The 134,517-nt window shown below is 43.8% G+C and overlaps 2 protein-coding genes across 6 annotated transcripts; one reads left to right on the top strand and one right to left on the bottom strand.

Annotated features, from left to right (window-relative positions):
- Positions 1 to 26,976: 26,976 nt before the first annotated feature.
- LOC115179879 (rho GTPase-activating protein 6) lies at positions 26,977 to 106,318 on the bottom strand. 4 transcript variants are annotated; one of them, XM_029741768.1, is made up of 13 exons: positions 105,472 to 106,318; positions 52,090 to 52,249; positions 43,765 to 43,836; positions 38,192 to 38,469; positions 37,835 to 38,030; positions 36,780 to 36,835; positions 34,758 to 34,908; positions 32,750 to 32,898; positions 31,510 to 31,689; positions 29,752 to 29,843; positions 29,334 to 29,566; positions 28,726 to 28,797; positions 26,977 to 28,638 (listed from the first exon to the last, which is right to left on the bottom strand). In XM_029741768.1, exons 1-13 carry the CDS (start codon positions 105,988 to 105,990, stop codon positions 28,046 to 28,048), a joined length of 2,751 nt encoding a protein of 916 aa, XP_029597628.1. In that variant the 5' UTR covers positions 105,991 to 106,318; the 3' UTR covers positions 26,977 to 28,045. The 4 variants fall into 4 exon arrangements, with proteins under 4 accessions (XP_029597628.1, XP_029597630.1, XP_029597631.1 ...); XM_029741770.1 differs by lacking the exon at positions 105,472 to 106,318 and adding an exon at positions 70,966 to 71,455; XM_029741771.1 differs by lacking the exon at positions 105,472 to 106,318 and adding an exon at positions 70,601 to 70,937.
- A 2,951-nt stretch (positions 106,319 to 109,269) lies between these two features.
- LOC115179122 (male-specific lethal 3 homolog) lies at positions 109,270 to 120,005 on the top strand. Of its 2 annotated transcripts, none has more exons than XM_029740403.1 (12): positions 109,270 to 109,512; positions 110,226 to 110,308; positions 110,830 to 110,925; positions 111,028 to 111,125; positions 111,252 to 111,352; positions 111,499 to 111,618; positions 111,903 to 112,063; positions 112,341 to 112,499; positions 112,756 to 113,063; positions 113,380 to 113,589; positions 113,717 to 113,801; positions 119,025 to 120,005. In XM_029740403.1, the coding sequence occupies exons 1-12, from the start codon at positions 109,414 to 109,416 to the stop codon at positions 119,122 to 119,124; spliced, it is 1,620 nt and encodes a 539-aa protein (XP_029596263.1). In that variant the 5' UTR covers positions 109,270 to 109,413; the 3' UTR covers positions 119,125 to 120,005. The 2 variants fall into 2 exon arrangements, with proteins under 2 accessions (XP_029596263.1, XP_029596262.1); XM_029740402.1 differs by having other exon boundaries at positions 111,496 to 111,618.
- The last annotated feature ends 14,512 nt before the right edge of the window (positions 120,006 to 134,517 follow it).

The following is a 134,517-nucleotide window of genomic DNA, read 5'->3' as shown; positions in this document are numbered from 1 at the left end:
CAGAGTCAGTAAGGTACAGAACGGCAGGCAGGCTCGGGGTCAGGGCAGGCAGAGGTCAGTAATCCAGGGCAGTGTCAAACAGGTACAGAACGGCAGGCAGGCTCAGGTCAGGTAGAGTGGTCAAACCCGGAAAAGCTAGAAAAACAAGGGCTAGTGCGAAACAGGAGTACGGGAAAAATACGCTGGTAGGCTTGACAAGACGTACTGGCAACAGACAAACAAAAAACACAGATATAAATGCACATAAGATAATGGGGAAAATGGGTGACACCTGGAAGGAGGTGGAGACAAGCACAAGACAGGTGAAACAGGTCAGGGTGTGACATATAGAGAGAAATAAACGAGAGACAGAGGGAAGAGAGAGGGGGGAGAGAGAGAGAGAGAGAGAGAGAGAGAGAGACAATGAGAACTTTTCCCTGATTATATGAGGATTTCAGTTTCCAATAACAGTGACTGTTGAGCAGGTAACAGGACATCTTTTAAAATAAATCTCTTTGCCGTGTTTGAGAATGTCTGTCATCCTCTCATACTCCGCCACGTTTGACAAATATGTGTCTTGTATTTATCTCATTGATTTCATCACATACTGCACAATACATGTGTTCACATACAGTATAGTACATGCCAAGACATTGTTCATCTCTCTGGAGAAGCACACAAATCATTCATTCTATGTTTCATTGTTTCATCGGTATAGGGAAGTTCTTTTATAAAGTGTTTTCACAGGCCTCTATATGTTTTAGGAACACAACAGACCCCAGGTATGGAAACGAGAGTATCAGGTATACTGTATGTCAGCACATACCCGTGGTTGTTTTATATGGAACGTTTCTTATGATTGGACAGCACATTGAGTTGAGCTGGATCATCAAAGATGGAAGGACTACATTTTGGGAAATTGAGAATAAACAATGGTGTGAAACATTTGAAGAGGGACTGTCATTCTAATTGCAAGATCTGAGCAAAGAGACCTACACAATTTGATGATTTCACTTCATTTGGTGTTCTTGAAATATCTTTGAAACTCTTGTCCTTCAAAGGTAACCACCCTAATTCAATCACTGCTCATGGATATTCCACACCTGATGAACTACACTGCTCAAAAAAATAAAGGGAACACAAACAACACAATGTAACTCCAAGTCAATCACACTTCTGTGAAATCAAACTGTCCACTTAGGAAGCAACACTGATTGACAATAAATTTCACATGCTGTTGTGCAAATGGAATAGACAACAGGTGGCAATTATAGGCAATTAGCAAGACACCCCCAATAAAGGAGTGGTTCGGCAGGTGGTGACCACAGACCACTTCTCAGTTCTTATGCTTCCTGGCTGATGTTTTGGTCACTTTTGAATGCTGGCGGTGCTTTCACTCTAGTGGTAGCATGAGACGGAGTCTACAACCCACACAAGTGGCTCAGGTAGTGCAGCTCATCCAGGATGGCACATCAATGCGAGCTGTGGCAAGAAGGTTTGCTGTGTCTGTCAGCGTAGTGTCCAGAGCATGGAGGCGCTACCAGGAGACAGGCCAGTACATCAGGAGACGTGGAGGAGGCCGTAGGAGGGCAACAACCCAGCAGCAGGACCGCTACCTCCGCCTTTGTGCAAGGAGGAGCAGGAGGAGCACTGCCAGAGCCCTGCAAAATGACCTCCAGCAGGCCACAAATGTGCATGTGTCTGCTCAAACGGTCAGAAACAGACTCCGTGAGGGTGGTATGAGGGCCCGACGTCCACAGGTGGGGGTTGTGCTTACAGCCCAACACCGTGCAGGACGTTTGGCATTTGCCAGAGAACACCAAGATTGGCAAATTCGCCACTGGCGCCCTGTGCTCTTCACAGATGAAGCAGGTTCACACTGAGCACATGTGACAGACGTGACAGAGTCTGGAGACGCCGTGGAGAATGTTCTGCTGCCTGCAACATCCTCCAGCATGACCGGTTTGGCGGTGGGTCAGTCATGGTGTGGGGTGGCATTTCTTTGGGGGGCCGCACAGCCCTCCATGTGCTCGCCAGAGGTAGCCTGACTGCCATTAGGTACCGAGATGAGATCCTCAGACCCCTTGTGAGACCATATGCTGGTGCGGTTGGCCCTGGGTTCCTCCTAATGCAAGACAATGCTAGACCTCATGTGGCTGGAGTGTGTCAGCAGTTCCTGCAAGAGGAAGGCATTGATGCTATGGACTGGCCCGCCCGTTCCCCAGACCTGAATCCAATTGAGCACATCTGGGACATCATGTCTCGCTCCATCCACCAACGCCACGTTGCACCACAGACTGTCCAGGAGTTGGCGGATGCTTTAGTCCAGGTCTGGGAGGAGATCCCTCAGGAGACCATCCGCCACCTCATCAGGAGCATGCCCAGGCGTTGTAGGGAGGTCATACAGGCACGTGGAGGCCACACACACTACTGAGCCTCATTTTGACTTGTTTTAAGGACATTACATCAAAGTTGGATCAGCCTGTAGTGTGGTTTTACACTTTAATTTTGAGTGTGACTCCAAATCCAGACCTCCATGGGTTGATAAATTGGATTTCCATTGATTATTTTTGTGTGATTTTATTGTCAGCACATTCAACTATGTAAAGAAAAAAGTATTTAATAAGATTATTTCATTCATTTAGATCTAGGATGTGTTATTTTAGTGTTCCCTTTATTTTTTTGAGCAGTATATTTTCATCTGGGTATTTCTGAAGAGAACATAGACAGATTGTGTTCTCTGTACCCCACAAAGAGCAAGAAGAGCCTTTCTGTATTGTCTCTATCAGATGCATGTATTTCTCCCCAAAGAGATCATGTCGCCTCTTCAAATAAAAGGGGAAACCGCAGCATCCACTTTTGTTGATGTATATTTTATACCCTCTCATTTTGTATATAAATATATATTCTTATTTGGCCAAGTGGGTCCCTGAACAATGCAGTCTTAGCTCTTAGGAGGCATTAAGAAGAAGCCTTGTGCTCTCAGACGAATAGTAACAATCACGCTTTGAAGGAATGAAGGGAATTGAAGGCTTTTAGTGCCACATGAAAACTTAAACACATCTCTGGCACATTTTTTGTTTAGTGACTAAAGCCAGCTCTCAGAACAAGGTTTACAGAGAGTTTCAACACCTTAGATTTGTATTTGTTTTTGAATGTAATCGATTTATTTATTTTTCCACTGTGTGTTACATGTGACGTGTGTCATCAACTGCAAAAGTGTATACGTTAACACAAATGTCCCAGTGGGCACACACTGGTTGAATCAACATTGTTTCAACTTAATTTGTCCTCGTATTGTGACGTCGAATCAACGTGGAAAATACATTGGATTTGAAAAAATTAATCACCCAGTATTGTTTTCACCTCATTTCAACCAGGGTTGCAAACATTGAAATTAGGGTAAAACTTCAACTTAAATACATTGACTTAAAGAGATACTTTGGGATTTTGGAAGTGATGCCCTTTATGTACTTCCCCAGAGTCAGATGAACTTGTGGATACCATTTTAATGTCTCTGTGCCCAGTATAAACAAAGTTAGAGGTAGTTTCGCAAGCCAATGCTAACTAGCATTAGCACAATGACTGAAAGTCTGTGGTTATCTACTAGCATGCTAGCAAAAACAAAATGGTATCTACGAGTTCATCTAACTCTGGGGAAGAAGATAAAGGGTCTCAGTGACAAAATCCAGAAGTATCCCATTGAAGGTAGACTCAGTGATATGACGTAGATGCAGAAAGCAACAGCATAGTGTGTCACTTTCTGCACCAACTAAGAGCGTTGAAACCCGAGGCTCATCTTCTCTGCTGTTTTGGTCCCGTGGCTACCACACATTATGACAACTGACTATTTCATTGAATATTGGACAAATCATTATTTTCGTTCATTCATTTATTCCTTCCTTCACTTGTCTGTTGTGGTTGCCATAGCTGTTAATCATCGAAACACAATTTACCCTATTTTTGTTTTCACAATTCCCTGGCAAGATGGCTACGCTGCATATCAAGTGTTAGTCTGGGCAAGAAATATGTTTTCGTGAGTTCAGTTACAGAAATTGCTTATGGCAGGCTGAGACTACTATACCAGAACAACGTTCCATAAATACACCATCAGATGTATAGAGATTCAGCCAGCTGAGATTTATGGCAATCCTGCACACACACACAGAGAGAGAGAGACAGAGAGAGAGACAGAGAGAGAGACAGAGAGAGAGACAGAGAGAGAGACAGAGAGAGAGACAGAGAGAGAGACAGAGAGAGAGACAGACAGACAGACAGACAGACAGACAGACAGACAGACAGACAGACAGACAGACAGACAAGTCAATGATGTTTACAAAACATGTTGTGAGAGTGCATAAGTGGATTAACATAAGCTGATTTTAGTTCAAAAGGCCAAGTTGAAAGTGTCAATCAATGTTTGCCTAGTATTTTCCACTAGATAGTGATTGGATGGTCATTGGTCCGGCTCGCTCTGAACAAATTGGGATGGCACAGTGGTAGTTACAAACAGTCTGCAATCAACTTTATCAACCAGCATCTACAGGGCTGTAACTGTATATTGTTACTTCTACTGTGCACTTGAATGAATCAAATTCTACTTTTAAAAAGCTCCCAGTAAAGAATTTGATTTTAACCTCTACGGGCCACGGGGGCAGTATTGAGAATTTTGAAAAAAATATGTGGCAATTTTTAACTGCCTCCTACACCAACTCAGAAGCTAGGATATGCATATTATTAACACATTCGGATAGAAAACACTCTGAATTTTCTAAAACAGTTTGAATGGTGTCTGTAAGTATAACAAAACTCATATTGCAGGCAAAAACCTGTGAAAAATAGATTAAAAAAAATGAGAATTTTGTGACTGTACTATTTAGTGTCATTGTTTTAAAGATACCACAGTGAGAAAGGATTCAGTTCGCAACTCCTACTGCTTCCACTAGATGTCAACGATCTTTAGAAAGTTGTTGGAAGCATCTGTGATGAATACAGACCGAATAAGAAAGCTTACAAGTTGACACGTCATCACTTCATTTTTTGCGCCTGCGCATGAATCTGAGAAGAGTGCCTTTGTCATTATCGTTTATTCTAGACACTTGATAGGTTGTGTGAAAATATTACTGATGTTTACTGATGTTTCACGTTAAAAATGGACCAAAAGATTAATGATGAACAACGTTTGACATGTTTAAACAAACGTAAATAGATTATTTACTAGGTTTTCTTTAGCTTTTTGACGTGACTTTACACTGCCCACCTCATTTTGTGGGAGCCTACTGAACGCTAACTATTTGGACATAAATTATGAACTTTGTCAAAAGAAACCACATTTGTTCTGGACCTGGGATCTCTGGCAGCGCCTTCTGATGGAGATAATCAAAGGTAAGGGGATATTTAGAATGTTATTATCGATATTAGATGATGCTAATGCTAACGGTATAGCTTAGCTTAGCTTAGCATATAGCTTATTGTTGTTAGCATAGTACCCAGTTTATGCAAAATGTGATTTCCCAGTAAAGTTATTTTGAGATCTGGCCATTCGGTAGCAATTACGAGATGATAATATATTATTCTTTGAATGACAATATTATAATTTACCAATGTTTTCGAATAGTAATTCCGTGATTTGTAATGCTGGATTCACTGGGTGCATTCGAGCCGAAAAAAATTCTGAATTTCACCGCGACTGTAAATGCTGTTTTTGGATATAAATATGAACTTGATGGAACTAAAAATGCATGTATTGTATAACATAATGTCCTATGAGTGTCATCTGATGCAGATTGTCAAAGGTAAGTGCATAATTCTAGCTAGTTTTCTGTCTGTTGATGCCCTTCTTTGAATTGGCTAAACATTACACGCAGCTATTGTCAATGTACTCTCCTCACATAACCTAACTTTATGCATTCTCCGTAATGCCTCTGAAAATCGGACAGCGTGGTTAGATTTAGGAGATATATCTTTCAAATGGAGGAAAATAGTTGATTATTTGATTTTTTGAAATGATTACTCTTGTAGTTTTGAATTCCCCGCCATGGTCACATGACAATGAATCCCAATACCGGGATAAGATCGGGATAAGATCCTCAACAGGTTAACAGGCTGAAGATGTGTGTATTTTGCCTTCACATGGAGATGTAATTCTCAGATGTTCATTGGAACATGTTGCACTCTCGATAGAGGCACGAAGACCCAGGCCTGGTATAACATGGTGCACTCCACTCTAATCTAACAAATGACATCAGAGTTAGCATCGAGGGCAGCTGGGACTCGTCATACTGTACTGTAGGCTGGAGCACTGGAGCAAGGCAAATTAACTAATCCAGAGATGATGCTCAAATCTGTTTGTTGAGAACGAAGCAGCTGTTAACCAAACTAATTATCACAGATAAAGACTCTCAGTTTTCAGAACAAACTCTGTAATTTGTAACACATACATGAACCCACACGCAAACAGTGGACTGGCTGGAGTCACAGTTTCCACTGTATGTCCAGGCATTATGACATGGTTCCTCAGCAAAGTTCCACCGTCTCAAATGGAAGGAGATCCATGGAACTTCACCCTGGACTCCACCCTGCTGTTGGACCTGGGCACAGCTTAGCGCTGTGTCTGGGATTGCCCACGGAGAGGGCAGGGCAGGAGAGGAGAGGACCAGATGTTGATGAAGTTATTTCTGGCTTTGGCCACAGTAATCTTGTAATTTGTAGATGAATGCAAAATGGGACATACTTCAGTTGACAGCACTCAAAGTGTCGGCAATGTTTCCCTTTGTAGTTCATCTTTGTTTTGACTTTGGATCATTTAGAAAACAACACAACCAACAATATTGCTGACTATGAAGTCACACCACACCCAGTGCTTGACTTGGGATGAAATAAGTGCATGAGTTGTCTTTTTCCAACTCAGTCCATTAGACTATGTTCACCGAAATTCACAGATGACATTATACTATAGAGACCTCTGATTATTCACTGTTAAGGGTTCATACACCTTTTCCATGACTTTTATTAAAGCCTACATGAAAAAGTAAGCATTATTGACATTGGACACTGCTGTCTCTGATCCCATGTAGGCCTACCATCTCCTGCCATTTTGGCCTTGATTAAGGCACTTATCCCCCCACAAAGTAGAACTGCACTGTTAGTCACATGTTGTCAACATGTGATCAACCCTCCATCTGGAGAGCTCCTAGGTGTGCAGGCTTGGCTTTTGATCCAGGCCTGAAACACCGCTCCTCAAGGTCCAGTTGAGCAGCTGATGTTTAAGCTACAATGTGGTTAGATCAGGGCTTGAACAAAAGCCTGCACATCCAGTAGCTATCCTGGAGGATGGTTGCCACCCTTGATTGAAATATTGCAACATTATGCCTACAAGCAAATACTTTTGTCTTTATAAAATGATTCCCTCATTCAATGAATCAGGGATCAGATGGATAAGGTAAGTCTACTTCAAAGCAAGGTATCTAGACATGCTGTATATAAGGCTCAAGTATACATGTTTCAGCAAGTTATTTGTCAATTAGGTTGTCTTAGAATATTTGTAATATTGTCGCAATTACATGGGAATCCCAGCTTCCCAATGGTGCAGATTTATTTAGGTTATCTACAGTGCCGGTGACAGTCAACAAGGAAATGAATGCTTAGTTAGCTATAGTTAACTAGTGAGATATCTGCTACATGTTTTCTTTTGAATTGGTGACCTAGTTAGTCTGTTTGTCATTATTTTATACCTGTCGTGCTGTCTCTCCTCGGGCAACGGCCCACTCACACTGGCACACACCACAGGAGATTGGTGGCACCTTAATTGGGGAGGACAGGCTCGTGTTAATGACTGGAGAGGAATCAGTGGAATGGTATCAAGTACATCAAACACATGGTTTGATACCATTCCATACACTCCGTTCCAGACATTATTATGAGCCCTCCCCTCAGCAGCCTCCACAGTCATGCACTGAAGGGTCATTCCGATGATGGCTGATATGTAGATTTTTGTGTTACTTTTTTTGTGTTTATTATATTTGAAAGTGTGCCTTTATGAATTACATTAACAAAAGTGATTAGACTAATTTCCATGATTTTTCATGACCTTACAAACCTTAATTTGACAACTTGGAACAGCGCATCATGCGCATTCCGGCTGGTGTATTATCAATCTGTGCAATCTCGAACAGCCTACTGTCACGCCCAGATTCACAGACTAGCGGAAAATAAACTTGAGCAAAGCGGAATCAAGAAATAAAATGCCCACTCTCCGTTGCTATTTAATGCAGATCCAGCCTTCATTCCGCTTTGATCAACCTTTTTTGCCTCAGTGTGTGAATCTGAGCTGGTGATTATAGAGGAGCCGGTACGCAATTCCCCAAAAATGTGAGGTGCTGGTAAGGCGCTCAAGACAGCTCTGGCCCAAATCAAGCACCGACTACACCTTAATCAAAGTTGACAGTAAAATGCCAAGACAAATTCCTGTAATCCATTATCCCTTGTCAAACTGTGCCACCAAGACCATTATCTTTGTATCTGTTGTGCTAGATGAGGGCTTATTCCCAGCCCATACATTTGGGAGTGAAATATGCCATATTTTCAAAGGTAGGTGTACAATAACTGTTTAAAAATGTAAATAGGTGTCAGTGTTTAATTGGTATGTTTTACAATGTATTCGGGAAGTATTCAGACCCTTTGACTTTTTCCACATTTTGTTACGTTAAAGCCTTCTTCTAAAATTGATTAAATCGTTTTTTTCCCTTATCAACCTACACACAATACCCCATAATGGCAAAGCAAAAACAGGTTTTATACATTTCTACAAATGTATTACATATAAAAAAAATAATATCACATTTACTTAAGTATTCAAACCCTTTACTCAGTACTTTGTTGAAGCACCTTTTGCAGCGATTACAGCATTGAGTCTTCTTGGGTATGACGCTTGGCACACCTGTATTTGGGGAGTTTCTCCTATTCTTCTCTGCAGGTCCTCTCAAGCTCTGTCAGGTTGGATGGAGAGCGTCGCTGCACAGCTATTTTCAGGTCTCTCAAGAGATGTTTGATCGGATTCAAGTCCGGGCTCTGGCTGGGCCACTCAAGGACATTCAGACTTGTCCCGAAGTCACTCCTGCGTTGTCTTGGCTTTGTGCTTAGGGTGTTGTCCTGTAGGAAGGTGAACCTTTGCCCCAGTCTGAGATCGTGAGCGCTCTGCAGCGGGTTTTCATCAAGGATCTCTCTGTACTTTGCTCCATTCATCTTTCCCTCAATCCTGACTAGTCTCACAGTCCCTGCTGCTGAAAAACATCCCCACAACATGATGCTGCCACCACCGTGCTTCACCGTAGGGATGGTGCCAGGTTTCCTCCAGACGTGACACTTGGCAATCAGGCTAAAGAGCTTAATCTTGGTTTCATCAGACCAGAGAATATTGTTTCTCATGGTCTGAGAGTCGGGCTGTCGTGTGCCTTTTACTGAGGAGTGGCTTCCGTCTGGCCACTCTACCATAAAGACCTGATTGGTGGAGTGCTGCAGAGTGTCTTTCTACAAGGTTCTCCCATCTCCACAGAGGAACTCTGCAGCTCTGTCAGAGTGACCATCGGGTTCTTGGTCACCTCCGAGATACTTATTTCACTGTACAGCCTTACCTATGGATTGTGGATCAATGACATGGGGTATCAGTGTACTCAGTGACACCCAGAGAACATTAGCGTCGTAGCTCGTATTGTAGGACTCTGAAACAACTGTGAATTGAGACACATTTATTGTCAACCTATGTATATTGAACCCTACTCCCGAGGAAAAACAACACTGTGTGGATGTTTTGGAGTCTGGTAGAGGAGGACGTTGGGAAAAAATATATTGGGTCTTGAGTAGACTGTTACCCCATTTTATTTATCCCCAATCTTTAGGTAAAGCTGCCCAGTGCAATATGAATGTCTATACACACCGTAGGCTGACTGGGGAGGTGATTACACACAGTCACAGTCCCGCGATAAGAGCTACAATGCTAATATTTGCATAAACTCTTCACAGTTGTGTTCTGTGGGTGTCACCAAGTAGACTGATACCCCATTTCATTGCTTCACATTCCAACCTTATTTAACATTATCTAGTCTAAATATGGCATGATTCCACCAATTGTTACCTTTTGCATCACTTTCAAAGAGGTACTTTTATTTTGAAGGCAAACCGCAAATTCCACTATTGTGCCAAATCCTTGCTGTGGCTAGCTTCACAACATATAACCCGGTCTGGTCGAGCCTCACTAGCCAGATGAAGCTAGCTAGCTGCTTATAATGTTAGCTTTGGGCAACAGGGTTAAGCAGCTGGCTAGCTATTTATTTTCATGAACTGAAGTTCAATTTCAATAGGCGAACAACAAGTGGCTACCGAACTAATACTTACTTACAAGGATTCCTAAATCATTGCTAAGAGTAGTGAAAATGACTGCAGTTTCTACCGGTCATTGTTTTCAGGCTGGATGTATTGGTGCTAGTTAGGTACCAAGCTAAAGCTAGCTAGCTACCCCAGAAGTTGCAGTCGAACAAATATTACCAACGCGGTATTGTAAACACATTGTTCGTTGCCGGTGTTTGCTTGTTTGCAGACTTTTTTGTACGGCTTTGACACTGCTACTGATAGTAGTGGTGGCGCTTGGCTTTCACGTGCAAATTCAGAACACACAACATTCTGTAAAAGAACTATGTTATTTGACGTGTCAAATTAAAAGCTTATTTAACGCGTCAAATAGTGTTATTGTCAAATAGTGTTATTTGACGTGTATCTTTTTTGACAGTCAAACACCCAAACGGCGCTCCATAGTATGTCGTGAAGCTAATAGCAGTGACGCTATTACTGTTTAACTCCGGTAGGGCAACATCTGAACAATAACGTATTTTAAACGTTAGTGTGTACTGGTGCTCGACCAGTCACGAAAGCCAACATCACCCACAACAGAGAACAGTTGATTGTCAAGGGCAATGTATTCCATTGTCTTGGCATTAACCTCTACGGGCTAGGGGGCAGCATTGAGAATTTTGGAAAAAATATGTGCCCATTTTTAACTGCCTCCTACACCAACTCAGAAGCTAGAATATGCATATTATTGTTCAGGTTTGGATAGAAAACACCCTCAAGTTTCTAAAACTGTTTGAATGGTGTCTGTGAGTATAACAGAACTCCTATGGCAGGCAAAAACCTGAGAAGGTTTCATGCAGGAAGTACCCTGTCTGACAAGGTGTTGTTGTTCTTGCTTCTGTTTATTGAAGAGTCAGGATCTTAGCTGTAACGTGACAATTCCTAGGGCTCCAATAGGCTCTCAGAACCCGGGAAAAACCTGAACGATGACGAGGCAGCCTCAGGCTGAAACACATTATACCCTTTTCCAAGTGTCACATCAGAGGACAATAGAATTAGGCATGTGCGCGATTCGCCCCCGTGGAGTATTTTCCTTAGGCTGTTTAGGATAATTGCAGATTCCCGGTCGGAATATTATCGCTTTTCTACGAGATAAATTGCATAAAAATTGATTTTAAACAGCGGTTGACATGCTTCGAAGTACGGTAATGGAATATTTAGAATTTTTTTGTCACGTTCTGCGCCATGCGCACGACCGTGATTTACCATTGGGATAGTGTCTAGAACGCACAAACAAAACGCCGCTGTTTGGATATAACGATGGATTATTTGGGACCAAACCTACATTTGTTATTGAAGTAGAAGTCCTGGGAGTGCATTCTGACGAAGAACAGGAAAGGTAAGACCATTTTTCTTATAGGAAATGTGATTTTGGTGAAGGCTGAACTGGGTGGGTGTCTAAATAGCTAGCCCGTGATGGCTGGGCTATGTACTTAGAATATTGCAAAATGTGCTTCATCCGAAAAGCTATTTTAAAATCGGACACATCGAGTGCATAGAGGAGTAATGTATCTATAATTCTTAAAATAATTGTTATGCTTTTTGTGAACGTTTATCGTGAGTAATTTAGCAAATTGTTAGTAAATTCCCCGGAAGTTTGCGGAGGTATGCTTTTCTGAACGTCACATGCTAATGTAAAAAGCTGGTTTTTGATATAAATATGAACTTCATTGAACAGACATGCATGTATTGTATAACATAATGTCCAAGGTGTGTCATCTGATGAAGATCATAAAAGGTTAGTGCTGCATTTAGCTGTGGTTTGGGTTTATGTGACATTATATGCTAGCTTGAAAAATGGGTGTCTGATTATTTCTGGCTGGGCACTCTCCTGACATAATCTAATGTTTTGCTTTCGTTGTAAAGCCTTTTTGAAATCGGACAGTGTGGTTAGATTAACGAGATCCATAGGACATTGTGTACTTAGATTTTGCAATAATCTAAGTACATAGCCCGGCATCACAGGGCTAGCTATTTAGATACCCACCCAGGTCAGCCTCCACCAAAATCACATTTCCTATAAGAAAAATGTTCTTACCTTGCTTGTTCTTCGTCAGAATACACTGCCAGGACTTCTACTTCAATAACAAATGTTGGTTTGGTCCCAAATAATCCATCGTTATATCCAAACAGCGACGTTTTGTTCGTGAGTTCTAGACACTATCAGAATGCTTCATCACGGTGTCGCGCATGGCGCATTGGCGTGACAAAAATGTCTAAATATTCCATTACCGTACTTCGAAGCATGTCAACCGCTGTTTAAAACCAATTTTTATGCCATTTATCTCGTAGATAAGTGATAATATTCCGACCGGGAATATGCATTGAGCCTAAACAGCCGAATAAAATTTCTCCTCAGGAGCGAATCGTGCACGCGCCTCATTCAAAGGTCCTCTGAGCAGCCACTTACAAAAGGTGATAATGTGTTTCAGCCTGAGGCTCCCTCGTAAACCTTCAGGTTTTTCGCGGGTTCTGAGAGCCTATTGGAGCCCTGGGAATTGTTACGTTACAGCTAAGATCCTTACTTTTCAATAAAAAGATGCAAGACGCACGACTCCTTGTCAGACAGGGTACTTCCTGCTTGAAACCTTGTCAGGTTTTTGCCTGCCATAGGAGTTCTGTTATACTCACAGACACCATTCAAACAGTTTTAGAAAATTCAGAGTGTTTTCTATCCAAACTTGAACAATAATATGCATATTCTAGCTTCTGAGTTGGTGTAGGAGGCAGTTAAAAATGGGCACATATTTTTTCCAAAATTCTCAATACTGCCCCCTATCCCAAACAGGTTAAATAGCTGTAAAATAGTCATATGTTTGAGAAATTGAAGTAATAGTATTTCAAACGTTTTAAAAATCGCGCCACAGGATTCAACTGGCTGTTACGTAGGTGGGACGAATTCATCCCGCCGGTCCCATAGAGGTTAATGGATTTTGCCTTTGAGTTGTCTCGCTGAAATGTTCTTACTCTTTCAAATAACTTGACTTGTTGACTGCTCAATCCACACAGCAGACATTGTGGGCTAGGTTAGGAATGCTGTGTTACATGTACAGCGCAAAATTTTATGTGGCATCATTACGTCATGTACCTACGTTATATAGGTATGCACGTCAGCTTTGACACCGGTTTTTCACATCGGCGTTAAACTAGACATCGGGCCGATACCGATGTTGCCATTTTTATCTAATATCGTCCGATTCTGATATGTTCACCGATATATCATCCATGCACTTGAGCTCAATTTCAAGTCTCATAGCAAAGGGTCTGAATACTTCCGTAAATAAGGTATTTCAGATTTTTATTTTTGATACATTTGCCAAAATGTCTAACAACCTTTTTCACTTTGTCATTATGGGATATTGTGTGTAGATTGATGAGGATTTGTTTTATTTAATCCATTTTAGAAAATGGCTGTAACATAACAAAATGTGGGAAAAGTAGAGGTCTGAATGCTTTCCGAATGCACTGTATATATATATATAATAATTTATATATTATAATATATTTCTGCTATTTAATTCAATATGTTTTCCACTATATCTGTCCCAAAACTGACAAAACAAACAAATAATGGGTTAGATTGTTGTATTGAGTAGTTTTGGCCACAATGCTTAAGTCCACTTTGCTCTCCTGTCATTCATTGCATTGAGATAAAACATTCAGTTTGAAATAATGAACACAAATGAAAGATAAGTAAACCTTTTGTCAACTACGATCAGTCAACCAGAGTAGACAGTACGCTTAGCTCGCCCCTGAGAAAAATCCATCAGCATCTGCTGAACCACGATTGTCTGAACCACTTTCCTCCCAATTCAATTTCAATGCAAATCATGCCCAAAAGCAATATTCAAGCCAACCAAAATACAGAAAGAAATATTCTGCATTAAATTCATACAACTGGCCCGTAGTGTATTAGCTGCTTCATGTATTTTGATAGGATACAATCATTACATAACCAATGCACTTTCATTATTATAATGATGCATTATTCAAACATAAAGTCTGGGAAAAACCAAGTCCTAATCTTACCTGGTACACCTGTAACTTTAGTAAACAGATTTGTGGGTTGCAGCATATGATCTTGAATATTAATCCATGCTGAATATTTCTTTGCCCTGGACAGGAGAGGATTATGAGTGAAAATAACCCCAACAACTGAAGTTCTATGGCGACGGACGAAACCTACTGTACATAAGCCTTAGCCCTCCTACGCTATAGCCATAAGTAATTCATAAGAAGTCTTTATTTCAGTATAGCTATGAGAGGGAAACTGAGAGATGCAGTGAGGAAAAGTATTTGGAACTTTGTCCTGGGACACAAAAGGGGAAAAAAGCACCAGCTCTGAAACATTTATGTGGACAGGACGGAGCGTGGTGATGCCTCACTCTTTTCAATGAAACCGATTTCCTAAAGGAGAAGAATTAAGTCATGCTTACACTGCACTGTGTACATAAATTATACACCAACTAGGTTGTGTGTATAATTATTGGTTACAGTATTCACACACTGTAACCATACCTGTATGATGGGTGGCATTAGAAACTTTTCTTACGTTTTGAAGAAAATGTATTTTTTTCCACTGAAATGAAGAAGTAGGATGAATCCTTGGGGAACTTCCAATGAAGCCATCCACTTAACGACTGAAAAGTTAATTGTCATGTTTAATGATGCTGGGTTTCCCTCCAGCTCTACACACAGTAGCTATGAGAACCACATAGAGAGGGAAGAGAGAGATCAATGAAGAAGAGGAGAGGGGGAGTAGGGTGGGACGGAGAAGAGGGAATGAAACGGGGAGGAAGAAAATATAAAGTCATTGCCTGACCAGTCCAAGATGGAAGACTAGAGAGGCAAGATACACACTTGTGTATGGCCGATAAGTCCTGACCTCATGTATCTTTCCAGAAAATCCCCACAATCTATCTTGCCTTTACACCATGGTTCCACTCAACAGCTGCTAGGTACGGGATCAATATTTCACAGAGACAGCTGGAGCTCAGACCTCTCCAAACAATAGAATAATAGATGCCCATTAGGCATTGACCTTGCATTAGCCATTCATTCTCTCCTCTCCAAGTAATACATATCGCACAAGGGGATGCAACTTTTACCAAACTTCAGGTAAGTGAATCTCAACATCCATCTTTCCTATCCACAAAAGCTCTGCGGTGATGTATGATGTTTCAGGCCATCTACGATCACTAGTCTTACCCTTTAGACTGAGTGCGAGGCCTTTGAAAAACATCACAACAACACAATTCTAACAATAGATATGGAGTGGCATACAACTACAGAATTGGCATCCATGCCAAAAATGCACAGTGGACCACGGGAAGAGATTTGAAGGTACCTCAAAATACATTCCGCTCGTCTCTTCAAGTGGGATTAAATGAAAGTTTCTTTTTAATATGCAATTCAAAATGTGCAACCGTTAAACTCGTCTAAGTCGAGCAGATCTGTATCTCTCCAATAGCTCAACAAGAACATTAGCATAGCATTCTCATTAATATGAGAACGAGTTATCTAAATTAGAAATGGACTAATTATATTCTAGTACGGCAGTCAATCTGAGCGAGTGTTGAGCCTCGACATCCAAATTCATCAGGCAGAGCAAGAGAGTTATTCTGTAAAGGGGAAGAAAGAGGGAAAGACAGAGAACATAACACCTGTTGGACTATATTGATTAGTATAGAGTATAGAGTCAAGTTGGTTCTATTACTTCAACCCGTTACCTGCACAAATCTGCCTGTGTTTTGAGAAAAACATACATTACTGACTATACCTATGTCTGGTCTATATAGCATACGATAGCTGATCCTTAAACAATTTGCCTGCTGCGGTCTGCTGTGCAAAGTGAGTTCTCACAGTAAATGGTGCATACCATTCCCAGCAGTCTTTTTACAGACAGGCTCACTGAGAGGAAGGTACAGTGAGAGACAGGACAGAGGAATGTGGAGGAGAGCCAAAGGTTCTGCTTTTCTATTACTGCTCATAGTAATGTGGCCAAGTTCAGTTCGGCCACCTCTCTGCCCCTGGTCTCACGTGCTCAGGAATGTTCAGTGAATGGTTTACATTAACATTGTGTGTGTGTGTGTGTGTGTGTGTGTGTGTGTGTGTGTGTGTGTGTGTGTGTGTGTGTGTGTGTGTGTGTGTGTGTGTGTGTGTGTGTGTGTGTGTGTGTGTGTGTGTGTGTGTGTGTGTGTGTGTGTGTGTGTGTGTGAAGGCCCAAGATGACCCTGCCTGTCCTCAGAGTCTTCTCTTCAGAAAATACACAGCCTACTTATCATCAGGACTTCTGCTTCAGCATAATTACTACCTGATGTGAGAGCCCATAGTTATGTGTTTGAAGGCGGTCGTGCCCAGAACAGTCTCTACACTCTTCAAAAAACAAGGTTATATCTAGAACCTAAACCTCAGCTGTCCCCATAAGAGAACCCTTTTGAAACCCTTTTTTCAAAGAGTGAATAGTGTAGTTAACTTTGCCCCATAGACACACACTGAGGCAAGATCAGGTTTTACTAACTGCAAGGTCAGGTCACATTGTCCTCCAAAGCAGTCCTGTCATTTGTAATTATCTATGTTCATTTTTAAATTACATGTTACTTGCCAGAGAGATGTGGTTTATATGTTTCTTAAGCCTCCAAAAACAACCATCTCTCAACATATTCTAAAAATGGTTGGAGAGCAAAGCCACTACGGCGAGTTCAATGAAGAAGGGGAGGGAATGTATTGATGGTCTATCTTAAATCCATGTAGACATAACTGAGATTTCTTTTACAACCATTTTGCACCTGCAATATCAATGAGCGTTGAATTCAAAATTCCATGTCGAGTGACATAATTTCCTGTCAAGATGGTGACAAGTGATCCAGAACGTCACTTTGGACCCTTCTGCTGTCCTACTGTTACTTACTTTCCACTGAACCGGTCATATAAACTAAGTTATGAAAAAACCTGCATCTTGAAACAACTGGTTTCCCTTCTCCTAAGGCATGCTGGGATTAATATATTCTCTGAAACAGTGTTGCCTCTCACCCCAGAGGTTACTAAGAGCAAGGGGAGCACAATCTGTCATAACACCTTATTCTTCCTGTACTTCCCATGTGGTACTATACCGTCATTGCAGAACTCCCCTCACCTCCCCTGAAATAACAGGAAGGTGTTGTGAAGTCATGAAGTACAATACCAGCCCTGGGATAATATGCCTGCTGCTGCTACGATACAGTTCCACTTGATTTTCCATCTCTACAATAGTTTTGCAGACGACGTGGTAAAAATGTGTGTAGAATATGTTTTGACTGCTATTACATGTAATACAAAGCTGTTCTTTAGAAATATGAGTTTAGAATGGTTTCAGATGGAGAGAAAACCCTAAACACCCTTCAACATATTACATAGATTTTATCTATATGCTTTTTAATATCCTGAGTGAAATGTAATATGGTATGTGCCTTATCACGTCTTTCCGGAAGCTAGCCTGGGTGCAAGAGGAGAGGAGAGGAGAGGAGAGGAGAGGAGAGGAGAGGAGAGGAGAGGAGAGGAGAGGAGAGGAGAGGAGAGGACGGCTTATCAAAAGTCATTTCACGAAGCTTATTGAAAGCTGGTAACGTGGGGATATTTAGTTGATATGCTTCAACAGTGAATGATGCCTTTATTGGAGCCAGGTGATGGGGCATAGAATGTTGCAGGATGTTTTAATAACCATTTAAACAGATAGCTGACTGTACCTGTCTATAGTTACCCTGACCTTCCTGTACCCATACACTTCCATTCGCTCATATGTCAACATAGGTATGCGAAACATTTCACTGATTATGTCTTCACATAAGGGTTGCATCCCAAATGGCGGCCTATTCCCTATATAGTGCACTACTTTTTACCAGGGTCCATAGGGAATTGCCCACTATATAGGGAATAGGCTACCATTTGGGATACAACCATGTAGTCACAGTTCTTATAGGAGAGAAACAATCTGTCTGCCTCAGGTCCGTTCGCACCACGAGCCAAACTGTCTCCATTTGGTTCGCTGCCAGTGCAGCTAAAATGGAAAAAAGGACAGCTTACTCATAACAGTCTGTTCGCTCTGCATGCAAACATCGGGACAAATGAGTTGCGTTAGAGTTGATAGCCCTTTCTTTCACGGATGTAGTTGATGTATTGATTGAATGGGTTTTGACTGTTGGAAGGCATGGCCTTTTCACATTGTCCGACTTGATTACCCCATGGTGAAAATGTCACGTGAGACATTCCATTACTGAAGATTAACATCATATTAAGGTCATACACGACACATGTATGAGTATGTGTCGACATATACATGCAGTACATGAATGTATGAAGACATGTTTGTTAAAACCCAGAGCACCGGCTCCACGGTCACAACCTAGAATTCCTCCATGAACTAAAAGAATAGAGACATTGGTTGTAGGAGAAATTTTGTCTTTGCAAACAACATGCAGACACTTCATGAAGGGCAGATCCCAGCTGTAACACATCACATTGGCAGTTGGCATAGTGTTTGCATTGGGGGGTGTTAGTTAGCGCCATCCTCCCTGCCAAAAGTAACAATCTCCTGCTGCTGCCCCGCTGGAGGGACCATTCAACCTGATTGTCACAATCAAAACAAAACAGGAAATTGCACTCAGCCAGTCAGAAGCAGCAAGGCTGTCGCCTAGGAAACCGGCGGTGCAGTGAAACAGAAAGATACTGCATGTGCCCCTGATGTGACGAGTTGCTTATCAAATTGGCTTATCACATCTGTTCATCCAACAGACTACATGGGACCACCCTTGAGAGTGTCAAAATGATTGAGGAATGTTTTCTATCAGCTGTTTCCTCTACAATATCATGCTGGCATGTTTCATAGACTTGACTGTGAACTGGAACGGTTTACAGGAGAGACTGACTGCATCACTACTTGTCTTTGTGAACTGTCTGTTCAATCAGCTAACACACAGCTCAGACATCTTCCACATCAAGTAACTCAAGCGAGCTGTAAAATCCAATTTAAAAAAACAAATAAAACAACACCTCACAGCACAACGCGACTGCAACGCGAAAGCGAACACATAGCTCAGACACCCGTACAAGACATGCCACCAGGGGTCTCTTCCCAGTCCCCAAGTCAGAACAGACTCTGGGAAATGTGCAGTCCTACATAGAACTCTCTTCCACATCAAGCAACTCAAGCGAGCTGTAAAATCGAATAAAAAAACGAACAAAACAACACCTCACGGCACAACGCGAACTGTGAAGAGACACACACACAAACACACACACACGAATACACACACACACACACACACAATGTAATGATATGGTATTGTGGATTTTATATTGTAATTTGTAGTAATAGAGTAATAATGTAATAATGTCTGGAAATGATTTATTGTTTTGCAGCTTTAGGCTACTTCCAAACATCTAACAGTTCTTCATTCTCTCTGTTTCAGTACACTAAATGCATTGAGAAGGCTAAAGGAGGTTTGAGGGTTTTACCTCCACTTCCTCATTTCAGCACTTACTGGATAACATCCATCATACAGCGCCGAGCTCTGGAAAACACCTCCATGGAAAACGTGATCATGATGACCAAGGCCTGAAGTCACTATTGTCCCGCTTCACGGCTGCTGACAGGGAGTGATCAACGACTGAGAAAGGGTGCCAAGGGAAATGTGCATGACATGTATGACATACTGTATATGATCTATGTCTGTCATAGTTCTATGTCATCTGTCATAGTTCTATGTCATCTCATCTGTCATAGTTCTATGTCATCTGTTATATAGCATGTTGAGCGTTTGGGTGCTTTGTTTGTTTGCCACCTAGAAGAATGGAATTTATCTTACTGTTTCTCAGAGGCAGAATCTTGTCTGACCTACTGTATGATCTAGGTACACTAGATGTTGCCTCAACCTACTCTTACCATTGAAAGGTTTAAAAGAAAATCTGACCTTAGATCAGTTCTTTAGGTAAAAGTGAATCACTTCACTTTGCTTATAAATGTGATCTGAATCAGAGTCAAAAGACCAGGTACAGCAGATGTTTCCCCAAACTACTCTTACTATAGGGAGGTAAAATGCAAAAGTGGCCTTAGATTAGTTTATAGGTGTGAGTCAAAGTCAAGTTATATTAGAACCCACTGAGCCAAAAACCAAGAACAACACAGGATACTGTCCCACAACATTGATTGCACCCAGAACATTCAATATGTGTTCAGGTGAGCGAGACAGAAAGGACATACCTGAGTTGGCCTTTATTTTGAGCGTGCTCACACAGGCCTGTTCCATACTGTAAGGCCCCGCGACTGTCTTCGATCGGACAGAGCAGGATATGGAACACATGTACTTTCACATGGGGAGGAATCACAGCTGTTTCTTGGCTATCGGTGTTGAGTTGGCCTCTTACTCATCAAGGGAGTGGGTGTGTGTGAAGGGTAAGCAGGGTGTCTGTGTGTGTTGGGGGGGTCACTGAATGGTTTGATGAGCATGAAAACAATGTAAACCATATGCCATGGCCGTCTCAGTCACCGGATCTCAAACCAATTGAATTATGGGAGATTCTGGAGCGGAGCCTGAGACAGCGTTTTCAACCACCGTCAATAAAACACCAAATGATGAGATTTCTTGCGGAAGAATGGTGTCGCATTCCTCCAATAGAGTTCCAGACACTTGTGGAATGTATGCCAAAGCGCATTGAAGCTGTTCTGGCGGCTTGTGGTGGCCGTACGGCCTATTAAAACAGAAGAAAGGAGGAAGGGAAGCGCTGCTAAGGTACACAATTGTAGGTTTTGGTAGACAGAAGGTGCTCTTTGGTAAAAGAGGTAAATTGGTGATCAAAAAGAAAGGAGGACCAAGGCACTCTTCATATAATGAACGGCATGTTCAATGGAAAGAGTTTAAAAACTCAGACGCATTTCGGCTGCTGCGTACTCCCTGACGAAAAACATGCTGCCGAAACGCGTCAGTGTTTTAAAACTCAGTTTCCATTGAACATGCCATACAAATAAAGGCATTTTAATTCATTATATGAAGAGTGCCTTGGTCCTCCTTTCTTTTTAATGACCTATTAAAATACTTAATGTTGGTGTTTCCATTATTTTGCCAGTATGTTGCTCCCTTTTCTCCCATTATCTTTTGTTGTGCATGGTAGATGAACATTGATGTAGTTGAATGGGAACATTTAAGGCTTTTCTTTTCATATATATTGATGTGACATCAAAATGCTGTCAAAAACATGGACACATTTTGTGTGTGTATGTGTGTGTATGTGTGTGTGTGTGTGTGTGTGTGTGTGTGTGTGTGTGTGTGTGTGTGTGTGTGTGTGTGTGTGTGTGTGTGTGCGTGCACATTTGTGTATGTGCGTGCACATTTGTGTATGTGCACGCTTCTGCTCGTTCGTGTGTGGGAATGTGTGTGTTTGCATGTGCTTCCATATCTACAGTACAGTATGTTAGCATCAGTGTGAACATGTGTGGTCCATGTTTGCTCCCTATCCCCTGTGGACAAATCTGACAATGTTACGGTTGGATGGAACACTTCCTCCTATTCCTCTTCCTCTCCTCCTTCCTCCTCCTCCTCTTCCTCCTCCTCCTCCCCCTCCTTCCTCTTCCTCCTGCCCTCATTCCTCCTCCTCTTCCTTCTCTTCCTCCTCCTCCCCTTCCTCCTACTTCCCCTCCTCTTCCTCCTCCTCTTCCTTCTCCCGCTCTCCTTCCTCTTCCTCATCATCCCCTCCCTCTTCCTCCTCCTCCTCCTCCTCCCCCTCCTCCTCTTCCTTCTCCTCTTTCTCTTCCTCCTCCTCCCATCCTCCCCTTCTTCCTCATCCTCCTCTTCCCCTTCCCCTTCCACTTCTCCCCTCCTTTCTCCTCCTCCTCTTCCTCCTGCTCCTCTTCCTCCTCCTCCCTCCTTCCTCCTCTTCTTCCTCCTGCTCCTCTTCCTCCTCCCCTCATCCTCCCCTTCCTCCTCCCCTCCTTCCTCCTCTTCCTCCTCCTCCCCTCCTTCCTCCTGCTCCTCCTCCACCTTCTCCTCTTCCTCCTGTTCCTCCTCCTCCTCCTCCTCCTCCACCTCCTCCTCCATCCCTTCGGCTGCTAACAGAGCTAACAGAGCTCTGAATCCCCCAACTTCCATCCTCCTTGCATCTCAGCCCCCATGATGATGTGCCCATCCACTCTGGGCACTGTGATCATCCAGTCAAATCAGAGTCCCTCCCTGTCCCAACCACCACAACCTCAAACATGACGCAGATGAGCTAGTGGTAAAACACATCTGGAGGATTATTTACTAAGTATACCAGCGTTCTTGATTCACAACTGTCTTATAGTTGAATCAAAACGCTGGCCCGAGGTGCACAGCGTTATGCAGGCTATTTAGTTAATGTGTAAAACGTCAGTGGGTCTCCGTGGGCAGAACCAGTACCAGATCACAAAGATCCAGGACATGTAGCATTTTCTCACCGCATGATAACAATGACAGAGGGAGAATTGGGTCAGAAATCTTGATTATAAACAGACAGCTAGCTGCTGGTCCTTTTTGCTAATGAGGTCCTCAGGGGCACAAACACCCTTCATTGCCCGACACATACACACTAATGCATGAACGCATACGCACAAACACACACACGTGCGCTCACACACACACACACACACACACACACACACACACACACACACACACACACACACACACACACACACACACACACACACACACACACACACACACACACACACACACACACACACACACACACACACAGTGATGGTGAGAAAAAGAAAAGTGATGGAGATAAAAACATTAAGGATAAGAGGCTCATGAATGCATTGGGCACCGTAGAATGTGCAAATATTGTGTAGAAAAATAGATCTACACATTCTACATCTAACTAAACACTCCAGTACATCAAAGGTTTGTTGACCTCCCACAGCTCACACCAACCAACTGTTTAACCCCCTGCAGCAAGAAATCAAAGGCCAGTGAAAAAGACAAGTTTCTCTTCCATTGCCAGACAGCTTACACTATTAGGAGGCATATCATTAGGCTCAGAAAGAAAGCTGCTTTGTATTTTCTATGTTTGTTTTCACGGTCCATGCAAAGGCTATTTAGAACAGAGCTCCTATCCGGAAAACAGACATGTCCTACGGGCCAAAAGAGACAAAAGACAAAAGAACCGGGCCTAATAAACACATCCCATTGGGCACACACTGGTTTAATCAACGTCGTTTCCACTTCATTTCAATGAAATTACGTTGAACCAACATGGAATAGATGTTGAATTGACGTCTGTTCCCAGTGGGACAGTCAAGCATCAGTCCCGATCGCTCTCACGTTACTAAGGCAGATTGAAAAAAGGGAGTGTTGCAAGGCTTCAATACAGTATTTCTTATATCACACATATTGTAAGTAGTCAGCAGCATAGCGACTTTTCACGGTATCCTTTGGTGGGCTGATTTGAATAACTAGAGCATTGAAATTAAACAGAAACAATGCATGGGCAAGCATTCAGTAACAGACGAAAGCTTCTAAGGAAAAAAGTAATTGTGTGCCGTTGTTTGGAGTCATTGTTTGAGGTTCAATCGTGCTGGGCTTGTCTGTTTTTGGCCACAAAAGAGTTTTGTTGTACAGCTCCTTTCTAGTTGTGATACCAAACAGTTCACATTACTTCTGGAGGCGGAGAAATACTCAGGAGAGAATACAGAGTCAGTCAAACCTTCTCCCTGAAGGCACAGGACTGTGTGTGGTCATCTCTTTGAAGAAGCGTACTTTCACTTGTTCTCTCTCTCTCTCCTCTGTCTCTCACAGTCCCCCTCTCTTTCTCTCTCTCTCTCTGTTCTCTCTACCTCTCTCTCCCAGTCCCTCACACATTTCTCCCTCCCTCCCTCCCTTTCTCCCTCCAGGAGTGTTTTCCATGAAACAGGGTTGCGTGGGCAGGGTAGCAGAGTGGAGTCGGATCTCAGAGACAGAACAGAACCCTCAGACGGGCGTGTTCCTTCTCAGAACCAGAACCACTCCTCCTCCACTGGGCTAGGGATTGAGGTCAGCCTTGAGTCCGGCTCCAGAACCATCTGGTCCGCATGGTTCCACTTTGCAAGAGTCAAACCGGAGACGGAGGGAATTACTGTGGCCTGCATGCGATCATGTGCCTCCACTCTATCTGCTTGTTCTGCAACACTGACAATCTATTGCAATACATGGCTAATGTCAGATGGACAAGGGAAAATAGCTACACTGGTCCATACCTGTAGAGTATGATCACTGCTTTCCCATAGACTAAGCATCCCCTGGAAACGAATATAAAAATATATCCCTTCAGTGGTTGATGTCAGTAAGATAGTATGTACTCAATAACTTGAGACAAAAATCCTATGGTCCTAGTGATGTAAATGGATTCATTATGTCTTGTATCCTTTCTCTCCTTGTGTCTGTGCTTACACCATGCTAAGGGGAAATTGAGCCCATATTGAGTAAGAACGGTAGGCCTACCAATGCCTGCTCGGAAATAGGAGGGAAATATTCAGTGGTCTACAGATAGACAGTGATTGGAATTCCGATTGGGTGAACCACAGACTTTAAAGGAAGTACTTTAATCACATGCTTTGACTGCTGTTTTGGATGCTGAACTGGGGGGGGGGGATTCTGAACAGGCCATGGGACACTGCACCATTGAATGTCAACTATCTTTGAGGAAGTCCGTTTTCAGATCATAATACACAGTCTGATTCCACAAATCACAATGATTTTGTTTTATGGAAGGTATTTTCCACAGAAAGCTTAACATCCCTTTTAACTATTTTAAGCTAGGGGATTTTATTCATTTTCAAATGTTCAAAATACTTCTAGCTGATGGTTTGCAAATAATTGCACAAAATGACCTACCGAATAGCTTAATCAATCATCAAATGATCAAATAGTAGACCACATGTTTTTATGATGCTCTTTAGTCAGTGGAATCTTGGTGTCTTCTGACCACATCTCTCTGGCTGTACTTACACACCCAATTAGCAGGACATTACCGATTTAAGATGTGGGTAATAATCTCCTGGAAGTTCATTTTCAGCTCCGTTCTGTGCCGTAAACAGATGCAGGACTTCTCCTGAGCTCAGACGGAATTAAAGCCGCCAGCGTGGAACGTCCTTACGGAGGTCTTGGTCTTCACTCTTACCTCCTCCCTTCCACACTCTCTCTTTTGCTCTCTCCTCCTCTCTCTTTTTAGATTGTTTCCTCTTTCAATGTGAAGAATTGTCCAAATACATCCAAATTGTTTTAAGAACGTTTAAGAATGTATCTTTAGAATGACCTGTGGACAAAACGACGAAGCAAAAAGATCTAGGGTCCCCTCTTTTGGTTCTATACTGTTATTACACCATCAAACATTCATGCATTGTCGAAATCGGTTACATCGCCACTGGTAAAAGGTATATAAGGGCACAAGCTGTGAACCAACAAACCAAGTACACAAAACACCTTCTTTCATGTTTAATTCCACAATGGCATATTTAAGACGACACACAATACAAAAGCGGACATCAGATCAAAACTTGGGCCATATACATGTGTTTGTTGATTTTTTTGGGGGGGGGGTAAAAACAGTTATTTCCATATATTACAATACTGAACGGAGATAACAGTTGTAATAATTTTCAAAGAGCATGGATCTATGGCATACTTGACTCCAAACACACAGACATTGAGAATAGTGCAGAGAAACACAAGCTGTTGAAAGCGCTTTTTATAGAAGTAAAGATGGGACGCGTATTCGACAAGTACTGTCATTTTAGGGACACTGTAAAGATATGTAGAAATGTATGAATCCTTGTAAATTATTCACACTTGTCTCTCACACTTCAATCCTTGTCTCTCACACTTCAAATTCCTCTTGACATGCGGACGGATTGAAACAAACATGACCACCCAAACTACCATTTAGAAAGTGTGCAATATTTGCCAGCAAATATCCACAAAACTGGGAAGTGATTGTAGACTACTGGTGTATTTGGGAGCAAAAAGCATCAGGTAAATTATATATTGTATCAAGAGCTGTATCACATCCGGCTGTGATTGGGAGTCCCATAGGGTTCCCTGTGGCTCAGTTGGTAGAGCATGGTGTTTGCAACGCCAGCATGGTGTGTGCCACGCAAGGGTTGTGGGTTCGATTCCCACGGGGGGCCAGTACAAAAAAAAATAAATGCATGAAATGAAATGTATGCATTCACTACTGTAAGTCGCTCTGGATAAGAGCGTCTGCTAAATGACTAAAATGTAAATCGGGTGGGTGGCGCACAATTGGCCCAGCATCGTCTGGGTTTGGCCGGGGTAGGCCGTCATTGTAAATAAGAATTTGTTCTTAACTGACTTGCCTAGTTAAATAAAGGCCAGCTCAAACCTTTCTGTTTTTTACATTTACCAAAAAATTTGAGGCAGACAGTGCATGTAATGACAAAAGCAAGAGATGTGTTTGTTTTGTTGTTGAAAAGGAGGAATCAAAAAAGATTTGGCAATACCGAGAGTCCAGTAGAGTAAGTGCAAATATCTAGTAAAATCACATATCAATCGGATAAATACGGTGAGAGTGAAAGCAATGAATCTGTCAGGCCAACAATGAACCTGTCAGGCCAGCAATGAACATGTCTTTTTAATCTGCTTCCAAAAATATTCCTATGCAGCCATAACCTTGACATCAACCACCTAATGGAATGAGAGAATCATTGGAATGAATTATGTTGATATGAGCTTGTAAGATAAGCCATGCTGTAGCAACCATGGTGAAGTCACATCCAATAGCTAAAAGAACAATGTCAACAATGGAATGAGAGAAAGCAGATGATACTTTATAGACGCCCAAAAAACATTTGATGAAAAGAGAGTAAAGGAATTAAAGAACTTTGACACAGTACTGTTCTTTTTGAACCCAACTTGGTTCAGTAAAGTTTTGACAGACGTTATCTTTTTAAACCGAGTTAAAACCACACAACACAAACATTTAGACAGCGTGTAAAAAAAAATGTTAGCTAGGTCGACATAAAATACATTATAAAGCTTATGTACAAACTGTTGCAAAACTGTACTATGGGCTCTGTTACTTGGTGACTGACATTGAATAAAACTCTGTTCATACAAACGTGTACGGTACTTACCGGGATATATTATCAGCAAGTAAATACCTTCTGAATATTAGCAGCGATCACTAATATATGTGATGACTTCAGTAAATATATAAGGGTAGGACTGGTCATGTAAATTGACTGTAGCTTAGCAAATTGTTGTCATAAACGTTAAACCTTCCTATCTTCAAAAGTCACCTCTACATATCTCATTCAGCTCAATTTAAACTGGGGCCTTAACAAAATGTGGACATGCAATAATAATAATTGTGAATCAAATGAATAAACTTGACGTTTGAGGTATGTTTTGCTGACAGTTTCATTTTGATCCTCTGAAACAGCTCAGAGAGAGTATTTAATAGCAAGCCAAGGGGTCCCCAGGATACAACATCAATCGCGGATCAATACATAGCAAACACTATTGACTCTGTACCAAGTCCGTAGTATAGGCAGCAGCTGCACATGTAAACAACGCCATGGCGCCCATGTTTGGGGGGAAGGACGGAGGGGAGGACAGAGGGGAGGGATGGAGGGAGGGATGGCTAACACTACCCCACGGTCCTATGGTTCAGCTTACACCAGTGTCTCTGGGAGTGTGTCTGCGTTTTCTGAGGACAGGAGTTGCCAGATCTGCCATCTGTCCCTCTGCCAGTCCTGCCACTCTTGGCTCATGGGTACCATGCTGTCCGTGGTGGGGGAGGCTGAGTTCTGTGGCACCATTGGCCTCCCACCCTGCAGGGGGTGCTGGTGAGGGGGTGCTGCGGGGGAAGGGGAGACAGGCTGGGCTGGTTTAGAGGCAGCGGGGGAGAGCCTGGAGGACGAGCCACTGTAAGGGGGAGGGGGAGGACCTGAGTGGGCAGAGTTAGGGCTGGGGATATCCTGGTGTCTAATGCCCTGGGGGAGGTCCTCTGCGCTGCTGGCTGCTGATTGGCTGTCGGGGTGCGGATGGGGTGGGGTCACAGGATTGAGGCTCAGCAGGAGGCGCGGCCGTCCCGCCTCGCCATGAGGGCTGCTGCAGACCCGTGTCACAGGAGGATGGGGCCTGCATTCGGCCACGCCCAGCGAGGTCTGTGTCCGTCGTACCACCTGCCTGGCATCGCCTTGGAGACAGTCAAGTCCTTCCTGGGAGCTGCGTGAGCTGCCCTCTGACATGTTGCTATGGGAACCTGGAGATACAGATGTCAATGGGAAAAGTCCGAAAATGAAGATAAGTAAAAGTCCAAAAATGTGATTGTTACATTTCAACAGCTTACCTGCATAAGGCTGGTCCTTCAGCCCTGGTTTCAGAGTGGAATGCCAAGCTCCCCAGATATTAGCATGCTCCTCTGACGTATAGGACATAATGAACATGACCGTGTTTAGGGACCAACATACTCATCATCATCATCATCATCATTATCAAGATTATAATCATCATCATCACCTCCATCACAATCCTCACCATCATCATCGTCATCATTATCAAGATTATAATCATCATCATCACCTCCACCACAATCATCATCATTATTAAGATTATAATCATCCTCATCACCTCCACCACAATCATCATCATCATCATCATTAAGATAATCATCATCATTACCTCCACCACAATCATCATCATCATTAAGATTATCATCATCATCATCACCTTCACCACAATCATCATCATCATTAAGATTATCATCATCACCTCCACCACAATCATCATCATCATTAAGATCATCATTATCATCATCATCATCATCGAGATTATCATTATCATCACCTCCACCACAATCATCATCGTCATCATCATCATCATCATCATAATTATCACCACCATCACCACGATCATATCAACCACAGCTAAGTAAAGACTGGACAGTAGTCCCCTCACCTTTTGAGACCCAGGGATTGGACCCATGGGTGTCCCGTGTCCGTCCTGCCACCTCCCTCACCAGGGTGTACTGTTCTGACCTTGGGCTGGTCCCTTCCCTCAGGTGCTCAGACAGAATGGGGGAGTTGTTGTCATAGGGGGACAGCTCTCCACTGGATACCTTGTTGGAGTCACTGGAGGAGCGCCTCTCGCTCAGGGAGAAAGGATCCTCCGATCGCAACACGTCTGGACTCCTGTGGAGTGGAAGGAGGGATGGATGAGGGAGAGAAAAGGATGGGTAGAGAGAATAAAAAGATATTGCCATAGATGATGGGTTCTTCACTTTCTCTCAACAGACATGAACACCAGGCTAAGCAACTACTTTCCATGAGTACTCAAAATGTGTGACTGTGATGTGCTGTGGAAACAATGTACTCACTGTGATGCCTTTCTCCTGAGCAGATAGTCTACCACATCAGGATCAGTCTCCAGTAAACTCATCAGGACCTCATTCTGCAGGTCCGGGGGCACCTACACACAGACAACAACAGACATGACCAAACAAGTACAAAAAAAAACGGTTTATGTATGTAATGGCACATGATGGAGCACTAGGGGGTGCTATTGACCAAGACAACCTCATAGTGAAAGTGAGTCTAACTTTTTCCATCTTCATGTTTGGTGATCACAAGCCAGTCAATACATGAACACATAGTATAACATTGAATACTATTAAATACCAATCATGGTTGAATTACCATTACCATTGATGATCAGTTATCATATTAAAAACTGCAAACATTTGCCTCCATCCTATGCAAAATATGTAGAATTCCAGGAAATGAGCTGTAAAACTGCAAAAAAAAATCTCCGCCCCATGGCAAACTTATTAGAATTACATGAAATTAATTATAAAAATAAAATTTACGCCGACCCACGAGCCACTGCGGCCCCTCATATGTTGCCCCCATCAGTTGCCCATCCCTGATGTATAGTGTCTGGGCAATGGGCAATAAAATACATGGGTAATAAAATAAGTGATTTGGCAATGAAGCACGACAGTCCAAACACATCCAACTAAAGAGCTACAAACATCTTTATTGGTTTACGTCAGGACCTTCAGCAAACAACCCAGCCCAGTCGAAAAACACGAGGGATAGCATTTCAGGACCTAACAAGACCTCTTTCCAGCGTCCCGCCACTACCTTGAATTACACAATCTGAGCGGAGGGAAAAACAACCTCTGCAAAGTTCAACGAATACGACTTCTGTTCGGGGAAATGGTGGTGGTGGTGTCGGAACAATCAGTGCAAGGGATTGGCCCATAAGTCTCTCTGGCACCGTCTCAAAAGCCTGTGATTTGTAGTGGTCCGGAACTGGGCCCTAAGGCCTTTAATCAGGTCCAGGATCAGCTCTAACAAAGGCCCACAGAGCTTTGTTTTCATTCTATAAGACAGAACCATTGTCTGGTAAAGCCTGGAGATTCTTTAACTTAAACACAGGCTGCATCCCAAATGGCACTGTATTCCCTATGAGCCCTGGTCAAAAGTAGTGCACTATATAGTGTACAGGGTGCCATTTGGGATGCAGGATATGTTACTGAGTGGCACTGCTAACCCGGGACGAGGGAGGGAGGGAGGGAGGGAGGGAGGGAGGGAGGGAGGGAGGGAGGGAGGGAGGGAGGGAGGGGAATGTGTGATGGCAAGAAAGAGGACAGGCAGAGGTAATGGAAATGGTATGGCTGTATACGGACCTAGGACATAGAGTTCATCAAATGTGTCAGTGCTAAACCCATGTATTTGACATGGTAACTACATAAACAGATTGAGTTTACACAATGTAGGTTATGTAGTTGTTACAACTTCTCTACAACTGCGTCACCTCACCTGTGTACAGTGTATACAATGAACTCACAAGGGAGTCTTACTTACTGGCCAATCTAAAGTGCTAATTAATTGTAGCTTGTTTGCTGGCTATTATGAATACATTACTGTAACTACACAGTACCTGCCTGTCCAATTACCATATATGTGCAAAGTTATTATAAAGAGGGACTAAACAGGAGAGTGGGTAGGATATCAACACACACACACACACACACACATAGTATCTCCATATCTCTGTTCAAAGTATGACATCTATAAAACATACACATACGTGCACAGGCACGCACACACAAAGAACCCCCCCCACACACCATGAAGAGGGAGTGGAAGGTTACGATCATCCTCTGGAGAACAGCGATAACAGCGGTGCTCTCCTCCGCGCGGGCCGAACTCTGCACACTGAACTCCTTGTCTGAACTCTTCTGCTTGTGGAGCAGGTTGGGACCAAAGATGGTGGCCAGGTTCAGAGAGGTCATCTTGTTCCCCGTCACCTGGAGGAGATGAGGACATAGGAATAACAATAATGCCAGCTGCTTAGCAAATGGTTTTATCTAAAGCCACTAGCCGTATAGTGAGTGCATACAGTTTTAGTGTGTCCTGTATGTGATTCCTGCATAGCATGGAATCACATACAGCCACACTAGACTTGGCAAACAAGTGCAATTGACTGTCATTAACACAAAGAGATACACTTCATTATACTTCCTGAGTTTAAAAAAAGAATTTGACAAGATATAATACTATATTGACCTCATAGAATACCATATTGACCTCATAGAATACCATATTGACCTCATAGAATACCATATTGACCTCATAGAATACCATATTGACCTCATAGAATACCATATTGACCTCATAGAATACCATATTGACCTCATAGAATACTATACTGACCTCAGAATACTCTACTGACCTCAGAATACTCTACTGACCTCAGAATACTCTACTGACCTCAGAATACTCTACTGACCTCAGAATACTCTACTGACCTCAGAATACTCTACTGACCTCAGAATACTCTACTGACCTCAGAATACTCTACTGACCTCAGAATACTATACTGACCTCAGAATACTATACTGACCTCATAGAATACTATACTGACCTCATAGAATACTATACTGACCTCATAGAATACGATATTGAGTGCTTCAGGAAAATAACTAGCTAAACAGATTGGACAACTACCATGAAGAACACGCAACAATGGCTAAACTGAGACTTCAGCATGATGTCACAGAACAACAGCCGTCTGTATCCAACCCTCCGAAATAGCCTCGTCCCCTTGATCACATCAAGAGACCAAATCAGTCACTGTGCGTCAGAGGGACACAATGACATGACAATGTTATGATTGCGTGTTCCTGAGAGCTTGTGCCCCCCCCCCGAGAACCCGAGACCTAGTCTCAGTGCGACTTAGGGAGGGAGGAAGCTATGCTGTTGAAGCGGCAGCTTGACGCCGGTTACACACCTATCCAATCCTCTCAGATCTAGTTTATTTATAGGGAGGTCTAGGGGGTAGGGTAAAGGAAGGGGTCTTCGCCTCACCTCCTGTCCGTCTTTGTCTTGGCTGTCGTGGGCGTGGTTGGCCACGGTAGAGAGGAACTGCAGGAGGCGATGCAGGGTGTCGCTGTTACAGGCTGGCAGCAGGTAAACCAGGAGCTGGGTGGCACTCCGCTGCTCCTCACAGTCCAGCACTATAGAGGTACAGGACAGGGGTCAGGGGCTTGAGGTTAAGAGTGAGGATTCAGTCTAAATCATTAGAAATATGTCACACTCTCACATATATACACATAGACATACAGTATACAGTAGTGGCCAAAAGTTCTGAGAATGACACAAATATTAATTTTCACAAAGTTTGCTGCTTCAGTGTCTTAAGATGTTTTTGTCAGATGTTACTATGGAATACTGAAGTATAAGTACAAGCATTTCATAAGTGTCAAAGGCTTTTATTGACAATTACATGAAGTTGATGCAAAGAGTCAATATTTGCACTGTTGACCCTTCTTTTTCAAGACCTCTGCAATCTGCCCTGGCATGCTGTCAATTAACGTCTGGGCCACATCCTGACTGATGGCAGCCCATTCTTGCATAATCAATGCTTGGAGTTTGTCAGAATTTGTGGGATTTTGTTTGTCCACCCGCCTCTTGAGGATTGACCACAAGTTCTTAATGGGATTAAGGTCTGGGACCCAAAATATCGATGTTTTGTTCCCGGAGCCACTTAGTCATCACTTTTGCCTTATGGCAAGATGCTCCATCATGCTGGAAAAGGTTGTCACCAAACTGTTCCTGGATGGTTGGGAGAAGTTGCTCTCGGAGGATGTGTTGGTACCATTCTTTATTCATGGCTGTGTTCTTAGGCAAAATTGTGAGTGAGCCCACTCCCTTGGCTGAGAAGCAACCCCACACATGAATGGTCTCAGGATGCTTTACTGTTGGCATGACACAGGACTGATGGTAGCGCTCACCTTGTCTTCTCCGGACAAGTTTTTTTCCAGATGCCCCAAACAATCGAAAAGGGATATATCAGAGAAAATGACTTTACCCCAGTCCTCAGCAGTCCAATCCCTGTACCTTTTGCAGAATATCAGTCTGTCCCTGATGTTTTTCCTGGAGAGAAGTGGCTTCTTTGCTGCCCTTCTTGACACCAGGCCATCCTCCAAAAGTCTTCACCTCACTGTGCGTGCAGATGCACTCACACCTGCCTGCTGCCATTCCTGAGCAAGCTCTGTACTGGTGGTGCCCCGATCCCGCAGCTGAATCAACTTTAGGAGACGGTCCTGGCGCTTGCTGGACTTTCTTGGGCGCCCTGAAGCCTTCTTCACAACAATTGAACCGCTCTCCTTGAAGTTCTTGATGAACCGATAAATGGTTGATTTAGGTGCAATCTTACTGGCAGCAATATCCTTGCCTGTGAAGCCCTTTTTGTGCAAAGCAATGATGACGGCACCACCCTCCTTTCTTTTGAAGCTTCCAGTCTGTTATTCGAACTCAATCATCATGACAGAGTGATCTCCAGCCTTGTCCTCGTCAACACTCACACCTGTGTTAACGAGAGAATTACTGACATGATGTCAGCTGGTCCTTTTGTGGCAGGACTGAAATGCAGTGGAAATGTTTTTGGGGGATTCAGTTCATTTGCATGGCAAAGATGGACTTTGCAATTAATTGCAATTCATCTGATCACTCTTCATAACATTCTGGAGTATATGCAAATTGCCATCATACAAACTGAGGCAGCAGACTTTGTGAAAATTAATATTTGTGTCATTCTCAAAAATTTTGGCCACGACTGTACATGTAGACAATGACATTCACAACACTTGGCACAATGTATGCACTCTGGTAGGCTAAAGCCCAACATTTACAGTGCATACAGCATGCCTGTGTGTCACCCAAGTATACACTCTTAAGTGTGGGTTTAGTGCAAACTGAAGGTGTGTCCTACTAAAAGAGGCCAACGAAGGGGATTGGGAATAGGGCAGAGAGTGATTCTAATGCTGCACACAGAGGGTAGTATTCATAAGTAGTGAAGTTGATGTTTCCTCACACATGGTGTTTATGAAGGCAGTGTAGAGCTCCTTGGTGAGGAGAGGGTCAGGCATGTCTCTGAGGAACTCCTTGAGCAGCGCGGCCACGTCGTGGACACTGTGCTCCTCATCCAACTGGACGTCCACTCCCCGGTCAAACTCCTCCCTCAGCTAAGAGACAGAGTACAACAGAACATGAGGTATGCCGTGTAGTCCACATACTTTACTGTTTATAGCGACTACAGTTAGAAAGTGAACTCAGAGAAACACTAAAACATATTCACATCACACGCATATAAACACATTCCGCACACATTACGGGGACACACAGATATACACAGATACGCACACACCAGGTGTGACCTTGGTGGTGAAAACATTCTCACAGGTAGTCCTGGTCCAACCGGTTCTGTTCCCATACTCTATCAACCTGCTTACTCCACAATCTGACCCCTAGCATTACTCAGGATTAAAATGGGTCCACTTAGTCCAGTAAGATAAGCATTATAACCAAGTATTGTATTTGATTAAGCATTATAGTGAAGTTTGATTATAGCTTGTGTTTTAGATAAAAACTTGGTTACAGATCTAAATGTTGGCAGGAAGTAGCCTACTCATATAGCTACTTCCTTAAGTGAGAGATGGTTGAGATTTAAGTCACTTTGAAAATACGATCTGTTAGTGATGTTGATGATATAGTCAGTTCTTTTTCAAGTCAGCAAACGGGGGATTACAGTGAGAAGTCATGTAAATTGTCTCACATGGTGACATTTTGATTCAACACGCTGATAGCATTGTATCCCTCAAACGGTGAGATGTTGAAAATAGAAATAAACTCCCCATCACAGAGCGGAAACAACACCATTTAAGACCGAGACTGAAATTGGCTGGCACCAGTGCTTGTTTTTGCTGACCTGAACGAAAGATTAGGATCTGCCATTGTGAGCGCAACGCAAAAGGCGAACCTGATCCTAGATCAGCACTGGGATGGAAATTACACGCAAACAGGGAAGACGAGAAGTCCAAACTCAGAGAACACAAGTCGGAAAACACTCAAATCTCCTTATTAAAAACAGAGACATTGTCCAAAAACAACACTAAAACGAATTGAGTTCTCTCTCATAATAACCAAAAGCAAACGTTCAACTGACATAAAAAAAGGAGGGAAAAAAATGAATGGCGAGCAAAAAATACTTAAAACCACACTATGGTTTTTAAAGAGTAAAACCACATTATGACCATATAGGCAGAACATACATATCCATGTAATCTGATACATTATGATATAAAAGGCGAACCTGATCCTAGATCAGCACTGGGATGGAAATTGAATACAGGCCCTGGGATGGAAATTGAATACAGGCCCTGGGATGGAAATTGAATACAGGCCCTGGGATGGAAATTGAATACAGGCCCTGGGATGGAAATTGAATACAGGCCCTGGGATGGAAATTGAATATAGGCCCTGGGATGGAAATGAACGCTAAAAGCCCTGCTTGAATTACAAACATGGCATTAAGGCTCGACTGCGTCCCTTTGTAGACTAGGGCCACGACTACAGAGGAGCCTGGCTCTTCAGCCAGGGCCAAGTTCATTCGCTCTGCTTCCTTTAATAACGTACGCTGAACTAATGCCAAGTGGATGTGCATTCTCAGAAGCAGCGGCAATATCAAAACCAATGCATGAATATAAATATATTGTGTCAATATATCCGAATTTTAATAGCTTCTATCTATATACATTCATTTCAATAGCTTCTATCTATATCACAGTGTACAAAAATATAATGTAATTAGCATTGGTCCCTGTAAAAAAAATTATAATAAGGACTTATAAAACCATATTGTCAACCAGAACAGTCAATTAATAAAATGTGTAATTCATTTCAATCGATGCTTCAACTGAGTTAACGATTCAAGATCCCCTATTAATACGATGGATTAAGTTATACGATGTCGCCGACCACTCACGGTGGGCTGAAACAACAGCTTTGTGCAGCAATGTGTAAGAAGTATCAAAAAGTGCCTCCCCCAGGTTCTCACCTGCCTCACTCTCTTCTTGGAGCTCCCCACTCGGAATATCCCCACCGTCTGAAGACCTGTCGGAGGAAACAGCGGAGGACATAAATGAGCATCATCCTCCACTGGTCAAAGAGACACTCAAGCCGAATAATCCCAGATGGAAGAGATGTGAAGATGTAGCCGCCGTAAGCCTCCTTTCAACACAGAGATCATAAACCAGCAAACCTAAAGCAATGCTACTGTGGCCCATTCCCGCCTAAGTGGACTTTAGCTCCTAACGCTCAGTCCAGCAAGTGAGGATTTAAAGACTGCGGGAGAGTGGGGGAGTAAACCAAGGGTTCGACGTTGAGAAGGATTGCAAAGTCGGTTCACTGAGTGTCAGGAATGAATGGCCAGACACTACTGCCTTGTTTCTACATCATCTTGGTTGGGCAGTGCAGAGCGGGGTAAAGATGTGGGGCTGGTTGGGCAGTGCAGGGCGGGGTAAAGATGTGGGGCTGGTTGGGCAGTGCAGGGCGGGGTAAAGATGTGGGGCTGGTTGGGCAGTGCAGGGCGGGGTAAAGATGTGGGGCTGGTTGGGCAGTGCAGGGCGGGGTAAAGATGTGGGGCTGGTTGGGCAGTGCAGGGTGGGGTAAAGATGTGGGGCTGGTTGGGCAGTGCAGGGCGGGGTAAAGATGTGGGGCTGGTTGGGCAGTGCAGGGTGGGGTAAAGATGTGGGGCTGGTTGGGCAGTGCAGGGTGGGGTAAAGATGTGGGGCTGGTTGGGCAGTGCAGAGCGGGGTAAAGATGTGGGGCTGGTTGGGCAGTGAAGGGTGGGGTAAAGATGTGGGGCTGGTTGGGCAGTGAAGGGTGGGGTAAAGATGTGGGGCTCGAATCAGATCGGGTGAGTGATCCCTGACAAAGACGAGGATTTTGACCACAGGAATAGAGCCGTGACCAACACATAGGAAATGTTTTGAAACAGGGAGGTGCTACCTGCACTCGTTTTTGTTTTCCGTTGCAAAACCTTTTGCTACATTGTGCCCTGCTGAACAGGCCCCAGGTGTGATTAGTGAGAGGGGCCGTGTTCATTCGTACCATACTTCTCCAGGTGCTGGCAGCAGCTGTCCACCAGGCGAGGCACCTGTCTGTAGATAGGGTTGAGGCTCAGCCTCTTGTCCCGGTGCTTCTCCTTCTTGCTGGGCGCTTCAGCGGGCAGAGAGAGCTGCAGCGCCTCCAACAGACGGGATTGGTTATCGTCCAGGTCTGTGATGGAGTCCACCGACATGCCCCCCTGCAGACCACAATGAGAGCATTATCAAGCTGACGTCTACTTGAGGTCACAGACACACACAAACACACACGCACACACACACACACACACACACACACTCACACGGCGATGGAGTGTGTGTATGGAGTTGGTACAGTAGGCGTGTGGGGGGAGACCCTCACCCTCCTGCGTGCCCGCGGGGCAGCCTCGGGCGTGCTGGGCGACGTGGACTCGTTAGCTGTCTCCGAGGTGGAGCTGAGGGAGGAGTTACTGCTGGACAGCTCCTTATTGGTGGACCTCTTGGTGGCAAACTGCAGGATGGACGACACCAGGTCCGACGGGTCCTTATGCTCCTCCCTGTGAGGAGGGTCCTGACGCAGGCCATCCTGGCGCTGCCTGTGGGTCCGGTCATTGGCGATCACCTGGGACAGGGCCATACCGAAGGCCTGGGGGATGCATTCTGGGAGGGGAGGGAGAGAGAGGAATGTAAATACCATATTCTTAGCAGAGAGAGAGACAGAGACAGAGTGTGGTCGTGTATGCATGAAAGATGTGTGTGGTCCTCCGTGTGAATGGATTGTGAATGATAGAGATCTTTAGATTATGATCGTTACTGTATTGATTGTTCTGTGAATACTCATTGAATATTTGGACACAGGTGTTGTGGCGCACGTATCCACGTATTCGACTACATCATATTTACTTTGAGGCATTGGTAGGCCCACAAGAGAAAAAGGAGACATTCTTAACGTGTGCTATAATAGTATAAAAAAAACAACCCATAAATTACGTTTTAAAGGTTTCCTGATTCAGCGCCAAATCCTAACTGGAGAAGTGTGTGTGTAGCTCAGACTTTTGTGTAAATCATGCATTGATGTCAATGGGAGCTTGGCACGGAAATTCAAGTTACGTACTTGGATCTCCAGTGAGGAACTCAGTCATCACTGTCAGCTTCTAGCGGACTAATGAAAGAAATACCAAAAGATCGTTTTTGGGTGGTATTTTCCTTTAATGGTATGTATCAATTCCCCTACCAGACACAGGTCCCTGACAGTATACTCTTAAGAAAAAAAGTACAATCTAGAACCTAAAAGGTTTGTTCAGCTGTACCCATAGGACAACCTTCTGAAGAAGCCTTTTTTGGTTCCAGGTAGAAATTGCATTTTAGTCTAAATGTTGTTATTGACATAGCCTTGTTCTGGTCAATGTTCTCTACCTACAGTATATAGTAGTCTAAATGTCCAAATTCCTGTTAAGTTCAAAAGAATATAAGACACAAATTGCTGACACAAATGAGGGTTTGGAACTTTAAAGCGTAATTATTTCAGAATGCTCTTTTTGCAGATAGAACCTTATTGTCCCAAGCTCTCGATATATAAAAACAATATTAACAATGGATTGTTATCATAGTGACCAAGAGACAATGCAAGAGACATGACTGACATGTAGGAGACAGAATGATAGAGAGGAAGGGAAGGAAGACAAGGGAGAAAAAGAGAGAAATTCAATTCACACAACAGAAAGAGAAGGGATTCATGGAAATTCAATTCACACAACGGAAAGAGAAGGGATTCATGGAAATTCAATTCACACAACGGAAAGAGAAGGGATTCATGGAAATTCAATTCACACATTGGAAAGAGAAGGTATTAAGCTAAAAAAAATAGCTGTTTACAGACTTGGTTTATCGCAGCTCAGGATTATCAACATGAAACAAATCTCCAATTAAACATTTCAAGATACCATCTGTGTTTCGATGAACATGCCGAAAAGAGATTACTACACATGCTACGAATAAAACAGATTAAACTAAATCTCATAAAACGTCTCGTCCAGCCTATATTTTCCCATAAATAAGGCAAACAAGGAACCATTTCTTAACAGTAAGTCAGTTTAAGACTTCTCTGCACGTAAGCCCACCACATTAGCCAGGTGGTCTTCGATTCCAGTGAACAATAATGTCCTGCTACAAGTCATTTTTAGAACAGGCTCATGGCAGTCTCGTAAATTCAATTAACAGCGTCTGTGTGATCTGGCACTACTCTAGGCCTGTTCTCACTCTCTGTCTAGGAGAGAAACTAAACTATTTCAGTGTGCCTACTCAAAATGAGCACACTAAAATCAACTACTGTCACGACCTTTAGAGCAAGTGCGTCTCCAAACCGGAACCGAGAGAGATACAGACTACAGTAAATGTTAAGCCATGTTAGGTTCAATGTGGAAACCGTTGTTGACATTGGATGACAATATATCTTCCGGTCCACAACAAACCCAAGGTCCACCCAATCGCAAGACAAAGGCATCACCCAGACAGATTTCTGTTTCAGTCCCCGAACACATTCTGTTGTTGCAGTGCAGTGTTAGGAGGCTACATTATAAACAGGTCCCTCTCAGGAGTGAGTTTGATGCAGTGTGTACCCTACTGTAAGTTCATTTACTATGGTTGTCTACACAGCTGAGAGAGAGGCTGCTCCAGAGGCCAGTACGGCATCACGTCAACCCAATGGACGACAGCACATGCCACATCATCACACATGTCCCACTCTGGTGACAGATTGAGCCAGAGCTTTGAGACAACACATGACAGCTGGGATAGATAGAGGGGGAGGGAGAGAGGGAGGGAGGGAAGCAGGGAGAGAGGGGGGAGAGAGGGAGGGAGGGAAGCAGGGAGAGAGAGAGGGAAAGCGGGGAGGGGGAGGGAGGGAAGCAGGGAAGCAGGGAGAGAGAAAGGGAAAGCGGGGAGGGAGAGAGGGGGATGGAGGGAAGCAGGGAGAGAGAGAGAGAGAGAGAGAGAGAGAGAGAAAGAGGGATGGAAGCAGGGAGAGACAGAAAGAGAGAGAGGGAGAGAGAGGGGGAGGGAGAGAGAGAGGGATGTAGGGAAGCAGGGAGAGAGAGAGAGAGAGAGAAAGAGGGATGGAAGCAGGGAGAGACAGAAAGAGAGAGAGGGAGAGAGAGGGGGAGGGAGAGAGAGAGGGATTTAGGGAAGCAGGGAGGGAGAGAGAGTCATCATGTACTAAACAACCACATATGCTAGGTGACACAGTCCACTCTCTCTGCAACCACAAATTTTGAGAATGTTTACTTAAACACACACACATGTATGTATGCACGCGCACACACATACATACACACACACCCTAATGACACAGCATTTGGCAGCCTGCATGTTCACAGCCACTATGTTTCTAACCCAGTACCTCAGGGGAATTGTTTCATCGACCGCCGATCTCTCCCGCAGTGAGTTTACATGACATGAGAAACTGAGAATGGGACTGCTGCTGTGATGAATTATTTACATACAGTACCAGTCAAAGGTTTGCACATACCTACTCATTCAAGGGTTTTTCTTTATTTGTTATATATTCTACATTGTAGAATAATAGTGAAGACATCAAAACTATGAAATAACACATGTGGAATCATGTAGTAAACAAAAAAAGTGTTAAACAAATCAAAGTAGCCATCCTTTGCCTTCATGAAAACTTTACACACTCTTGGCATTCTCTCAACCAGCTTCATGAGGTAGTCATCTGGAATGCATTTCAATTAACATGTGTGCCTTGTTAAAAGTCAATTTGTGGAATTTCATTCCTTCTTAATGTGTTTGAGCTAATCAGTTATGTTGAAACAAGGTAGGGGTTGTTTACAGAAGATAGTCCTATTTAGTAAAAGACCAAGTCCATATATGGTAAGAACAACTCAAATAAGCAAAGAGAAATGACAGTCCATCATTACTTTAAGACATGAAGGTCAGTCAATCTGGAAAATGTCAAGAATTTTTGAAAGTTTCTGCAAGTGCAGTCGCAAAAACCATCAAGCGCTATGATGAAACTGGCTCTCGTGAGGACCGCCACAGGAAAGGAAGACCCAATTTCTGAGGCTTTCATGGTTGAATTTCTGCAAAGAAACCACTACTAAAGGACACCGATAACAAGAAGAAACTTGTTTGGGCCAAGAAACATGAGCAATGGACATTAGACCGGTGGAAATCAGATTTTTGGTTCCAACTGCCATGTCTTTGTCAGACGCAGAGTAAGTGACCAGATGGTCTCCGCATGTGTAGTTCCCACCGTGAAGCATGGAGGAGGAGGTGTGATGGTGTGGGGGTGCTTTGCTGGTGACACTGTCAGTGATTTATTTAGAATTCAAGGCACAGTTAACCAGCAAGGCTACCACAGAATTCTGCAGTGATACGCCATCCCATCAGGTTTGCTCTGGGACTATCATTTGTTTTTCAACAAGACAATGACCCAACACACCTCCAGGCTGTGTAAGGGCTATTTGACCAAGAAGGAGAGTGATGGAGTGTTGCATCAGATGACCTGGCCTCCAATCACCCGACCTCAACCCAATTAAGATGGTTTGGGAAAAGTTGGACCACAGAGTGACGGAAAAGCGGCCAACAAGTGCTCAGCACATGTGGGAACTCCTTCGAGACTGTTGGAAAAGCATTCCAGGTGAAGCTGGTTGAGAGAATGCCAAGAGTGTTAAAAGCTGTCATCAAGGCAAAGGGTGGCTACTTTGAAGCATTTCAAATATTACATATATTTAGATTTGTTGGTTACTACATGATTCCATATGTGTTATTTCATAGTTTTGATGGCTTCACTATAATTCTACAATGTAGAAAATAGTAAAAATAAAGAAAAACCCTTGAATGAGTAGGTGTGTCCAAACTTTTGACTGGTACTTTATACCACTTAGAGTAGTTTTTACCTCCATCTCTATGGAGAGTTACCTTCCATCAGATCTGTAGTTAGCACGTTGCCAAATATGCCGTCTGTGATGCAGGCACAGTGGCTGTATTTCAGCCCAGTCCCCTTAGAAGGAGTTGCTCCACTTTGCTAAAAATATCCCTGCTCCTCCCCTAGTAAATATGTCTATGTTTCATAGCCACTCTGCTATTCACCTGGGCCTGGGGCTACACTTTAAAAAAAGGTGCAATCTAGAACCTTAAAGGGTTCTTTAGCTGTCCCCATAGGAGAACCCTTTGAAGAACAATTTTTAGTTCCAGGTAAAAGGCTTTTGGGTTCCATGTAGTACCCTTTCCACAGACGGTTCTACATGGAACCCAAAAGGGTTCTACCCGGAAACAAAACGGGTTCTACTATGGGAACAGCCGAAGAACCCTTTTGCAACCCTTTGTTCTAAGAGTGTAGGGCTGGGGACTGACAGGTTTCTGTTCTCTCTGGAAACTAAATGTTCAAGACTGGGAAAACGTCTTCAGAAATGTGACAGCGTAAAAATAAAAAAGTAAAACCCAAAGGAAAAATTCAAACAAGAGCGCTTAACCCCTGGTTCTAGTTTGCATCTGAAAAGACACCCAATCCTTATCTTTCCAATATTTCCACGATCCTTATGCCTCCTTAATCCATTTTGAAGCACCAATAGTGAAGAGACTGCTTTCAATGTCTGCCTTGTTAAACAGTGTTAATTGTATTACCAAGGAGGACACTGCTTGCATAGCCTACAGATCTGTTAAATTAATTTGACCAGTTTGTCACAGCAGGAAAATGTACAGTACAAAGCACTTAGTCTTTCCAGAAAATACCATGCTGAGGGGTTTGCACTAGTTACCACAGCTAAAGTCAAAATTGGCTACATAAATAAAATAAAAAAATATAAATTACTTTTGGTTAATTTAAGATTAGGGTTAGGCATACAGTTAGCAGTCTGGTTAAGGTTAGGGTTATTTTACCAAGATAAACTGAAGAAATGGGCAGGCAACCATGTTGAAGGCTTCACATCAATGTACCTTTATCTTTGTTTTTCTCTTTCGCCAAAGAGTCCAACTTCCTCCTCAGTGACTTCTTCCTTTTCTGTCCATCTGAGAGAGAAAAAGAAAGAAAATAAGGAAAAACGGTCAGTTATCTGTACACACTGATAACAATCCACACAATGACCTGCTGTCACATTAGCTGATCTCTTCCATTATCATGTACGTCGGCCATTTTGGAGATGATCAAGCCAGTGGCTTCAAAGAGCATTGGTTATCAAAACACTGCAAGATAACAAGATAACAAATGAGTGTCTCCAGCCTCTGGTCCAGTGATGTTATCAATAGAGGATCAAGAGGAAAGAAACAGAGGACATTCTCATTTCCTCTTGATCCTCAGGCTTTCCTGTGAAGAGGGATTATTAAGGAATCAGCCAATCAGCATTCAGGGATCGAACCATCCACTTTATAGTAAGGAATCAGGGCCCCAGTTCACCTGAGCTCAATCCTGGAAGTGAAACTTAACCCTGAGAAAAGTAGAGAATGAGCACCTTCAATGTAAAATGTATTTTATAGAATATTATTCTACTATTATATCAAGGTTACAGCACACTACTTCACAAGATTAGATATCACCAGCAGTGGATGACTTGGAAAATTTCACATCATGCTTTGAATTAGGGTGGATCCAAATATGAGTTTCATTTTGAAAACGACTGAATCGTTATGAGGAAGGGAAAGAAGTGTTTTGTCAGCTGTCAACAAGATCTATGACTCCTAGCAAGATCTTTGATTAATGCAAAGGAAACCTTTGCAGCTTGGACCAAGGGTTGGAACTCTTATTGAGGAAATACCTCAAAACAGTGTCTATAGCCAGAGCGCCTCTAATCAAACAGTCAATGAATCTGTCTTCAAAACAGTCAAGATGTTATTAACTGGGCACACACTGGTTGAATCAATGTTGTTTCCACGTCATTTCAATGAAATTACGTTGAACCAATGTGGAATAGATGTTAAATTGATGTCGATGCCCAGTGGGTATGCTCTTTTATGATTGGTTTACAATCTTAACAAGGATGTTTTTTTCACATTGGCTCAGTTAAATCCCACTGTTCGTTGAACAGATATATATATATATATTTTTTAGGCTAGTTGAGAACAAGTTCTCATTTGCAACTGCAACCTGGCCAAGATAAAGCAAAGCAGTTTGACACATACAACAACACAGAGTTACACATGGAATAAACAAACATACAATCAATAATACAATAGAAAAGTATATTTACAGCATGTGCAAATGAGGTAGGATAAGGGAGGTAAGGCAATAAATAGGCCATGGTGGCGAAGTAATTGCAATATAGCAATTAAACACCGGAATGGTAGAATGTGCAGAAGATGAATGTGCAAGTAAAGATTCTTGGGTGCAAAGGAGCGAGACAAATAAATAAATACAGTATGGGGATAAGGTAGATTGGATGGGTTATTTACAGATGGGCTATGTACAGGTGCAGTGATCTGTGAGCTGCTCTGACAGCTGGTGCTTAAAGCTAGGGAGGGAGGTAAGAGTCTCCAGCTTTAGTGATTTTTGCAGTTCGTTCCAGTCATTGGCAGCAGAGAACTGGAAGGAAAGGCGGCCAAAGGTAGAATTGGCTTTGGGGATGACCAGTGAGATATACCTGCTGGAGCGCGTGCTACGAGTGGGTGCTGCTATGGTGACCTGTGAGCTGAGATAAGGCGGGGCTTTACCTAGCAGAGACTTGTAGATGACCTGGAGCCAGTGGGTTTGGCGTCGAGTATGAAGCGAGGGCCAGCCAATGAGAGCGTTCAGGTCGCAGCGGTGGGTAGTATATGGGGCTTTGGTGACAAAACGGATGCCACTGTGATAGACTGCATCCAATTTGTTGAGTAGAGTGTTGGAGGCTATTTTGTAAATGACATCACCGAAGTCGAGGATCGGTAGGATGGTCAGTTTTACGAGGGTATGTTTGGCAGCATGAGTGAAGGAGGCTTTGTTGCGAAATAGGAAGCCGATTCTAGATTTCATTTTGAATTGGAGATGTTTAATGTGAGTCTGGAAGGAGAGTTTACAGTAGAACCAGACACCTAGGTATTTGTAGTTGTCCACATATTCTAAGTCAGAACCGTCCAGAGTAGTGATGCTGTATGGGCTGGCAGGTGCGGGCAGCTATCGGTTGAAGAGCATGCATTTAGTTTTACTTGCATTTAAGAGCAGTTGGAGGCCACAGAAGGAGAGTTGTATGGCATTGAAGCTCGTCTGGAGGTTAGTTAACACAGTGTCCAAAGAAGGGCCAGAGGTATACAGAATGGTGTCATCTGCGTAGAGGTGGATCTAAGAATCACCAGCAGCAAGAGCGACATCATTGATGTATACAGAGAAGAGAGTTGGTCCAAGAATTGAACCCTGTGGCACCCCCATAGAGACTGCCAGAGGTCCGGACCACAGGCCTGCCGATTTGACACACTGAACTCTATCAGAGAAGTAGTTGGTGAACCAGGCGAGGCAATCATTTGAGAAATCAAGGCTGTTGAGTCTGCCAATAAGAATGTTGTGATTGACAGAGTCGAAAGCCTTAGCCAGGTTGATGAATACGGCTGCACAGTAGTGTCTCTTATTGATGGTAGTTATGATATTGTTTAGTACCTTGAGCGTGGCTGAGGTGCACCCATGACCAGCTCTGACATTACTGTGCAGCCGTATTCATCGACCTGGCTAAGGCTTTCGACTCTGTCAATCACAACATTCTTATTGTGCTTCTACACCTGCATTTCTTGCTGTTTGGGGTTTTAGGCTGGGTTTCTGTACAGCACTTTGAGATATCAGCTGATGTAAGAAGGGCTTTATAAATAAATTTGATTTTGATTTGAAACCAGATTGCATAGCGGAGAAGGTACGGTGGGATTTTAAATGGTCGGTAATCTGTTTGATAACTTGGCTTTCGAAGACCTTAGAAAGGCAGAGAAGAATAGATATAGATCTGTAGCAGTTTGGGTCTAGAGTGTCTCCCCCTTTGAAGAGGGGGATGACCGCGGCAGCTTTCCAATCTATGGGAATCTCAGATGATACGAAAGAGAGGTTTAACAGTCCAGTAATAGGGGTTGCAACAATTTCGACAGATCATTTTAGAAAGAGAGGGTCCAGATGTCACGTCCTGACCAGCAGATGGAGCTAGTGTTTTAATTTTGGGGTCAGGACGTGGCAGGTTTGTGTTTGTTAAATGTTGGGTTGATGATTGGGACTTCCAATTGAAGGCAGGTGTGTATAGTTGCCTTTGATTGGAAGTCCTATATAGGTGTGTGTGTTTGTCTTTGGGGTTGTGGGGAATTGTTTTGCACTGCGTTTTTTAAGCCTGCAAACTGTTGCTGTCGTGGTTTTTTGTTTTCCGGTGGATGCTTTACTCCTTTTGTTGAGGAAATAAAATATGAGTATCCACACTTCCGCTGCGCCTTGGTCCTCCATTACAGACGACAGCCGTGACAGAATTCCCCACCTTCACAGGACCAAGCAGCGGAAGAAGGCTGGCAAGGACTGGGAGACCGAGAGGCACCCCCAATAATTTTTTAGGGGGGGGCACAAGGGCTGTGTGACGGGGCAGGAGCTGCCCGCCAGTCAACAGTCGCCAGAGCTGCCCGCCAGTCAACAGTCGTCAGAGCTGCCCGCCAGTCAACAGTCGTCAGAGCTGCCCGCCAGTCAACAGTCGTCGGAGCTGCCCGCCAGTCAAGAGTCGTCGGAGCTGCCCGCCAGTCAACAGTCGCCGGAGTGGCCAGACTGCGCTGAACTGCCGGAGTGGCCAGACTGCGCTGAACTGCCGGAGTGGCCAGACTGCCCTGAACTGCCGGAGTGGCCAGACTGCCCTGAACTGCCGGAGTGGCCAGACTGCCCTGAACTGCCGGAGTGGCCAGACTGCCCAGACTGTCCCGAGTTGCCAGACTGCCCAGACTGTCCCGAGTTGCCAGACTGCCCAGACTGTCCCGAGTTGCCAGACTGCCCAGACTGTCCCGAGCTGCCAGACTGCCCCGAGCTGCCAGACTGGCCAGACTGCCCCGAACTGCCAGAGTGGCCCGACTGCCTGGAACGGCCAGAACCGGAGCCACCTCCAGGATAGGTGGGTTGGGGAGGGAGGGTGTAGCACAGTGCCGTCGGTGACGGCAGCCACCCTCCCTTCCCTCCCTTATTGTTTAGGGGTTATTGTTTATGGGTTTTTTGTTGGTGTTTTTCTGTTGGTAGGTGCATTCCGGGGACTGCACCTTGAGGGGGGGGGTACTGTCACGTCCTGACCAGCAGATGGAGCTAGTGTTTTAATTTTGGGGTCAGGACGTGGCAGGTTTGTGTTTGTTAAATGTTGGGTTGATGATTGGGACTTCCAATTGAAGGCAGGTGTGTATAGTTGCCTTTGATTGGAAGTCCTATATAGGTGTGTGTGTTTGTCTTTGGGGTTGTGGGGAATTGTTTTGCACTGCGTTTTTTAAGCCTGCAAACTGTTGCTGCTGCTGTCGTGGTTTTTTGTTTTCCGGTGGATGCTTTACTCCTTTTGTTGAGGAAATAAAATATGAGTATCCACACTTCCGCTGCGCCTTGGTCCTCCATTACAGACGACAGCCGTGACACCAGATTGTCTTGCCCGGCTGATTTGTAGGGGTCCAGATTTTGCAGTTCTTTCAGAACATCAGCTATCTGGATTTGGGTGAAGGAGAAGTGGGGGAGGCTTGGGCGAGTAGCTGTGGGGGGTGGTGCGCTGTTGATTGGGGTAGGGGTAGACAGGTGGAAAGCATGGTCAGCCATAGAAACATGCTTATTGAAATTCTCAATTATAGTGGATTTATCGGTGGTGACAGTGTTTCCTAGCCTCAGTGCAGTGGGCAGCTGGGAGGAGGTGCTCTTATTCTCCATGGACTTTACAGTGTCCCAGAACTTTTTTGAGTTTGTGCTACAGGATGCAAATTTCTGCTTGAAAATGCTAGCTTTAGCTTTCCTAACTGCTTGTGTATATCTGTTCCTAACTTCCCTGAAAAGTTGCATATCACGGGGGCTGTTTGATGCTAATACAGAACGCCACATGGTGTTTTTGTGCTGGTCAAGCACAGTCAGGTCTGGAGAGAACCAAGGGCTATATCTGTTCCTGGTTCTACATTTTTTGAATGGGGCATGCTTATTTAAGATGGTGTGGAAGGCACTTTTAAAGAATAACCAGGCATCCTCTACTGACGGGATGAGGTCAATATCCTTCCAGGATACCCGGGCCAGGTTGATTAGAAAGGTCTGCTCGCTGAAGTGTTTTAGGGAGCATTTGACAGTGATGAGGGGTGGTCGTTTGACCGCAGACACATTATGGATGCAGGCAATGAGGCAGTGATCGCTGAGATCTTAGTTGAAAACAGCAGAGGTGTATTTGGAGGGCAAGTTGGTTAGGATGATAACTATGAGGTTGCCCGTGTTTACGGATTTGGGGTTGTACCTGGTGGGTTCATTGATAATTTGTGTGAGATTGAGGGCATCAAACATAGATTGTAGGATGGCCGGGGTGTTAAGCATGTCACAGTTTAGGTCACCTAGCAGCACGAGCTCTGAAGATAGATGGGGGGCAATCAATTCACATATGGTGTCCAGGGCACAGCTGGGGCAGAAGGTGGTCTGTAGCAAGCGGCAATAGTGAGAGACTTGTTTCTGGAAAGGTGGATTTTTAAAAGTAGAAGCTCGAATTGTTTGGGTACAGACCTGGATAGTAAGACAGAACTCTGCAGGCTATCTCTGCAGTAGATTGCAACACCGCCCACTTTGGCAGTTCTATCTTGTCGGAAAATGTTATAGGGATGGAAGTTTCAGGGTTTTTGGTGGTCTTCCTAAGCCAGGATTCAGACATGGCTAGGACATCCGGGTTGGCAGAGTTTGCTAAAGCAGTGAATAAAACAAACTTAAGGAGGAGGCTTCTAATGTTAACATGCATGAAACCAAGGCTTTTACGGTTACAGAGTTCAACAAATGAGAGTACCTGGGGAGTAGGAGTGGAGCTAGGCACTGCAGGACCTGGATTAACCTCTACATAACCAGAGGAACAGAGGAGGAGTAGGATAAAGGCTATCAGGACTGGTCGTCTAGTGCGTTCAGAGAAGAGAGTAAAAGGAGCAGGTTTCTGGGTGCGATAGAATAGATTCAAGGCATAATGTACAGACAAAGGTAAGGTTGGATGTGAGTACATTGGAGGTAAACCTAGGCATTGAGTAAAGATGAGAGAGATATTGTCTCTAGAGACATTGAAACCAGGTGATGTCACCTGGTGGGAGGTGGAACTAAATGGTAGGTTAAGGCATATTGAGCAGGGCTAGAGGCTCTACAGTGAAATAAGACAATAATCACTAACCAGGACAGTAATGGACAAGGCATATTGATATTAGGGAGAGGCATGCGTATCCGGGTGATCAATAGGGGTCCAGTGAGTGGTTGGGCTGGCTGGAGACGCGGCGATTCAGACAGCTAGCAGGCCGGGGCTAGCAAGCTAGCAGATGGGCCTTATAGGGATGTCTCGATGGAGGAAAGTCTATTTTAGCCTCCGCGTGCGGTGATGTCGATAGACCAGTCGTGATGGATTAGTAGGGTTCCGAGTAGCAGAGGGGTCTATGTCCAATTGGCAAAATAGCTATAGTACTCGGATACTATACTCGGATAGCAACTAGCTAGCTGCGATGATCCAGGTGAAAATGTCCAGAGCTTGCGGTAGGAATCTGGGGATATGGAGAGAAAATAGGTCCGGTATGCTCTGGTTTGAGTCGCGTTGTACAAACTGGCGAGAGCTTTCCGAGCTAATGGTTACCTGATGACCGCTAGCAGTGGTTAGCTGACTACTAGCTAGTAGCTAGTGAGCTGGCTAGCTTCTGTTGGAGGATTCCGCATTTGAGGTGAATAAAAATACTTTCGAAAAAAAACAGATCCGCACCACATTGGGTGAGGCGGGTTGCAGGAGAGTGTTTTGAAGTTGAGGTTTCGAAAAAAATATTAAAAAGATATGCGAAGAAAAAGATCTAAAAAGATATATACATGGGACACGACAAGACGAAGGACAAAAGACGTCTGACTGCTACGCCATCTTGGATTAAGTTGAGCACAATAGGTTCATAGAGACACTGACACCAATAACAAGCTTCAAGTGAGTGCAATTATGGGCAGTCAGATCAGTCCTGAGCAGTGTCCTCTATGTTGCCCCTGGCTCTGCCCCTCGCTGCCACCCAGCCTCCCCTCACTGCCTCCCAGACTCCTTGGCATATATATATATATATATATATATATATATATATATATATATATATATATATATATATAGAGAGAGAGAGAGAACAGGTTGCTAAGAAACTATGCTTCGACATATCTACAGATCATTATGGAATATCTGAAGACAGAGTATGAGAGAACTAGAGTGAAGAATAGAAAGGGAGCGGGATAAAGACAGTGGGGGGTTATGAGAGAGAGATGGTATGAGAGAAAGGGAGCGGGAGACAGTATGTGTGTGACAGAAAATAGAGAGAAAGAAAGAAAGAAAGAAAGAAAGAAAGAAAGAAAGAGAGAGGGGAAATAGTTTGGATTCTTGTCAGTTGACTCGGCAAGTTGGACAGCAATCCCAGGAACCTCCAGTCCTCTCTCTCTTCCCCACTCCAATGACTTGTAAAATGATCCAACGAGCCATTTGCTTTTCTTTTCTCTATTTTTTCAAGGATCTCCGGGCCTCAGCAAAACACCGGCTAACCCAACCGCAGGCGCAAGATAAACAAAACCCACCGTCGAGGTGCTGAAATATCTCAGTAACACATGCCTGAGGGGTTCTGGAATTCATAAGGAACACAGACGAATACATTAAATCATCCAGGGGAGAGGTAGAACCTTTGACTGGAATGCACACCCTGGCTAATATACAGCTCTCCACAGAGCATGACTTAGAGCAGAGCAGCAGGCTATGGCCCTATGGTCCTGAGTGGAAAGGGCTACATCTTCATGTGTAAGTGTCTTACTGACACCTAATAAGACAGGAAGTTCACTCCTGAGTCTTCTAGATGTACTGTATAGGAAATCATGTGTACTGAGATTTACATCTCAAAAAACAAGTGCTTACAGCTTCCTCAAACACACTCTGTGGAGGGGAAGTTCACGATTGTCTGCTAGACAGTTTGCGGTTGGTCTCGGAGAGGTCCAAGGCGGATGTTGATGGCATATGTTTGTGAAAATGCTTGTAGCATTGGCACAGGGACAGACTGACTAGCCATATGAACAGACAGACGGACAGGCGGATGGACGGACTAGAAAGGAAGACAGACAGACGGACATTTACACACACGCACAAAAATACCTCTATACTTTACCTTTGGGGATGGTGATCTGACAGCCGAGGTCATAGTCTTGATGGAGCCTGTTGAAGGCCACCTCCTGTAGCCAGGTCCGCTCCAGCTCCGACAGGCTCTGGATGGCCGTCGGCATCAGCCGTACACTCCGCCCTGACAGGCTGTTCCAGGTGAAGTCACCCTGGGGAGAGATTTTTATTCTGTCACTTCGCAGAGGAACATTTGTTAGGTACCAGGGCTAGTGGCTAGCACCACTGTTACCCTATCTCAAAGCAGCTGTTCTTATTTAAAGTAGCTAGCTTGAGAGTTGGTTATAGCCCCTAGGACTACCTCCACCATTACCACTCTCATCACTGATACTGTCACCATAACCTGACCGAGTTGTCAGATTTTCTTTTCGAAGAATGGGTCTGCAATCACTACAATTGACCGTGATGCCCATAATGGTCGAAGGCTAGTTGTTAGTGAAGTTGCAACACCTTGAAAGGAATGGACAAGTCTTGACTATCGTCACCAGCAGATGTTACAATATCGGGACAGATGTTCCTTAGATTCAAACGTCTACAGCTCAACCCAAAGCATTTTATGCCTGAGCAATAGGTCCTAAAGGCACACTCCTTAACTTGAAAGAGAAGCCCAGGTCAGTAAAGCTGATGGATGTTCAGGCTCAGCATTTGTTTTGATTTGTTTTTCTACCTTTATTTAACAGGGAAGATATTGAGACCTAGGTTTCAATATGTATATACAACATAAATATACACATTATACCCAAACTATATGTGTAACCTTTATTTAACTAGGCAAGCTAGTTTAACTATCAGCAACCATCACTCCTGTGTTCCAATGGCATGATGTGTTAGCTAATCCAAGTTTATAATTTTAAAAGGCTAATTGATCATTAGAAATAGTACCCACAAATTGTACCCACAAAACACCAGTCTCAACGTCAACATTGAAGAGGTGACTGCGGGATGCTGGCCTTCTAGGCAGAGTTGCAAAGAAAAAGCCACATCTCAGACTGGCCAATAAAAATAAAAGATTAAGATGGGCAAAAGAACACAGACACTGGACATAGGAACTCTGCCTAGTCGCCTCTTCACTGTTGATGTTGAGACTGGTGTTTTGCAGGTACGATTTAATGAAGCTGCCAGTTGAGGACTTGTCTGTTTCTCAAACTAGACACTCTAATGTACTTGTCCTGGCTCAGTTGTGCACCGGGGCCTCCCACTCCTCTTTTGATTCTGGTTAGAGATCAGTTTGCACTGTTCTGTGAAGGGAGCAGTACACAGCGTTGTACGAAATCTTCAGTTTCTTGGCATTTTCTCGCATTGAATAGCCTTCATTTCTCAGATCAAGAATAGACTGATGAGTTTCAGAAGAAAGTTCTTTGTTTCTGGCCATTTTGAGCCTGTAATCGAACCCACAAATGCTGATGCTCCAGATACTCAACTAGTCTAAAGAAGAACAGTTTTATTGCTTCTTTAATCAGAACAACAGTTTTCAGCTGTGCTAACATAATTGCAAAAGGGTTTTCTAATGATCAATTAGCCTTTTAAAATGATAAACTTGGATTAGCTAACACAACGTGCCATTGGAACACATGAGTGATGGGTTGCTGATAATGGGCCTCTGTACGCCTATGTAGATATTCCATAAAAAATCTTTCCAGCTACAATAGTCATTTACAACATTAACAATGTCTACACTGTATTTCTGATACATTTTATGTTATTTTAATGGACAAAAAAAATGTGCTTTTCTTTCAAAAACACGGACATTTCTAAGTGACCCCAAACCTTTGAACGGTAGTGTGCAGAGCGGAACAGACAGTATTGTATATGGCAGGTTAGGGAAAGGGGAGGAATGAGAGTGGATGGCTTGACTAGCAGTCAACTCAAAAAAGAGCTTAATGATGAACTCATAAATCACCTCAATCCCTGGATCTATGGTTCTGAATTCCCCTCTGTCATCCCTACGAGCTGGTGAAGAGAGAGGACAGAGCTAGAGTACTGATGTATTAGCCAGAGATCAGAGCAGGTCAGCGTTTTTCGTCATGAATCTTGTTCTGGAGGCAGGTCTGCACAGTGGTCACTAGCTGGCACAGCCACAAAGTCTTAAATCTGACACACACATATGCACACATGGAGTCCTCCTTGAACCTGCCTTAGTACGTCATAGAACTTCATTTAGCTTATAGCTTGTTCTTACGTAAGCCTAGTTTTGTGCAACGACCTTGGATTCACTCCTACTTAAAGATACAACAATACCCACCTCGTGCTCCCAAAACGCCCCAGCCAGCAGAGAGGAACAACACCATCATCCACCAGAACAGTGAAAAACAGGAGGTGGAAACAGAAGATCTACACAGTTGTACTAATAGGACAAAGGCTTCTCACCCGCCCTGATACTTCCTAGCTAACGAGCATGCAGAGGAACAGCCAGATGCACTCGCTCCAATAGTTAGTTATTAGCGTCTAGCCCTGTGTGGATGAAACCACAGCACTGTTTTTGTGAGTTCCCCACCCCACTGGTGATGGCAGGGAGCTCGTTCCGTTCCAGTCCCCTCCACTGGTTGAACACACAGGACACAGCCGTAAGGGGTGAAGGTAAGGAGGACCCTGCGGTTGAATGGGGGGGGGGACAACAGCTGGAAAAGCAGGGGCTGCTTGTCTCCTGAGCTGTTAGGTTTGGCAAGGGGGGCTGAATGAAATGGCTAAGCTCCAATTCCCCCGAGTCTATCGATGGAGCATGTATGGAATGGTTATGGAACGCTGGTACATAAGAAATGCTGCTCCCTGCCCACCACTTCGGAGTTCTCTTCAGACTCTAACTCTAGTCTCGATGAGCACATTGACCATACAGTAAACAGGAAAGCCAGTTGACTTTGACAGTGCTTAGTGTACACAACTCATTTCTTACAAAACAATTCAACACGCTTGTAAGAGCCATGACCCACTGGGTGAATTAAAGGGGTCAAATGTATCTACTATGGCTGCTCCCTTAACAACCTCAGGAATAAAAATGATATTGTCCAATGTTTTCCTCTCCGCTGTACCTACTGTAAACCTTTGCCAGAGAACCAATCAATATTGGTCAGTTTGCGTTTCGTAATCACTGTTTTCACACTTGGCTAAGGATTAGAGTTGACTAGGGATGACTAGAAACTACATCTTCCAAACCTGTTAGCCATCTCTTCTCCTGCTCCAAACCCCCAGCTCTGGGGCCCACACGGTCTTCCACACATGGCCTTCTCGTTATATAAAGACAGGACCCGACGAGGCTGCCTCCCTCCATCCCCTTAGCGTGTTTTATACATCTCTTTTTCCACTACTCACACATAATATCCACTCTGTGCCTGAAAACATGTTTACCCTTGACACAGGTAGACCTCATGGCCAGAGATACTGCTAATAGGACTAGTACAAATTGTCACTCAGAATGAGTTGTCCTCAACACATCGATTCCATTTGATTTCCCAGTGAAATCAGGAAATTCCTTCAACTTCCTTGCCAATTGCATTGAGCTGAAATAATAAGCTTACTCTTTGCAAGTTGATTCTTACCTTGCCTTTCAGTAACGCATTGTCATAGGTGTCAATCACGTTTGAGCTTGATTTAATAGCGGGATGAGAATAGAATTGTTTGTCCTTAAACAGATGTTTGTTTTTCCTATGACCCCATTCCATTCACATTATAAAATGGTTGTGTACTGCAATCGAGTTATTCCATTTGCTTTGAACATCTCTATTCAACCAATCATCAGATGATGTGCATGAAAACACTTCCTGTTATCTAACTATAATCTTATTCAGGTTGCCATGCTGCTGTGACTAATCATATCACTTAACAATTTGGCTTACGTAATTGAATTTCTTTGAAAAGTGTGAAAGTCTTACAAGAAAGGTTAACTGTAGCATACCAATGACTGCCACGCAGGGCAGGCTATTACTGTGATATACAGGACAAGTCTACAATAATGCCTTAAGGCAGACTGACGGTTTGTTAAACAAAGTATACAATATATAGAGGGAGGAACAACATCATGTTAAACTAATAACGGCTATTCCAGACTCTCAAATCCGAACTGAAAAATCTATCGACTCATGACAACATTCAGCCTATAGGTTCTGTTCTCTCCAAGACACCTCTGTCATGTATTGTGTGGGTTATTACTGTTTGTCAGGGCAGCCCTTTTCTAAATAGCTTTGGGATGACTCAGCTAATAAGGTGGGCGTCTGCGCCTTTTTAAGATCTGTTCAGTGAGCGAGGACCAATTGCACAAATTGAGGCAAAAGAATATGTTTGTTCCCATGGTAACATATACACAGTGCCTCGAGTGTTTCGGGATATGCAGGAAAACATCACCACGGCAACCATCGATCGAACGCTCAATCGCTAAACTTGCACAAGCTACTGACCTCACTGAATGGACATATAGTAAAGGAAGTGCATCATCAGTTGAATCAATGAGCACGCTTTCATATTAGAAGACCTAATGGAATGTTCCATCCGCTCTCTCTCACTTCTCAGTCAAATGCAATGACCTAAAATCCTCTTCAACAACTCAGCAACCATCAGCAGTAGCAAACTGCACAGTAACTTCAACTACATCATACAATCAAACATTTAATGGTGATTTTCCTAACACGCTGTCTGCATGAAAACCAGTGAATGTAAAGTTGGGAAGGCACAATAGCCCTGGTTGGCACTCTGCCAAAGACAACATGTTCCTCTCTCTCTCTTAGATTCATTCTATTAAGACCCTGGCGGGTACAAACCTACTGCTTTAACTGAGAACACATTCATCTGATCCAAAGGACCGGAAAAACCTGGGCCCAGAATTGAGGTGTAGGATGTCACTCTAGGTATCAACACATAGTCATAGCCTATAGGTGAGAGCATATAAATAGAGGTACACTCAATATGGCCGCCGGAATGTTGACTTGAATGTCCGTTCTAGTCATTCTAATCCAATGGGTGAGAGAGCGTAGAAAAAGAATGTTGACTTGAATGGGAATCCTCTGATATGACTGTATTGACAACACATGTCCATGGCGTTGGTTGCAGGACAAAAGATCACGACCTCACCCATTAAAACCCAGCAAACAAACAATGCAGCATGTTCTGAACCTAACCAATCAATTCACCAGTCAGATTGAACACCCGGCCACAGGAGGTTGTTGGCACCTTAATTGGGGAGGACGGGCTACCCAATTAAACTTTAGAATGAGAATCCAAACCCTGCAAATGAACCAATTTGATCCATCTACAAGAACATTTTAAACAACATTACGGTACAGTAGGCTATCACTCGTTACACAGAGTAGTAAAGGCACTGTATACATCATTCAATAAGACAACCACTTCATATTGCCTAGTGAACTTGATCTCAACATTTCTTGCACCATTGACCAGCGTGCTACAGACCTCATTTGAGGACTTCTTGTTATAACAACAACCATGTGAATGTGATCGTAAACAGATGAAATCAGTGACAGCTGATGACCCTGCCATCAACCCTCGCCCCTCTAATTTTCTAAATCCATTGTTGCTGCGCGTGTATTCTATGTGATATCACGAAAGAGAATCCAATTCATGTAAAAACAAACCTTGAAACACTCCAAAACTAGCATATCCACACCACAGAGGACAAGCCCTTGGGCTCCAATAATACAAAAAATCATTTTCTCAATGGAGGAAAATGCACTCTGTCCGCACATGTAACTAACGGCAACATCTGTTCCGTCTTAAAACGACGGTCGGCTCTTCAACCCTCTCAGAGGAGGATACCACATCGCACATCTGGGGATGAAACATCCCAATCCCAAATAGGCCGCCCAATCCCAATTTCGCATAGGGATACCGCCTGATACCGTGGCCCAGGAAAAAGATTTTTAGAAAAGAGGGAGATCTGTTAAGAGATTGCAGCAAAGGAATGTTCCTTTTAACATCATTGTTTTTACTCTTTATGTTTTCGTTTTACAGGTCCCGTTGACTCTGACAGGGTAATGGATTACTCGTGTAGCGTTGGAACTGCACCAAGGTGAACATCTGCTTGTAATTACAGCGCCGCTGGGCTAGCTAAACACTGGTTGGCCTGTCAGAGACAAAGGATTGATGGACCCCTCCACCTGCCGTGGTCCATCCGTCTTGCTGCCTGAGAGAAAATAGCCCGGGGAAACATCCTGATATGTCAACTAGCAAAAGTCAAGTTATCAGAAGACAACTGGGGGGCTAATGAGGAAGAACATATATCATAAACAGTCAGGGAGAGACTATATCCCCGCAAAATAACCATGGTGAAGCAGATACCATTGGTCTTATCAACAATGACAAAATATTTAGTGTTTCAGGGGATGGTGTGCTTCCAATGTACTATTCTAATTTGCAAATATGTGGGACTGTGACAACACACCAGCTCTAGCTCATGACAAACATGCTTGCTTGATAATCAAGTGGAGGCGGGTCATATGAGGTAGATTATTTTGAAGACATTTGGGTAGCACAAACTCAAAACTGTAACGACGTAAGAATGTGTGCATTAGGGTAACTGAGTTCAACCCTTGAGGTTGAGGGTATAGATTACGTCATTGTTACATAACCTATAGAACCAAAACAACTCTGGTATCAAGCAAATGTGACTGTTAAGGAGAGGTTGTAGACATTACCCCAGTCAGGCCAGTAAGACAACATGGGTTCAATTAAATCAGAACCACATTGGCCCTTTTTTCTACTGACAAACTCAATCGCAGAATGGTTTATTACTGTTAAGTTTTATTAGTGTAAGTTAAGTACTGTAAAGTTTTCCTTCAGCATGCTATAACTTTATGTGTGTGCGAGTGGCCCGTGTCTGTGTGTGTCATATATTTTAGTCATATAACCTCATGTAAAACTAAACAACACCTCCTCCCACTGCTCTATTCAGCCTATAGCATGACCCAAGATCACTCCCCTCTCTCTCCTTCCTTCTCTCTTCTTCCCCATTCCCCTGTCCATCCAGCCAACCAGCCCAAACACTAAGGCTCTCTGGTGCAAGCGCTCCCTGCTCTCTCTTCCCCTACAGCCGAGATCACCACCTCCGAAAGATCGTGTGTAATCTCCCATGCACGCCAGCAGGCAAATCCTCTAGCCTTTAAGCTCAACAGCGCAGTGAGCTAATGAATGCTCTTAATGATTCCAATATCATATGCAGAGCTTTCAACGATTAGTCAATCGCGGGGAAAATGTGCCGCCCCTTGCAATTTGACTTGAGTGCTGCTGCGTGATGACAGCTAGAGAGGAAGGCAGACCTTTCGTCGACTCTTGGTGAATTGGAGCCTTTAGAAGTAAGAGTTGCGACCTCCGAATGGCCGCACAATAACAAAAGATGACGATGTCACAGCAAACGCGTAAATGTGAGGCAGGAACGCAAAGTAGTGTGTGGCGCTGGATATCAGTTTCAAAACTTGAAAAGTGATAGCCATAAACATCGAAAATACATAATCATTTTGACTGTATGTTCCCATGTCTCCTTCTTCACTGTCAATGGTCAATGAATGCATACATATGGCTACAACATAGCATAACTACTCTATGTTGCCCCAATTTCACCAATGCATATACTGCCAGGGGCCTGTGTCTTTTAGGGGAATTGATACCGTTAAAGGAAAATACCACCCAAAAACGATCTTTTGGTATTTCTTTCATTAGTCCGCTAGAAGCTGACAGTGATGACTGAGTTCCTCACTGGAGATCCAAGTACGTAACTTGAATTTCCGTGCCAAGCTCCCATTGACATCAATGTATGATTTACACAAACGTCTGAGCTACACACACACTTCTCCAGTTAGGATTTGGCGCTGAATCAGGAAACCTTTAAAACGTAATTTATGGGTTGTTTTTTTTATACTATTATAGCACACGTTAAGAATGTCTCCTTTTTCTCTTGTGGGCCTATCAATGCCTCAAAGTAAATATGATGTAGTCGAATACGTGGATATCAGACGCAAAAGCACTTGCGTCCAAATAATTCTTTAACACTAATCACAGAACAATCAAAACGATAACGAGCATAATCGACAAATCTCTCTTGTTCACACACAAACACATTCACACGGAGGGCATCACATTCTCTCTCTCTCTCTCTCTCTCTCTGCTGAACACATGCATATGGCAGCCTATTGTTTTTCAAAGTGGGCATGTATCTCTGACCTCTACCCTGGGAGCTGAACCCTGATTAGCCATTGATCATATAAGGTACAGACCTTTTTCAATGGCTCCACAGCTGCAGAAAGTATTACATCGCCCCTCAATTGCTGCTTCTAATCTACACAGCTAGAAGCTCCTGAGTTAAGGCATCATTATAGTAGGATTTACACATATTTATTGACTGGGAGGAGGGAAGCCTAAAGTCGTAATAGTCCCACTTTTAGACTGCTTACTTAGGTTCCCTGACACATAGGTTGAGTGATTTTGCTTCATACCCAAGCGCTTGTTACTCGAGGTATGCAGGCCACAATGGCACCGCTGTTCTGTGTTTACAACAGAGGATGTACTCCATTAGTTTTCAACTGTCCTTTGATGTCAAAGCTACCAGGGGTGTCAAACATGTGACCCTTCGGCGAAACATGAGGTTTTGGTTAGGTTAAAAGGGAATGGCTGATCTCGAATGAAATTACCTTTGTCCAACTTAGTTAATTATAGTGCTGTGAGTTATAGACTATGCCCAAATCAGAGGTGGCAATGACAGTATAGCTGAGGTGTGTTATGAGTATGGCCTTCCAATGTCTGTCAATAACTCTAGGAACTCTAACTGCAAAAGTTAGCTTCAGTAGTCAGCAGCTTCTGGTCTCTTTCCCTCTCGCAGCTTCTTTGTCTGTCTAGGAGGCAGTCGAGCCAGCCTGAGGCAGCGTGTTCGCTAACTAGCCCACTGGGCATTGGTTTCCCATAGAACACTCTGCCATACCCACGGCATGAGAACATATCACTACATAACCCATTCCCGAAGAAATAATATGTCATCGGGACGTCTGGAAATAAATACAGAATCAATCAGCAGCAATCAAGATGAACAACCATATTGAGCCACATGATCCACTAGTTGGTTTCAGATGAACTTTGGTTTCTAAGGTAGTTTTCTTTGAACAAAGAACTAAAGAAAAACAACAACACAATATTTCACAACATTCCACCATCAAGACTGGAGGTTTTCTGTGGGTGACAGAAAAGTGAAATGTTTTATTTCCCTCTCTCCTCTCCTCTCCATTCCCTTTCCTCTCTTCCTTCCTTCTCTCCTCTTCGTTCCCTTTCCTCTCTTCCTTCGGTCTCCGCTCTCTTTTCAGGAAACCAGTGTTTGTTCGCCGGATAACAAACACACCGGGGACCTCCAGACGCGCTACACTCGCTGTGACATTTCACACTTCCTGTGAACCACTCGCAACATCCCTCTAGCATGGAGGGACTAAATCTGTGGCCCTTGTGGCCTGTTAATGTGATGTCACGGCAGCTCTGGCTCTTACAAGAGCTTCTTTAGCAAAATGGCTTTAACAGCGCTTAAACAACGCTCAAACTAGCCCACTGTGAACGAGCCCCAAGCCACACTGCATTCCATCCGCTACCTAGTCCTCACTTTGACAGGCGCTGTTAAAAAAAAACAGGGATTACAACACTGCTTGGTTCCACTGGGCTGGTTTAAAGCTTCGATGACAGGGGGAAAGCCGAGCACCAGGCGGTGCCCCTTTACGAGACACATGGCACCGTTTACACTCTCTACGCGCTAAGAAGCCATCAGATGTTCATGAGAACGTGATTAATGGTTACAGAGTGTTATGGCTGTGCTGACTTAAGCAGGCTGAAAATGAAAGCGATTCATAACCAGCACGGTTACGCAGGGCCTGTAAAGGCGTTTCTCAGATGTCCTGATGGAGAGTTTAGCACAGTACATTTGTCCTGTCCTGTAATTCTACTGTCCACTTTTGACGGGACATTATTCAGTCAACATACATCAGGGTTTCTTTAAACTGCGGGTCAGGACACTATTTCTTCTTCATTTGGGTTGTTGGAGGAGGATTTGGGTCACGGTAGGACGGTCAACTACGTATTTGGGTCTCGAGATGAAAACATTTAAGAACCCCTGAACTATAGAATGGAAGAAGTTGAAAACCACCACAGATACTTCACACTGGGCACTAGTTAAATCAATGCCGTGTCCTCGTCATTTCAATTCAATTACGTTGAACCAATGTGGAATAGACGTTGAATTGACGGCTGTGCTCAGCGGGTTGCTGTTGATGCATCGCCACTTTGTCATGAACTGTGTCATGAATGCCTATGTATAGCTAATGTTTGTCTTTGAGCCCTGCCAACTGTATACTCAGTAGGTGATGTGACCAATGGGAAAGGAATTCTTACAGAACTTTCTCTTGGACAAAGAGAACTCCATGGCTGAATCAGAATGCCGGTATGACTTGGAGGATATCTGACCGTGGCACAAAAGGTCACCATTACTTGATGGTTGAACAAGTTGAACACTTTCTTCTACCTCAGAGAAAAGCCTTTCAAAGTTGTTTTTTTGTGTGTGTGTGTGTGTGTGTCTGTCTGTCTGTGTGCGTGCGCATGTGTGTGCGTGTGCATGTGTGTATGCATCTGTGTGTGTGTGCATCCTTACAGGCCTGTGTGTGGCATGTATGTTGAGTTGAATTTTGTCCTTATCTCTACCGCAACTGAGTTGTTTTGTGCACAATAACACTACCACAGTTTGATTTACCAGTTGGATTTGATTTAACATCGACTCGCAATGTCACAAGCTGCCACAGCCAGCCATTGCTGCTCATTTGTCTTAGCTCAGGAAGTGTGAGACAAGTGTCACTTCCGGCAGGTGTGTGTGTGTGTGTGTGTGTGCGTGTGTGCGTGCGTGCGTGCGTGCGTGTGCATGTGTGTGCATGCGAGCAAGAGAGTCCTTGGCTTTTAAAAAACTTCAAAACAGAAAAGCCGCCCGGCAACAGTGCCCAGCTTTCCAGAGCCAGGGCACTGTATATCAGTTTGGTCGGTTAGGTCACAGGGTGGGAGGCTGGTGCTTTATTGATTTCCCTGGCAGATTATTGAGCCCAGTTGCCCGTCTCTACCTCCTCCCTCCAGCATTGCAACCTTCAGCTGACCTCTTCAGAGTTCAGCGTTGTGGACAGCGTTCCCTTTTAGCCGAGTGTTACCATGGGCATTTCAACTGCGGGGTGTAGTCAGTGTTCTATCCAATCAATTTATTTCTTCATGATGATGAATGTCGTCCAACAGTTTGAATACTTGATGAGTATTAATGAGGCATTTTTAATTATCATACTGTACGGTATCACTCCACTGTAAACAGTCTAACACTGGTAGGTTGTCATGACTACACATGTACTGCTTTCCTTCCACACGTGCACACACACACACAATAGTTCCCCAGATAGTGATGTACTGGTGTGTTTATAAGACAATGACTTTATTCTGTTCTCCTGCACTCACAACTTCCTCCTCAACATCCCTCACAGTGACAAATGACTCCCAAACTACCTATTAGAAAGACACTTCCACTAAAAGTGTCATTTCATAACTACACCAATCCTGGAGAGACCCGTTCTTCAGTGAGCCATCGACAGGCCATAATACGGCCTGAGCTCTGAAAATTAGAGAGCACTTCTGCTGCGTATAGAAATGACAATCCCCGTTGACAATTTTTGGGGTGAATGAATAAATCATCAATCCATTTGGGTAAACCCTTTCTAAAAATACAATTCAGTCAGATATTTTTGAGAGTCTTAATCACACCATGTATCTGTATACTTACTCACCTTCGTTTGGGACTTCTTTACCACCGTTAAAATAGATTCCTCTTTTGAAAGCAGGAGGTCTGGCCATTAATCCAGCTATCTGCTGGCTGTCACCAGAACCACCCAGCCTTTCATACTCTGTAGGATTTGGCAAGGGAAGAGATAAAGTGCTGGACCTTAACGGTCTTCACTGAATGTTTTCTTAGACATGGACCCTCCAAGTTAAACTGGGCTCCATCCTCCTCAGGGTCTAGGAGAGAGGGGTGGGGAGCAGCCTTTGCGGCCTTTTCAAAGAAAAGTAAGAAAAACACTATCGTTTTGTTCTTCTGACATCACAGGAACCCTGCGAAGAAAAGCAGGAAGCGCTTTGACATTTCTACGTCGAGTCTGGAGGGAGGCTCATTGGGAATACACAGCTAGCTCTAGACACGGGATATATACTAACGAGGAGGCCTTGGTTGATGTTGTGGCGTTACTGGCAAAAGGGAAAGAAAGGTCCATCATGGCATCATCTATAGAACAGTGCTTGGACTTAGCCACTGACGTCTCCTTCCTCTTGAACTCAAAACATGGAACAAGTGACAAACAACTTAAACTTCCTAAAGGAACTTGCTCGCTCAGTCCATTGAGAGAGAGTCGCACAGTCTCACCACAGAAGGCTGTCAAACACAAGATAAATGTCCACATGCTGGAGATAAGAGATAAGAGAGACTGAAGGCAGAGGAGACAGCCCTCAAGCCCCACATAACTTCTGATGGATGGTTGTTTGGTCTCCCGTTCATTCCGTGGGTGTTTCCTCTGTGCCATGCACCTCTGACCCTTCCTGTTGGAATCCTCTGGTGGAGAGAGGAGCTATCAGCTCACAGTCACAAGACACGACCAGCAAACATGCCAGGAGAGTGGGGGAGACAAGCACGTTCTGCTTTCTTTCAGCCACATACAATGTTTACCACAACCAGTTGAAAGTGAAGGGTGCAGTAATTCAGCTGTAATGATGAGGAATGTCATCCTGATGTAAGAGCTTTGATGTGGTAAATATAATATATTGAGTGGAATTTCAGTGTAGTTGAAAATTCACTAATCAGTGATGCTTAACCTCGTTCGGCCTCAGTGTACGATGATGAGGTTACACACTGGGCTGTGTGTGTGTGTGTGTGTGTGTGTGTGTGTGTGTGTGTGTGTGTGTGTGTGTGTGCTTGTGCGCTTCCGTGTGTGTGTGTGTGTGTGTGCTTGTGCGCTTCCGTGTGTGTGTGTGTGTGTGTGTGTGTGTGTGTGTGTGTGTGTGTGTGTGTGTGTGTGTGTGTGTGTGTGTGTGTGTGTGTGTGTGTGCGCATGTGTGTGTGCGTGCGCCTGTCTGTGCTGGGTCCCTTCCCAGAAGCCTGGTGCTGTGACGTTACGTGTGTGTGTGTGTGTGTGTGTGTGTGTGTGTGTGTGTGTGTGTAGACACATTGTCGGCCTGACATTCCTCACCTCAGCATGGAAACAAGCATATCTACTCTTAAAGGGAAAATCCACTCAAAAACTATATTTTGGTATTTCTTTCATTAGTCCACTGTTGATACAGTCCCGAAATGTTTTTGCATGTCAGCTGTCACATTTTCAAGATACTGGACTTTCAAGAAGCAAAGTGTCACCGGCCACATCAGCATGAGCTAAGAGGTCACACACTAGGCTTGAATTAACTATGGCCACCCATACACAGATCTGTGAATGCCACAACACACACACACACATTCACTCACACAAGCACTCAAGCATAGACACCCGTTTACACATAAAATCAGCACAAGCCCTCTTAGGCCTGTAATCTTCTGTGAATAAGCAGTCTGCAGAATTCTCCTTATATGGTAGAATATGTGCTCTTCATCATCTAGATTGGCAGTGCTTCTGTTCCAGGAATAGAAATTGAACGTAGAACCATTACACTCACTTTACAGTCTAAAATAAAGTGCTATGTTCATTCGCTCTTTGCAACTATAACTCTTCTGAGCATTCAAGTGTCCATGTGAAATCAAGTGGGAATGTCCTTTCTATCCATTCAATTGTAAGTGTCTTGGGCGCTGCAGGAAATTGGCTCCATGTAAGCAAAGAACATTAATTTGTCAAGGAGTTCCAGGTTTTTGATCAGGGAAAAATATATAAAAAGCTTTTTATATCTACATCATCAAGAGGAATTTACAGGGAAGCAGGGAATCTTGCAGAGTTCATTTGGACACTATTTCCATCGGAAGCATATCCCACTATTTTTCCATACATCATCTAAGTTTTTCAGTGTAGCTGCATAAGCTTTATCTTTGAATGTTCCTCTCCCCTGGCTGGTTGAGTTAGCCTAGCCACACTCCCCCGATCCTGAACATTTCCTTGACTGCAGTTCAGTGAGCTCCATGACTTTTGACCTTACACAGAGAGACATATCAAAAAAGTGAATCAGATGACAGAGATGTGCTGACCCCTGTCTCACCTTTTGACCCTGTGACCTCTAACACCACAGGATTTTCCAGTCCCAGGCTAAATGGGCACTGGAACAAAATAACTACATCCAATTGTAACGTCCAACATTTGACCCCCATCGGTCTGACCTCTTAAAATGTTTTTTGAAAATGATATTAAACAGTACAGCTTATTCCTTGTATTTATATGTGAGGTTCTGGTCAGATTACAGAACCGTAAGTAGAGATCCAACACACTGAATCTGTTTCCTCAGAGTCCAATACAACGTGTGTCATTAGTTTGACCATGCTGGCTGAAATCACTGAAATTGCCGGTAACAGAAAAAAAGTAAAGCCTTGATAGAAATAGATATGTTTGAACTAGAACAGCTCTAACTCAATCAGAATCAATAGAAATTTACTCAAACACTGTTGGAACTGGGCAACATCCTGGATGCCATAGGATCCGACTGTGTTTAATCATGGAGTCAGGTGCCCTGAAACAGCCTTCTTTGTGCGGTCGATCACCTGAGTCCTATTTGCAGTGGGAGTGGTTGTGGTTGGGGCAAAGCAAACAGCCTTCAGGAAACAACAAGGACAAGGTGAGCGGGAAACAGGTAAGGGGGTCAGACCAGACCCTGTTACGAAACATCTACTTAGTACTAGAACAATGAGAGGAATTTGGAGCCTGTCTGTGCAGGTACTTGGCCCTCAGACTGACGAGGCTCTCTGAGTGTCTCCAGGATAGGGAAAAGGGTGGATGCAGGTTCCTTTTGGCCAGTGATGCCTCGGTTAGGGGGAGAGGCAGGAGGGCGAGAGAGAGGCCCAGCCACTGTGATACAGAAGTCTTTTGAAGGTCAGCTGACAACACCAGCACGTTTGTAATCAGTCATTCAATTAATCAACAATTAAACAATCCGATCTGTAGTCAACGTGTCTGACTTTCTGTTTGCTTCCTCTCTCTGAGTCAGTCACATGCACACAGTAGACAACAGGTCTGTTGCTACATCACATAATGTACCAAATCTGTACCCATTTCCTGCAGTCATATGCCCAACGCACCCTCTAGTGGCCTCATGGGTGGAATGTTATTCATATTTTCATAATTTCATAATTAATAACAATTTTAAAAAACGTGTATGTTTCTATGTCAAACGGTTTTGTTATATTTCAGTCTTCTGTGATGTGTAATATTGGGATGCAAACTCAAAATGTTATACATTTCAACTCTATATCTGACAATATACAGGGGTCTTGTTTTTTTAAGCCCATAACCATGTGTGTGAGGTGTATACTTTCGTTATAAAGTAGATCTGTTTAAGAATACCAAGAAACACTCTGTGACCCTGATTTATCCCACTGCAGTAAAAGGTTAAAGGACAAAATGGAGAGCCAGGGGAGAGTAAAGAAGCAGCTTTCGGACAACAGTGATACAAGCCGGAGCAGCAGGAACCAGCCTCAGCAAAGTGAGTGGCAGTTGAGGTTGACATCACTTCCCGTAACCATGCCACAAATACGTGCCATCCTGTGTAATGCCCTGACACTAAAACCAGCCACCAGATGACATCAACACATCACCATTTTAGTCAAGGAGGAAGCAGGCAGCAGATGTTCGGCCAAATGAGGAAGAGAGAATCCATCATGGATCCTCAAACCCCAAGAAGACAAAAGCATTGGGGGAAAGAATCCGAACACATTAGATAACAACCATGTAATAACACCCATCTGGGAATTGTCCGGAACAAAGGGGCGACCAACCCGGGTGAAAACCAACCCAGTGGCGTCTGATCATTTTTTACATTTATGTCATTTAGCAGACGCTCTTAGGGTAAAGAGTAATTAGGGTAAAGGGCCTTGCTCAAGGACCTTTCGGTTACTGGCCCAACGCTCTAATCCGCTAGGCTACCTGCCGCTTCAGTGAGGAGTTGGGTCTTGGTTGAGTATTGGGTCACCAGCGCTAGTACACCTGGAGGAGCTAGCATCAAGCGAGCAGAGCCTATCAGACCCTATCAGAACCTAGTAGAGCCAAGCAGAACCTAGCAGAACCTAGCAGAGCCTATCAGAGCCTAGCAGAACCTAGTAGAGCCAAGCAGAACCTAGCAGAGCCTATTAGAGCCAAGCGGAACCTAGCAGAGCCTAGCAGAACCTAGCAGAGCCTATCAGAGCCTAGCAGCAGAACCTAGTAGAGCCAAGCAGAACCTAGCAGAGCCTATCAGAGCCTAGCAGAACCTAGTAGAGTCAAGCAGAACCTAGCAGAACCTAGAAAAGCCTATCAGAGCCTAGCAGAACCCAGTAGAGCCAAGCAGAACCTAGCAGAACCTAGTAGAGCCAAGCAGAACCTAGCAGAGCCTATCAGAGCCTACCAGAACCTAGTAGAGCCAAGCAGAACCTAGCAAAGCCTATCAGAGACTAGCAGTACCTAGTAGAGCCAAGCAGAACCTAGCAGAACCTAGTAGAGCCAAGCAGAACCTAGCAGAACCTAGCAGAGCCTATCAGAGCCTAGCAGAACCTAGTAGAGCCAAGCAGAACATAGCCGAACCTAGTAGAGCCAAGCAGAACCTAGCAGAACCTAGCAGAGCCTATCAGAGCCTAGCAGAGTAGAGCCACATGGCCGCCTACAAGACAGATTCAAAGTGTATGCTTTGGCAACCAGCATGGTGCTGCTCTCTCTCCTCTTCAAATCCTCAATGTCTCCAACCAGTATAACACTGGAATCTGGAACATATATACACAGTGGACAAAATTACAGAATATGGAATTTGTTTATTGGAAGGCTGATGGGGAAAGCTTATGCGGACCTAATCCTCCTTTCACGCTTTGTCTCCAACTTTGGGATCCTTCGGCAGTGATATTACCCGGCAGTGATATGCCAGAGAGTTCACTACTAAGAGCCAACCATAAACCACTCCTACACACTCGAGGCAGCAGCACTCAAGTTGCTGTGTCTAAGGCTAGGTGGAGTCTGCTTAAATAGTTACAATGAAAACCAAGGTACTCTGCAATATGATATGTGCAATGGCTTACACTCCACATAACGTTCATAACTCCAGAGACAGTGGAAGTTGAACGACCAGTTCATTGCGGGAGAGAGATGCGAACGTGTTGTTTATCTAAGCAAACTGTGTGTGAGTGATACCACAACTTAGAGGCTACACACTTGCATGGGCTTTTCATACACACTACATTTCATACCCCTCAAGAAAAAATGTCTGTTGGAAGACCACAGTGTTGGCCAGTGAAGCCAAAGAAATCTGTATTGTTTTTCAATCTTTGGTTGCGCTTTTATGAGTCTTCACCTCCAAAACATAGCTCATAAAGTGAAGTCGACCCACCGAACAGCCTCAGTGGGCAGTAGATTACTCACACATGGAGAGAAATTACCCAGCGTAATTTCCAAGGGGAAAGACAGCAACACGCAATGCTGATCTAACCACCCATGAGGATTTACAAGCAGAAGAGTTCTTTGGTTAAGACTCCACGACGTAAACAAAAGACACCACTCACAATTGCTAAAGAGGCTATAGTTGCATTAGTTCAGGTATTATCTGTGATCACCGACAGCATAGATTTGATTTGTCCTTATCTACCGCCTCTGTGGTGCCTGATGGAGTCAACCACTTAACCACATCAAAACACAATTGTGGCAACATGGGGTCATTGGTCCACAGAGCTCCTATAATGTATTATGTAACCCCCTATCTTTTAAATCCCAGAAACGTGTAAATAAACCTGTTTCTGAAGGGTTATCTAATTTACGTGTTACTTTGGAATGAGCCCTAATGCATGCTGGGATTAATCAAACATGCAACACATTCTGACAGGTGTACGGTGTGTGTGTGTGTGTGTGTGTGTGTGTGTGTGTGTGTGTGTGTGTGTTTCTCTCTATCCTCTACTCTGCCTCTCTGACCCTTGCATCATTAGACCACCATCCACCACTCTTTCTCTCTTTCTCTCTCACTCTCTCTCTCTCGCTCTCTCTCTCTCGCTCTCTCTCTCTAATAAGAAGCGATATAGAATGTGAAGTTTGCACAAGGCGGAAGACTGTGGGGCCGACGGTAGGAAACTACAACATGTTAATTTCATGAAATACTGGAAACACTGAGGTTCCAAAAGCACAGGGCCACACAAAACCTGTTGCTTCCTATGCTCGGAGTTCTTTGTGAAGATTGAGGGCACTCACTGCACTGGAACCCTGAGCTGACAGTGAGAAAAAGAAGACTTATGGCTTTGCTTGTACTGTTCTTTCTTCATCTCTGTGGTAACATCCACTCAGCCAGCCACATAACTCTCCAGAGTCATGAGGCAGCCTACCACTAACCTTAGCTGCCTCTGGCTCTCTCCTCTCCTGTGTTGACATCAGGAAGGACACTGGATGGCCTATTGTATGTGAAATTCAGATTTTAGTTGCATGGTTCGATGGTAATTACATTTGAATAGCAGCGGAAATGAGGTGAGGCTAAAACACTACTGCCTGGAGAAAGAAGAAAAACAATTGTGCATAGCACATAGCCTGGATTCATATCGATGCTGCACAATGTGTCAGTCATTCCTTTTCAGGAAACAATATCCTCCCATCTCTGTCCTCTAACATAAAGAAATATAGGAGGAAGCCTATGTCTCAACTACCATAAGTTACTTCTTAACCACAGGCTGTATAGAGAGAAGCATACGCAGAATACTTACGAGGTAAGAGTTGTGCCTCTCCAAGAATACGGAGTCGCCCATGATTCAGAACAAGTGTCCACATATAAAGTAGCGTTTCCAAACGTGAACGAGGAAAGAAAATAAATGTTAATCGAATCCCTCCAAAAGTAACGGAACGAGCGTTATCCTTATATTCTCACCACTCGCTGTATCATCAATTTCGATTGAAGAAAAAAGTTACAACATAAAAAACACTTGTAACAGGTTTACGCTGAATAGTCAAATCCCCGAATAGGACAACACTTGTAGGGTTGGAGGTTATGCATGCCACGGAGGAAAGCAGTGTCAGTGCGCAACAGCTCCCGCTCCATGCTGGCTACTCCGCTCTGTAGTGGACCTACTGCTGAAGTTAGCGATGCTGCGCCGCCGTTCTGAACAGAGGGGGAACTAGTAGGGGAGAGGGGCTAAAGGCGGGGCACCTCAAGGGAGCACACGGAAAGCGAGTGGAGAAAGTGAAAGAGATGAACGACCAATGCAACAACAACATAAAGATATTCAGTGCATTTTTTTCGTGCAGTGTTACAATGCATTTCCTGCAATTCTACACATTTTGCCATGGGGTAGTGAGACACTTTTGTCAATTTAAAGCTAATTTCTTGGAGTTCTATATATTTTTACATTACTTATGCCATGTTCATGATATCTGTGTGAGAATGACTGGAGGTCAGGGCCCCTGTAACCTAATGTAGCGGGTGTAAAAGAAACGCCTGAGTGGGTCCCCACATCCGGTTTTCAGGTGAAAACATATAGCTAGGTGTCCCTGAAAACCGATTGTATATTCAGTTGAGGATAGGGCCCTGAGCAGATGCTCTGCATGTGTCACGGTTGTCGTCGGTGAAGGAGGACCAAAACGCAGCAGGTATGTGTATGCTCATCTTGAGAATTTATTTACTTAAAAAAATGAACGTACAAAATAACAAAACAAAAGAACGAACGAACAACTACAAACAGTCTGGCTAGCATAAGGCTCAACACAGAACAATCACCCACAAATACCAAACACAAACACACCCTACTATATGGGACTCTCAATCAAAGGCAGATAGACAACACCTGCCTTCAACTGAGAGTCCCAACTCCAATTAACCAAACATAGACATACACTCACTAGACTCCACATAGAAATACTTAAACATAAACCAAAACCCGGAATTACTAAATCAACCACCGTTTTAACAAAACACACCACCCTGAACCACATAAAACAAATACCCTCTGCCACGCCCTGACCAAACTACAAAAACAATTAACCTTATACTGGCCAGGACGTGACAGTACCCCCCCTTAAAGGTGCTACCCCGGAAGCACCTTAACCAAAAATAATCCAAGCAACACCAAAAGAAAAATTCCCCTTTTCTAAAGGGAGGGTGGCTGCCGTCAACGACGGCACTGTGCTACACCCCCCCTCCCCAACCCACCTATTTCTGGAGGTGGCTCCGGCTCAGGCCGTTCCAGGCTGTCTGGGCAGTCTGGCAGCTCGGGACAGTCTGGGCAGTCTGGCAACTCGGGACAGTCTGGGCAGTCTGGCAACTCGGGACAGTCTGGCAACTCGGGACAGTCTGGGCAGTCTGGCAACTCGGGACAGTCTGGGCAGTCTGGCAACTCGGGACAGTCTGGGCAGTCTGGCAACTCGGGACAGTCTGGGCAGTCTGGCAACTCGGGACAGTCTGGGCAGTCTGGCCACTCCGGCAGTTCAGGGCAGTCTGGCCACTCCGGCAGTTCAGGGCAGTCTGGCCACTCCGGCAGTTCAGGGCAGTCTGGCCACTCCGGCAGTTCAGGGCAGTCTGGCCACTCCGGCAGTTCAGCGCAGTCTGGCCACTCCGGCAGTTCAGCGCAGTCTGGCCACTCCGGCAGTTCAGCGCAGTCTGGCCACTCCGGCGACTGTTGACTGGCGGGCAGCTCCGACGACTGTTGACTGGCGGGCAGCTCCGACGACTGTTGACTGGCGGGCAGCTCCGACGACTGTTGACTGGCGGGCAGCTCCGACGACTGTTGACTGGCGGGCAGCTCCGACGACTGTTGACTGGCGGGCAGCTCCGACGACTGTTGACTGGCGGGCAGCTCTGACGACTGTTGACTGGTGGTGCTGGGTTTACGCACTTGAAGGCTAGTGCGGGGAGCGGGAACAGGACGAGTCGGACTGGGTTGACGCACTTCCGGGTCCGCACGAGAGACAGGAGCTGGAAACCCAGGGCTATGGAGGCGCACAGCCGGTCTAGATCTTACCTCCTGCACAACCCGCCTTGGCTGGATGGAACTAGTAGCCCTGTACGAGCGGGGTGCTCGTACAGGGCAGACTGGGCTGTGCAGGGGCCTGATGGTAGCCGTGCGTAGAGCGGGAGTTGGGTAGCCTGGTCCTCGGAGGCGTACCGGCGACCAGATGCGCTGCGCAGGCATCCTCCTACCAGGCTGGATGCCCGCTCTAGCACGGCACCTGCAAGGGGCTGGAATAACTCGCACCGGACTGTGCGTGCGTATGGGTGAGATAGTGCGCTCCTCAGCGAAACATGGCGCTCCCCACCTCATACGCTCCTCCATATAACCACGGGTAGCTGGCCTCCGGCTCTTCCTAGGCCTAGCCAAACTACCCGTGTGCCCCCCCAAAAAAATTCTTGGGGGTGCCTCTCGTGCTTCAACGCCAGTCTTGTCCCTCGGAAACGTTCCCGGTCCAACCAGCCTTACTCCTTTCCTCTCTCTCGCGTACCACCTGTTTCCAAGGAAGGCGATCTTTCCCTGCTTGGATCTCCTCCCAAGTGTAGGAGCCTTCTCCCTCCAAGATCTCCTCCCAAGTCCATCTCTCTCGTTTGTCCACTTCGAATTTCCTCCGCTCCTTCCTCTGCTGCTTGGTCCTTGAGTGGTGGGTGATTCTGTCACGGTTGTCGTCGGTGAAGGAGGACCAAAACGCAGCAGGTATGTGTATGCTCATCTTGAGAATTTATTTACTTCAAAAAATGAACGTACAAAATAACAAAACAAAAGAACGAACGAACAACTACAAACAGTCTGGCTAGCATAAGGCTCAACACAGAACAATCACCCACAAATACCAAACACAAACACACCCTACTATATGGGACTCTCAATCAAAGGCAGATAGACAACACCTGCCTTCAACTGAGAGTCCCAACCCCAATTAACCAAACATAGACATACACTCACTAGACTCCACATAGAAATACTTAAACATAAACCAAAACCCGGAATTACTAAATCAACCACCCTTTTAACAAAACACACCACCCTGAACCACATAAAACAAATACCCTCTGCCACGCCCTGACCAAACTACAAAAACAATTAACCTTATACTGGCCAGGACGTGACAGCATGTCAGGTAAGGTAAACTGGTTATGATTAGCCCTACTATATACATGGTCTATATAGCTGGCTAGACTACTTTACCTAGCAATAAAAATATTTTTTAAAGCTAGCTGACATGGGCTAATTGAGTGACTGACATAACAAGTGGAAAACTCCTGATGCACTACGAATTTTTGAAGTTGCACCTTGTTCATTCTACTTTTCTAACTCTCATCAGTACGTTGAGACCCCGACTGAGTTCCCCAAAAACATTTACAAAACGCACACATAGGCGAATGAAAAGGTGCCTTTCCCAGAGCACCCCGGTCCATTTCATCTTCCCCTCCATCAGTGGAACAAACTCTCGTTTCTCAAGCTGTTATAAGCTGTTATAAGCTGTTTACTCAACCACCCTCCCATTGTACAATTATTGTAGGCTGATTGGTTGTTGGCTGGTTGGCATGGTTGTCACAGCGGTGTGTAATTGGATTTTTTTTAAACGTTCACCCCATTGCTTCTACAGAAACGTACAAAGATTCAACAGCCTTTGGGGTATGGATGCAGGGAAATGACTGTAACCCAATGAATGTGTTGTGACCTCATCACAACGCAAAACCCCTTCTGTACATTGTTTGCGGTGGGGGGGGGGGGGGGGGGGGCTATAGATGAGACCCTCAGACTTCAAAGTTATGCACAATGGCTATGTGTCACACTACTGTTAAAAGGATATTAACGACAACTAGTGGCTAAAAATAACAATAAATGAAAAAGCCCATTAGGGCTTTAGGGGGGCATTGCTGAGTATGTGCAACGCTTTGTGTGAGACCAGAGTTGAGCAATCCTGGCCAAGGTTTGCCTGCAATTTCTACAAACACAACATGAAATAAAGCGGTTTCGTCAGGTCACAGTGTACAGGGACTAATACTGGCCTCCTGTGAGGGGTTTACAATACATTTTCCAAACTCATATTCACTTGAGTTAATGCAAACCATTTCCCTTGCTCTCTATTGGCAAGTTGGCCAGGGGTTTATTGGGAAACTTTCTTCACTGTCCGTCTCTCATGTACAGAGCTCTTATAGGGGACATTAATACTGTACCAGCCTGGGGGCATGGTTAAACCTCGGGGGACTCGATTGAAAATGACATGCAGCACATGATTAGGGTATATAGGCTATACGCACATTCATACACACACAAACAGGCTGAATACCAGCGTAATCAGAACGAGACGTGTAAACATCTAAAGAATGTGTGAGGCACAGCAAAGTGAAATCTGCTGACTAAAAAGAAAGGAGGGTTTTTGCATTACGCTAGAGTATAGCTATATCAAAGTGCATGATCACGATCAACTGACGTCATCATTGTTACAATCTGAGTGTGGAACCTGGGAAACGTGTTAGGTTGGCCAACCCTGCTCCCTGAAATAAACATAGATAATTAAACAATTATTAGGTCATAGTACTTTACATGTCTTTTTTCCAACTCATTGAGTTCACTCCACTGGGTAAGCATGAATTCATATCTGAAGGAGCCACTTTGTGATCCCCCTGGATAAGTCCTTTGTCTCCTAAAATGGTAGTTTGATAGTCCCAGTGTGACTGTAGCTGACACGCTGACATAGCGGCCTGTGCTGAAGAAGAGGAAGAAGGAAGAGAAGGAGAAGGAGGAAGGAACGTGGCAGAACATCCCAAAACTCCAGATGTGTTGCGCATCACAGCATGGAGCGGTTTGTCCCAACCGAGCAGCGCTCTCAGTGTTCAAACCCTGGCAGCGAGAGAGAGTTTAACTCAATAAGGAAAGCTGATCAAAAGGAAAAGGTTAGCAGCAGTGGTTTATTAAGTGAAACAGAAGACATGTTTAAGCTCCCACACCTCTCTGTTGAGAAAAGGTTGCCAGTTCAGATTTCAAACTGGCCACTGCTGTGTTATGTTGAGCAATCCACTTCATTCTGCTTCCACACATCTGTGTGAGTTAGTGAGTAGGATATACTTTGAGAATGCCCGACACTATATATTCCATATTCATCTTGCTGTAGAACAAATGCCTCATAAACGTGTCTGACAAATGTCAACCTAACCAAGAGTCCATACTGAAGCCTACAAACATATTACATACATATTATCCTGAGCTCTTCTTGCAATTTACTCACAGCTTGTCAAAGTGTAGGCCTAATCCAACAAGTGAGAAATAATTCAAAAGTGCAGGTCCCTCCCAGCTTCCTCCCTCACAACGTAAAACTTTGAAAGTGTACGGCTCCGAGATGGGACCATGATAGTCATCATATTCAATCTGACCGGAGTCATCTTGAGCACATACATCTTGAGCTTTGGGATTTTCTCCTTTAACCTTTAACCTGCTTCTTGTGCTAACGTTCAGCAGCAGGGACATTTTTTGTTATTGTATTTAGCACTGTGGTTAATTTTTCCACTGTTGATTCTGGCATAGAACGATCCTATTGATGGTCGACATATTTCATAGTCAAGTCATTCATATTTGTGGCAATGAGAGGAGAAAGGTTCAGAGGGGAATAACAAAAAGACTAACAGTTGGACAGAATGTGGAATGTTACTACTCTCCAACACATGAAATATAAACACAAATATCTAATAATATTACTAATTTCTTCTTCACATGCTCCATTATGCTTCACACCTCTGTTATTGCTGGTTGTGTGTACATTGGTTGTATGGACTATTGCTTTTTGTGACTCAACTATAGTACAACGTACAGTGTATTGTCACACCCTGATCTGTTTTACCTGTCTTTGTGATTGTCTCCACCCCCCTCCAGGTGCCGCCCATCTTCCCCATTATCCCCTGTGTATTTATACTTGTGTTCTCTGTTTGTCTGTTGCCAGTTCGTTTTGTTCATTCAGACCTACCAGCATTTTTCCCCTTGCTCCTGTCCTGTCTATAGTGCCTGTTTCTGACCTTTCTGCCTGACCTGACCCTGAGCCTTAGCCTGCCTACCGTCCTGTACCTTTGCCCCACTACTCTGGATTACCGACCTCTACCTGCCCTGACCCTGTCCACCGTCCTGTACCTTTGCCCCACTACTCTGGATTATCGACCTCTGTCTGACCTGACCCTGAGCCTGCCTGCCGTCCTGTACCTTTGCCTGCCCGTGTTCGATTTAATAAACTTTTGTTACTTCGACATTGTCTGCACCTGGGCCTTACCTTCAAACCTGATAGTATATATAACTCTGACATATTCTACTGTCTGCCATGTGTCTGTCTTTAGAACTGGTATTTGGATTGTTTATTCCTATGCCTGATTCCGTGTGAAGTGATTTACTACCTCAGTTACTTCTCCCAGGCTATGCACCTGGAAAATTACAAAAGAATGAAATGCACTTATCTGAGGTGATCCTAATACCTTCTGTCATCATAAACCCGGAGCGTGGAGCAAAATGCAAATGTTTACATCGCTCAGTTACTACGTGCCCGCTTTCTCCAGTCAAGTGACTACATGTCTCTGTACTGAAATCACTGAATCGTATGGAAAATCTCCCATAAAAGGATTTACGACAATCCAATAAATGACAAAATATCCCATAAGTGGTCAAGACCTGTCTAATAAATATTCACAGAAATAGATGTTGTGACATCAAACTCGACATGGAATACTTGCACGAGTTTTGTTGTTGCCCTTTGTGTGATCGTTTGGTGGATTAGTTTTGTTTATGTGACTCTCTTTCCTCATCTGGATATCTCCCATGATACAAGAAAGAGCCAATGAAATACTGCAAGAGAAAAATAATAACATTTAACCCTGGACAAATTTACAGCACTTGTTTGTCCAGTTTTTTCTTTCGTTTGAGTTCACGCTCTCTTCTCTGTGAAACACCATCTTATGAGATAAGCACGAGAAGGGATCTGGGGAATACAAACGAGAGCGAAGAAGAGAAGTGGGGAGGGGGAACGCTGAAGGTTGGGTACACACATAAACGACTTTACTGCGGGAGCGACACAAAGCGACCTGAAGTGATGACCTCAAAGCTGGGGAATGCAGTTTCAACCCTTTTCCAGGGAGGAAAATAGAAAAAACAGCCGCTTATTACCACTGCGTCTCTTGCTGACATCTTCAAGGACCTCGGACGACGTCACTGTACGAACATGAGTTCTTGCAGAGGAAGAGGGTTAAGACACCCTTCTTCGCATCCACCCCATCCCAAACACACAACACCCCCTGGTCTGGATTCAATCACCAGGCTTCAATCAGCAGGCAACAGGGACCACTTGCCCTGAATCCATTTCTATCCTGAGGGTGAACAGGACTTCTATACATATTGTTTACTCCAGTTGTCCCATCTAAGAGCTATTCAAGAGCTATGCTAAGGCTCAAATGGGCAGAATTTCTTTTCAAAAGCTCAAAGTTAAAAGTAAAGTAGGAACGAAGTAAAACGCTAATCAAATCCAAGTGTTTCAGAAGACAAAAGGCTATGGCAGTGAGATGGAATCCAGGCTTGCGTGCATTTTTTGGGTCAATGTGTCCTAGTTACACCCTCTTGCCTGAATATCTGGCTGCTGACGGCTGGCTATACTTCATCACATGCCTCCCAGTGATGTCGTCATGAAGTTAGACTTCTCTGGCGGAACTGCACAGCTTGTACTCTCCAGCACAGTGGTATGGTAAAAATTAGGATTAAGTTGGCCTGTGACGGATTGGGAGTGACGTTTATCAGGCTACACGCATAACACTGTGCTCTATTTCTCCCCTTAAGTTTTACATGTAGACAGGGCCACTCACATCAACTATTCCCTGTTTAGCTCACAACACAGTTTAAGAAATGTCTCTGTTGTGGCTTGGCTTTGTGAGGCTTTTAAAACCATGGCAAATGATGTGGTTGGAATGGCATTCATGTGAACTGTTAAGGACCTCAAAGGTAGTTTGAGAGGACTTTCACCTTCTGCGACGTGTCCTCAATGTCTCCATGTCAGACTGTCCTTAAGGGGAACAATAGTCCAGAAGAAACCAATGCGGACACAGAGGAACAGAGGAACTGAAGGCAGGCGAAAACCAGACCTAGACAGGGAAATGTGATGTGCGGCTCACGCTGCTTCTACACAGCGACAGAGACAGACATCCTCCACCTACGCACCTACATGTTTTCCACCGTTGACGACTGTTGCCATGGCGTCGGGGCCTGCCAGCTGTAAGAGACAGCACAATGCTACGGATGTCCATACAATGTCAGTGTCACGCGCCACATTGTTTGTCACATGAAACATACACTAAATCTGATAGAGGACTGACTGAGGGTTACTTGACTAAAGACAGCAACGGGCATGCATTGCATCTGGTACGGACAGTTTCACAGAGATGGTATTTACTTGAAAATGATTTGGTAAAATTATACAAACTACCATTATCAACCACTTTAGACTACATCCCAACCTCCATCCATCCCCTTCTCTCCCTTTCCCTAAACCCTTCTATCTGAGTCCTACTGTTGGCACCAATACCTTCCTGTGATGCTGTGTCTCTGTCTAAGAAGAGGGAGATGCTTGAGGGCTCCTTGATGAATTCCTCCTCAATAAAGCCAATGTCTCAGAGATGGCAGGCCCAGAGAAAACACAGACTCACTGCCGGGCTAATGTCTCTCAAGTGACTCCTCTTCTGCACAGCTAAATATCCGTTAATTGTCCTACCTCAAAAGGAGGGTTGTCTAAATGGGCACACAGCAAGAAGAGGAATGGCTACTTTAAATTAGCTGATTATATTGACCTGCGCTGTTGTGGATGGAGTACACGGTCTGCTCTGTGGTGCCATTGTGTGATTATGGGTGTTCTGGTCCATTAGGGAATTGCCGCTTGAGCATAACGTTTGGTCTTATGAATTGGTCTCACAGACAGAAATAAAGCCAGAGTAAGACAACCGCATCCACACACACGCACGCACGCACGCGCGCACACACACACACACACACACACACACACACACACAGAGACACACACACACACACACACACACACACAGAGACACACACACACACACACACACACACACACACAAGCAAATACAGATGCATGTACGCGGTTGTGGACATGCACTGAATGTTCTCATTCATCCCCAGCCCTCTCCTTGTCTCTCCCCTCTGTCTGCTGGCCTTGACAGGGTCACCGGGCCTCTGAAGCCTGACCTAGCCCAAACCCAGTAGACATAACAGAACAAGTAGAGTGACAATGTCTGGAACGGCTGTTCCGGCGTGACTATCCTCTCTAAAGGAAACACAACCCAGTAAATCCAGTCAACCCACTATATTATACTGAGAGCTGAGAACGACCCACTATATTATACTGAGAGCTGAGAACGACCCACTATATTATACTGAGAGCTGAGAACGATCCACTATATTATACAGAGTGCTGAGAACGACCCACTATATTAAACTGAGAGCTGAGAACAACCCACTATATTATACTGAGAGCTGAGAACGACCCACTATATTATACTGAGAGCTGAGAACGACCCACTATATTATACTGAGAGCTGAGAACGACCCACTATATTATACTGAGAGCTGAGAACAACCCACTATATTATACTGAGAGCTGAGAACGACACACTATATTATACTGAGAGCTGAGAACGACTCACTATATTATACTGAGAGCTGAGAACGACCCACTATATTATACTGAGAGCTGAGAACGACCCACTATATTATACTGAGAGCTGAGAACAACCCACTATATTATACTGAGAGCTGAGAACAACCCACTATATTATACTGAGAGCTGAGAACAACCCACTATATTATACTGAGAGCTGAGAACGACACACTATATTATACTGAGAGCTGAGAACGACCCACTATATTATACTGAGAGCTGAGAACAACCCACTATATTATACTGAGAGCTGAGAACAACCCACTATATTATACTGAGAGCTGAGAACGACCCACTATATTATACTGAGAGCTGAGAACAACCCACTATATTATACTGAGAGCTGAGAACGACTCACTATATTATACTGAGAGCTGAGAACGACCCACTATATTATACTGAGAGCTGAGAACAACCCACTATATTATACTGAGAGCTGAGAACAACCCACTATATTATACTGAGAGCTGAGAACAACCCACTATATTATACTGAGAGCTGAGAACAACCCACTATATTATACAGAGAGCTGAGAACAACCCACTATATTATACTGAGAGCTGAGAACAACCCACTATATTATACTGAGAGCTGAGAACGACTCACTATATTATACTGAGAGCTGAGAACGACCCACTATATTATACTGAGAGCTGAGAACGACTCACTATATTATACTGAGAGCTGAGAACAACCCACTATATTATACTGAGAGCTGAGAATGACCCACTATATTATACTGAGAGCTGAGAACAACCCACTATATTATACTGAGAGCTGAGAACAACCCACTATATTATACTGAGAGCTGAGAACAACCCACTACTCTACAAAAAACATGCAGGACATATTTGGTGACTTTGCTAATAATACATTTATACGATTTTTTTGTTTTGTTATTTCACGTTGGTCTAATTTCAAAACGTCCAAATCAACAAAGTCTTGATGTTGAACACATCAAAATCCTTATCTGTCGAACAAACCGAGAAGCTTAAATTATTTTGAGCTCTCGTCCTAAATATTTATGTTGGAATCTAAACACATGGTTCTGAGAACACGGTCTGCAAGCTGTAAAGACGGGGTCATTGTATGTGTTAGAAGAAGGACAGGGAGCGAGCAGAGAGACGGCAAGCACCGAGTGTATTTTTCCGTTTTGGTTTCATGCCACCTCTTCTGTGTCAGAGTGTCCTAATTGTCAAACATAACGTAGACTGGACCAAGACATTGGTATCTCACCTCCTACACCACACTAGGCCACTGCAACATATACACACACACTCTCAAAGCCCCCAAAAACATTCATGACGTTTCATCTTAGCCTACCAATAGTATAGTTTTGTTGTATATGACCTTGTTCACCTGACCTTTGAAGCAAACACAACCATAAGGGGTTATGAATTCTCTCACATCAGCTTGTAGGGATTTCCACTACACATCATATTATAGTATTATACACATCATACTGTATATCCATAGTATGAAGCATGTGGCATTAATGATGAGTGAACACAAACTACCACTGTTTATGTAGTCTTCTATTGGCAGTCGGTGTAAAACTACTGTAAATAATATTGAATTCATTGTTTGCAACATTAGGTCCTAACTGTACTTTTCCAGACGTTCTGTAAACATTTACACTAACCCACGGAGGATTTGACAATTGAAACGTCTACATTTCGGAGAATGATTCGAAAGGTTAATCTCATGAATTGACTCTCCTTCCAAAAGTTTAGTCGTGTTGCGTTTCTATTTGAGCTTTTGCAGGCAATTGTGGGAGGGAGAGGGATGGAGGGAATGAGGGAAGAGGGGAGAAAGGTGGAGGTTGAAAGATCCATCCCGGCCACTCTGCCCTCCCTGGGAGCTCCGGAATGCGTCCCAGACTCCCCCATGTGCCCCACCCCTCAGCTCCAGCCTCCCTCCATCTCAAACCACCAGGCTCCACTAGCACTGCAACAAAACACACCGAGGTGAGATCTTCAACTTAACTACAGCACAAGAGATGGTTCAAACTGATGTGGACGTTACATTGTGTGTTGGAGGTGGTATTCACGGTCAGACTTTGAGGGGTTTATTTGACCCCTATAATAGCCAAAGGAGGTGAATATGCTTGTTGCTCACAACCAAATATAACCCCTGTTCATTCATTACATACCTATACTGTAAGCTATTTGTATGAGCCTTTAATATTCTCTGAGTGTAAGCGGTCCACGTTCTGGTTCGTAGAACATGTAAAGATGCTGTAACCACGGCGGGACTACATGCAGTATAGAGACATCTCAGAGGCTTTAGTCCAATACCGTTCTTCTGGATTACCCTACCTACTCACCCTCCTACAGACAGGGTCACCAAAAATGTTTAAAACACTCCATGGTCGCCATGGCAGCAGCCGTGAAACACGCAAGAGGAAGCAGAGAGGAGTGTGTGGGCAATATCACCATTGGGATTACGCAATAGCAAAGCGTATATCAGGCAAATTGTACAGTTTTAGGTCCTACCATTACTTGGCTATTGCAACATTCGATGACCTAACCACATATAAAATGTTACATTATTATCAGATGGAGAATCAAATATTTTTGTTGGACGCAACACAATGAATATATATTTTTTTTTAAGAATTGCCCAACTGAGTACTGTCCTTGGATTTCACTACTTAGTCTTCCCTTTTCACACTACCATAGTTTCTGGAACCGTACAGTATGGTTCGGGTTGGCAGGATAGTGTGAAAAGGGTTTTTAGAACCGTGTCCTGTAACCCTCCATCTATTGAGTCAGAGTGGATGGTCAACCTAGAGGACAGTGGTCACTCACTGGTCAGTCCGTTTCCCTGAGTCTTAATGCACCACAGGTCCTCGCTACGAGTGTGCTCTCAGTGAGAGGTTAGCAGCGTGTGTCCTCCTGCTCTGAGAGCTTCCAGCTGCTCCTGGCTCTGTAGGGGTGAGCCGACACCAAGTGTGTGTGTGTGTGTGTGTGTGTGTGTGTGAGAGAGAGAGAGAGAGAGAGTGAGAGTGTGTGTGTGTGTGAGAGAGAGAGAGAGAGAGAGAGAGAGAGAGAGGGAGGGAGCGAGAGAGAGCAAGAGAGAGGGGGAGAGGAAGAGGAAGAGGGAGCGGGAGAGAGATAGACACTCCAGGGGTTAGGTAGAGAGGTCTGTGTGCCTGTTGTTCTTACAGATACATGTGTATCCAATGACAACATAAGTAAAAGTAGTGGTAACAGTATCAATTGCTAGTGGTACAAGTAGAAGTAGCAGCATGAAAGTGGTAGTAGGCTAATATCAGCAGTTTCAACATGATAAAAGTAGTATGCAGATGAGTTTATTAAGCTATAGAAACTTGGATGGACAGCCCCCTGTGAGAAGAATGTTGGGCTGCTGGTTGGTAGCAGTGTTGGCCAGTAGAGGGCATATTCTTGTCGCTCTGCTGCTGCACTACAATGGAACAGTGTTGGCAAAACAGTGACGATGACAAACCACATGCTACTAATCTACGGAGTACAGGTTTAATCCAAATGTGCTGTGTCTGTCGGCAAACAGAAGAACAGGAGGTGAGAAGGGACAGTTTGGTATGAGTGAATGCAGTGGTCTGTCTGTCTGTCTGTCTGGTCTGTCTGGTCTGTCTGTCTGTCTGTCTGTCTGTCTGTCTGTCTGTCTGTCTGTCTGTCTGTCTGTCTGTCTGTCTGTCTGTCTGTCTGTCTGTCTGTCTGTCTGTTCTGTCTGTCTGTCTGTCTGTCTCTTTGTTTGTTTGTTTGTTTGTCTGCCTCTCTGTCTGCCTCTCTGTCTGTGGGTGCAGCACAATGTTGAACATGAAACCCACTGTCTTACATGGAAGCCATTGTCTCACACTGAACCCAGTAAGACAGTGCTCTGCTCCTCACACAGCGGCAGCAGCAGTAAGTCATTTCAGAGCCTATTAAGTCTCCATTAGAGGGAAGCCCTCCCTGCTGGCTCAGCTAATCCGACACAGGTGTGGCTCCAGACTACCACAGCTCTCAAACAGGCCTCAGCCTGAGCAACTTCTACCCAGGACTCCGTTTCCCACGCTACCCCATGGGCTTTGAGGTTTATTAACCGCCCTCCTCAGTTTAGGGCAAATTATGATTAATTCATTGATTGACGACTCAAACTGAGTTCTTCCACTGTCCTATGTTCGCTCCATACTTCAGTCTGAAACTGCCATCGTTGAAGTCGTTTGTGGTGATGTCAAAATGAGGGGTGTTGTACAAAACAAAGTAATCTGCAATTGGCTCAGCTCTAACCAATCAGAGTATCAAAGCCAATTACACATTTTCAAAATGCTGCTTTCCCCATGTGTGTTAATGTTCTAGCCCAACCCATCGGTTTCTGGGACCAATCTGAATGGCCAGAATGTGTTTGCGTTCTAGAAATCGTCTGGAAGGTACTCAGATCCAGACTCATTGTGGAGAATAAACGAACGTTTGGCCTAAGCAAGTTTGTGTAGCCAGGCAAATTAATTCAGCCTTCTGCAGCAAATTAGTAGGAGGCGTTCATTTTTACAATCGTATTAAAGCCGAGACTAATGTCTTCATATAATGATCTAGACTCCTAGTTAAAGTGTTTGCTCCTCTTTGTTTTAGATTTACCACAAGAACCTCCCCTCTTTGTTTCAATAAGCCTCCCGAATGTATTTCCTTCATTCAAATTATCCAGAGACAATTAAGCTATTCTAAACTGAAATTCACCCATCATTTGAGCTTCTTAATGTAACTGACCCCATGGGGGTCTTGATTCAAATGACTCTGACTTTTGAATAACGAGAACTCAGCCTTAGCTCAGCCTCCTTTCCCTGTAGTAACACCCTCCTCTCGCTACTCCTTCCCTGCCCCTCCCTCTCCTCTTTCTACCCATGAAGCCGTCTGCCTCTCTCCCTAATACTCCTCCATATCCACGGCAGCTAGAGTTTCCGGAAAGGGCTCGAAAGAAAAATGCTTATTCCTGTAATGTCTCCATTCCAGCAGCAGACTGTTCTCGTCTGAGGGGAGCCAGTGGGGTGTGGGTGTAGTGATACAACGTAACAAAGGGATGTGGAAGCAGAGAGGGACAGGAGCAGCAGCATGGACAAAGCCAGGCAGACTAGGCACAGTAAAGTGGGCACTGAGGGGACTATTTCAGTGTGTTTATTCTGCACACATTCCCGCAGTGCACTGGGCTTTGGGTAGAATGATGACATTTTAGACTCTAGAGCAATCTATGGCTCTAGTCTTTTCTAAAATCATAACAAGGGCATTTAAAGGTTTATCAAACACTTGGCTAGAACATGAGCACATCATCAAGTTTATCCAACTGCTAAAACAGACACACACACACACACACACACACACACACACACACACACACACACACACCCACACACAGAACACTGAAGTGCGTCAGCGCTCTTCAGACCCTGCTCTGGTATGACGAGGGTCTATGATCCCTTCCAAAACAGTGTGAGTGCAAGGGAGGGAGGGAGGGAGGGAGGGAGGGAGGAAAAAGAGGAATAGACACAGGCGCTATGTTTACCTCTGTAACCAAGATAACAAAAGGACAGCTTCTTTCTGCCGTCTATTTAATTAGCTACTAACATGGAGACTGTGGTTACGTCCCAAATGTCAGCCTATTCCCTATATAATGCATTAATTTGGAAAAGGGGCCATAAGGCTCTTGTCAAAAGTAGTGCACTATATAGGGAATAGGGTGCCATTTGGGACACATCCTGTGACTTAAGGAGAACACACCATCTGAATAAAGTGAGGGATGGACGATAGGAGGGAAGGGAGAGATAAAAGCTTGGAGAAGAGGAGAGGGGAAAATGTGGAAAATGAAAGTGTGTTAGAATACAATGCAATACAGCAAGGTGACACATCCATACATTATCCTAGGTAAGTAAATATTTCAGCACCCACTTGAAGTATTAGAATACTACACAGGGTTGCAGACCAGACCGTGCAGTGTGCCATATCACTTCTTTTTCTATGTGGACATAAGAATATAGCCCTCCATCAACATTAGTAAAACAACATACTGAAGGTTGTCAGTTTGTTACCTCAGCTCCCCTGCTCTTCCTGTTTCAACTGACTCCTCCACCGCTCGTTTGTGCAATAATAACAGTCACTCTCCTACAAAGTCCTCCCATGTTACCTTCTATTCACCCATGTTGAACTCCACCCTAACCCTGGGGAACTCGACCCTAACCCTGGTGAACTCAACTCTAACCCTGGGGAACTCAACCCTAACCCTGGTGAACTCGACCCTAACCCTGGTGAACTCAACTCTAACCCTGGGGAACTCAACCCTAACCCTGGGGAACTCAACCCTAACCCTGGTGAACTCGAACCTAACCCTGGTGAACTCGAACCTAACCCTGGTGAACTCGAACCTAACCCTGGTGAACTCGAACCTAACCCTGGTGAACTCGACCCTAACCCTGGTGAACTCGAACCTAACCCTGGTGAACTCGAACCTAACCATGGTGAACTCGACCCTAACCCTGGTGAACTCGACCCTATGCTTGGGCTGGGAATTACCAGGGACCTCACAATATGATATTATCACGATACTTAGGTGCCGATAAGACATGTATGGTGACTCAAAACTATGATTTTATTTACATTTTAGTCATTTAGCAGACGCTCTTATCCAGAGCGACTTACAGTAGTGAATGCATACAATTCAAACATTTTTTTCTCCATACTGGTACCCCGTGGGAATCGAACCCACAACCCTGGCATTGCAAACACCATGCTCTACCAACTGAGCCACACGGGACTATTGCAATTTGATGTTCCAAACATATTGCTCACCATATGTCTGCTGCAGAGGGACAAGAGAGAGCCCTGAGAAAACACGTTTTTATCATTCATGAAATTAAAAGTGCTGACAATGAATTTGCTCCCTATTTAAAAAGAAGATGGAAAACAAGCTTTGAAGAAAAAATACTGACGTTTTGGTGAAGCTGCAGCCAACTAGCTCAAAAATAATATTGTCAAAAAGATACAATATATCATCAAAAATAATATTGTAATATTGTCAAAAAGTTACAATATATCATCAAAAATAATATTGTAATATTGCCCAAAAGATACACTATATCATCAAAAATAATATTGTCAAAAAGATACAATATATCATCAAAAATAATATTGTAATATTGTCAAAAAGATACAATATATCATCAAAAATAATATCCCGACATGTAACTGTAGAGATCTTTTCCCATCACTACCCTACACTGCTCTCACATCTGGAGGCCAGGATACACACCACACACACACACACACACACACACACACACACACACACACACACACACACACACACACACACACACACACACACACACACACACACACACAGACACACACACACGTCACACACACGTCACACACGTCACACACACACACACACGTAACGTCACAGCACCAGGCTTCTGGGAAGGGACCCAGCAGTAGGGTAAGGGATCCATGCCTGGACATGATGTCTATACCCACTGAGCAACTCGTTAGTAATTTATTCTCTGGCCATAGTATTACCATAATTCACACTCTTCAACAATAATATTATGTTGTAACAGCATAAAAATGAGGAACAGACACAGGCGCTATGTTTACCTCTGTAACCAAGATAACAAAAGAACAGCTTCTTTCTGCCGTCCATTTAATTAGCTACTAACATGGAGACTGTGGGTATGTCCCAAATGTCAGCCTATTCCCTATATAGTGCATTCATTTGGAAAAGGGGCCATAAGGCTCTTGTCAAAAGTAGTGCACTATATAGGGAATAGGATGCCATTTGGGTGACATCCTGTGACTTAAGGAGGACACGCCATCTGAATTAAGTGAGGGATGGACGATAGAGAGATGAAAGGAGGAAAAGGAGAGATAAAAGGTTGGAGAGGAGGAGAGGGGAAAATGTGGAAAATGAAAGTGTGTTAGAATACAATGCAATACAGCAAGGTGACACATCCATACATTATCCTAAGTAAGTAAATATTTCAGCACCCACTTGAAGTATTAGAATACTACACAGGGTTGCAGACCAGACCGTGCAGTGTGCCATATCACTTCTTTTTCTATGTGGACATAAGAATATAGCCCTCCATCAGCGTTAGTAAAACAACATACTGAAGGTTGTCAGTTTGTTACCTCAGCTCCCCTGCTCTTCCTGTTTCAACTGACTCCTCCACCGCTCGTTTGTGCAATAGTAATGGTCAGTCTCCTACAAAGTCCTCCCATGTTACCTTCTATTCACCCATGTTGAACTCCACCCTAACCCTGGGGAACTCGACCCTAACCCTGGTGAACTCGAACCTAACCCTGGGGAACTCGACCCTAACCCTGGTGAACTCAACTCTAACCCTGGTGAACTCAACCCTAACCCTGGGGAACTCGAACCTAACCCTGGGGAACTCGACCCTAACCCTGGTGAACTCAACTCTAACCCTGGGGAACTCAACTCTAACCCTGGGGAACTCAACCCAAACCCTGGTGAACTCGACCCTAACCCTGGGGAAATTGATCCTAACCCTGGTGAATTCGACCCTAACCCTGGTGAACTCGACCCTAACCCTGGTGAATTCGACCCTAACCCTGGTGAACTCGACCCTGGTGAATTCGACCCTAACCCTGGTGAACTCGACCCTAACCCTGGGGAACTCGACCCTAACCCTGGTGAACTCGACCCTAACCCTGGGGAACTCAACTCTAACCCTGGGGAACTCAACCCTAACCCTGGTGAACTCGACCCTAACCCTGGGGAACTCGACCCTAACCCTGGTGAACTTGACCCTAACCCTGGGGAACTTGACCCTAACCCTGGTGAACTCGACCCTAACCCTGGGGAACTCAACTCTAACCCTGGGGAACTCGACCCTAACCCTGGTGAACTCGACCCTAACCCTGGTGAACTCGACCCTAACCCTGGTGAACTTGACCCTAACCCTGGGGAACTTGACCCTAACCCTGGCGAACTCGACCCTAACCCTGGTGAACTCGACCCTAACCCTGGGGAACTCGACCCTAACCCTGGGGAACTCGACCCTCACCCTGGGGAACTCAACTCTAACCCTGGGGAACTTGATCATAACCCTGGTGAACTCGACCCTATGCTAGGGCTGGGAATTACCAGGGACCTCACAATATGATATTATCACGATACTTAGGTGATGTATGGTGATTCAAAACTGTGATTTTATTGCGATTTGATGTTCCAAACATATTGCTCACCATATGTCTGCTGCAGAGGGACAAGAGAGAGCCCTGAAAAAAACACGTTTTTATCAGTCATGAAAATAAAAGTGCTGACAACGAATTGGCTTCCTATTCAAAAAGAACAAGCTATGAAGAAAAAAATACTGACGTTTTGGTGCAGCTGCAGCCAACTAGCTCAAAAATAATATTGTAATATTATCAAAAAGATACAATATATCATCAAAAATAATATTGTAATATTGTCAAAAAGATACAATATATCATCAAAAATAATCTTGTAATATTGTCAAAAAGATACAATATATCAACCTAAAATAATATTGTAATATTGTCCAAAAGATACAATATATCATCAAAAATAATATCCCGACATGTAACTGTAGAGATCTTTTCCCATCACTACCCTACACTGCTCTCACATCTGGAGGCCAGGATACACACCACAGTTATACACACACACACACACACACACACACACACACACACACACACACACACACACACACACACACACACACACACACACACACACACACACACACACACACGTAACGTCACAGCACCAGGCTTCTGGGAAGGGACCCAGCAGTAGGGTAAGGGATCCATGCCTGGACATGATGTCTATACCCACTGAGCAACTCGTTAGTAATTTATTCTCTGGCCATAGTATTACCATAATTCACACTCTTCAACAATAATATTATGTTGTAACAGCATGATCATGTGTAGGGGTTACAATCCAATGAGTCATTAAAACCATCAAGTTTGAGCAGGGAGAGATATTCATGGCAGGTTAGCCAGAGGAGGGGAGGGCGGGCAGCTGGGCACAGCTGTAACCACAGGCCACCCGGGAGCTCAGCTCATTCACACTGACTGTGTTCTGCTGGATTATACCAAATGTCATTGCAGCTGTAGACTCTGCATTCTGTTCAGCAAGCTTTGAGTGAGGCTGTAATAGGGGATGGGGGATGTCAACAGCACCCCCATCTGGTTAACACAGCAACCTACACCTATTTCTCAACATTCCATTTTGTTTCTTTCACTCTGGATGCGTTCCAGTCAATCTCCCAACTCAGCCACAATGAAATGAAAACCACTAGGTGGAGTTAAAGGGTTACATTGCCAAATGAGACACTCCTTTCCTTCGCATTGTCACAGAGAAGTACTCTAGAAGAGACTATTTATCTGGAATATGTTAACCAATTATTGCAGATGGGTAGTCTCCTCGAATGCACTTTTGTGTGACTTCACATACTGACCTAAGCAACATCAAAACTACCACGTAGCTGTACATGCCAATGTAACTCTCATGTAAATTATTCCACGGTTCTCGCACTGCAGACACACACACACTGCACTAAAAGGTCAAACTGAACATGATCAATTATCAAATCAGCTTCAGGGCATACACACACAAACACTATAACGAGGTGTTCTTTTCCTATCGTAGTCACATAGCTTCCAGTGTGTACTGCCCTGAGACATTAGGCCAGAAAACTCTACAAAGAAACACCTACTGTATATTGATACCAACTGCTCCACTACCACGTTCACATGGACATTTACTATATAGTTGACACACACATACACACACACACACGTTCGCACGCGCGCACACACACACACACACACACACACACACTAAAGCCATCGCCCTGTTACTCAAACGTAGGCCGTCCAGAGAGCAACAAAATAGTCTGAAGCTATTTTCTATTAATAGCTGCAGAGGCCATGGCTGCTGGTACTAAAATGCCTCTTGCTTCATGTTTTGTTAGGCTTCCTTGCTGTCTGACAGAGTTCAGGGTGAAAGGTCTTCTGGTTAGAGAGTCTGTTTGGCCTACATCTGAGGCGCCATATTTACACAAGCATTATTATTTCTGCTGGGAGGCATTCAGGTCAGGCAAAGACCTGAATTAGAAAACCCAAGCAAATATGTGCCTCTTATTTTTAGAATCCCAAACACTTTTGCACATTTCAGTTTCACATCGGACGCCATCTTGCTTGGACACCGCTACTGTTGGATGTTTGAGTAATAATCACATAACTTATAAGCTACAATAGCTACAATAGCTATTACAATACTTTGTCATGGTCTCTAACGACAATCCTACTAAAGTTGCGAGTTATTTTAAATTATAAACTGGGTGGTTCGAGCCCTGAATGCTGATTGGCTGACAGCCATGGTATATCAGACCGTATACCACGGGTATGACAAAACATGTATTTATACTGCTCTAATTACATTGGTAACCAATTTATAATAACAATAAGGCACCTCGGGAGTTTGTGGTATATGGCCAATATACCATGGCTAAAGGCTGTATCCAGGCACTGCGCGTTGCGTCGTGCATAATAACAGCACTTAGCCGTGGTATATTGGCCATATACCACGCGCCCTCGTGCCTTATTGCTTAATTATTTCCAAGACCAAGTCTGTACAACAGCAGATAAACCTGTCGCCTCTGAGCTCTGCCGGCCAATGGGAGTGAAGGGGGAACACACTGATAAGGTCCTCTCTCTCTCAGGAGCGATCGAGTTAGCTACACTGTAGCCTAGCTGAGTAATGTCTTGTTAGTTGACTAGCTCTGCAACGTCCCTGTGTTTAAATGTGGAGCTTCTTCAGCTGCTGGGCTCTGCCTGTCTGACACACAAGTTCACAGAGTGTCACAGAGTCTCCCATCATTACTCAGGATGGATAGGCCTACAAGAACGACAAGTTAGTTAGAGTCTGTGATCTGTTCAGGTAGGATATATGGGCGCAATGATTGCTGGGGTCTAGCTATATGTTGTCATACAGAGGTTGCAGTTAGCCTGTGTTGGATTGTACTGGTAGCAGTGGGGTCCATTTAACTGGATAGAGGTTGTCAGTTAGCCGGACCATTTGACTGAACAAAACTGGCACATGGTTGATGAGTAAGGCGTACTCTGATATTTCTCGACCCACAACTAAGGGTTGTTTGTGAGCTTCGTCCATGTGATTAAGTGCAGTGAAGAACGCTACGATACCGGAGGAGGAAGAGGGCCCAGCCCAGTCGGCTGCCACGGAAACCAGAGGTCAGGTCACAGCACTGAACAGGCAGAACGGAGAGAGGGAGCGGAGAAGAGAGAGAGAGAGAGAGAGAGAGAGAGAGAGAGAGAGAGAGACACTCCAGGGGTAAGGTAGAGAGGTCTGTATGCTCAGTTGTTATTACAGATACATGTGTATCCAATGACAACATAAGTAAAAGTAGTGGTAACAGTATCAATTGCTAGTGGTACAAGTAGAAGTAGCAGCATGAAAGTGGTAGTGGGCTAATATCAGCAGTTTCAATATGGTAGAGGTAGTATGCATATTGAACCTTTATTTAACTAAGCAAGTCAGTTAAGAACAAATTCTTGTTTACAATGACGGCCTACGTCGGCCAAAACCTGGAAGATGCTGGGCCAATTGTGCGCCGCCCGATGGAACTCCCAATCACGGCCAGATGTGATGCAGCCTGGATTCAAACCAGGGACTGCAGTGACGCCCCTGGCACTGAGATGCAGTGCCTTAGACCTCAGGATATGAGCATACAGTAGCAGGCTGACGAGTTTTGACAGGGTTCCTCACGTGGGCCTCCTCACACTGACTTAACCCTCTTTTGACCCGAGTCAATCAGAGAGCGGTCTAGGATAGAACATTAGATTCTATGTTCACTTGGATGAGAACGCACTGAACCATATCACAGGCTGCCTGTAGAGTTTGTTTAGCTACGAATTGATTCCCAACTCAAACATCTGAATATGGAATCCGCGACATGACAATGTTGCTAGGCATAACTGTGTCACTTATTCCGCAAGCTCATTCTGTGGACTTGACTAAATGTCAGCATGATCCTATATCAACATAGAATTAAACTGAAGCCACTGTATCCTCCCATCTACATCAATCACAACATCAATCAAATGGTCAATTCAAAACAATCCATATTTATCTTTCTAACAGTGAGCCAAGGCTCCTATAGACGTAACTGAATGGAGGGGACCTAGTAGTTCTACAGCATAAACGTCCGTATTCCATTCAGACTACTGTGTGTTTCTGACACCACTGCCTTGGTTATTCTAAGTAACAACAGGCCTGGGAAAGCAGGGTGAAAAAATAGAGCAGAAATAGCTGGAATTTAGCTGAGTGTGAAGCCAGAGGAGAGGATTGGGAACTGTGGGCAGTCACCCTTTTTCGTCAGGGTCCCATACATCAATGGACTGGAAATCCAAACAACTCTTCCACCCTTCTCTGAGGTTGAAGCTAGGGAGAAGCCGTGGACAAGGGAGGCTGGAGCTAGGAAGCAGCCGTGGACGAGTGAGGTGGAAGCTAGGAAGCAGCCGTGGACGAATGAGGCTGAAGCCTGGAAGCAGCCGTGGACGAGTGAGGCTGGAGCTAGGAAGCAGCCATGGACGAGTGAGGTGGAAGCTAGGAAGCAGCCGTGGACGAATGAGGCTGAAGCCAGGAAGCAGGTAAATGAAGACTTATTGTTGTAATAATTTGTTAATGACACTTGTTTTCAGGCTTCTCTCTCCAAATAAGATATAATTCACATCGCAAATAAATTCACATATGAAAAGTCATTTGAAACAATATGTGAATCTCAAACAGCAGTAGCCTATTGTGAAATGGAAACATACTGTAGCCGGACACACAACTTGTGTGTCAAATAGAATATATCTTATTAAACCCTCCTGACCGACAGAAGTAGACCTGGCCTATAAAACGCTTCCTTCCTTCAGGCTCATTCTCTAATAGTGACAGGAAATGAAAACGGCTCGACTTCCTCGGCCTGATGAAGTCTACAGGTCCCGCTGGCAGAAGGGCCGGCCCGTACGGCCCTCTATTACAGATGAACAGAGGCACAGAGAAACAGGAACGCCTCTAAACTAGTCTCCCGGTTGGCATGCAAGATGGTAATAACCGTAGAGCAAAATACGTGAGTCCAACTCTCCAAGCTTTGTGATCTTGAGCAAGTGTGTAGGTAGTCTATATGCGTGTTCTACTGAACAGCCACAAACATGGTAATCAGTGATATTGACTTGAGGGGAATGGAGGGCCTCTTACACAGCCCCTATTCTATTTCACATGGGCTGAAAGCCCAGCTCTGTTTGAAATATATTGTTTGTGAATATCTCCATGTGAAGATTTAGCCTTTGTATAACAGATTGCCACAGTTCATATTCAACAAAATGACTAAATAAATTGAATTCATGAACCCAATACCCAGTACAAACACTTATATTGGAGGAGTGTAAGGGATTGAAATGGCTTAAATCATATACATGCTTTTCCCATGACTGACCACATTAATGTGTGAGTCCTTGTAGGAGAGACTTAATTGGCAACAGACACTGAGATTTGGCAACGGAAATGAATGTTTACTTTACATGTGGTTCTATTTCAGTAGATACCCCTTTTTCTCAAAGGAGAGATCACTTTCCATATAGACAATTAATAAACCAAAACCATGTCCAAAAATTCCATTTGTTTAGTGAAATGACTGCTAATTAACAGTATACATTTCACACTACAGTTGTGAAACATAGCACCCAAAAACGTTTTAAAGAACTGAAAATCGTACAAAAATCCATCATTCAATATTACAAACTAACTAAATGATCACCCTCAGCCAGATCGTAGTTGTCAGGCAGCCCCTCGTGGCATCCAACTCCTGTGTTTGAACAAAACCACAGTTTTGAATGTTTTCCTCTCCTGACGGTTATTTTCATTTCTCCAAGCTGTAAAACATCATCCTAGTATGATTTTCTACTGCATAAACATTGCACTGTTTCTCTCACAGAGACAGCAGGAGCACTTCACTCTGTGTATCACCTGAGGGAGCCATCTTGAGATAATGCAGAAGCCAAAAGTCAGTAGCCTATCGGTGATGGTGGGCTAGCAGTAGTTGTATAGCCTGGCCCCAGATCTGTTTGTGCTGTCTTGTCATAGGATAAGAGTCAGATCACAGAGACCTGGGACCAGGCTAGTAGTTGTAGGAATGGTGTGTCAATGTGTCTCCTGATAAACCAACAAATAGTCCCCTTCATACACAAATCCAATAACATGCTATCTTCGCTTCTAGGATTTTGTTTGTCTTAGGGTCCACTTTTTCAGTCAGATAGCATCTGTAATTGACTGATAAATAATAGAGATATAAAATGCAAGCAACAACTCTAAATAACAATCTGACCCAGATAGCATGGTGTCGGTCAACAATAGCAACTACCACAACAAATTACATTCTGCGTGAAATTAAATTAGAACTCTAGCGGCAGCAGATTCGCAGACGCAAATCCACGGTTGATTTCCCCAAGGACAAGTATGCGAGGGGGAAAAAAATGCGAACCAGTTATTTCTGCTGGTGTGGCGTGCAGACGCACTGTCTTCTTTCTCCAGTTAGCTTCATCATTTGATTGAAGTCCGGCCAGGGAACAAGAATTGTCAGGTGACATTCACTGAGACTTATTTTCGAGCTGAGACAGAGCTGCGATTCAGCACTGAGTGAAAAAGCAAAGTGGGCAAAAGGGATGGCAGGTTGAACCAATCCAGACGCTACTACACACACACTCTGAAAAACATTCCGGAGATGTCTCTGTCAAGGTCGTCACCCCCCCCCCCCCCCTTTAAAAAAATGTGTGTGTGCGGGAGTGCGTGCGTGTGTGTGTGCGTATGTGCAGAGTGTAAGGTGGGGTAGCTTTTAGGCAAGATCGAGTTGAAATCAAAACCCTTTCCTAAAAGATCCCAGTGTGATCCATCACAATGTGTGATCAATCAACTGGACTCGCCTAAACAGCACTGTAGCCTGAAGACAGACCTCACGATGACTATACTGAGGAGACACGCTCAGTACACGTCCAGTACAGAATATCTACCTACCTTCTTTGAACACATGCATCCAGTTAGACCTGCAGTCTGCAGTCTTTGAACAGGTACGGGCAGTTATCAATGGTCTTTGAACACATGGTCTTGATTGTTTTGACTGGAGGTTTTGACTGGAGAATGTCTCTCTGGGTGTCTGTCTCTGTTTATGCCAGCTAGACTAGAACATGTACATTATACAGTGAAAACTGTCTAAAGTGGCACTGAGCATCAACCAACCTGTAGCTCAGAGGAGTTTTCCTTATTCAATCTTACACTAACAGTGATTGCACAAACTTAACCTCACCCCTAACCCTAACATTAAACAATTGGGATTACGTCTATACTTAACCCATCACATTTCTCGCCTAAATAAACCATTCACATTTGTTTTTGCCCTCAAGGCATTATGGACTAACAGTTATATTTTTGTTTCATCAGACCAGAGGACATTTCTCCAAAAGGTACAATATTTGACCCCATGTGCAATTGCAAACCGTAGTCTGGCTTTTCTATGGCGGTTTTGAAACAGTGGCTTCTTCCTTGCTGAGCGGCCTTTCAGGTTATGTCAATATAGGACTCGTTTTACTGTGGATATAGATACTTTTGTACCTGTTTCCTCCAGCATCTTCACAAGGTCCTTTGCTGTTGTTCTGGGATTGATTTGCACTTGATTTTCACTTTTTGCACGTTCATTTCTAGGAGACAGAACGCGTCTCCTTCCTGAGCGGTATGACAGCTGGGTGGTCCCATGTTGTTTATACTTGAGTACTATTGTTTGTACAGATGAACGTGGTACCTTCAGGCGTTTGGAAATTGCTCCCAAGGATGAACCAGACTTGTGGAGGTCTACAGTCTTTTTTCTGAGGTCTTGGCTGATTTCTTTTGATTTTCCCATGATGTCAAGCAAAGAGGCACTGAGTTTGAAGGTAGACCTTGAAATACATCCACAGGTACACCTCCAAATGACTCAAATGATGTCAATTAGCCTAACAGAAGCTTCTAAAGTCATGACATCATTTTCTGGAATTTTCCAAGCTGTTTAAAGGCACAGTCAACTTACTGTATGTAAACTTCTGATCCACTGGAATTGTGAAACAGTGAATTAGAAGTGAAATAATCTGTCTGTAAACAATTGTTGGAAAAATTACTTGTGTCATGCACAAAGTAGATGTCCTAACCGACTTGCCAAAAACTATAATTTGTTAACAAGAAATTTGTGGAGTGGTTGAAAAACAAGTTTTAATGACTCCAACCTAAGTGTATGTAAACTTCCGACTTCAACGGTATATCCACAGTAAAACGAGTCCTATGTCGACATAACCTGAAAGGCCGCTCAGCAAGGAAGAAACCACTGCTCCAAAACCGCTATAAAAAAAACAGACTACGGAAGACTATGGTTTGCAACTGCACATGGGGACAAAGATCGTACTTTTTGGAGAAATGTCCTCTGGTCTGATGAAACAAAAATAGAACTGTGTGGCCATAATGACCATCGTTATGTTTGGAGGAAAAAGGGGGATGCTTGCAAGCCGAAGAACACCATCCCAACCGTGAAGCACGGGGTGGCAGCATCATGTTGTGGGGGTGCTTTGCTGCAGGAGGGACTGGTGCAATTCACAAAATAGATGGCATCACGAGAGAGGAACATTATGTGGATATATTGAAGCAACATCTCAAGACATCTGTCAGGAAGTTAAAGCTTGGTTGCAAATGGGTCTTACAAATGGACAATGACCCCAAGCATACTTCCAAAGTTGTGACAAAATGGCTTAAGGACAACAAAGTCAAGGTATTGGAGTGGCCATCACAAAGCCCTGACCTCAATCCTATAGAAAATGTGTGGGCAGAACTGAAAAAGTGTGTGCGGAGGCCTACAAACCTGACTCAGTTACACCAGCTCTGTCAGGAGGAATGGGCCAAAATTCACCCAACTTATTGTGGGAAGCTTGTGGAAGGCTCCCCAAACATTTGACCCAAGTTAAACAATTTAAAGGTAATGCTACCAAATACTAACTGAGTGTATGTAAACTTCTGACCTGCTGGGAATGTGATGAAAGAAATAAAAGCTGAAATAAATCATTCTATCTGCTAGCATTCTGATATTTCACATTCTTAAAATAAAGTGGTGATCCTAACTGACTTTAGACAGGGAATTTTTACTAGGATTAAATGTCAGGAATTGTGAAAAACGGAGTTTAAATGTATTTGGCTAAGGTGTATGTAAACGTCCGACTTCAACTGTATATCAGTAATACTCAGTAATGTTATCCTTCTGTGACCTTATAGGAGTGGGAAGAAACCATTAGGTAACTGCAACTAAATGGACCAAAGGGTTGCCAGTATAAATCACAAGTAAGGAGGGAAGGGGTAACAACATGGTGCCAGTTTGTGAATACCTCTTTGAGATAACGTCTAGTAACTAAATTAATACATACTGATACTAAATGAGTATGATGTGGACATATCAGTGAAATGCACATGCTCCAACCAGAACTATATGAAGAGTTTCATTCCAAAACGCTATATAGACATTTTTCAGAGATGTTGGTCAATGAGCTTTAATTGTTTTAAGAAATTCTAAAAGAGATTGGTGTGTTTTTTTTCCCTATGGCATGGGGTTGTTCAATGACAGACATGTACAGTATTTGCTTAAAATCTATCACTTCCTGGTTTCATATCAGAGGGAGAAATAATCATATTATTTTCAAAATGCTTTTTATCTCCCATTACTCGCAGAGAAATAAGTAGCTTTGCTATGTTTTACACAGTCAAATGTAGCAAATAAGACAAAAGAAATTGATATCAATATTTAAAATATATATATTTTTTGATATATCATTAAATACAGTAATATGAGATTTGCATGTAAAACATTTATATTTTACATTTGAGTCCTTTAGCAGATGCTCTTATCCAGAGTGACTTATAGTAAGTGCATTCATCTTAAGATAGCTGTGTGAGACAACCACATATCACAGTCAAATATAAATGATACGAACATTCCATTACAGCTAAACAACGTAAATATAGCGTTTTGCCAAAAAATACAATGATTTCTTACACACATCTAAAATCTATGATTTTAAAATTTGAGAACAGTAATATTTTACACACACGTGAAGGCACCCATTAGCAATCATTTCTGATGAAAAAACACAAATGGAAATAGGTGGAAAATAGGTGGATATAGCATATTGGAAATAAACTCTTCATATGCTATACTGTACAGAATGTACATTAAATTAAGTAATATATGCCTGGATGAGTCTCAGGGCTACTTAGCAACAACGGAACATAAACAGTAAACATACAGCATGTCCAGTAATGGCCTTTTCTTGTTATGGCCTGACTGAAACTTCAAGCTGGTGTCTTTAGTAGAATGACTCAATAAGATAAACTAAGACACCCTAGCTACTGCTTTTCTCCTTCTCTTCCCCCTTTTTCTTCTTTTAAACCATTAATGGAAGTGATGTCCAAAAATAGGTCCTGAATGTAAACCTTCTAGCTCCTCACAAACGTCAACAAACTGGTTTCACTTCCTGTTCGTGGATCACATCGGAAAATAATAATTACTCTACTCTGAATCTCTTAGCTGAGTAGTTGGTCGAAATTTTCCATTCGGTATCATGTGATTTCATTAGGCCTATCTGACACAGAATCAATACAGAATCAACACCCACTAATCAACACCCAACACCCACTAAGGGAATCCAAAGATAGACTGTCAAATGGCAATTTATGACAAGATAAGCAAGCTACAAAACAAAATATGATATGACAAAAACATGCTGGAAAAAACTGAATACACGACAGCATGTATCTACTAGCTGTACTTGCCAGTGTCTGTAGGAATAGACTACTGGGATACCACTACCGTATCTGAATATTGTGGAGAAGAAGAAGCAACCCTGCTTTATCTCAATGATACATAATGTATGCAGTGATAGGATATCCAAAAACAGAGTTACGACCTTGTTAGTGTATAATATGATAGGACTTGGGAGTGATCCAAAAATTATAAATCCCAAACCACCTTTGCCAGTTTCGGTTTGCAATTAATGTTCCCTGTACTCTCAATAGGTGCCCTTGGGGTTTTAGTCTGGGTTTCTGTATAAGCACTTTGTGACATCTGCTGATGTAAAAAGGGTTTGATAAATACATTTGGTTCATTTATTGATTGATTTATTTATTGATTGGTTGTACTGTCCGAGGATTTCGGGATGAGAAATTACACACCCAAGGAGGCAACACCCAATTGCACCCAGGTAGACGATTGATTGTAGACTTCAAAGGAGCCTTCTAGAGATAATAGATAGCAGATAAAACACACTTTTCATCACCCTAACTGAATCAGAGACCCAAAATACTTTATATGTTACATCATATGCTGTTGATGTCAACTAGTTTAGAACTTCTGGTAACGATGAACTAACTACCTGTCCTTTCTGTTGCCATATACCTGACACACCTAGCAAACCTGACATGTTGCTTTTGGAATTGAGTATTTTAAACAACGTGGCACCGTCATAAGATGCCACCTTTCCAACTAATTTATTCCCTGCTTGAGCTGCCTGTAAGCTGTAAGCGCTGTTATTATGAATTGGAAACGTCTCGGAGCAACAATGGCTCAGACGCAAAGTGGTATGCCACACAAGCTCACAGAACTGGACCGCCAAGTGCTGAAACGCGTAAAAATCGTCTGTCCTCGGTTGCAACACTCACTACCGAGTTCCAAACTGCCTCTGGAAGTAATGTCAGCACAATAACTTTTCGTCAGGAGCTTCATGAAATGGGCTTCCATGGCCGAGCAGCCACACACAAGCCTAGGATCACCATGTGCAATGCCAAGCATTGGCTGGAGTGGTGTAAAGATCGCCGCCATTGAACTCTGGAGCAATAGAAACGCATTCTCTGGAGTGATGAATCACACTTCACCATTGGGCAGTTCAACGGACAAATCTGGGTTTAGTGGACGCCAGAAGAACGACACCTGCCTGATTGCATTGTGCCAACTGTAAAGTTTGTTGGAGGAAGAATAAAGGTCTGGGGTAGTTTTTCATGGTTCGGGCAAGGCCCCTTAGTTCCAGTGAAGGGAAATATTAAACCTACAGCATACAATGACATTGTAGACGATTCTGTGCTTCCAACTTTGTGGCAACAGTTTGGGGAAGGCCTTTTCCTGATCCAGTATGAAAATTCCCCGTGCACAAAGCGAAATCCATACAGAAATGATTTGTCGAGATTGGTGTGGAAGAACTTGACTGGCCTGTAAAGAGCCCTGACCTCAACTCCATCGAACACCTTTTGGATTAATTGGAATGCCGACTGCGAGCCAGGCCTAATCGCCCAACATCAGTTCCCGACCTCACTAATGCTCTTATGGCTGAATAGAAGCAAGTACCCGGAGCAATGTTCCAACATCTAGTGGAAAGCCTTCCCAGAAGAGTCGATAATGTTATAGCAGCAAAGTGGGGACCAACTCCATATTAATGCCCATGATTTGGAATAAGATGTTCGACGGGCAGGTGTCCACTTACTTGTGTAGTGTAGCTCGTAAGGGAGAATACCAGTCACAGGAAAGATACTGCCTCTACTCCTGCATCCTAGAGCATCAAAGTCACCATAGTTTAACTGTCAACATAAAAAGGGAATAATTTCTGTTGCCTCTGTTTAATGGATTTAAATGTAAATTGAATTCAATTATATTATATTCAATCACATTCAGGCTTGTAGGAAATTCCCACAATTCACACTGACTGAGTTTCCTGAATCATTGGTCTATGTCACATTCATTGCCCTGTTTGGGGAACAACAACATAATGGGGACGGGTCCGCAAATCGTGAGACAGCTCATTTTTTTCATGTCTCTGTCTTTGACCCCGTGACAGTTCAGTTCACACTGGTAAGAACCATCTCAGTGCCATCAAAACGCATTGTCACGTCCTGCCAAAGCATCGCTACATAAGCGTAATTGCAGGGTTAGCGCTACACGGGATCCTTGGGACGTCCCAACCCTAACCCTAACCTTAACCCCTCCATTCACCTTAGGGCTCTCCAACCCTGTTCCTGGAAAGCTATTGTCCTGTAGGTTTTAACTCCAACCCTGTTCCTGGAGAGCTATCGTCCTGTAGGTTTTCACTCCAACCCTGTTCCTGGAAAGCTATTGTCCTGTAGGTTTTAACTCCAACCCTGTTCCTGGAGAGCTACCGTCCTGTAGGTTTTCACTCCAACCCTGTTCCTGGAGAGCTATCGTCCTGTAGGTTTTAACTCTAACCCTGTTGCTGGAGAGCTATCGTCCTGTAGGTTTTAACTCCAACCCTGTTCCTGGAGAGCTATTGTCCTGTAGGTTTTAACTCCAACCCTGTTCCTGGAGAGCTACCGTCCTGTAGGTTTTAACTCCAACCCTGTTCCTGGAGAGCTATTGTCCTGTAGGTTTTAACTCCAACCCTGTTCCTGGAGAGCTATCGTCCTGTAGGTTTTAACTCCAACCCTGTTCCTGGAGAGCTATCGTCCTGTAGGTTTTAACTCCAACCCTGTTCCTGGAGAGCTATCGTCCTGTAGGTTTTCGCTCCAACACCAGCTGTGACTAACCTGATTCAGCTTATCAACCAGGATGGTAGCTCTCCAGGAAGAGGGTTGGAGAGCCCTGCTTTACCCTAACCTTAACCATAACCACAGGAGGTTGGTGGAACCTTAATTGGGGAGGGCAGGCTCATTGTAATGGCTGGAGCGGAATCGGTGGAATGGTATCAAATACGTCAAACACATGGTTTCCATGTGTTTGATGCCATTCCATTAACTCCTTTCCAGCCATTATTATGAGCCGTTCCTCCCTAAAGCAGCCTCCCTTACCTAACCCTAACTTTAGCCCTTACCGTAACCATTTTAAATGTAAACTTCAGGTATGAGCGTCCCAAGGATCCCAGATAGCAAGAGAGTCCACAAGAGATGGGGGGGGGGGGAAAACATCATTACACCATTCAACTGGACTGGAGCATGTGGACAGCTGCCAAATATGCAGCCAATAAAGCCGCTGCTAAAAATAAGTCCCAAGTATGTTTTTGTAAGGATTTCAATATGGGTCTGACTGCTGCAGACACTCTGCAGACGCTGTTACATGCACGCTTCATTCGGAAGGCACTCCCTCCTTTATTAACTGTGAAAATATGAAACAAATAATCTCTAATTATCAAAAGACAAGAAATATAAACACGTGTAGCCTTTAGGCCTACTCCGTACCGTTATACAGTGCCTTCAGAAAGTCTTCATACCTCTTTAGCTGTTACACATTTTGTTGTGGTACAGCCTGAATTCAAAACAGATTACATTTTTTACACATCTAAACACAATAATACCATCATGACAAAGTGAAAATATGTCTTTAGACATTTTTGCACATTTATTAAAAATTAAATACAGAAATGTCTAATTTACATAATTATTCACACCCCTGAGTCAATACATGATAGAATCACCTTTAGCAGCGATTACAGCTGTGAGTTTTTCTGGGTAAGTCTAAGAGCTTTGCACACCTGGATGGAACAATATTTGCACATTTATTATTTTTTTAATTCTTCAAGCTCTATCAAGTTGATTGTTGATCATTGCTAGACAGCCATTTATAAGTCTTGCCATAGATTTTCAAGTCGATTTAAGTCAAAACTGTAACTCGGCCACTTAGGAACATTCAACTCCAGTGTATGTTTGGCCTTGTGTTTTAAATTATTGGCCTGATGAAAGGTACATTTGTCTCCCAGTGTCTATTCCATTTTTTTTATCCCAAAAAACTCCCTAGTCCTTGCCTGACAAGCATATCCATAACATGATGCAGACATCGCCATGCTTAAAAATACGAAGAGTGGTATTCTTTGCCCCAAACATACACATTGTATTGCAGTTTTATTTTAGTGCCTTACTGCAATCAGGATACATGTTTTGGAATATTTTTATTCTGTATTTGTATTTATTAGGGATCCCCCCACTACTCTTTCTGGGGTCCAAACACACCAAAGCACCCACATTATATATAAAACTAAAGATAAAACAGTGAACTATGTTTGTACTGAATGAGCTAAAGATAAAACAGTAAATTATATAACATCCCTACACCACCACATATCCACAACACAAAATGTTCCATACCACTATACAACTATATCACAATGTGTGCGTATGCATGCGTCTGTACCTTGCCTTAACAAAGGTATTGAATACTTATTGACTCAAGACATTTCAGCTTTTCATTTTTTTTCAATTGTAAACTTTTCAAAAAACCTAATTCGCGGTATTGTGTGTAGGTCAGTGACACAAAATCTAAATTGAATCAACGTTAAATTCAGGCTGTAACACAGCTAAATGCGGAAAAAGTCAAGGGGTGTAAGTACTTTCTGAGGGCACTGTAAATCCTCAAAGACAAAAGTATGTTGTCATTATGTCATTCCTCTTGAACACCATGAAGGCTTATTTTTTATTGCGTGGAGTGCACGCATCGTCATATTTACCTCCGACTTCCAAACGATATAGGCGTGAGAACTGGACGGTTGCTGCTTCTTCTGAAGCCATCTCCGCGGTGAGAATAATGTGTTCGTGGTCCCAGTTGGAGTGACGCTGGGGCTCCTCACCAGAAACGGTAAATCCCACGCGGTATTCCGCTTTGTGCCCCTCACAGTCACGTCATAGTTAAAGGGAAAGTTTGATGTCGGGGAGAGGTTCAAGGGTGTGGAGGGACCAGATAAAGACGAAAGTGTTTTTTTCACACTAAGATTTCTGGAACGGGGATCTGATTTCAACGCAACCGGGTGCTCAGGGGAGCTTGGCGAGGATGAAAACGCACCTGCCTCCTCAACGCGCAAACCCGGTAACCCCAAGCGGTCCCCATGGGTTCCATCTGTCTCTGTGCCACATTTCCTTATAATATCAGGGTCCAGGCTCCGAGTTTGTCGCAACTTCCTTTTGGAGATGGCTTTGGAGGCTGGAGTGGAGCAGGAGAAGACGTTCAGTAGTCCTTGACCAGATGACATCTCTATCTCCCCTCTGCACAAACGCAGCAGCGTTTTTTTGAAACCCTTTTCTCAGAAGTTTAGTTTAAGCGCCATAAAAAAACAAACCACGATATAGGTCCCATCAATATACTCCTACAGTGAACCCTTGGTCCACGTGTTTTGATGCTGTCATCGCCAGAATGCCTTGGTTCAGATAAAGCGAGAGACAGAGAGCGCGCAAATGAATCCAATTCTCTGTGCCGTGTTATTATGCCTGCAACTCAGCTCATTCCCAAACTGTAGTCAGAGCGGGCGGCAGGATGAGAGAAGTTTCGCAGCTGATTAACCTCGCCGCCGCTCCTCTAATCCGTCCAATGCGCTCCTGTGGCTGTTAAGACTGCGCACTCATGTTGCTCCAATGAGCAAAACCAGTGCATACAAGTGTCTTTCCCAGGTCTTTACCTGCATCTTTCAAGTTTATATCATAAATGAATTGTATAGACTACATATGTTGGGCCTATGTGATGTATAGCTGCATAGCCTAACTTTGGCTTTGTTGAAATAAAGCACAAGTAAAGATGGCCGAGTGAGGACATGGCATAAAGATTAATCATCGACCTAAAGCCATAATCCATAAATGAGGATTAATCCTATAGTCTAGTCTATCCTACTATAATTCACATTTTTACATTACATTGGGGCACATGGCGTTTGTGTCTTACCCTCAAAATAAATATCATGGTCTGATTATCTTGCTCTCTGCATTTTCGCACCACAAGTTTCTCAGAAGTTGTGAGAATGACTGTCAGGCGCAATGTTGCTATATATGGGTTAGCTGCTATGCAGTACGTTTGGCCAGAATGAGCTCAGACTTGGCTCTTTCTTCAAGCTCAACTCTACTAGTGTTATCATTGTAAATGGACATTTCGGAGGTGTCTTTTGAGAAGCTCAGGGTTATAGGGGCATGGCTTCCTCTTTCTATAGTTCTCTCAGCTTTCACTCTCTCTCAATTCAATTCAAGGGCTTTGTTGGCATGGGAAACATATGTTAACATTGCCAAAGCAAGTGAAATAGATAATGAACAACAGTGAAATAAACAATACAAATTAACAGTAAACATTACATTTACAGAAGTTCCAAAGGAATATAGACATGTCAAATGTCACATTATGTCTATATACAGTGCTGTAGCGATGTGCAAATAGGTTAAAGTGCAAAAGGGAGGAGCCCCAGCGTTTTCAAATTCTTTGTGGATCACTCTCTCTTTATCTCATCCGTTCCCCCTGTCTGTTTTTAGGCTGGTCAAATCTGACTGAGCTGTTATCAGTGTCATGCAGTGCAGCTTCATAAGCAGCTTTATCAGGGCAACCCCCTCCTCCAGTCTTCCATGAGGCACCATTTCCCCCATACCTTCACACACACATACACGCAGGTACACACGCATGCATACATATACATGAATGAACATACGCATGCACGTACGCAGAAAGGCAGGCCTGGACGCATGTACACACACACACACACACATACACACACAAGCAAGGCAATTATCCATCCCTTGTCATCATTTTGGGGTCCCGAGTGGCGCAGTGGTCTAAGGCACTGCATCTCAGCCCTAGAGGCATCACTACAGACCCTGGTTCGATTGAAGGCTGTATCACAACCATATCATCACAACCATAAGGCGGCGCACAATTGGCCCAGCGTCGTCCGGGTTAGGGTTTGGCCGGTGTAGGCCGCCATTGTCAATAAGAATTTGTTCTTAACTGACTTGCCTAGTTAAATAATGGTTAAATAAAATAAAAATACAAAAATGGTAAAAGCGCAGTAGTGAAGATGGAGGGATAGAGATTGGTGAGAAGGAGTCAGAGAGAAGCAATCTATTGCTGCTCTTCCTCACGGCTGCAGGAGTTGTAAAAGGGGCCCCAGCACTGAAACCACACATATGACTATATGGTTGGTGTGTACCGGAGGTAGAAATCATCATCACACATGCATGTGCATGTAAGCTCCCCCATGTTAACCCAATGAGTCCCACCGTTACGCAGGCACGTTTTGGACTTCTAACCCCTTTTAAAACCACATATTTTATTAATAGAGTAATGGGGATAAAACAGCCTGCAGGGGTTAAATTAGGATGAGAGGGTTGCTGGGTAGGGACTAAGTAGAATGGTTTCTAATATACTTTAGTGGGCATCAGCCACTAGAAACCAAATATGATTATAAACACTTTTGTAAAAATGTGTTTATAGATAATAGCAGTCCAATTGGCTGTTATAGGAAGAGTAAAGATTTTTAACAAAGAAACTGTTCTGCTCTAATTCATTATAATTGGAGAAGTCTGTCACTTGTCTAGCAATAAGGCAAGAAACAGGTAGCCTACATCATCAGTAACCTACTCTGGCCAACAGTAAACATATGTAGTGTGTTAGGCTAATTAAGTAGGCTATGATATACAATCCTGACCTTGTGAGTTGACTGAGCTAAATGTATCACTCATTAGAATTGCACAGTGAATGCAGGTCTTATTCATGTCACACATCAGTGTGGTGACAGAAGTGACAGCAGAGATAGCCTGATGGTTTCTGTCAGAATGGAAAAAAGCACACACTTGCACTGATAAGCGGTTTAGCATACAAGGCATCATACACACAAATGCAACTAGGCCATAAGAAGAGGGATTGCCTTCAGAGTCTCTCTCACACACTATCTCGCTCTCTGTTTTCTCATCTGAAAACTGAAATAGTTCGGTCTCCAAATGTAGAAAATATTGAGCCTCATTAAGCTGAGTAAACATTCACCATCTGAACCCTATCAAAATGTTTTTGTTTGCGATATGTAATAAAAAGCATGAGCTGGCGCACACCCAGAGAATAATATTTAGTGTAGCGGTGCTGACTAACAGCACCGCTAACAGCACACTAACAGCACACTCTCTCTCTATATATATAAATATATATATATATATATATATATATATATATATATATATATAAACTCCTAGTCATTTACTGGGTAAAACACCAAGGTTTTGTCATCACTGTGTCTTCTTCAGGGTGATGTAAACATATATGCCTTGGTTTTAAACAAGCTCAGGTTGGAAAAGGCGTATTTTTGTTGACACAACTTTTAATTGTTACTGGTTATCCCTTGTTGCGTTATTTATTAGGTACATGGACAAACTTTGATTTATTATTGGAAGGGCTACATGTCACAGAAATATTAGTAGGATCCTCTTTGAATAACGGACGCCATCTGCTGGTCAATTTATGTACTGTTTATTTCTACGGCGTCCACGAAGGACCAAACTAGAAATTCCCTATTACGGATTCGTTTGATGAGTTGTGTCCTAGCGCCATCTCCATATTTTTTTCAAAGACCCCTTTGGATACAGCCCGGCAGGGAAAGGGTTAAGGAGCGGGGTAGCCAGATGCCTCCTCTCCTGCTCGCTATGACGAACAAATGAACTCCCGGGGAATGAAATTTAAATTCCACAAAGGAGAAAAAGTCCTCTGTTTCGAACCTGACCCTACGAAAGCTAAAGTACTCTATGATGCTAAGGTAAATGGCTTGTTGTTTAGCCAATAGTTTGTTTGTGGGAGACTGATACTGCATGCAATTCCCAAACATTTTGATTGACAGTTTTTTATAACTTTATCCAATACTGTAGCTAAGTTAGACATTATGTTTATTTGATATATCCGGACAGACCACAGAAGGCCCGACCGAGGTTGCCATGCTAGTTAGCTGCTAGGCTAACGTTTGCTATTAGGCTAACGTACCGTGAACGCTATATGGTAGGTTTATGGCAAAAACGAGGCCATCAATAATGGCTGCAGCCGTGTTATTTGTTGCTATGCTGTAGCTGCTATCTCTGCACATGCTGAAGCCAGGTTAGCTCGGGTATATGTTCTTAGCTAGCTCGTAGTTGCTACATTTAGCTAACTACGTAACTTAGCTAACGTTAACTGTCCGCGAACGTTGGAAGTAACGTTAAACTAGCCAACGATGAATTAACATAGCACGAGTTAACGTTAGCTAGCCTCTGTGCAAGGCCAGGGCAACAAATTACAAACAACCAACCCGTTGTTTACATAACATTAGCTAGTTAGCACCAATTAGTAATGTGTTGTTAGCTAACTAACGCGTACTGATGGCTAACTGTCTATTTGGTCTAGATGTGGTGATACATTTGCCTGCTGTCTGTTACACGCTAACTTGAGTTTGGTCGGCTGCCGCTAACTATCGTTCAATTCTGGATTTGTATGTTTTAGGTCGTCGATGTTGTAATTGGCAAAGATGAACGTGGAAAGCGAGTCCCAGAATACCTGATTCACTTCAATGGTTGGAACAGAAGGTAAACTCACACACAAGACGGTCTGGGGTGGTGGGCTTGAAGAAGGGATACTGGGGAGGAGGATGGGTGGGACAGGTAACAAACAGGGTTCTTGCTGTGTTCCTGAGGGGTGGTACAGGGGAGGGGTGGATGGGAGGACACCCCCCCCGAAAAAGTGCCATTCCCTGTATCTGAGTGGTTTAGGTTCATTTCCCCATCCTTTGTGGGCTCTGCCTGTTGAGCAGCAAAATGGCTCATTTTCCAACATACTGTTAGCTGATAATGTTTACTTAGCAAGCTACTGGTAGAAACTTTGTACAGTTGGCTAAAAATAGTGCTAACTTTTATTTAACAATCCTTTGAAAATGGTACGTAGTTGTCAATGGTTTTAGCCATCTATATGGTGGAAATCATTGAGTGTGTGTATAGCAACCTTCAGTGGAGTTTTGTCCTTGATATCACTTTGACAATACTGTCATGCCGACTGCATGCTGCTTGATTTGGAAGGGGTGGTATTCATCATCTGTTGCTTTGTGCTACAGTTGGGATCGATTGGCAGCAGAGGACCATGTGCTCAGGGAAACTGACGAAAATCGCAAATTACAACGTAAACTGGCTCGTAAAGCTGTGGCTCGCATGTAAGTTTGACGCCATTGGAGAATATCGGAAAAGTAAGCATTAGGCCTGACTGCAGATTTGGTGCCAGTGTCCTGTCTAACTGTGTCCACTTCTACCCACAGGAGGAGAAAGGGATGGGGGAAGAGACGTCGTCGTCTACCCGGTGTTGAGTCAGCTCTGAAGACACTTCCTGAAGAGAAGGAAGAGAGTGATGACGCATGTGAGTTTGCCTGTTCCATCACACTCAAACTAGTGCTTGTGCAAAGTAGTTTATCGGAATGGCTTTTCATTGGAAATGGCTTGCAAGCTAAAATTACATGTACTTTTTGGTGGGGGTATCTTTCAGGTTTGATTACGTCTTCAGATAACAGTGACGAGGACGATTCCGAGGATCCTGAATCTTTGAAAAGTGAGGAGAGTGACTCTTCCGAAGATTTGGACAAAATGGTATTGTGTTTTGAGTAATAGACTACGACAGATGTTTTCTCAATACATAACCTATCAACTCGGTTGTTCTATTGACATTGTCAGAAATGCACATTTTGACAAAATTACTTGATGGATCTGACTGTTTGCCCATCTATCTCCAGCAGGAAGAGCAGGAAGCTCATGCTAAGATGGAGAGTGAGGACAAGACCATCAACATAGACATCCCTGAGGTTCTCAAGAAGAAACTGGAGGATGACTGCTACTACATCAACAAGAGGAAGAAGGTGTGTCATTAAACAAAGATAACACCCGCTTTATTGTAGTTCCATATACCTATTCCTATCTCTCCAAATCCCTAGATATTGGTCATGTTCAGTAGGGACAAAACGTATAAAAACAGGGAGGTACTAACTGAACTAGTCCAATTGGAACACAGATTTGTCATTTTCTGTTGCAAAACTTTTTGCCTCGATGTACCCTACTGAATGCAACCCTTGACTTTTGACATTTCAACATCTCACAGCCAATGAGCTGTGATCATGAAGGGTTTTGTTCTTTTTTTTCCCAGTTGGTGAAGCTTCCATGCCAGATGAACATATTGAACATCTTGGAATCATATGTGAAGCACTTTGCCTTCAACGCAGCCTTCTCTGCCAATGAGAGGTACAGAAGTCACCAAAGCACCACCCAGACCAGCCTCAGTCCTCACTATGTTCCTCCAGAGAAGAAGTGAGTCCCCAAAGTACAACATTTCCCATGAGCCTTTTCACCTCCCATGGGCTACATAATGGTTTTGTCTGACATTGCAGCCAACATTGCAGCTGCCTGCCAACTGACTGATCTACAAATCACCTTGCATCATAAATAACTACTCAATGTTATTTGTAGATCAAGTATGTCAGTCACAATATTACCAATAAATGCATCACAGATTCGATGCTCTCGAACATGGTCATCGTGGATGAAATTATCATTGTGATAGCTAAAAGTCACCGTTTTGTTTCAGTGAGGAGCTTTGCAAGGAGATGGTGGACGGCCTGAGAATCACCTTCGACTTCACCCTTCCCATGATCCTCCTGTACCCCAACGAGCACGCTCAGTTCAAGAAAGTCAGCTCCTCAAAGTTCTTCCTGCCTATCCGGGACAACACAGCCAGCTCCAGCAAGTAAGACAGACATCAGGCTATGTATGCAATCCTCTTGAATAATTAACATCTGTCATTTTCAGGCAGGAAGACAAAACAAAATGAAGTTGAAAACGTTTCACTTTTGGAAGACGCTAAGTACATCAGGCCTTTGTTCAGTTTGTATATCTGACCTAAGTTGAAAATGTCAGTGACAAATTATTGTAAGTTTCTTTGGTTTTGTGATGTCATTACCAAATTGGTCTTTCTTTGAACATCTCCACCCTTCCTGTCCCAGGACCCTGCGTGAGCGCACCCCCAGCCCCTCTGGCCACAACCCCTCCACCCCCCAGTCCACGGACAGCCAACCAGCCCTGAGTGAGGCCTCCACAACCACGGCAAACCCCACCACCACGCCCAAACGCCGGCGCTGTGCCTCCACGGCCGACCCCGAAGCCCCCCAGTCCCTGCGACGCTCCACGCGTCACACCTCGGGGGGCGAGCGGATGGCGGGCGAGGGGGGCAGCGCTACGACCTCACCCCAGCCCAAACGCCGCCTCGACATGCCTGCCCAGCTGCCCAAGTTCTTCCTCAATCTGGAGAAGAGTGAGTGGCAAGAAAACACACTCAAACACAATAAGCAGTTTATTGTGTAGTAAGCAGTTGATTGCTTTACTTTATGCAATGCCACTTGTAGCCTCTGTTGTTGTAATGACCATATCCATCCGCTAGATGGCACTCTTCCGTTTTGTCATACATTACAGCCCGCTCCCAAACACATGGAATATTGTCTGCGCACAGCTTCTCAGTGCTACAGCACACAGTAAATGTCTGTTGTTTCTGAAGTGTCCATGCAAATGTTGTCCTCCACCCACTCCCATCAGTTGATTGACAGCCGTCTGCCCTCCTGTCCCCTTCCCAGAAACCCCTGTCCACAGTGGCTCGTCCTCTCCGTTGCCCCAGACGCCCAGCAAGGAGGGCAGCGGCGTCTTCTCTGGCCTGGAGAGCCGACGGAACAACGAGCTTAACGAGGTCCTGAGCTGGAAGCTGACCCCTGATAACTACCCCCAGAGTGACCAGCCTCCCCCACCCTCCTACCTGTATGGCTCACAGCACCTCCTACGCCTCTTCGGTAGGTGTCCTCAGAAGCCCTTTGTGTGTGTGTGTGTGTGTGTGGGGGGGGGGACAGGGATTGTTGTTTAGTTCAATATAGCCTCATCACTCATCCTCTTTCAATCTCGTTTATTCCACTTATACAGTGAAGCTGCCAGAGATCCTGGGAAAGATGCAAATCCCAGAGAAGAACCTAAGGGCCCTGGTCAAACACCTGGAGCTCTTCCTCAGGTACCTCCCATCTAATTATAGAATAATCACATGTTTTCCTTACTTTTGTTCTTATTTTAGTGATTAGCCACACACCATAACTAGGTTAGAACCAGGACTTCAATAATCTCATTTCAGCTACCATAGCTCACCTCCATACAACCTAGGCCTGTAACGTTTCCTTCTGCTGCCAAAGTAGCTAATGTCAGATGGTTATTTAAGAAGAAAATGTTTTCTCAATAACCTTCCTGGTTAAATAAAGGTCATAAATCACGTTTTCTGAACTGGGTGGTTTGAGCGCTGAATGCTGTGGTACACCACGGGTATGACAAAAAAATACTATTTACTGTTCTAACTATGTTGCTAACCAGTTTATAATAGCAATAAGGCACCCCAATATACCACAGCTAAGGTCTGTATCCAGGCACTCCGCGTTGCATCATGCGTAAGACCAGCCCTTAACCATGGTATATTGGCGATATACCACACCCCATCAGGCCTTATTCCTTTAATAACTCCTCAAGCCACAGTAACTCACAGTGGAACTGAAGATGCACAATCGCCAGTCTCCAGGATTAGTGACACTGACTGGGCGAAGCCCGTTATCCCCTAGTCAATCACTGCCTGGTGTGTAATTGGGCCGGCCGCCTCGCAGGAAGGGACAGGCTGCCATTTAGTTGCTGTGCCGACTATAGTTGCATGATAGACTTCCTTTCATCACGATAATGCCCACGTCAGCATTTCTTTGGACATGCTCACTTAGCTAGCATTGTGAGGGGTTTCCACTTGATGGGCCTCTGACATTGTACTAATGTTAGTTTAGCATGCAGAAATGTTTGGACAATGCTGCAGCTTGATGGGCCTCGCCTGTAACATTAACCTATAAAACATAATAATTGGACAGCGCAGTGGAGAATATAGAGGTGGATTTTTCCCATGGGGCTTTTTGTATATCTTGGAGAGGGATGGGGGGGTCCCTGTTGGGAGCAATGGGAGTGCAGTCTGCATTGATCTGCTGATGCGCACACACAATCCTCTCAGCCTATCCAGTGTTAGCCCCGTCACCTGAAGTCTAGCTCATTCAACGGGGCAGTTAGCTGTGGTGTAATGCTACTAGGTAGCAACTCTCTGTTTGTGTGATTCATGCAACTCACTGAGTGGAAAAAGTGCTCACTGACCTGTAAACTGGCTCGCCCTGCATGCCTGCCACAGTTATTGTAGCCATAATATCGTCTAACAGGATGTGATCAGACGATGGCTTGAGATGTTATTTATGCAGAGGGATTGATTTGCTGTTTTTGTGTCTGTGCATGTGTCTGTGTGTGTGCGCGCACCTGCATCTGTCTGTATGTGTGTGAGAGACTGTCAGACTACATTAAAGTGAAGGGAGATGAGTCGGCGTTACACAAGCCGGCGATTCTAATCTTTAAATCCTGCCCAGCGATCTTCAGCTGGCCCCAAACCTAAGGGATTTATTCTCTCTCCTTTATTAATCAAACGCCTGCAGTTTCCCCTCCAGCCACCTCTCTGCGCTGTGTCACACAGAGGGACATATGACTCCTTTTCTTCTCACAGCTGGGTGCGTCTCAATCGTCTATAAGGGCCTTCTTCCACTAGTGTCATCTTTTTATTGACAGGAACCACGTTTCCATCCAGTTTTTACACAAGTAGTCATTTCATATAAAAAAATATATATATCACGATGGCTGTGATGGAAACAGGAAGTTTCAGTACAGTTTTATACATTTTGTTTTGATATGGTGAGATCTTTTTGTGTCGGTAAAATTAATTACGTGAGAAATGGCGGGGGAAAGACCTTTATGCGCAAATGTTGATATAATAACCATAATATCGAAGTAAACTTGGGAGTCACGCGATGACATGGTGTGGGGTCCTTCCAATACGACTCGGGGAAAACATGGCAATTATTAAGCTATGATGAACTTCACAGGGTGGTGAAAGTGTACGGTATGAGCTGGATGCTCCTTTTCAATAAATATCAAATGTCTTACTCTGGTGACATGATCGATGCTTGACTGCCGTTTGACAAATAAAAATCTTATCATGTAGACTAGCCTACAAGCACTATCTGCGAGCTGTTGGCTAAACCACACGTGCCAAGACCAGACTAGGCACATTTGCTATTTAATGCAACAGTTTTGCCATAAAACTATCGGTAAGGTTGAAAATGCGATGAACTATATATTTTTATTCGATACATGAAAACGTAAGCGAAAAAGTACATTTTGTGCAGTGAATTTTATCCGCAACAAGTCAGTTTGATGGGAACGCAACAATGGTGGGAAAATGCGGATTTTGGAATATTCACCAATCTGTTGCTAATTGGATGGAAACCTAGTTACTTATCTGATATTACGGGAGAGGTCAGAGAAATGTTGGATGCTTTAAGCAATATATTGACGCCTGCCTGATAATGGGATTTAACTTCAGCTGTTCACGCACATTTATTTTAGGTCTGTTCAGACTAGTGAGATACAGGAAGGAAAAAAAACCTGACTGGATGTTGACTGTAGCAGAGTGGAGAAGTGCATGCCGGGAATGGGCACACGGACGGTTCTCTGGAAGATTCGGGAATCGTCTGGTGTTTTTCTGTGATACAGAGGGAGGGATGGCGGTGGAAAGTCAGGGATGCAAACTAGTCACCTTTTGGCGAAATTCGCCGTTTGGAATCCAGAATAGGTGACCTACGTTATTCGTGTAGATCCGATGAGAAAAGTTTGGGCGAGGGGGGGCTTGGTGAGAAGCCTGACAACAGAGACGGCTATAACCGAAAAACAACGGGCATTTGGAAAGTTTGAGGCGAGGGAGAAAGTGTGGTGGGACGAGTATTGTTAGCATTGTTAAATATCTTGCTAGCTGGATCGAATTATCCGTTAGCTAGCCAGAGACATGTTGAGCAACATTAGCCTACTTAACTGATCAAATAATTGAGTGTTTGGTGTGAAAATTAGCTGGCTAACAAAGTCAGACAGCTCGTTACAACATCAGATGAACCAACGTTAGTAACCTAACCAATTCGCTATAGTATTAACTGGTAACGTTATACGACTCCTTGCCGTTCCTCAAGTTATAACGCGTTAGTTGCTTTCTGGACCCTGGCGATCTGAAATGTTAACTAGCTAACGAACTAACCTCTACTATCTGTGAACGAATGTTTTCCCTCTACAGTATGTGGTTCATTTTCAGAATGAGACAATTAGTTGAAAATGCTTGTTAATTAAACAAGTGTATTCATGGATCAAGTCGAGCTTAAGCTGGATGCCACTAGAGGTGGAAGGAACGCCACACACTTTCCCTCTTTCTCACCTTTTCAATACAGTGGATAAAAGGGGTATGCCAGGTGTACTCTGCCTAAAAGAGATCAATTATGTCAACAACTGGTATCATGCTCTGCTGGCACATTGTAGAACATACTTCCACAGGCAGAAGGTGTACAATGTAATAATGTGCAGTGTAGCCCAAATATATTGCTTTTGTTGTGTTAACACTTGTGAGTGAATTGGGGATTATTTAAAAACAATTACTCGGTGAACGTTATTTTGCACACATGTAGCGTGTATTTGATCGATGGCTTCTATAGTGGCCACTATAATAGAACAAAAATAGAATGCATGTTTGTTTCATTCTATTTCTACTTAAGATGTTTTTTTCCCCCAAATGCAATATTTAGATGTCTATGGTCACAAGCATTCTATTATTGTAAAGGCTGTCATGGCTAACTGCAATATTAGTGTAGTGTATAGATTTGTTTTGTCAAGACTCATTTGCAGTAAAGTCTAGGCAACAAATAACACTGGATTGCTTTCTTTACATTTTTTAGCTGTGAGTTGGGTTCACATGAACCACTTTTTATTTTACACACAGAGACTGAACATGTTGATCCTAGTCTTTGTTGTTTAATTAGTTAACCTGCATTTCCCCCATTTTTCTGCATGTTTCAGTGCAACAAAAAAGTGTCACCTTTTTGGGCCCTCACCAGTTTGCATCCCTGAAAGTACTTAAGTAAAAATACTTTAAAGTACTAATACATTGCTATTTGTTTTTTACAACTTTTACATCACAACATTCCAAAAGAAAATAATTTAGTTTTTACTCCATTCATTTTCCCTGACACCCTCCTCATTTAATTTTGAATGCTTAGCAGGACAGGAAAATGGTCCAATTCACACACTTATCAAGAGAACATCCCTGGTCATTCCTACTGCCTCTGATCTGGCAGACTCACTAAACGCAAGTGCTTCATTTGTAAATGATGTCTGAGTGTTGGATTGTGTCCCTGGCTCTCCATAAATAAATAAAAACCAGGCAATTGTGCCATCTAGCTTGTTTAATATAAGGAATTTAAAATTACTTTAACTTTTGATACTGAAGTATATTTAAAACTCGAGTAGTATTTTACTTCAGTCATTTTCTATTAAGGTATCTTTACTTTTACTCAAGTATGAGAATTGGGTACCTTTTCCACCACTGTGGAGAGTGCCTAATGTGTATGAGAATGAGGATGCCTGTGTTCGCCCAGCTGCTCTCCCACAAAAATGTATCCATATCTTATCTAACATCAGCAGAGAAATGTGGTTGAAGTTTACAGCCTTTGCTCTACATTTGCACTGACTAATAGATAGGACGAACCAATAAATAATGAAGAATAGCTGTAGCCACGGTCCTGTGGTCCATACGGACTAGCTCGGTGCTCCACAACGACGACAATTTGTTGCCGGTTAAAGCGCCTCTTAATTTCTCCCTCTGATGAGGATAATTTGTTTGCAGTCAAATTAGAAGAGCGGGTAGAGCTAAGATGAGATGGCAAGATTTAGAGGATTTGGCTGAGCAGCGGATACTAAGAACATTCCGGATTATTTTCCCTACTGATTAGACGGGGAGATTTTCCCTCTCCTACTCTGGCGAATTGGGTTAAGGCAAGTTACTAAAAGCACTGACTAACTGCAAGCCTGGAGGGGGGGAAGGGGGTGTTAACAAGCCCCCTGTTGGAAAACACCAAGATTGGGAGTGCTGAGTAACTAGTCTGGTCCGTGACGTCCACAGTAGTCGGGGGAGTAATGCATTTCCCACGGTGGTCTTTGTTTCAAATGTATTAGCTGTCTGTTGATGGCCATGCTGTGTTAACTAGCCTTAACTTCAGACTTCTACTCAGTGTGGTGAATTAGACCCCGTTAAGGTGTTATATCTCTCTCTCTTTCTACTCTGTCCCTCTCTGCTCCCCAGGTTTTTGGCTGAGTTCCACGAGGACTTTTTTCCGGAGTCGGCGTACGTGTCGTCATCGGAGGCCCACTACTGCATGAAGCACCCGCGGGCCGTTTACTGAGGCCGTTTATCTCGCCCTGAACTGCACTGCTGGGAGGGGAGCTCCGAGCTGCTTCCCAAAAGATCCCTTTCTTTCACTTCTTCTGAGACTGTGCCATTATCCCTCTCCCTCTCTCTGTTCACCCCTTGCCCTCCTAAATCCAACCCATGCAGCTATGTGGTTTTGCCTGTCGGAAGGAAGTGAGGCAAGGGTCTTGGCTTCTGATCGGCCCAGTAACTCGCTCTCCCCAGCCCTCAACCTGGCAGCCTGGCCTAGGAACAGACCCCCCTGGATGCAATAATTACCTAAAGCATGGACGTCTACTTGTTGTCCTAGGCTGTAGACCGTAACCCCCTGCTGGGGTCTTTCCCACGATGCTGACTGTCTTGCTTTCTCTCGCTCTGCACTCAAGGACCACGTTTGGCCCTCTCTTTCTCTAGCAGCGTCTGCGTCCGATCCTTCTCTCTCCGTCCACCTAGACAAGCAAACACAGGGAGAAGGCCTATTTGATACGTTCGCTTTGTGTGACTATTGGAGACTATTGGCTTCTCCTCGGCTCACCATGCTTGCTGCCCCAAGCCACGCTTCAGTGTGTAAGTTATTTCTAAACTCTTGTAGAATGTCATTACTCTAGTAATGTCTATCTGTGGTCCTCTTGCTTAGAGGGGCCGGTGATGTTATGGCCACTGTGTGTTCATATTGATATTTGTCATGGCATTACCCCCAATGTTTGAAAAAGGTATTGAATTTCATTGATGTATAAATTCCTTATTCTGTGTTTTTTTTTTATACACTGTTAACTTGTGGACTCGAACAGGAACACACTGGAGGTGGAAATGTAAAAATATCAACTTTCAGTTTGTTTTTCATTAGTCTTATCTGAAATAAAAGTTGTAGCAATATTTTTGGCATGTGGTTTATGAATATTGCTGTTCTGTTGATTCATAAAGACCTAGTCCGGGATTCAACGGAAGGCGTGTTATATGGCAGCACAATATAAACAAATAATTGACACTTGAGCCAAACTGCGCTATGTTTATCGTGAATGCAATCCCTGCGAATGTTGCCTTTTTAAAAGGTGTCAGCTGTATAGATCGCTATGCTATAATGCGCCATGCATTTAATCCTGGTCCTATTCTCTGCTGTTCTTCTCTCCTTCAAGATATGAGTCCTTTTTCCTTAAAGAAACATTCTTCACTATAAAGGTTGTTCTAAACTACAGCAAAGTACAAGAGCAGATCGTTGGGTTTATCCTCAGAGGATGACGTCAGCCTCCTTTGATGGGCACACAGCGTTTTGGGTTGTGCCCTGTCTGTCAGTCGCTGGATATTGGTGCCCGTAGACCAGGGATCATCAACTAGGTTCAGCGGCAGATCAATTTCTATTTTTTCTTGAGAGGATGGACAGGGGGCCTGAACATAATTACTAAGAACTTGTTGACTCCAAATTGACCGCAAGAAGCACAAACAGATCTAATATGTCTAAAACATAATCATTTCAACCCTTACTTACATACTGTATATGTGATTGTATACAAATGTATGTTATGAGTGGGAATACTTTGGAACAGATTTGAAATAAAATAACTTTAAGCTGATTTGCTGGTGTTTCTACAGTCTTGTTTCCAACAAGGGTAATCCTGCCGTAGACAAAGCCTCCCCTCTGTCACCTGCCATAGCTGCCTGCTGTAGAATACCTCTTAACATTGACCAACACACACTGCCTCTGAATATGGGTTCTTGAGTGTAACGGCCAGTTTTGCAATCAACGTACATAATATTTTTGGCTCTGAACAACTCCAGTGTTTCTGGTTGTTCTGACTGAAACCCCTCCCTCAAGCTATCACATTGCCTCTAAATCAGGGGTATTCAACTCTTAACCTACGAGGTCCGGAGTACTGCTGGTTTTCTGTTCTGCCTGATAATTAATTGCACCCACCTGGTGTCCCAGGTGTAAATCAGTCCCTGATTAGAGGGGAAGAATGGAAAAAAGGACAAACTGACTTTGAGGCCCAGAGTTGAGTTTGAGGACTAGATGGTGTGTTTGGGGGGGTTTTCTGAGGGAAAATGCTTAGGGTGGCTTTTGACTTATCATGTTGTCAACATCTCTAGGCCCTGAGGGTCAGAGGGAATAACTAAAGCCTCATCTCTGCACCGGCTAGCCTAGTCCTGACCCTCTTCAGAACAACCAGATAACTACACCAAGGTTCGGGGATCAATGGCAAATGTGATGGATTGCAAGGAAGCTTAACCAACGCAGTTGCCTTGTGGTTGGTGTCTGCCCAGAGATTGGAACGTTAGGGTTTCAGTCCTCGGTGGAGTCATACTTACAACTCAAAATGTCACAATTTTGCTGGCTGTCCTCCAGTGATATCTGTTGATGTATTTTTCACCTACATATTTTTCATATCAGATTTCATTTTGAAAATACACTGCTTTTTTTCATCCCAATACTTTAAAGGTGTCTCATACATATTGACACTCACCAATGAAAACAGGGACAGTATATTGTCCACGTTTTGAGTCCCACACATACTGTAGTTTATTTTCATTCAGGATTGCCATGTGGCAGACTTACATATTATTACTTTGGCTACAGTCGGTGCAGTACTGAAGCTTTCTGCTCAATAAACTAGGAGGGTTTCCATAGCAAAACTATGCTCTTAGCTCCCTCAGCCCTAGGGAGGTTAGCATTGCTACCATTACAGAGGCTAAATGTGTTTAGCGGTAAGCACTAATGCTTTTTGGATAGAATGGAGTCCTGTAATCAACCACTTCTAACTGGAATCTGAGATCAACACCCTGCTTCGGTGCTATCGTATGGCCAAGATAGAGCTTTGTGTTCAAGAATCTCCATCTCCCAGCCGCAATAAATCAATTTCTGTTCCACCCTCTCGATATCCACTTACCTACTGATTCAATTGGCTGGAGAGCCGTGTGTGATATTGCCTGAAGAAGGGAGCAACGCTCACCTCACACAACGCCTCACCTCTTTCTTTAGTTTCATCTCTCTCTTAGTCTCATCCCTCCATCTCACCATCATTCTCCAGCGTGGCTGTCGGGGCATCATGAAGGGTGGTGATGGAGCGCAGGCGGAGAGAATAGAGAAGATGGACACTAACCCCAGTGTTGACGTGTCAGCGATGGATGTGGGGTGGCAGGAGACAGCCATTACCCAGCGGCCTGCAGAGTGAGTAGCCTCTGGCTAGCACTTGACGTTTGGTTTCTTCTCTAATGACAGAGAGTGAGGACAACCCTACTTTCTTCAGTCTGTTTTCTCACTAGATGCTGGTTCCAAGCAATGCTAATATTTGGGAGTAGAAATTGAGTGTTGAAGGACCTCATTGGTCATTAGGGATGTACTGTACAGCAAGTATTGGTTGAAATTCCTAATGTTGTGATGTCAGAAATAGTTTGGACCTAAATAACTGTTTGTCAAAGTTACCCACCGAACCATCAAACCTTTTGAATCTCAAAGTATTTTTGTGAACGTTTTGTCCTCTGATTGCCTGCTGTTGTTGCTACTCCTTCTAATCACAAGTCCCTGACTTGATTTTGCTGGCTCAGCTAACTTCTCCCAGGGTGTCACTTTCTAAATCTCAGATGGGATTTTAAACACTACACCCCCCACAAAGACACTGCACAAGTGAAGGGAAGAGGTGAGATGAGGAGAGCGCGTAGATAGCTGCGAGAAGGAATTATATATACAACGAGCAACGTGATCATGCTGTTTTTATGTGGATCATGGGTGTATTCATTCCAGGGATAAACATACCTGAATTTGTCCAATAGAAACTATCATTTTCAACTGATGATTACGTCCTATATGCAGGCAAGAGTGTGCAAGGCAGTATTGAATTTGTAACTGTCTGTCACCTTGATTAATCAAATTTCTCTCGATCTGTGCACCTACATTGTAAACTTACAGCAATAGGCTAGGTTGTAGCAACTTCATGATGGGTACAGGGAAAATTTGACTATCATGTAGTAGCCTAAACCTATCGATGTTACATTGAACTAGTTGAATGGAATATGAATGACAGTCATCCAATATGCTGTAATAGAAATAAGGCCATGCTCATAAAATTTAAATAATCATCCTCTCTCATCTTAAATGACACCGACCGCCACTGGATGTGATATGTCCCTGAATAGTTGATGCTGATCCAGAGTCTACTTTGTTTTTTTTTTACAACATTCCATTATAAAATACTTAGATTATTGTGAAGTATTATGGTGGGGATGAAGAGCATACTGAGTTGGGTGTACGTATGGATATTGGGATAGACTGTAAGAGTTAAGGTTTGGCAGAGTCAAGCAATTAACACTTGTAGGCCTCAAAGAGAAGTCTCGCCAATGACGCACATTGTTTTAGTGTAAAGCAACGGATCTGGTGTCAAAATCTGATTTAGGAAGCAGATTCCCAAGCCACCTCTGTAGGTAGTCCTGGACACTTCTACACCACATGCCCCCCTTATTGGGTAAAACAAAGTGAGAAGAGCAAAAATCAACCGTCACTCAACATCCTGCTCTACATTCCAATTCATTTCATCTTGCTTTAATCACTTTTCACCCCACACCGGGTGCCAGTGATCATCGTTAGAGAGGCGTGTCCAAGCGTAGCTGGACGCCACAGGGGTTTAGATAGCCCATACATCACGGCGCGCTCTGTATTCATCCACGTACGCCCCACTGCCCCATGGGAGGACCCCACTCAGTCCTACTGAGACAGGAAAGCTGATATAGGGTAACGCGTCTGGCGTCGTTGCGGAAAATACCGTATTTCATTGGACTCCAGATTTGACTATTTGTCATCCCTCTGACAGGTTATGACATGAAGCAGTGAGAATGTTTTCAATGTAAAATGTGTACAGTTTAAAGTGCTGTGTGGAAACAGGGAGAAAGCAAGTGAGAATAGGGATTGCAAATGCCTTGATGGGTAAAAGTGAAGGTGTCAATTTGTTCTGTTTACATCACAGTGGTGTATTAATTTCAACACGTGTTGACATGAAGCTTTCAAGAGATGTCTGGGAAGCACATTGCAGATCTAATTTGAACAACAACCTTTTTGGTTGTACTCACCACCTCACCACCACTGCTTATGATCGACAAGTACAGTAATTTATTTTGTACAGTTGAAGTCGGAAGTTTACATACACCTTAGCCAAATATATTTAAACTCAGTTTTCACAATTCCTGACATTAAATCCTAGTAAAAAATCCCTGTTTTAGGTCAGTTAGGATCAGCACTTTATTTTAAGAATGTGAAATGTCAGAATAATAGTAGAGAGAATAATTTATTTCAGCCTTTATTTCTTTCATCACATTCCCAGTGGGTCAGAAGTTTACATACACTCAATTAATATTTGGTAGAATTGCCTTTAAATTGTTTAACTTGGGTCAAACGATTCGGGTGGCCTTCCACAAGCTTCCCACAATAGGTTGGGTGAATTTTGGCCCATTCCTCCTGACAAAGCTGGTGTAACTTGAGTCAGGTTTGTAGGCCTCCTTGCTCGCACACGCTTTTTCAATTCTGCCCACACATTTTCTATAGGATTGAGGTCAGGGTTTGTGATGGCCACACCAACATCTTGACTTTGTTGTCCTTGAGCCATTTTTCCAAAACTTTGGAAGTATGCTTGGGGTCATTGTCCATTTGGAAGACCCATTTACGACCAAGCATTAACTTCCTGACTGATGTCTTGAGATGTTGCTTCAATATATCCACATAATTTCCCTTCCTCATGATGCTATCTATTTTGTGAAGTACACCAGTCCCTCCTGCAGCAAAGCACCCCCACAACATGATGCTACCACCCCCGTGCTTCACGGTTGGGATGGTGTTCTTCGGCTTGTAAGCTTACCCCTTTGTCCTCCAAACATAAGGATGGGGATTATGGCCAAACAGTTCTATTTTTGTTTCATCAGACCAGAGGACATTTCTTCAAAATGTGCAGTTGCAAACCATAGTCTAGCTTTTTTATGGTGGTTTTGGAGCAGTGGCTTCTTCCTTGCTGAGCAGCCTTTCAGGTTATGTCGATATGCAAATCGTTTTATTGTGGATATAGATACTTTTGTACCTGTTTCCTCCAGCATCTTCACAAGGTCCTTTGCTGTTGATCTGGGATTGATTTGCACCACTGTACGTTCATCTCTAGGAGACAGAACGCGTCTCCTTCCTGAGCGGTATGATGGCTGCGTGGTCCCATCGTGTTTATACTTGCGTACTATTGTTTGTACAGAAGAATGTGGTACCTTCAGGCCGCTAGGCTACGGTAGCCTAGTGGTTAGAGCGTTGGACTAGTAACTGAAAGGTTGCAAGATCGAATCCCCGAGCTGACAAGGTACAAATCTGTTGTTCTGCAAGGCAGTTAACCCACTGTTCCTAGGCCGTCATTGAAAATAAGAATTTGTTCTTAACTGACTTGCCAAGTTAAATAAAGGTCAAATAAAAAAATGGAAATTGCTCCCAAGGATGAACCAGACTTGTGGAGGTCTATAATTTTTTTCTGAGGTCTTGGCTGATGTCTTGATTTTCTCATGATGTCAAGCAAAGAGGCACTGAGTTTGAGGGTAGACCTTGAAATACATCCACAGGTACACCTCCAATTGACTCAAATTATGTCAATTAGCCTATCAGAAGCTTCTAAAGCCATGACATCATTTTCTGGAATTTTCCAAGCTGTTTAAAGGCACAGTCAACTTAGTGTATGTAAACTTCTGACCCACTGGAATTGTGATACAGTTAATGATAAGTGAACTAATCTGTCTGAAATCAATTGTTGGAAAAAGTAGATGTCCTAACCAACTTAACAAAACTATAGTTTGTTAATAACAAGAAATTTGTGGAGTGGTTGAAAAACGAGTTTTAATGACTCCAACCTAAGTGTATGTAAACCTCCGACTTCAACTGTAGCTCCTTCAGATCTCTGATCAATGGGGTCGATTCAACCATTGACCTCTCTTATCCCTTCAAAGTCTACCCTTATTGCAGTCATTCATTCCCACGCATCCTCACTTTCCATAACCTTGTAGCAGACTTATCCTCTTCCTCTTTCTCTTTCACTCACCCCTTGTCCCACTTTTATGCTCTCCCAATCCCCCCACCTCTCTCATCTCTCTCTCTCACCCTCTCTATCTCTCTCATTCTGCACACTCATTCACTCTCTCTGAATTTCCTTGTCTTGTATCCAATGCTGAAACAGATAATGTGACGGAGCAGTATTCATCAAAGCCCTGGGTGGAGATAAAATATGACTAACTCTCTCTGGCTCTGTGTCTAAACCCCAGCACAAGGAAACAGTTAATGTTCTTGCACTGTATTTAAAGTCTAAAGAGGTTACAGTGGTCGGGAGAGTTTAAATCTGATTGGGCCATCTGGAATGTGCCTGTACCCACAGCTGGCTGGGATGAGCCAGGTGAAACGTTCTCTCTCTCTCTCTCTCTCTCTCTCTCTCTCTCTCTCTCTCTCTCTCTCTCTCTCTCTCGCTCTCGCTCTCGCTCTCGCTCTCTCTCTCCCCCCCCCCCCAGATGTGTCTGTGGAGGGATACCGCCTCACACCGCGCCCCTAACTGAATAGTCCCCCCTGACTCCCACCTAAGCCCTCCCAACACACCAGAGTCCCATCAGCTCTCACACAAACACACCTACCACACATTTTCGCGATCATACTCGTGCATTTATTTTCCAACACTTTTTGACATCCGTTGTAATTACTTAATCTCCTTCTTGGGCTCAAGCAGAGTGAATATGCTGCTGTAGGTTTTTTTAATGTGACGTGGCCTTTTGACCAGCCCTGAGGATCAGGGTATAGAAGCCTGCAGGATGATACTCTGAGTCATGAGGTAAGGATACATCTTTACTTGGAGTGAGGGATTTTTGTTCTTTAATGATGTGAAAGTTTGTGTGTGCGTGTCTGGATGTGTTGTGTTCAAGACCACCTAAAGCGAGACTGGTTCAAGACCGGAGAAAACCGAGTCCGAGTCAAGACCAAGACCGGAGGGAGGGGCGAGACCAAGTCAAGACCAAGACCGGAGAAAACCGAGTCAAGACCAAGACCGGAGGGAGGGGCGAGACCGAGTCAAGACCAAGTCGATATTAATGTGTCATAAAAGGAGTGTGTATATTTGGCCTGGTGATGCGGTTTTATGCGCTGACTGAATAGGACCTGATAACTATGAGTTTTTGTGCTCCGCTGGTCTCGGCTGGTCTCAGGAAGAAATTAGTAGTCCTCATTGTCCGAGACCGAGTCAAGACCGAGTAAAAATGTATCCAACACCAAGACAAGACCGAGACAATAAATGGTTTGGAGACCTAGAACACTGCTGTCTGTGTGTGTGTGTGTGCATTTCTGTGAGTGTGTGCCTCTGCACACGCAGGTCGGTCCCCCCCCCTCCGCTCTTGGTCTTGACTCTGACTATTTTCTCTGGTCCTGGTCTTGACTCAGACTGGATTTGCTCCAGTCTCGGTCTTGACTTGAACCGGCGTGTCTTCATTTTTTTATTGTTTTATTTCACCTTTATTTAACCAAGTAGGCCAGTTGAGAACAAGTTCTCATTTACAACTGCGACCTGGCCAAAATAAAGCAAAGCAGTGTGACGAAAACAACAACACAAAGTTACACATGGGATAAACAAACGTACAGTCAATAACACAATAGAAAAATCTATATACAGTGTGTGCAAATGCAGTAAGATTAGGGAGGTAAGGCAATAAATAGGCCATCGTGGCGAAATAATTACAATTCAGCATTAACACTGGAGTGAAAGATGTGCAGAAGATGATGTGCAAGTAGAGATACTGGGGTGCAAAAGAGCAAAAAAAATAATATGGGGAGGAGGTGGTTGGGTGGGCTATTTTCAGATGGGCTGTGTACAGGTGCAGTGATCGGTAAGCTGCTCTGACAGCTGATGCTTATAGTTAGTGAGGGAGATATGTCTCCAGCTTCAGTGACTTTTGCAATTCGTTACAGTCATTGGCATCAGAGAAGTGGAAGGAAATGCGGCCAAAGTGGGTGTTGGCTTTGGGGATGACCAGTGAAATATACCTGCTGGAGCGTGTGCTATGGGTGGGTGTTGTTATGGTGACCAGTGAGCTGAGATAAGGCTGGGCTTTACCTAGCAAAGACTTAGATGACCTGGAGCCAGTGGGTCTGGCGACGGATATGTAGTGAGGGCCAGCCAACGAGAGCATACAGGTCGCAGTGGTGGGTAGTATATGGGGCTTTAGTGACAAAACGGATGGCACTGTGATAGATTACATCCAATTTGATGAGTAGAGTGTTGGAGGCTATTTTGTAAATGACATCGCTGAAGTCAGGATCAGTAGGATAGTCAGTTTTACGAGGGTACGTTTGGCAGCATGAGTGAAGGAGGCTCTGTTGTGAAATAGGAAGCTGATTCTAGATTTAATTTTGGATTGGAGATGCTTAATGTGAGCCTGGAAGGAGAGTTTACAGTCTAGCCAAACACCTAGGTAATTGTAGTTGTCCACATATTCTAAGTCAGAACCGTGCAGAGTAGTGATGCTAGTCGGGCAGGCGGGTGCGGGCAGCGATCGGTTGAAGAGCATGCATTTAGTTTTACTAGCATTTAAGAGCAGTTGGAGGCCACGGAAGGAGTGTTGTAAGGCATTGAAGCTCGTTTGGAGGTTTGTTAACACTGTGTCCAAAGAAGGGCCAGATGTATACAGAATGGTGTCGCCGGCGTAGAAATCAGAGCATCACCAGCAGCAAGAGCGACATCATTGATATATACAGAGAAAAGAGTCGGCCCGAGAATTTAACCCTGTGGCACCCCCACAGAGACTGATAGGATGTGGCCTAAGAGCTACAGTGTACAGTAGTACTGGCTTGCGGGCGTAGGCAACACTTAATCACATTTAACATGTGACAAAGGTTAATTTGCCAGTTAACCTGGGTATAATCTACAAGCCATTTTTGCCAGAAACTACCGGAGATTAAATTTGAAATGAGGTGTGGAAATGAAATAATTAATACAACAAACTTGGTCACATCCTTAGGCCACATCATCTCATTAAACATTGTGTGCTTATAAAATATGGAGCAATTATTAAAAAAGAAAACAGTTTCTCTCTGTAATGAAACAGCGGGTTCATAGCTCCTCCGGGTGTACTGTCTTTAGTTCCAGCTGATCCAATAACCCATTACCTTCCATAGCGACGGTAATTAACCTTTTAATTGGTTTTATATTACATGAATACTGTCAGATTTGTGTCCTGTACACCAAATCAGGAGTAAGTTACATGCCTATTCTTTGAAACAATTTTGGAGGTAGTCATCATTTTCAGATAAAGGGCACAGTCATGGGCAATGTCGTACTCTGAAGTAAAATCGATATACCTTTGACTGTGTCTGCATGTAAATATTGATCAACTGTTTTATGGATAGATGACCAGAGGGTTTAAGCATGGTTACATACTGTATGGCTATCCTCTTGGTCTATGCCATGTAGCAGAGTTCTCTCAGTAGCCTTGTGTGTATTATGCCTATGTTAGCCTGCTGTCCTCCACACACACAGACATGCACACACATTCAATCGTGTTGTTTGTATGGAATGGGGGGAAAAAATGGGGCTTCTACCTCAGTGGTGATCCCGCCCCAGAGTCCTGTGGCAGGTCACATGACCAGATGAGTTCCGGTTGGAGCACTACATCCTGATGGATAGCATGCTATAGAATTCTGGCTTGTGCTCATTGGCTAAAATAGTCAGCTTTCAACGGTAAAGCTGGAGTGCATGTGAGCTGAGCCCCCTTACCTGAAACTTTACACAATACATATATATATATATATATATATATTTTTTTTTTTCTTTTTAACAATGTCAAGATGATGTCATGAAGCAGCGATGTCAGAAAGTAGAGAAACCTGCATGTATGACATTGGCTATAGACAGATTCGCTAACCTAGCATTTTAGATTAGAGGCAGTCAGCTTACTGCAGAGATGCCCAGCATCTGTCCCCTTAAGACAAAGCCCTGTACTAGGCAGGAGCAGAGCTCATCATACACACAGCGCCATCCACCATGTCATCACATCAAATTAGCATGGGCCATGAAATACAGTGTGTTAATAATACTGTGTTAATGTTATCTATTCAACATGTGAGTCACATAGAGTGAGGACTTTGAGAAGGTAAAATATATGTACTTTTTCTGACCCTGTTGGAATGAAGATCTGAACAATTAATGATAAATCAAGTGTTGATTGGTCAAGTCATTTAGGTTGCCGAGCGATATAAGCCAATCAAGCAAAATCAGGAAGTCCATTCCCAAGCCAAGCCACATTATGTAAAGTAGGCTCATGGTTCAAATAAGTGGATAAAAAATAAATAGCTTTAACTTACTAGACTCTTCATCTTGTTTTTCCTAGTAAACGGCCAGTTACGTAAGGGCCTAGCGATTCCAGATGGATGCTGCCTGCCACAGACTAGAGGCACAGCAATTTGGTGAACAGTCAATGCGGCGTGTTGCATGGGGCACCGCTGAGCTGCGTTAAATGAGAGCTTTGCTCAGTGGAAGTGGTATTAAGCTACAGAGTCCATATGCAGGGTAGTGATGTTCAGTCATCCTAGTTCACAGATCACAGTTTAGCCCCGGTTGACTGATGCTGTGTTGATCTTTTCACATGCAGATTTGTTTTAATTGGTTTTATACCGTTAGTAATAACGGAAAATAGCCAACCAATTTAGTTGTTTTTCTTTTGTTCCTGGAGGTTTGTCAATACAGTATGATCTATGCTTGGTTATTTTAGGTACTGTGTGTGGGAGGGAGGCAGCGATTAAAAAATATTTGACACACTAACTGTGAAACCAGTTATCCAGTCCCCCCCTGAGACACCTCTGGCATATTCAGGGTTAATAATACTGGCATCAGACAGCTGTCTCTAACTGCCGCTCCTGTCTCTGCCTCTGGTAACGGCTTTGGAGTGTGCTGGCTGGCACACATCTGTTCATGCATTGATCCTCTCCCCGTTTGTGTTGATCTCCCCATCACACTCCCAACGTTCTTTCTCTCTCTCTCTGTTTTCATTGCGCTCTCTCGCTGTCTCTCTCGCTCACTCTTTCTCTCTTGCTCTCACTCTTTCTCTATCTCTTTAAGCACTGGCCTGGAATGTGGTGGTGTTGTGTCATTATTCAGGGTGGGGGAGGCTGTCTCCCCAAGGGCACTGGCCCCTAACTCGCACAGCATGACACTGTGAGTGTGTCTGAATGTGTGTGAGTGTGTGTGTCTGTTGAACGGTTTATCCCGGCTAGCCCAGATGCCCAGGCTAAATCCATCACCAGCGGTGCTGCGCAGCGAATGCTAAGCTGGAACATTTGGCACTGAGCTGTGGAGCAATAGGGAGGGAGGTGAACAAAAAAAACCACAACGTTTTTCTCGCAAACACCAGGTAGTGGAGGAAGTGGATTTTCAGAGGGACTCTCAGGGAAAGGGACTGGAGCACATTCCCCTTTGAGCCTTTAGCGGGCTGGAGTGACCGTCCGTCCGTCTGAAGGGATGGAACGGTGCGATGATGAACTAGGAGTCTTCACCATCATCCAGTAAGTACTCTTTCTTTCTGCTTCACAGGCATGTATTAGTTGTCCTCTATGCCTTGAATAATCTTTGTCCAGCTATTATCTTGTTTGAACTACTAGGTAGAGTAATGGAGAGGTTTGTAGGCCCTCTGAGGATGTGTGGCGTTGGAGACCAAATTGTCGTGCTGTATTCAGTGTATTCAGTAGAAGTATAATTGTTTTTTCCTCCCCTTCCAGAAAAAAACACATGATTTCACGTGTCAGGATGCACATGATGTGTTTTTGGAAATCTTTCACATGTGCAGTTTCATGTTATCACATGTTGCTTTACATGTTGTCACATGTTATCACATTAACTTCACATAAAATCACAGGTTATCACATGAAAACGTGTTTTGGAATGTGGTTTTTTATGTTGTTTTTCCGTACGGGTCTTACCAAAATGTCAGGTTGGTGTGTTGGATAGTGAGCCTTCTGTTGCCTGTGTCAAGATGGAGAATGTTCTGTTTTAGCCTTGAGTTGGATCTCCTAGTGTTGCTGAGCGTTGAGAAAGATGGCAGCAGTATTGAGTTGGATCTCATAGTGTTGCTGAGCGTTTAGAAAGATGGCAGCAGTATTGAGTTGGATCTCATAGTGTTGCTGAGCGTTTAGAAAGATGGCAGCAGTATTGAGATGGATCTCATAGTGTTGCTGAGCGTTTAGAAAGATGGCAGCAGTATTGAGATGGATCTCATAGTGTTGCTGAGCGTTTAGAAAGATGGCAGCAGTATTAAGTTGGATCTGATAGTGTTGTTGAGCGTTGAGAAAGATGTCAGCAGTATTGAGTTGGATCTCATAGTGTTGCTGAGCTTTGAGAAAGATGGCAGCAGTAATGACTTGGATCTCATAGTGTTGCTGAGCGTTTAGAAAGATGGCAGCAGTATTGAGATGGATCTCATAGTGTTGCTAAGCATTGAGAAAGATGGCAGCAGTATTGAGTTGGATCTCATAGTGTTGCTAAGCATTGAGAAAGATGACAGCAGTATTGAGTTGGATCTCATAGTGTTGCTGAGCATTGAGAAAGATGACAGCAGTATTGAGTTGGATCTCATAGTGTTGCTAAGCATTGAGAAAGATGACAGCAGTATTGAGTTGGATCTCATAGTGTTGCTAAGCATTGAGAAAGATGACAGCAGTATTGAGTTGGATCTCATAGTGTTGCTGAGCGTTTAGAAAGATGGCAGCAGTATTGAGTTGGATCTCATAGTGTTGCTGAGCTTTGAGAAAGATGGCAGCAGTATTGAGTTGGATCTCATAGTGTTGCTGAACGTTGAGAAAGATGGCGGCAGTATTGAGTTGGATCTCATAGTGTTGCTGAGCATTTAGAAAGATGGCGGCAGTATTGAGTTGGATCTCATAGTGTTGCTGAGCGTTTAGAAAGATGGCAGCAGTATTGAGTTGGATCTCATAGTGTTGCTAAGCATTGAGAAAGATGGCAGCAGTATTGAGTTGGATCTCATAGTGTTGCTGAGCATTTAGAAAGATGACAGCAGTATTGAGTTGGATCTCATAGTGTTGCTGAGCTTTGAGAAAGATGGCAGCAGTATTGAGTTGGATCTCATAGTGTTGCTGAACGTTGAGAAAGATGGCAGCAGTATTGAGTTGGATCTCATAGTGTTGCTGAGCGTTTAGAAAGATGGCAGCAGTATTGAGTTGGATCTCATAGTGTTGCTGAGCGTTTAGAAAGATGGCAGCAGTATTAAGATGGATCTCATAGTGTTGCTGAGCGTTGAGAAAGATGTCAGCAGTATTGAGTTGGATCTCATAGTGTTGCTGAGCTTTGAGAAAGATGGCAGCAGTAATGACTTGGATCTCATAGTGTTGCTGAGCGTTTAGAAAGATGGCAGCAGTATTGAGTTGGATCTCATAGTGTTGCTGAGCATTTAGAAAGATGGCGGCAGTATTGAGTTGGATCTCATAGTGTTGCTAAGCATTGAGAAAGATGGCAGCAGTATTGAGTTGGATCTCATAGTGTTGCTAAGCATTGAGAAAGATGGCAGCAGTATTGAGTTGGATCTCATAGTGTTGCTGAGCATTTAGAAAGATGGCAGCAGTATTGAGATGGATCTCATAGTGTTGCTAAGCATTGAGAAAGATGGCAGCAGTATTGAGTTGGATCTCATAGTGTTGCTGAGTGTTGAGAAAGATGGCAGCAGTATTGAGTTGGATCTCATAGTGTTGCTGAACGTTGAGATAGATGGCAGCAGTATTGAGTTGGATCTCATAGTGTTGCTAAGCATTGAGAAAGATGGCAGCAGTATTGAGATGGATCTCATAGTGTTGCTGAGCGTTGAGATAGATGGCAGCAGTATTGAGTTGGATCTCATAGTGTTGCTAAGCATTGAGAAAGATGGCAGCAGTATTGAGTTGGATCTCATAGTGTTGCTGAGCTTTGAGAAAGATGGCAGCAGTATTGAGATGGATCTCATAGTGTTGCTGAGCTTTGAGAAAGATGGCAGCAGTATTGAGATGGATCTCATAGTGTTGCTGAGCATTTAGAAAGATGGCAGCAGTATTGAGATGGATCTCATAGTGTTGCTAAGCATTGAGAAAGATGGCAGCAGTATTGAGTTGGATCTCATAGTGTTGCTGAGCGTTGAGAAAGATGGCAGCAGTATTGAGTTGGATCTCATAGTGTTGCTAAGCATTGAGAAAGATGGCAGCAGTATTGAGTTGGATCTCATAGTGTTGCTGAGCGTTTAGAAAGATGGCAGCAGTATTGAGTTGGATCTCATAGTGTTGCTGAGCGTTTAGAAAGATGGCAGCAGTATTGAGATGGATCTCATAGTGTTGCTGAGCGTTGAGAAAGATGTCAGCAGTATTGAGTTGGATCTCATAGTG

Source organism: Salmo trutta, chromosome 39, assembly GCF_901001165.1.
Source record: "Salmo trutta chromosome 39, fSalTru1.1, whole genome shotgun sequence".
Taxonomy (NCBI): domain Eukaryota; kingdom Metazoa; phylum Chordata; class Actinopteri; order Salmoniformes; family Salmonidae; genus Salmo; species Salmo trutta.
The sequence above is the reverse complement of the archived record's forward strand: the minus strand, read 5'-3'. Positions and strand labels throughout refer to the sequence as shown.

Coding starts and splice junctions, on each gene's coding strand:
- LOC115179879 (XM_029741768.1), bottom strand. CDS start 105,990: ATGTCATCTGGTCAAGGACTACTGAACGTCTTCTCCTGCTCCACTCCA. Junction 43,837..52,089: donor TCAGATCACCATCCCCAAAG/GTAAAGTATAGA, acceptor TTTCTCTCTCAG/ATGGACAGAAAAGGAAGAAG. Junction 31,690..32,749: donor AAGACAAAGACGGACAGGAG/GTGAGGCGAAGA, acceptor CATCTCCTCCAG/GTGACGGGGAACAAGATGAC.
- LOC115179122 (XM_029740402.1), top strand. CDS start 109,414: ATGAACTCCCGGGGAATGAAATTTAAATTCCACAAAGGAGAAAAAGTC. Junction 109,513..110,225: donor AAGTACTCTATGATGCTAAG/GTAAATGGCTTG, acceptor TGTATGTTTTAG/GTCGTCGATGTTGTAATTGG. Junction 110,926..111,027: donor CGTAAAGCTGTGGCTCGCAT/GTAAGTTTGACG, acceptor TTCTACCCACAG/GAGGAGAAAGGGATGGGGGA.